Raw genomic sequence first — 142,316 nt, 5'->3', positions numbered from 1 at the left:
CAGAACATCTTTAGGAAATCAGATTTTTCCATTGGGGATTTTATTTTTAAACGGAAATGAGTTTGGAATTTCCAACAATTCCCACTTGGATTTCTCATCTAAACATTCCATTTTCTCCCTTCAGAGATCAATTTGTCATATGCAGTGCAACCATTTGCTGGTTGGTGTGTGTGAGCCCCTCAAACTTTTGGTATACTCAGAAATCTTTATAGATATCCAATTAGCACCCAACTATTTAACAGAAGAATTGCTCTCTCCCTCCCTCCTCCCTCTCTCTCTCTCTCTCTCTCTCATATGACTCTACGAACCCAATTTAATTTATTGTCATTTCAATCACATTGAAATTCAAGCCAGTCTAGTTTCGTTTTTGACCTCATCAGCTTTGGAGTATGTGACTCCTACCTAAATACCACCTTTGGGCAGTGGTGGGATTCAGCCAGTTCACACCCCTTCGGGAGAACCGGTTGTTAACTTTCTGAGCAGTTTGGTGAACTGATTGTTGGAAGAAATCATTAGGGCAGAGAACCGTTGTTAAATTATGTGAATCCCACCACTGCCTTTTGGGCCATCAGAAGGCTGCAACCCCTGATTTAATTCTATGGAAAGTAGATTGAAAGTCTTTGCAGACTCTGTGTGGTGTTTCTATGCTTTTGATTTGTTGATTGCAGTCTATTTTGCTCTAAGCAGATTTATATACGCCACTTTGGAGTCAGTTGTGATTGGAGCAGCCTCTGTGTCTATTAAATCACCACAGGCACAAACCAGTGATGAAATTCAATTTCTTTTTTACTGCCAGTTCTGTGGCTTGGTGGGTGGGCATGGCTTAGTGGGCGTGGCAGGGAAAGGATACTGAAAAATCTCCATTTCTACCCCACTCTGGGGCCAGTGCAGAGGTGGGTTCGCACCAGTTCAGTAGAACCGGTTCGTCAAATCTACCAAACCGGTTAGAAGAGGTTCCACTAGTGGACCCGGAAAGCAGGCCACACCTACAGAAGAGGTTCCAAAATTTTTGAAACCCACCACTCACACACACACACACACACACACACACACACACAACACACTCACACAGAGACGAGAAAGAGAGAGAAAGAAGAGAAGAGAAGAGAAAGAGAAAGAAAGAAAGAAAGAAAGAAAGAAAGAAAGAAAGAAAGAAAGAGGAAAAAAGTGAGAGAGAGATGAAAGAAAAAAAAAAAAGGGACAGAGAGACAAAGGAAGGAAGAGAGAGAGAGAGAGAGAAAACATGGCCAGCAAGCCACTCCCACCAGGTCACATGGTGGCAAGCCACTCCACAAAGGAGGCCACACCCACAGAGTAGGTTCGAAAAAATTTTGAAACCCACCACTGGGCCCATGGTATTTGCTGCTTTCTGAACTACTCGAAATTTCACTCCGGTTCTCCAGAACTGTTAGAACCTGCTGAATTTCACCCCTGGCGCAAACCCCTCCTTAACATTGCCACAGGTTGGTAGTCTGGTGCTCCTGACAAACCCAGGCATTCCCTGCTCAAATTGCCCAGTTTCTCATTGGTAAACAACCTCATTTGAGTTAGCTGGAGTTTCTCCATCAGCTCCTCTTGGCAGTGGGGACTTTGAATGTTGACAGCAAAAGTGTCATGCATTTCCAGGAATGCGTGTACTTGCCCCAAGTTTTCCTCCCTCGATTGTCTGGCCTTATGACAGTTCCTGGCTCTGAAGCGGAGCCTTTTCTGTCTCCTTCCAGTTCAGCAGAGCTGGGGAGGGGTGTGGCCTGAGCCTTGCAAGCAGGTTTGACCCCGGAGCCAAGGGCTGCCCTCATGATAGGAAAGGGAGAGAGGGCTTCTGGCAGCCATCACGGAACTTGTTTGCTCAGTGGGCGAGGGCAGCAGGGGAAATGATGCAGCTGCTGTCTGAGGCCAGCAGCACAAGGATAAAGAAGGCCGGAGGACTCTGTGTATTTATTGCTTTGTAACCCCCCCAAAGGCTTCAGAAAAGCATTTCATGTCACAGCATTGTAAAGCGGCTTAGGAGCATCTCACCTGGATCCCATTCCCGCCTCCCATTAGAATTGGATTGGCTAGTTGTTACTTTCACTTCACCAGGTTTGTTGGTGCCCTCTCCTCCTCCCTTCCTCATCCCTTCCTTTTTCCTTCCTTCCTCCCTCCTTTCCCCCTTTCCATTCCTTTCCTTCATCCTTCTTCCTCTCCCTCCCTCTCACTCTTTCTTATTCATTCCTCGTCCCTCCCCTTTATTTCTCCTTCTTTCACCTTTCCTCCCTCCATACCTTTTATCTCCCTCTTTCCTTACAGCCTTTATTCCTACTTCCCTACCCTTCCCTCCCTCCCGTCCCTTTATTTCTTCCTTCTTTCCCCCACTCCTCCCTCCCTTCCACTCCTTCTTTCCTTCACCCTTTCCTCCCTCCCCTTCCTTCCTCTCCCTCCCCCTCTTCTTCTCTTCTTTTTCTTCCCTCTCTTCCTTTATTTCTTCCTTTCTTCCCCTCCTCCCTCCCTCCCACTCCTTCGTTCCTTCATCCCTCTCCTCCCTCCCCTTCCTTCCTCCCTCCCCTCTCCTTTATTTCTTCCTTCTTTCCCCCTCTCCTCCCTCCCTCCCACTCCTTCGTTCCTTCATCCCTATCCTCCCTCCCTCCCTTCCCTTCCTTCCTTCCCTCTATCCCCTCTTTTCCTTCATTCCTCCTTCCCTCTCTCCTTCCTTCCTTCCTTCCATCCATCTATCCATCCATGTGGCTCTGTGTGGAAGCAGAGAGGGAACCAGAGACATATGCCAGTTATCAGTTGCCTTCAGAGTCAGACATCAGTGAGACAGACGAACAGCTGGAGCCTGTTCCCAGTGTACGCATGCACAGAGTTGCCAGACAAAGGGAACAACAAAGGGAACAGAGGTCAACTTAGGAGTGAGGCCACAGGTGGATGATGAATGGCCCCTCCCAGAGGAAATAAAAGAGGAGCAAAAGGGGAGTGGAGTTTTCAAGAGACAATTAGTTCACTTAATTGGCTCATGATTCTCTGAGACTCCTTGCCAAGTTTTGCAGATATCGACATGTCAGCCAGGTAAGGTCTGTGACTGTAAACCCTCCCTTGAAAGATTTTGCTGGGTGTGAATGAGCAGAATTCACAGTCAATTAATAAAAGGGGTTTTTTTTCAGGACAAGGAGTTTGCTTCATGCTCCTGGGAAGCCCAGGTCAGAACATACCTGTACTCATTTGAACTTCCTGAATCTCCTGATTTCTCTGGCACGTGACATTAGACTTTGCTTTTCAGTAACAGGCTCCAAAATTTCTCTTTGGTAGAAGAAGAATGGCTTCTCTCTTCAGTACATAATTGAACTCTCTGGGAAACCCACAGCTTTTGGGAAACATTCTTTTCCCTATTACTATTACCATGGATGACTGTAAGATTACCAGATATGACGAGATTAGACTGGGAAAAAAGTATTGGGAAACAGTAGATTAAATCCTCTGCTGAAGACCAAACCCTACATCCTGTGCAGTTGCTGCTCCTTAAAGCACAAATTACAACTTCATTTGTTTAGAATTCAGCCCTAACATTCCACTTCCGGAGACACAGAGAGTTTACAACTTGAGAATAGCGATGAAACCGCCCAGGTCAGGAAAGGCAAGCAAAGATCAGAGTGTTCTTACCTAGGCTTCCCCAAAAAGTATGAAGCAGATTCTTGGTCCCGACAAAACCCCTTTTATTACACAAACGTGAATTCCTCTCATTCACATTCAGCAAAGGCTTGGTAAACAGTCTTTCAAAGGTGAAGTTATGACCATAGACCTTATGTAGCTTGGAAAGTTGCCATGTAAATATTTTCCAAATGATGTGCTGTGCAAGGAAACACTAGGCACAGAGTCTCTGAGATTCGCGGACAGATCTTCACGCTCCTGAAATGAATCTAACAACTGAACGAACAAATTGTTTCCTACAAAAGCCCACTCTCCTTTCACTCCCCTTTCATTTCCTATGGGAGGGGCCAATCACCTTCCACCTGTGGCTTTACTCTCAAGTCGACCTGATTTCTGAGTGGTTTTCTTCTGGCAGCTCTGCCCATGCGCACACTGGGAACAGGCTCCAGCTGTTCCTCTGCCTCTCTGCTGTCTAGCTCTGTTGGTACCTGATCACTGCCAGACAGCCTCGACCCTGTCTCTGCCTCTGATGCAGAGCCCTCGTCCAAGCCTTCCCCAGCCTCCAGGACTGGCCCATGCTCCTCCCCAACCTCCTCCCTGTCCGAATCTACAGCCAGCTCTGCTGGCCGCTGATGAGCCACAACACAGAGTAAGAAACGGGGTGGATAAAAATTGATGATTAAAAAAAAACTTTAAAAATCAGATTTTTTTTATTGAAATCGGATTTTTTTATCAAATGTATTTGAATAAAATGCTTTTGGAGTAAAAATCTATCTAAGGATAGTTTTCTATTTTAGATACATTATGGTAATCATTTAGTTCAGCATGAAATGGAGCTTAGTTGTGTATTGTTCTGCAATATTGGGACTGTCGGTGAGTCAACAGCAGGTCAGAGGATGAACCGCTGCGGGACAGAGATGACAGTTGCTGTTTAAAAATTATGATTTAAATTGGGTTGGTTTAAATCAACCCTATTTACTAGTGATTTAAATCGTGATTTAAATTGACTTGATTTAAATCAAATCCACCCTGCCAGGAAAGCACGTCAACAAATGGACTGCCATTTGTCAGAAATGGTGTAGGGTATCCTGCTTGAGGGGTGGTGGTGGAGTAGATGACCTATAAGGTCCCTTCCAACTCTGTTAATCTGTTAAACTTCTGTGTTTTGTTTCACATCAAATCTATTTTACAATTCTTTCCCCACTGCCTCGTCCATCTACTCGGTTAAATAAACCTTCCCTTTGCCTTGTTAGTTGTGAGGCCCATTCCAAACAGGCTGGGGGAGGTTGAGGTGTACATATTTGCTTAAGGGGATTTTGAGGGATGAGGACAGAGTTGGCATGTGGAAGAAATTCCAGAGGTTTTCCTATAATTTACGGTCCTGGGAGTTGGGGCGTGGGAGTGCAGAGTAAGGTGGGGATGCGGGGATTGCATACTGCTGACTCAGTTGTGGTTTGTGGCTGTTGAATTGGAGCAGAGACAGTGTTGTCATCATATATTCTAGAGTAGTCATTTTCTTTCAGTTTTGGAGTTGTTTTTGTGTGCTGGTGTTCTTCCGTTTGTGATTTTGCTTTGTAAATATTTGCTCCTAGCCTTGCAGACAATGAAAATATTTTATATCGGTGTTAAGAAATATGATGAGCATCAATTCTAGTTCTATCTTTTACAGATGCTTTTAACTGAAAATAAAAGGAATCTGGGCTGCTGCAGAATAAGCATCAGCCTGGAACATTTATATACTATGGTACCAAAGCTCTTATTGTCATGATCTTTATCCAAGTGAAATAATACATCATAGTTTTTGAACCAAGGTAGCACAAATGGTCTAACTTACAGAATGTGTCCAAAATCTAGGATCCATGATTCCCAAGGGAATAAAATTGAGAAAGTTTTAGCTGCTTTAGTGCTACTGACTGCTGATGTGGTCATATGGACCTTCATGTTCAACAATATGTGACAGTTTCCAAGCCAGTCTCACAATCCTTGCACCTTCCTTCCTCAGTAGCAGCCACTTGCCTGCCTGCTGGAAAGGGAAGAGAAGATTTCTGATGCTGCCTGACAGATTCCCATGAGGAAGCTCAATGGGGAAGCCAGCGGGAAGTCAGAAGTCATTTCTGCTCCCATTGATCTCTTGCCCACCCTTGGTCATTCTGTTTCCCTGTTTAGATAAGAAAATATCTCAGAAACAATAACCCAATAGGGCGTTTGTTATCTAGTTATTTCTATATATTACATACTGGTAGTTATATATGCCAACAAAAGTGTATATAGTCTAGGCTATGGTTTTTCCAGTTGCAATGTATGACAGTGAACGTTGGTCCATAAGAAAGACTGAGTGCCAAAGAACTGAGGCCTTTGAACTCTGGTGCTGGAGAAGACTCCTGTGAGTCCCTTGAACTGCAAGGCGATCAAACCAGTCAGTCCTAGAGGAGATCAACCCTGACTGCTCTTTAGAAGGCCAGATCCTGAAGAGGAAACTCAAATACTTTGGCCACCTAAGGAGAAGGAAGGACTCACTGGAGAAAAGCCTATTGCTGGGAAAGACTGAGGGCAAAGAAGAAGGGGACGATAGCAATAGCAATAGCAATTAGACTTATATACCGCTTCATAGGGCTTTCAGCCCTCTCTAAGCGGTTTACAGAGTCAGCATATTGCCCCCAACAACAATCCGGGTCCTCATTTTACCACCTCGGAAGGATGGAAGGCTGAGTCAACCCTGAGCCGGTGAGATTTGAACAGCCGAACTGCAGAACTGCAGTCAGCTGAAGTAGCCTGCAGTGCTGCATTTAACCACTGCGCCACCTTGGCTCCTAGAGAATGCACCTCGGATAGAGAATGAGGTGGCTGGATGGAGTCACTGAAGCAGTCGGCGTGAGCTTAAATGGACTCCAGGGATGGTAGAGGACAGGAAGGCCTGGAGTAACGTTGTCCATGGGGTCACAATGAGTTGGATACGACTTCGCAACTAACAACAAGTTATATATTATTTTTTCCTGCATTTCTTTATTGTAATTCACGATGGTTTTTTTTTTTAAATTGTATGGATTGTTCACTGCCCAGAGTTGCATATTTAGGGGGTGACTATATCAATTTCCTAAAAATAATAATAATAATTTGCTTACATTTTAATTCAATTTGAGTGTAACTAAACCTAAATTTAGTTTTCCAGCCATATCCTTTTGGAACTGAATTTCTGGCATGGAAAGGTCTTGGGCAGCTTTCAACTGGAGAAAAATAAATGGAACATTCCTGGTTTATGAGATGTGTATGCAGCTCTAAGCCTGCACTATATCTCTGGATTGGTGTTGTGACACTAAGAGAAGCAGGCTTGTACTGAACTGTTGATTCAGTTCTACAGAGGAATTATTGAGTCTGTCTTCTGCACCTCCATAATTGTCTGGTTTGGTTCTGCAACCCAACAAGACAGACACAGACTTCAGAGGATAATTAGAACTGCAGAAAAAAAATGGCTACCAACCTGCCTTCCACTGAAGAACTGTACACTGCACGAGTCAAAAAGAGGGCTGTGAAAGTATCTACAGACCCCTCACATCCTGGACATAAATTGTTTCAACTCCTACCCTCAAAACGATGCTATAGGACACTGCACACCAGAACAATTAGACACAAGGCAGTTTTTTCCCAAATGCCATCACTCTGCTAAGCAAATAATTCCCTCAACACTGTCCAACTATTTACTAAGTCTGCATTACTATTAATCTTCTCATCGTTATTATCACCCATTTCCTCCCACCTATGACTGTAGGACTGTAAATTTATTGCTTGTATCCTTATGATTTATGTTGATTGTTTCCTAGTATGATTTGATTGCTTATTTGTACCCTATGACTATCATTGTATTGTACCTTATGATTCGTGATGAATGTATCTTTTCTTTTAGGTACACTGAGAGCATCTGCACCAAAGACAAATTCCTTGTGTGTCCAATCACACTTGGCCAATAAAGAATTCTATTCTATTCCATTCTATTCTAAAAGCTTGATTGGGTGATCTCAGAAAAATTAACTGGACAGCCTTGGGGAAACGTGAGAAGAACGTTGCTGGATCAGGCCAAAAGGCCCATTCTCCAGGATCTTGCTTCTCATTGGAGCTTCCAGGCAGACTTGAAACAAAGGAGTTCCCCTTTAGTTACTTTTCCCAGCAACTAGCAAATTACCATTTCTGCATGCAAAAGTCCCCTGGAACAATAAATCACTCTTTCCAACAAGGACCGTCTGCCAACAGAAAGGAAGCCAAAGCCAAGGCCTGGGAAATGAGAGGGCTGAATCAACAGGCTTGGGGGCAGTTCAAGATTTGGCAGAGTTGTGTACTAAATCCCTAATAAGGGCCTTCTTGGTAGAACACAGACACTTTGCAGTGGGCTGATGTCAAATTTCAGTCTTGTTTCTTTTTTCTTGCCAGTTGCGTTGTGACCTTTATGGAGTCCAAACCCTGTTACTTTCAGGGACAGTGAAATCTTAGTCAGCCTCCCACTGCCTGACTTAGAATGGCTCTGGCTGGGAATGTCTGCATAAAATCTAGTCTGCAACAAGATGCGTAGGATGAGGTTTAGCCATTATAAAGCTGGGCTGAATATAAAGAGTGGAAGAAGGAACAAATACCCCGTTTCCCTGAAAATAAGACCTCTCTGAAAATAAGCCCTCCCTGAAAATATTGCAACACAGCAGCAGCCATGAGATGACCATGCTCGCCACCGCATGCACCTCAAAATAATAAGACCTCTACGAAAATAAGGCCAAGTGCTTATTTTGAGGATCAGAAGAAAATAAGACACTGTCTTCTTTTCAGGGAAACATGGTAGTATTTCCAAAGGCACTTTCCTCTCTTCCTTTCCTAGTGTTACCACTTACACTATGTTGCCGAAATGAAGTTCTTGATGGAAAGACGTTCAACAGGGCCCAATTGGATGACGTTTGCTGGGAGTATAGAGGTTGATTGATCGTTGCTGAAGGATCAAATGGCTAGTGTGTCTCTGGATCGAAAAATTATGCTCATTTCTTTCTCGTTTTCCCATTCCAGGTCCATTCTGTGGCAGTGCGTATCCTCCTCGCTCAGTCTTGGTGATGAATTCCAGCTCCATAACTATCTTATTCAACAGTACCAAACATCACTCTGGTCGTGGCTTCCTTCTTTCTTATGCCAGCGGCAACCGATCAGGTAGGAAAAACATCTCCATCACATTTGCTTCAGCTGTCGATGCTGAAGACTGCTAAAAACCAAAACAACACTGGTAATGTTACTGTCAGCATTCCAAATACAATGCAGAATTAAATCAGAGTCGAAGGCAAAACTATGCTTAAAGTTCCAATTTAATAAGACAGGCATGTTGGCATCGTGCTGTGGGATTCCAACTCTGGAAGTTACATCAGAATCCCACTCAGTTAATAGTTCATGATCTTGTCCCCATACCCGCAGGCCATCACATGGTCCAATCATCTTCTTCCACGCTGGCGTCTACGCCCAACTGCTTCCGGTCAGGTGTGAAAGTGCGGAGACAAAGGATGACCTTGGCTTTTAGTAAAGAATGAAAAACAATACATTCCACAATCCTACTCCTTCTATTCCCCCTCCCATCGACTATACTTAAAGAAACAGCATAATGAAATACGAGAAAGTGTGGCAGGCCAAAATTCTAAAAGGAATATAAATGCAGGCCTGACAGTTATCTAGCTGGATAATGAAATGTCTGCAAGAAAACTACCAAGATCGGAGAGCCCCAAGGACCCCACAGTTCAACCCTGAACTACAAGTATTCTCCTATATGGGTACAAAAACAAATTGTTGCAACTAAAGTGGCAAAAAAAGAGTGCATATTATCAGCTGCAAATAACAAAAATGTCTACCAGCCATTGGTTTATCCAACATCAAATACCATGTTTCCCCCAAAATAAGACAGGGTCTTATTTTCTTTTGACCCCTGAAATAAGCACTTGGGCTTATTTTCAGGGAGGTGCAGGAGGCAGCGAGCTTGGTCACCTCATGGCTGCTGCTGTGTTGCAATATTTTCAGGGATGGTTTATTTTCAAGGGAGGTCTTATTTTCGGGAAAACAGAGTAGTTTTTGAGTTACAACCACAATTTTTCCTAAAATTTTTGTTTTCTTTTTATGGGAGTGAAAGGACATGATATATTTTCTAGTACTTCATTTTTAAATGCAGAGGCAAAATAAATGTATTAAGGTTTACTTACACCAAACTAAAAATGAATGGACATATGAAAGAGGTAATTTCAGGATTTAGAAATCCATGAAAATAATACTTTAAATCAGACAGCTCCATGTGACTCCAGAAAACATTCTGGGACTTGCAAATTTTTCCTCAGAATTTTTCTTTCTAGATTACTGACTGGTATATTTGATGTAGTGATTTGATTCACTTGGATGTAGTGAAAGACAGAGTACAATGTCCAAAGTACATCACCCACTTACTTTTTAAACAATATTTATGGTGTCTTCTATTTTCAATATTAATATTTTCCCTGCCTGCTTCTTCTAAACAGGCAAAAATGTAGAAATACTCCATTCGTAAGAATGCAGCAACTATCTTTGTAGCCAGAAGGAAAAATGTTGTGCAATGTTTACAGAAAATTCAACAAACGCCTGATGATTACATAAACAGAGTCACAAAGTCATTCTCTGCATGTAAGAAACTCCTGCAGGAAGCCTGTACCCTCAGTTGAACAAGCCTCAATCCTTTTGCTACAAGATGACTTTACCCATTTCAGCACCTCAGAAAACCTGGGTGGAGACTTGATCCCATTGCAGATTAGTCATGATCCATCTTGACAGGTGCAAAAAAAAGTCAGGAACCAGGATAGAGTTCACAAGGCTACAAGTTTATTTCATGCTACCTAGACACAAGAGTTGAACTACTAATGATCAAGGCAAATGGAACCAGATAAAAATCAACTGAGGATGCGGTGGTCAGTGGCTAAGACGCGAGCTTGTCGATCAGAAAGGTCGGCCAGGTTTGGCAGTTCGAATCCTAGTACTGTGTAATGGAGTGAGCTCCAATACTTGCCCCAGTTTCTGCCAACCTAGCAGTTCAAAGCACGTACAAATGCAAGTAGAAAAAATAGGAACCACCTTTGATGGGAACAGCGTTCCATGCGCCATCAGCATTTAGTCATGCCAGCCACATGACCACAGAGATGTCTTTGGATAGTGCTGGCTCTTTGGCTTTGAAACAGAGATGAGCACTGCCCCCTAGAGTCAGGAACATATGTGCAAGGGGAACTGTTTACCTTTACCTTTAGCCAAAACAGAAAGTTTTCTGTGGGAACCAAGGATGTTTCAACAGGTGACTGGAAGGAGGAGGAGGAGTAGAGTAAGGAACCTTTACCTTTGCCTTAAGAATCAACCGACTTCAAGGGGGCTGGATTTAGGTCTCTTATTGGGGTATAGAGACTCTAAACCAGAGGTGTCAAACTCAATTTCACTGAGGGCCGCATCAGGATTGTGTTTGATCTCAGGGGAGGGGAGGCAGTGGGCATGGCCAGCTTGATGTCACTTGTGTCGGGGGTGCCTATGGCCAAGTGCTCTGCCAGAAAAAACGGGCTCCCAAACCCTATTTTTGGCTGGAACAGTCTTCTGCAACCCTCTGCCAGTGAAAATGGAGCTCAGGAGGGCTTGTGAGCACTGTTCCCTCTAAGGTGCGCGCCCTGGCGCGGCCGCGCACATCGCAAAAAAAGCCCACGCAGCAGATTCTATCTGCCGCGCAGAGTTTTCTGTAAAGCAAACGTGGGGAAGTCCTTTGCAGGCGGCTAGAACTGGCCGCCTGCAAAGGACTCCCCAGACTTGTTTTGAAGAGCACGGCTCTTCAAGTCCATGTTCGGGGGATCCCTTGGAGAGGGGATTCCTTCCTGCGACTGCGAGACCCCGCCCAGAAAATGCGGAGAGCGGCAGTGGAGAGTGAGTGGGTGGGTGGGGAACTGGTTGACGCTCTCGTTTCACCTGTTCTCCCCCCCCTTCCCTCCCAATCGTCAATGCATGAGTTGGCCTGTCTCCGTTCATTTGGGCTTCTGCTCGTCCGTCTTTCTTACCAGCCTCTGCTAATAATTGCTGCCTGGACTCGCTTTGCCAGCGAAGCAGGATCGGGCCTCAGCCGGCTGCTCCCGCCTGATTGGCTGGTTGGATGTGGCCCCGGACCTAATTTCCTTCCTGTCTTGTAAGGAACGGGGGAGGGGAGAGGGGGAAACGCGTTGGTGACGGCTTCATCCAAAAGCCTCAGCTCAGCTGAACTCCGGACTGGTTTTTTTTTTTTTTGGGGAAAAAATATATGCTGGCTTGTTTCTTCGAAGCCTCTCCGTCGAACCGGGCCCTGATGGGCTCTTGGTTGTGAGACAGGGTGTTATTGTGAGCTCAGGGAAGAGGGAATCAAATTACGCCCGGGCCCGGGGTTGGGATCCGTATCTTGTCGGTGGGCGAAACGGCAGATGCATCTCCACGCAGCTGCCCCACCTCCCCGGGAGCGGCAGGAATGATAGGCAGCGCCAGAGTGGTCACCCTGGCCGGAATCTTCGGGCCCATCTGGGAGGCATCCGGGTGGAAATCTGGATTTGAACCTCTCCTCCTGTTTTCCCCCTCCCTCTTACATGCCCCCTTGGTGCAGCGGGCTACTGCCGGCGAAAGGAGTGGGGCGGGGCGGACATTGCACAACTGGGTAAATTATAAACCACAGATTTTAATCCTATTTAATTTTAATGGTATCAAATTTAGGCTATAAAGTGGCCTTACTACTTTTTTTTCCCTGGGCCTGCTAAATTCTGGTCCCTGGTGATACAATGAGTTAAATGCATTCTGGCCTGGATTTCCTATTGTGCAATTTGTGTCATGGACTAATCATTTTAAATTCCATAAAATGCCAGTACACATCCTTTCTGCCAAGAGATCAGAAAAATGCTCGAATCTTCTGATATTTAATGATTTATAATGTTGTTTAGATATATAATTTGGATTACATTTGAAAGCTATGCATTGATTAAATACTACAGAATACAAGCAGTTCTTTCTTTTTTGGTTTTAGAAAGGATAATTCCCTTTTAGCCAGGCTTTTTGAATTAGATTATGGTGATGTTTAACACCAGTTTTTAAGTAGATTTCAAATTTTTTAAAAAAAATCTTTTAGCTGCTTTTGAATACCTTGGAGATGAAAAGATGGGTACAAACTTAAATAACAAAAAAATAATACATTCATTTTGAAAAATAAATGCAAGACTTGATAATTTCATATCCTTTATTTAAAATAGTTTTGGCCTGGCATATGGTTTTATCGATTCAGTTGGAAATGATGTGGATGTTGATCTGATTCTGAGGTATATATATTTTAAGTAACATAACATATAGCATATAGTCCAAACTTGCTAGACTATTTAATTGATCTTACTACTTTAAAGGGGGAGAGTTTCATGATAAATTATTTTATTACATTTATGTTGCATTTATATATTATATTTATTACATTTATATTTCACATTATATATTTGTATTGTTATTTTAGTGTTTATTGTCAATTTTTGATAGATATTATATTGATATATCAATACTGATTTTACTCATACTAAATAACAATTACTGCTATTATTTATCAGCATTACATATTTACAGTTTTTAATATTGAGTTAGTCGTATTTAGAATAATAGGATTATCTTTTAATAGGTAATTGGCAAAATCTAATTCAAATGTGATGGGTTGCATTCCAAAGGAATGTGAGAGGACAGGTTGCCTGCAAAATGCCAGGACCCAGGACCCTGTTGGTGCCATGTCTCTCTCTAGCCAGGTCTAACAATGTAAAGCTGAGCAGAAGTCTTTTTTTTTTTTTTTCAGGGTGAGCGGAAAAGTATAGTGTTTGAGTGGCACTTTCATGCCTGGCCTTCATCAGGCTGAAACCTCGCTCGCAATCGGCGCTTGACGCTTGGAATGTTGCGCAATGTCCAGCAGACGTGACAGCAGTTCAAACTGTTGCTCTCTTAGGTGCTCAGGCATGAAACTGTGCTGCTCAAACACTGTACTTTCCGCTCACACTGAAAAAAATTAGAGGGAACATTGGCTGTGAGTTCCATTTGTTGCTGGGAGAGGCACTGCGAGCCAGTCCGCTGTTTCCAGGGCACCCACATCTAAGCGCCCCATGGGCCGAATCCGGCCTCGAGTTTGATGCCCCTGCTCTAAAATGACAATGCATTTGATCCCACCCTCAAGCTCAGCCTGGTCATCTCCAACGTCAACAGGCTACATAGAAATTTTCCCTTAAATGACAAAAAACAAATTGAAAATCCACCTCCCTTATTTCTCCAACATAACTATCGATACCATCGGCTTTGTTCCATCCCTGAATTTTTATGACAGTTTGCTCCTAAATTTATTATCAGTTAATATAAATACATATGTTGAAATGGAAGTGTTACAACATCCCATGATAACACCCACCTTTTAACTGCTATGTTCTCCCATTCTCTCTTTCAGATTTGATTTCATGCTTGCAAAAGGCATCCATTATAACACAGAACAAATCAGGTAAGAATTTCTGATAAAAACTGTCCTGGTTGCTTCTAAATAAAGGAAGATCTCTTCTGCCTAGAACAAAATCAAATGTGTTTACATGCAATTGCAATAGGGGATGGGAGTTGAAACCTGGTTAATTTTCTACCAACCCTAGTTTAATTTTCTAATTGTTTCACAAATGGTAGCTTTGGAAGCAATTTTCAACAGATCAGGGATCTGCAGACCTTATTTCTGTAAAGAAAAGGACATTTTAAATATTGTTTCCATCATCTATATATGGACTTTTATTCTTAAATTATCTGCCTTTGTTTAAAAATCCTTATGGTGTCCTGCCAACTTTGGATGCTCTCAAAAACGCAAGCAGATGCAGTTTGTGCTGAATTTTGCTGTATTTCCTGAGGCCAGTATTTCTCAGCCTTGGTGATTTTAAGATATGTGGACTTCAGTTCCCAGAATCCCCTGGCATTTTCTCAACCCTGACAACTTCCTCAGCAGGTTGGCTGGGGAATTCTGGGAGTACCAGTAATATCTTAAAGCTGTCAAAGTTGAGAAACTTTGCCTTAGGTCAGGGGTGTCAAACTCGATTTCATTGAGGGCCACATCAGGGTTGTGTTTGACTTAAGGGGCCCCAGAGTGGGTGTGGCCAGAGTGGGCATGGCCAGCTCGATGTCACTCATGTTGGGTATCTGTGGCAGCCTGAGTGCTCTGTCACCGAAAACATAGCTCAGGAGGGCCGCCCACAGACCTCGCAAGCTTTGTTTCCGGCTGTGATGGCATCCTGCAACCCACTGCAAGCAAAAAGGAGTTTAGCAGGGACACCCACAGCCCTCGCAAGCTCCATTTTCTGCTGCCACGGCCTCCTGCAACCTCTGCCAATGAAAACAGAGCTCCATTTTGCTGGCAGAGGAACCGAAGACTGGTCATTTGCTGTTTCCAGGCCAGGCTATACGGGCAGATCTAAGTACCCATGGGCTGGATCCAGCCCCCAAGCCTTGAGTTTGACATCCCTGCCTTAGATCTTGCTGCTACTCTAAAGTAAGGTTGTCTTTGTGCAATTGGCTCGTGAGTATTTTTATGCAATTTGCCGAGTTGTTATAATGTGATAACAAGGAATTTAGGAACCCCCAAAACATAAAATACCTTCTGAACTATTTCAATACCTTCTGAACTATTTGATTGGCTAACAGTCTTGCCTCTCTCACATAGATCATATTCTTTTCTATTATTTTATGTAGAGTTTATTGTCCTGCAGGCTGCAAGGGAGTGGCAGGTGACATCTGGGGAAATATGAACAAGGATACAGAGATGTGAGTTGCTCATTGTGGATCGTGCCTTCAAATGTATTCTTGTTCAGAAATGTGTGGCTTCAGAAGGTTATTTTCCTGAGGACATGGAGCTTCCAAAGGCTGTCTAATTGCAAGATCATCCTTGTTTCCATGTTAAAAGAAACTTTTCTTGAGGCCACCAAGCTCAACTTTCTTTGTGAGCAGCCTCATGGTGCGCTGACCATGGTCCTGACTTCTTGGCCTTGATCTTTGTTAATCATGACCAACATACCCCTAAATGCTTCAGTTTAATGATATGGATTTCAAATTGGGACCTGGGGAAGGAGAGGAAAATGAGTCCCATCCACAAGTGTAGTTGTTTATGGATGGTGTGATTAATGACTTCAAGTTAAGGAACTAAAAGATACATTGAATTTGTTGTGGTTGTGAAGTTCGTGTCCGATCCATCATGACCCCTTGGACAACCCTTCCTCCAGGCCTCCCTCTACCATCCCCCAGAGTCCATTTAAGCTCACACCAACTGCTTCGGTAACTCCATCCAGCCACCTCATTCTCTGTCATCCCCTTCTTTTTTTGCCTCAATCTTTCCCAGCTGAGGCTCTTCTCCAGAGAGTCCTTCCTTCTCATTAGGTGGCCAAAGTATTTGAGTTTCCTGTTCAGGATCTGGCCTTCTAAAGAGCAGTCAGGGTTGATCTCCTCTAGGACTGACTGGTTGGATTGCCTTACAGTCCAAGGGACTCGCAGGAGTCTTCTCCAGCACCAGAGTTCAAAGGCCTCCATTCTTTGGCGCTTAACCTTTCTTATGGTCCAACTTTCACTACCATACATTGCAACTGGGAAAACTATAACCTTGACTATACACACTTTTGTTGGCTGGATGATGTCTCAGCTTTTTAACATGCTGTCTAGATTTGCCATAGTTTTCCTCTCCAGGAGCAAACATCTTCTAATTACTTGGCTGTAGTCCCCATCTGTGGTGATCTTGGAACCCAGGAAAATAAAATCTGTCACTACCTCCATTCTTCCCCATCTATTTGTTAGGAAAACATTTAATAGATATGGCCAATAAACCACTGCAGAAAATCTAATCAAGAATAGGATTGTTTCAGTGAGGCCTATATTTGCAAAATCCTAATCCAAAAAGATTTGCATATCTTACAAATTTTCATTTCAAGTAACTTTCTCTTACCACAATTATCAACTACTGTTATTTTAAAATTTATTTCAATTGCCTGGATTATATTTACTTGACATTACACTCCTTTTAAGATGCTTTATTCTAGTTCAAGATGTTTGAATATGGTTAATGCTATTTTTGGTTAATGCTATTTTTATACATTGGAAGCCACTGTGTGGGATCAGAGTCCTAAAGGCAGCCTAATTATATTTCTAATTAAGAATAAATATTTTTATGGCCCACCTTTTAAGGAAAGAGGCAAGGAGGGGGAAAAACCAACCAAAGTCTGCAAAATTATAGCAAAAAAACAGCATTTAAACAGCAGCAAATATATAATAATGCCACACAAAACCTATTTAATGGTTGGTATTATTATTTTTATGTTTCTATTTCTCTCGGGTGGCAGCTTGGAATCTGGCCAATCCATTCCGTAGGCCGAATCGGTTGCTCTGATCAACCCTTCAGCTCTTTCACCAATGTGAATGAACTCAGCCTAAGAAAGTGTAATGAAGAGCAGAATTGTTCCCCATGGCACTTTTTCCACTTGATTTCTGTTGCCTGGAGATTTGTCACAATTGTCCCCTTTTATTTATTGCCCTCCAGACATCTGTTCTTTGCAAAGCAGCTGTCCATGCTGGTGTGATCTTGGACGAACTGGGAGGACCAATCGTAATATCGCAAGAGAAGGGGGTCACTCTGTACAAATCCAGTGTTGCCAATGGACTGCATTCGAAAAGGTGAGCATCCAACGGAATTGTAAAATATCCTACAACAACCACGAAACAATTGGTTCCTTTAGATCAGGGATGTCAAACTCGATTTCATTGAGGGCCACCTCAGGGTTGTGTTTGATCCTGGGGGTGTATGGCCAGGGGGCGTGGCCATCTAGCTCCATTTTCACTGGCAAAGGGCCTGCAGGAGGCTGCCACAGCCTAAAACAGCTCGGAGGGGCTGGACCTGGTTTCCCCAAGCTCATTTCACTGGCAGAGGCTCCATTTTTGCTGGCTGGTCCTTCACTGTTTCCAGGTCAGCCCCGCGGCCCAGATCTAAGCATCCTGTGGGCTGGATCCGGCCCACAGGCCTTGAGTTTGACATGCCTGCTTTAGACGACCAGTTGATAATTTGCAGTTTGGTCTCAGATAAAGTAAAACAATCCTTATTTTGCTACCTTCTGTTGTTTTTCACAGAAATGAAAATCCTATAGTATCCTCAGTACTATTGCTAAATTCTGGAAAAACCAACATTGCCAATATTAATGCACAATATATTTATCATTTTTTGTAAAGTAAGAAAGATATAAGATATTAATTGGAAAATTGTAGAATGACACGATCCTCTGAGATTGTTCATTACAGTGCTTGCCTTACAAAATGTATTGCAGTATTTTTAACAAGTTAAAATAAATGAACAAAATAAAATCCTAGTGGACAGCAGGATCAATTCTCATGCTGTGCCAACATCTGCCTTGCCTCTACTCTAATGTCCCAAAGGTGCTTTTTTTCAGGAGGCAACTGGACTGTCTTGTTTTTCCTTTTGAAGACATTTCGTTTCTCATCCAAGAGCTTCTTCAGCTCTGGCAGGATAGTGAGGAATGGAAGGGTTTATATTCCTTGCAGACAGATGGTCATTTTGCATCCTTTTAGAGGGTCCTTGAAGCAATGATGCAAAATGACCAGCTGTCTGCAGGAATATAACTCCTTCCATTCCTCACTATCCTGTCAGAGCTGAAGAAGCTTCTTGGATGAGAAGCGAAACATCTTCAAAGAAAAAACCAAAAAAAAAGCCAGTTTCCTCCTGAAAAAGCATCTTTGGGACAACCGTGACCTGGATGACTGAGAATCTCTACAGACTCTTCTCTGATGGTTTCTACTTGTGTGTGTATGTGGGGGGTTTGCCAAGTCTTAAAGTTGCCAAGGTTAGACACCACTAATATAGAGTCTCGTGCTCAGCAGAGGACCTAAACTGGAAGACCTCCACGGTCCCTTCCAACTCTGATATTCTGTATTCATTTATGTGTGTTTCATTTTGAACAGGGGATCCTTATCAGAAAAACGCCTTATCTTTCACAAAGGTAAGTCCTTCAAACTTCATCCATTTCTTTGCATGCCTTCCTTGGGGAGGAAAACATCTGTTTCCTCCTATTTCCAACGATCAAAATTGCAAAATAATCATTTACACTAAACTGATGCTATTAAAGCAGCAAAGTGCTGTTGAGATCAGCAATTTGGGTTTCCTCTGGGAAAAAAAAAGCAACCAGGGAGAATTTCTATAATAGGAGTGCTCTTTTAAAACGGCCCTCTTGATGGATGGCAATGGAGCAGAAGCTATTGAATTTTGGATAAAAAATATATATCAGCTACTGTATATTTAAAGGATGTTAACTCCAATCTATTAGGGTTCCCTTCCCCAATCTAGATTTCAACCAAACTTGGTACACATATGACTTACTCTCTGGAAACAAATACTGTGGGTTTAAGACACCCCTAACACCCCTTAAGGGGGGGTGCCCATCCATGTGTGTGTGTGTTCCAGCATAACTCCAGAATACTTAGGCCACTGAAATGAAAAGGATTGAATTATATCTATAGTGTCAAGTCACACTACCTTTGACAGTGCTAGTGTGCGTTTCGGATTCAAGTTCTGTTAGATACAGCCTGTTGTGCCTTAAAATGGCTTATACTGTACAGGTTATCAGCTAGTACTAAATAAGTATTTCTCATGAAAAGCAGACAATATTTCTAAATAAGTACTAAGTAAGTATTTCTCATGAAAAACAGACAATATTTCAAATAGAAATCTGACTGGCAAGGTAACTGTGAGGCTGAATGAAGAACCTCACTTCTCTGCTTCCTTGTTTCCTCAGACTGTGCCAGGGCTTTGGAAGTTGCCAGCTTCAATGCTTCCTCCTGCTGGCATGAACAGAATATTCTGGGGGACCATCATGCTTGGGCTGCTGAGCAAGCAGCATTGACTACTGATGGTTCTTCTTGGGCAGCAGATCACAGCTCTGCAAATGAGTGGCTAGAAATAGATTTGGGTGGAAAGAGGAACATCACAGGTCAGTAAGTATCACCAGCCTTTTCCTTTGTCTAAAACACGCATGTCCAACCTTGGCAGGTTTACGATTTGTGGACTTCGACATGGCTGGCTTGGGAATTCTTGGAGTTGAAGTCCACAACTCTTAACGTGGCCAAGATTGGACGCTCTTGATTTAAATCAAATCATATTCTGGATCTGGGATACAGATCTGACTGCCTCCTCCATTTTTTGTCCATTTTTGGCCTCCACCCTTTCATTCTCTCGGCCTTGCTTTTTCCAGCCCTCCTCCCTTTCCGCCTACTCCATCCTGTTCCATATGAAAGATGGGTGGACTGAACGAGCCTCCTATCGCCTGGCAAATCCACCCTTTGTTTCGAGATGCCTGAGGCCGCATGAGGCTTTGCACGGCTGCCCTATAATGGAGCTTGTTTGGCAAAGAAAATGGAGGCATTGTAAGACCGAGGGACTGGAGGCTGAGTGGAATGCAAGATGGGAGAAGGAAGGTTAACAAATCTCTCTCTCAATTGGTGTTGCATGGAGCAAGGAGGCAGCATCGGACATTCCAGTTGACCGACCTGAAAATGTTCTGCTGAACATCTCTTCTATTTTTTCCCCATCTGACCACAGTCCTTCAGTTAAATAGGAAAGAAACTGCTTTGGATTTTTTTCCCCCCGTAAACGAGAAAAAATGTTAGAGAAATTCTTGTGGCTGAGCGGTTGGCTTTGGTACTAATTGCTATTACAACAAGGTGATGGAAGTACTCAGTCTTTCACTGCAGTTTTATCTCTCCCGATGTCTGCAAACTCCCTGGCTTCTTTATTGCTACTAAATGTAAAGGAAAGACATAAGGAGGAGCAGCCAGGGAGTCTGTTGTAATATGTTCACTTCCTCCTGTCTAGTCATAGCTGGACAGTTAAATATTGTTCCATCATAAACATTGTGTCTATAGTTTAGCTCAGGGGTCGGCAACCTTAAACTCTCAAAGAGCCACAAAGGTCCTAACCGGAAGCCCCCAGTTCCATTCTGGAGCCAACTGGAAGTCCGGTTTCCCCACCATAGAGTCCCCTCCTAGTGCAGCGTCCTTTTATCGACTGGAAGTCTGGTTTCCCCACCATAGAGTCTCCTCCTAGTGCAGCGTCCTTTTATCGACTGGAAGTCTGGTTTCCCCACCACAGAGTCTCCTCCTAGCGCGGCATCCTTTCTCCTCTTCCTGACCTAACTGAAAGCCCTATCAATTGTGGAGTTGACCGGCGACAGGGAGCCACAGCAGAGGGATGAAAGAGCCACATGTGGCTCCAGAACCGCGAGCTGCTGACCCTTGGCTTAGGTACAAATTTTAACCACCTCTATTCTAGGAATTGTCACCAAGGGGTCTTCCCCTAAATACAACTACTACGTCAAATCCTACCAGGTTCAGTTCAGCAGAGATGGCAAGAACTGGAAGATCTACAAATCCAGCAGCACCAAAGAGGAAAAGGTGAGGTGGATTAAAATGAGCGACTGCGTTTACTAAGGCTGAAAAATATTGATTACCACTATTAGCTATTGAAATCGGTTGCCTTCATTTGTGAGATTATTGAGTCTGTCATTTTTACTTCTATAACTGTCTGGTTTAGTACAGCAACCAAACAGGGAAGGAACCAACTTCAACAGATAGTTAGGACTGCAGAAAAAGCTATTGCAACCAGTCTGCCTTTCAGGTTGTTGTTAGTTGCGAAGTCATGTCCGACCCATCGTGACCCCCCATGGACAACACTCCTCCAGGCCTTCCTGTCAGTGGTGGGATTCTAATCCCTAGCGCCGCATAACTGAGTGAGCTCCCGTTACTTGTTCCAGCTTCTGCCAACCGAGCAGTTCAAAAGCACGTAAAAAATGCAAGTAGAAAAATAGGAACCACCTTTGGTGGGAAGGTAACAGGATTCCGTGCGCCTTTGGCATTTAGTCATGCCGGCCACATGACCAAGGAGACATTGACGGACAGTGTTGGCACTTCGGCTTTGAAACGGAGATGAGCACTGCCCCCTAGAGTCAGGAACGACTAGCACATATGTGCGAGGGGAACCCTTACCTTTAGTTTAACACACCTGGAGAACAAAGGCAAGGGTGGCTGTTGTGGCTCGGCAGGAGCCTTTGGAGCTGCTATCAGACTCTGACAGCGAGGGGCCCTATGAGTCAGCCCTGGAGGATGCGGAGGAGCCTGGACAGGGTTCTGACTCCGAGCAGGGCGCAGAGAGACTAGTTGGTCCCCAGGTAATGACTGAGCCTTTGATGAGTGGGGAGGAAACAAGAGAGGCTGACACAGAAACCTCCTGTGAGTTGTTTCGGGATGCATGCACGAGAAGGGCTGACCGACCTAAGGAACAATTGAGAACTCACAGGAGATGATAATGAGCAGCGGTGGCTCGTTAGGATCTCCTCCTGCTGATAAAAGAGACTGCTGGTGGCACACCCTGGTTGCAGAAGTCAACGTTCCCCGTTTGCGTGCAAACATCGAGAAAAGCCCACTTGGATAAGTGACTTGATTTATATAATCCTGTTTTGTAGCAGTTCATGAGTTAGGACTTTTGCCAGAGCAATTATCTGTGTTTATTTTGGGCTCGCAGCCAGCAAGAGCCGGGACTGATAAAAAACATTCCTTTGAACATTCTGTTTGGCTTTCGTTTCTGAATGGACAAGGTGGGGGTCAGAACAGGTGGCTATGTTAAGACTACGACTCATTTGAACAGTTACGGTGTTGCTTTTTCTGCTATTCCTTTCCTCCCCTGAAACGTTCCCAGATCTTCGAAGGCAACAGTGACAACTACCAGGAAGTCTCCAACGCCTTTATCCCACCCATCCTGGCCCGTTACCTTCGTGTGGTACCCCAGAGCTGGAACCAGAGAGCCGCTCTGAAGGTAGAGGTGCTGGGATGCCAAGCCCTTCGCCAGAAATACATGGAGACAGAAGGTAGAGAGTTCAAATAATATCTGGAGGGTTGTAACTTCCCCGTCCTTGTTCTGAAATGGAGGCGATTGGTAGCATTAGCAGGAGATACCTGTAATGTGGTGCAGTAAAAGAGGTGCCTGAAATTATTCTCTTTGCAGGCCAGGATAACCCAAAAGTGTTCCTTGGTGTGACCAGCACCCCAATCGCTTTCACAACGATCCCAGGAATAGTGATCAATCCAGATAAAACAGGTAAGGCTTCTTGTTGTTCATAATGCCAAGGAACATTTAGCCAAACATTCAGGTAGCAAAGGGTAGGAAAGAATTAATTGTTTGCAAAAAAAACCCAAACAAACTAGAGATAATAAACAACTCAGAGAAAACTCAAAAACAAACAAACTCGGAAAGCTCAAACTGCCCAAAGAGCTGCTGATTCTGTTCTATTATGGAGTCTATCATCTGCACCTCTATAACAGTCTGGTTTGGTTCTGCAACTCAACAAGAGGATAATTAGAACTGCAGAAAAAAACAATTACTACCGACCTGCCTTGCATTGAGGACCTGTATAATGCATGAGTCAAAAAGAGGGCTGTGAAAATATCTACAGACCCCTCACATCCTGGACATAAATTGTTTCAACTCCTGCCCTCAAAACGATGCTATAGGGCACTGCACACCAAGACAACTAGATACAAGAACAGTTTTTTCCCAAATGCCATCACTCTGCTAAACAAATAATTCCCTCGACACTGTCAAACTATTCACTAAGTCTGCATTTCTATTACTATTACCCTTCTCATCAAGAGTTGAGAGCATATGCACCAAAGACAAATTCCCTGTGTGTCCAATCACACTTGGCCAATAAAGAATTAATTCTTTCTTTCTTTCTTTCTTTCTTTCTTTCTTTCTTTCTTTCTTTCTTTCTTTCTTCTTTCTTTCTATCTATCTATCTATCTATCTATCTATCTATCTATCTATCTATCTATCTATCTATCTATCTATCTATCTATCTATCTATCTATCTATCTACTACCTACCTACCTACCTACCTACCTACCTACCTACCTACCTACCTACCACCCAGGGAACCACAAAAGCTGTGATCCTGTCCACCCATCAGATTAAGAATGGATTTATATTTTGCACTGAAATGGTTGACTTGGTCAGGGACTTAAATAAATAAAAAGTAAACTAAGAAACATATTAGCAGCATTTATAAGGTACCACAGACCAAAATAACTAACTATAGTTTATGAAGTTTATGACTTTGCTTATCAGTCAAAATGTGAATCATTCAATAAACTAGTGTTAAGTAAACTATGATTTACACTAGACTAGAGCATGGATTCCAATTTTTTGCCTCGTCTGGGATTGATTGACAAGGAATCGTCTTGGGCCACATATAAAATGTATAATTTTATGTTACAAAATCACATAATAAGGTTAACTGTTTGCGATCTTGTGAAGCTGCATTACTAGCTGTCTAGGGTCACGGATTGACTATGTCTGATTTAGGGTGTAAACAGGGTCCAGATCATAGCAATTGAAACAAATCATTTCTCTAGGTGTAATGTGCCGTGAAATATCCTGTGATTTACTCAATGAATGGTGGGTTCCCATGATTCTGTCACATCATCCTTTGCCGTCATATGATGGCTAGTAACAACAGCACTTAGACTTATATACCACTTCATAGTCTAGTGAGCTCTGAACTGCAAGCTCCATGATTTGTTCAACCCTGTAGAAGATAACCAGGCCGAGCCTGAAAGGGGGGGTGTCAAGCATGTCATCAGTTTGGAATCCCTACACACCCACAAAAGACCTCATTCCAGCCCATCTTGAATTCCATTGACTCTTTACCTACTGCCAATTTGAAGTTCAGTTTCTGGTTAAGAGATACCATGGAATAAACCGGTACTCATTTGAACCACCTTGATTCCTGATTTCTTGAGCCTGGCTAACACTAGAACAGTGAAGGTGAACCTTTTTCGCCTCTGGGTGCCACAAACACGTGCATGCACCCTATCGCATGCACTCGAGTGGCCACCCACATAACTTCATGCCCACTCACCTCCGTGGACCGCGCATTTTTGCACAAGGCTTCCCTGCCACTCCCTACTCTGGCTGCTTCCCCTTGGCTAACACCCAGTGAGGAGAGAAGTTGCTCTGCCACAAATGAGCAGAGACTGGGGTGGGGGGATGCTCAAGTGTGCTCCTGCGTCAAAAAACCTTCCCTTATCATTTTCCTGTGTAAAGATTGGTCCCTTTTTACTCCGGCAGGTGTGAGTCCGATTGCTAAATCCACCCCCACCCCACCCCATCTAAGAGGATCCTGGGCACTACAGTCAATAGACAAATGACGAAGGGAGCTGCCTGCACGGGGGGGGAAAGACTAGCGGAAAGACTAGCGTCTTTCCCTTTAGCTGGCTGCTCTGTTTCCTCCCTCCTGCACAGGGAGAGGAGAGAAGCGGCAGCTTGGATTCCAGTGATCAGGCAGGATTCCCTTTAATACCACGGGGAAGGGGGGGAAACAGAGCAGCCAGCGAAAGGGAAAAAGAAGCCTCTTTTCTTCTTTCCTTGCTGCTTGTCTTTCCCCATGCAGGCAGTTCTCTCCTCATTTCCGGTTTGCGTTGGGCTGTTTTTTGCCCTTTGGAAGCTTCAGGGAATCCTCTGGAGAGTGAAAAACTGCTAGGGTTAGGCTAGAAGCATCCTCTGGTGATTTAAGCCCTCTTTCTGCAGGTCCTCCATTACTGGCCATGCTCCTAGCTGGAGGTTCACTCTTGATTGCTGGAACTGTCTTCCTGATGGTCTTTCTCTGTTATAAGAAGAGGTGAGTCTCCTGCTCCTTCCTGGCCTCCCGTTATCCCTGGGACTTCTCTGAACTCATCCCCAACAGAGATCCGACTGCTGCAGTTATGGATCTGTACATCATGTGAAGCTCAAAACCAACAAGTCCCATTCAGTTATTTTTTTATTATTATTTTTTTAATTATTTTTACAAATAATTCCAACCAGCATGGCTGGCTGGGGAATTCTGGGAGTTGAAGTTCACATGTCTTAAAGTTGCCAAAGTTGAGAAACACTGGCGGAGAGGCCCTCTAATCCAGTGTTTCCCAACCTTGGCAACTTGAAGATGTCTGGACTTGAAGTCCAGACATCTTCAAGTTGCCAAGGTTGGGAAACACTGCTCTAATCCACTGTGCCCTTTTCAATCCAACTGTTTACTCATCCCTTCTTCTCTTTGGCAGGAAGGCACCAACCCAGAACGATGGAAGCTTTATAAAAGGTAAAGTACCATACGATGCAGAGCAATAAAATACAACAGTAAGAGGTTTGTCCTGTTTGGGGTTACCAATAAAGGAGAATATCTGTAGCTCAGGGTTGAAATGAGGGGTCCTTGGTGCTCTCTAAGCTTGTTTGTTGTCTTGTAGCTGTTTCACTACCCGAACTAGGTAACATCATCAGTGCTAAAAGAGGTGCTGTTTGCTATCAGTTTATTTTCTGGTGGCTTGCCTGTCAGTTTTGGTGTGGTTTAAGACACGGGTGTCAAACTGGATTTCTTTGAGGGCCGGTTCAGCATTGCAGTTCTCCTCCATGGGCCAGCCGGGATGGGGGTGATGGGAGACAGCCTAGATGTCCTCCTGCAGCACCTCGCCCCATGCCCTGTTTTGGCTGGCAAAGTGCTACAGGAGGCCGTCCAGGCCAAAAATGGGATGTGGAGGGATCACCTTCCCCCACCCCATACCCCATTTTGGCTACCAGAGGTACCGCAGGCCGGGCCTTTGCTATTTCCAGGCCAACCCTGCGGGCCAGATCTAAGCATCCTGTGGACCAGATCTGGCCCACGGATCTTGAGTTTGACACCCCTGCTCTAAGAGATACTTTGGTTGAGCTGTTTATTGATGGCTCTTTGGCAGTTTCAGTTCTGACCGGGGCTCCCCAAGAGCATGAAGCAAACTCCTTGTCCTGACAAAAAACCCTTTTATTAATTGACTGTGAATTCTGCTCATTCACATCCAGCAAAGTCTTTCAAGGGAGGATTTACAGTCACAGACCTTATCTGCCTTGGAGAGATGCCAGGCCGATATCTGCAAAACCTGCAAAACCTGGCAAGGAGTCTCAGAGAGTCACGAACCAATTAAGCGAACTAATTGTCTCCTGCAAACTCCACTCCCCTTTCACTCCTCTTTTATTTCCTCTGGGAGGGGCCATTCATCGTCCACCTGTGGTCTTGTTGCCAAGTCGATCCCTGTTCTTTAGCTCTTCCCGTTGTCTGGCATGTGCACACTGGGAACAGGCTCCAGCTGTTTGTCTGCCTCACTGATGTCTGACTCCGAAGGCAGCTGATATCTGTCAGATGGCCCTGGTTCCCTCTCTGCCTCCAACACAGAGCTCTCATCCGAGCCTTCCCCAGACTCCAGGACTGGCCCATGTTCCTCCCCAACCTCCTCACTGTCTGAATCTGCTACCAGTTCCGCTGGTGGGCCACAACACTTTCTTGATTGAGGTATTGTTTATTTGATTGTTGGTCTGAAGTTAACCTCGATTGGGGTTAATGAGCAGATCCTACCAACAAAAACCAAAGGGAAACCTTTTTACACATCAGTTGGGTCTTTTGCCTTTTGCATGATGGTCGAAATTGCTGTTTGCGTTTCAGCACAAGACGTCATAGCTTTTTTTATGAATGTGTCAGGATTTATGGGAGGCCTCTACTTTGCTGCTGCTTCAGCTGCCATGAAATGGGGAGGGAGGGCATGGTATTTGGGAGGAGTTTACTAATTGTGCTGGAGGAAGATTCTGGAGTTCTGCTGCCTGTCGGACTACGCATGCGGAGGAGGTTCCCGCCAAGGCTAAGGGCACCGACATTCCATCTTAGTGATGCCTTTTGCAGTTATCTCACACCTGACACTTAGGAGAATTATGATTGGACTGTAACTGGGATGCCAAGGGGTGGGGAATGGGTTATTCTATATATCAATCGCTTTCCCGCCTAAATAATCAGTCTTCGCTTTGCTACGCCTTTAATCATTTATAATTAGTAAAAGTACACTTGATTTCTACCTATGGAGTCTCGTGGTCTTCTTTCCTAATTACCCAATGAAGAGGTGCTGACAGTTGCTGATCATTGTGTGTTTTAAGCTGCTTTATTGATTCACAGAGATGAGGGCTTTGTTTTTGTCTTGCATCCACATGCAACTTTGGGACGGACAGCATGTGAAAATGCAGGACATCATGTCCTCAATAAAAGGAGGGCAGCTTCCTCCCAAGCCGGTGCCAACTTTCCCATTTATTTTTCTTTCTTTTTTGCAGCCTCCTGGTTTTATTCTGCTCTTTTTTTTTCTTTTTGCAAGGGCTGTATTTGAGAGGAGCGGCTTGCGTGCTGCAAGTGGATAAACACTCAGAATATCTTTCTCTAAATTGCTCTTTAATTTGCTCTATGGGGACTGATATACAAAGCACTAAAAGGTGGAGTTGCAAATTAGGGGGACAAGGAGCGAGTTCGTAAAGTTTGCTTTGCTGTGTCACTTCCATCCAGTTTGGATGCAATTAGCTGTAATTCGAAGGTTTTCAACCTTTTTCTGGCTGCAGAGTTAAATTGTTTCTAAACCCAGGTTTGTCAATCTTTTTGATTTGCCCGGGGCTGCATTGAGTGAAGAGGAACTTTGGAGTTATCTAAATAAATAAATAAATCGTATTATCTAAATTAATAAATAAACTGCCTTGGGCTGCCTGTAAAATATATAATATAGTTGATGTACAAAAATAACAGACTGACTCTATTTTGGAATATTTTTTGTTATCTATAAATCTATAGATTTATATTACTGGCTTTCTCGGGGTTGCTTGCAGCCTGTGGCTGATGGAATCAGACGTGCATGTTTTAATCTGTTAGCTTTAAAAAAAAATCTCCCCCAAACTCCAGACAAAGAGGCAAAATTTTAGGGATAGAAAATTGGACGTGTTCCGGTAAACTCTGCTCTAATTGCATTTCCTTGTTTTGAAGTCAGATTCTGACTCACCCTTTTTTCCCCCTTCTTACGCTGAAATTAATTCTCATCTGCACACTGCAATTCATAGCATATATTCATAGTGCCAGCTATGAGTTCTTGTAGGTTACAGGTACTCTTGATGTAGGACTGTCCGTTTAGTGACCAATCACAATTATGAATGAATGGACTTATAACCAAAAATTGCACATCCTCCTGTGGTCATATGTTCAAAATTTGAATGCTTGGCAGCTTGCCTATACTTACGACTGCAGGGGGAGCTGCAACTCCCACCACCCAGGTATCTGGGCTGCGGTGGCACAGTGGTTAGAGTGCAGTACTGCAGGCTACTTCTGCTGACTGCCGGCTGCCTGCAATTTGGCAGTTTGAATCCCACCGGGCTCAGGGTTGACTCAGCCTTCCATCCTTCTGAGGTGGGTAAAATGAGGACCCAGATTGTTGGGGGCAAGAGGCGGACTCTGTAAATCGCTTAGAGAGGGCTGTAAAGCTCTATGAAGCAGTATATAAGTCTAAGTGCTATTGCTCTCTCTCCCTATCCCATATATGCCTCTGGGGCCCATCGCCCAGTCTTGCTCAAAGCTTTAGCAACATGCTGCAAACAGTGGCAGGGGAAGCTCGGTCCTAAAAGACTTAAGTCAGATTTAAGGCAAGCTTACTTTTTCTTCCCTTCTTTGATATTTCTGAAAATACTGAGGCTTTATAAGGCTGCCATCACCTTCCTCTCTCTGTGTAACATACACAACACTGCTTTGGATAAACGAAGGTCTGTATATGGAAGATGAATTTATAAATACCAGATGAGATGAATGGTGGTTGAAGACCAGTGCAAGTCTTACAGAAAAAAATGTCTCTGTCCATCCAACCAGTCTGCTTTTTCTCCAAATGTAATTTTAATTTGGTTTTTTAAAAAACCACTTCAATGGCAATATGCCCATCGGCTTCTAGCTTCTGCTTATTCGTCTAGTTGACCCTGCAATTCCATTTTAGGTTACCTGATAGCAGAAGCCAGCCAGGTGTGTTCCAGGGGGAACCTGCAACTGTCTGCCTCTGAAATTGCCTCCTTTCCTGGGCCAGCAACGCCGGTAGATCTTATAGGCGCTCAGTCACCAGGTAAGTTGCTTTGTCCTAAGGCCACCTAAGAGATCATGTATCCTCTTCTCCTGCCCTTAATATTGGAAGGCGTAGGATTGTAGCGAAATCCCATACATGTTCAGGAGGATCTATACAGGGGTGGGCTGCTACAGGTTCACCCAGGTTCAGGAGAACCCATAGCTAACATTATCCCAGCCGGCTCACTTACCAACTGCCTTCCTTAAAAACAGAAAAAATTGGGCTTTATAGTGGTCGTGAGCCAAGGAATACCAGTAGTGCAGAATGAGTGCTGCAATTTTTTTTCTACCATGCTTGGGGTGGGGAGTTAGTGGGGCTTGTTGACTTCTGCCTTTGCCTGCAGTGGAAGATGTTGCTTTATGGCTGATATTGAAATAACACTCAACTTTCGATCCAGTCTGTTTTGATCTAAGGAATGTGTATGCTTCTTTGCTTTAAAGCACAAGGGTCTCCAAACTTGGCAACTTTAAGCCTGGCGGACTTCAACTCCCAGAACTCCCCAGCCAGCTGATTAGGGAAATCTGGGAGTTGAAATCCGCCAGGCTTAAAGTTGCCAAGTTTGGAGACACCCTCACACATTAGCACATCCAGCAAACAGCCCGTGTGCATCTGATTAAAGCGGAAGTCGAGCCAGAACTGTCACTCAGAGAACATTCAGGGGGTTCCAGAGTCATGTCTCCATCATTCTACAGCAACGGTCACCAACTGGTGGTCCATGGACCACTGGTGGTCTGCAATAAAATGTTGGTGGTCTGCAGAAAAATTATTTGCATTTTTAATATTGCATTAAATCAGGGGTCCTCAAACTATGGCCCCTGGGACGGATACAGGCAATGAAGACTTGTGTTGCTACAGAGAGTCTCCCCATTCGGGGTCTTTTTGTGTAGGTTGGAAGGGGGCAGAAATTCCGACATGGGATCAGCTTCAGGCTCCTGGTGTGGGGCTTTCGGCAAAGGCTGGAGGGAAGAGCCGCTGGTGGCGAAGAACTAGAGGGCCTTACTCAGTGAGACTCCATCATGGCCTGGACCTGGCTGACTATCTCAGCCCGCTGAGCCTCCAGGCGCCGGTCCCTGGCCTTGCACTCCCGCAGATCTTCCCTATGCTTGGAAAGCTTTTGCTCGTAGTCCTCAGTGAGGTGCTTCTGTTGAGCCTCCTTCTCGGTCAGATCCAATTTGAACTGAGCTATTTTGCCAACTCTTTCTCATGATGGCTGCTTAGCTCCAACAACTGCTTCCTGTTGGGGCCCTAAGGAGCCCAGGTGGGCAGGGGAGGAGGGGCTGGGAGGGAAGTAGCGAGTAGCAGCTGGCGAGGCGCCCCTCAACATGAGTGACATCAGGTTGGTCACACCCACCCAGTCACATGACCACCTAGCCACACCCACCCAGCCAATCATTAGGCAGATCATATTAGTGGTCCAAAGGATTTAAAATTATGAATTTAGTGGTCCCTGAGGTCCAAAAGGTTAGTGACCCCTGACCTACAGGGATGTCTCCTCCTTCCCTCACCCTCTCCTCCTCCTCCTCCTCCTTTGCAGAATATGCTGAGCCAGACCTGGTCCAAATCAGCCCTGGCTGCCAGGCGGCCCCATCCACCTTCAAGCCAGCCATGGATGAAGGTTACACGCTCCCTCTGGTGGTGAATCCTTACGATGTTCCTGGCAAGCAGCATGAGTACACAGAGCCTTTGCCCCTGGAACCGGAGTACGCGACCCCATTTGTGGAGCAGCCGACAGAAGTGGGAAGAGGCCCCTGCAGGACGAACCTCGGTGTCCAAATGCTCCCTTTCTCCGAAAGTCTGGGGGGCTGCCTAGCTCCACCGGGGCCCCCAAAAATCTTCTCTGCAGTATGACTTCCCAAGTCAGTGTGCAGCAGAGGACGCCGGAGAGCCAAGCAAGTGACATGAGCCAGCAGGAAAGGTCTGTCCGAACTGACCTTGGCTGCCTGCCTCCTCCGCCTCCTCCTCCTCCTCTTCCAAGCGAATGGACTCCGAAGCACGGAGATAAAGCCCGTAGAGCCTCATTCCAGGGCCGCCATTTCCAACAGAGAAATCCTCCCTATGAACACGTCTACCACAAGCCCTTGTGAGTCCGGCAGGAAGGAAACCTTCCCACCAGGCTGCTGTGAGAAAGGAGGTCCCCTCTTGGAGGATCCAAAGCTGTATAAGCATGATCTATCACGTTAGCCCGGGGAAGCAGCCCGGGTTCGAATCCCAGAAGGGTACAGCTAGCTGACAAGAGCTAAATGCCTTGAAATAGATCTATACTAAGGTAAAGGTTCCCCTTGCATGTATGTGCTAGTCCACAGATGGGCGGTGCTCATCTCCACTTCAAAGCCGAAGAGCCAGCGCTGTCCAAAGACATCTCCGGGGTCATGTGGCCGACATGACTAAATACTGAAGGTGCACGGAACGCTGTTACCTTCCCACCAAAGGTGGTCCCTATTTTTTCTACTTGCATTTTATGTGCTTTTGAACTGCTAGGTTTGTTCAGGCCAGGCTGGCTTGCTGGAAAAGCCAACTTTTGGTTGGCAGAAGCTGAGACAAATAACAGGAGCTCACTCCGTTATGTGGCGCTAGGGATTCGAACCGCCAAGCTGCCAACCTTTCTGATTGACAAGCTCAGCATCTTAGCCACTGAGCCACCACGTCCCTGAGATCTATACTAGTCTCCCTTTATTTCTTTGTTGGTAAATATAAAAACTAACGCAAAAAACCTGAAAGCAGAAGCAGTATGGCCCATCCCATATTTGGGTAGACCAGGTTGCTCTGATTAAAAAAAAACACATCATCTATCACAATTCCTCCATGTTGTAGACAAAGCTCTGGCTAACCAATTGATGCCCAGTCCTTTTTTAAAACAAGGATGCTCCAGTACAGGGGCCTTCTTTCTATGGGGCAGCACGGTGGCTCAGAGGTTAAGACGCTGGGCTCGTTGGCTGGAAAGTCGGCGGCCCAGGTTCGAGACCCAAGCGTCATGCGACAGAGTGAGTTCCCATTCTCGCTCCAACTCCTGCCAACCTAGAAGTTTGAAAGCATGCAAGTGTAAGTTGATAAATAGGTACCACTTCGGCGGGAAAGTAACAGTGCTCTGTGACATCACGCTGGCCACATGACTTGAGAAACATCTTTGGACAGCGCTGGCTGAATGGCCAGTGAAATAGAGATGAACATCGCCCCCCACTCTCTAAGAGCCAAGGTGGCGCAGTGGTTAAATGCAGCACTGCAGGCTACTGCTAGATCAGCAGGTCAGCGGTTCAAATCTCACCGGCTCAGGGTTGACTCAGCCTTCCATCCTTCCGAGGTGGGTAAAATGAGGACCCAGATTGTTGGGGGCAATATGCTGACTCTCTGTAAACCGCTTAGAGAGACCTGAAAGGCCTATGAAGCGGTATATAAGTCTACTGCTATTGCTATTGCTATTGCTATTGCTACAGTTGGCAATGACCAATAAAGCAAAACCTGCAGGAACTCTGATATCTTTACCTTCTTCCTATGAAATCTGCATTCAGCATCTTGATGTGCTCCTAGAAATTTTGCAAAGAACAAAATGTCACCGTCTTCCCTTCCACATGCAAACACCTGCCAGTGAAGGGATTAAATCTTACTTTATGAGGCTGATGATAAAAATTGTATTTTCCAGTTAAACTGGTTTGGAGAACACAAGACAACCAGACAAAGGCACACACATTTCCTCCCCATATTTCTTGCTGCTACCTCCAAGGATTTTCCACCTGAGGACACTGCCTTACTCTACCTAACAACAGGGTCAGCTGATGCATCTACAAATGACAATCCTTCATTGATCCAAATGATACTTTCCCTGCCCAAGCTGGGGAACTTTCTAACTAAGGCTCAGGTTGTTAAATTCACCAGAATGACGAGTATCTAACAATCCTTGCTTGCCTGCCCTGAAGTCCAAAAACAACAGTGGGGAATGCGGGGTGTAGAATTGCATTTATGATTTCCTTTGGCTGCATTGCAGATATAATTATTGTTAAGAACACATGTACAACATTTTTATGAGATTCCCAGATGAAGGAAAAGAGCAAAACTTCATTCAGCGGAGCTCATTAAACTCACTATTTTTATCCCCTTGAAAAATATTTTGTAAACCAAATTTTAAAAATCTACTGCTCCCCCCCACCCCCACCCTCCCTTGCCATCTATTGCGACAAATCTGCTTGGAGTTTTTAATTTTCGCTCCTGTTCAGAATGAAAAATCAAAATGATTTCCTGACTGCAGTAGATGTTTACGTGTGTTTGATACCCAAATGTAAACGCCTCCAGGGGGTTAATAATCCATGAGAGATTTCCAAGGAAGAGGAGCTTGCAAGCTAATGAGTTCACAACAAGGTTTTGTTGAAAGAAATATAATTCTGGGTTCAGTTCCAAGTGGGGGGAAAAGACACCGGATTCATGGAAGCTGCTTGGAAAGGTGGTTTATTGATGAACAGGATCACAATGTCTTGAAGATCTTGGGCGAAGGGGAAAAAGGATGCTGAGAGTACCTGGGTTTTATGCCCTCTCTGGGCTTTTGAATTTGAGCTTGTATTCTGATTGTAGAATATAACTTTGAAGGTTGTCTTTTGAGTCCCAAGCTTGGTTGAGCCTTGCTGGGCGATGTAATCTTCCCAGCTGTCATGTGGTGATTCTGTTACTAGATGAGTAGATGACTAATCCTACCTTCCTTGGATCTTGGGTGAGGGCATTTGCCTATGAATAGACCTAGCTATCTCTTTATCTCTTAAGTGTGGACATCCGCTGTTGTGGGCTATTGAGAGCGGGGGCTATTAAGAGTGAGTCTGCTTCCTGCCTAAAATAAACATGTTTCTCTCCTTTTCTCGTCCAGGGAAATATAATATCCTGCCTTTTTAATATTTCCTAGAATATTTCATTTTTCTAGGAGAGAGGTGGGTGCTAACTTCCTACAGTTTATTAAAGGTAAAATACTTACAGGAGTAAACACACCATGGTCCCTGAGCCAGACAATAGGTATGTATTTGGGCCAAGGGGTGGTTTGTAAATCTTTTATAACCATGTGCAAAACAAGATATAAGAGAAAACCAGCTTAGCAGTGAAATGCCCTTCCTATAAACACCTCAGTTTATTTGCAAAGAAATGCATTTTACTATGTTTTAGACCAGGGGTGTCAAACTCAAGGACAGATCCAAGGGCTGGATCTGGCTCGTGGGGGTGCTTAGATCTGCCCCAGGAGGCTGCCCTGGAAACAGTGAAAAACCAGCCCACAGTGCCTCTGCCAGCGAAAACAGAGCTCGGGAGGGCCGTGTGCGGGCAGAGCCCTCGGGCCTCCATAGGCGTCCCTGACATGAGTGATGTCGAGCTGGCCATGCCCACCCTGGCCACGCCCCCTCCCACGCCCCAAGATCAAACACAGCCGTGCTGTGGCCCTCAAGGTTGACACCCCTGTTTTAGACTAAAGTTCAAGAAGTGGTTAAACGTCACATTAGGGTGTTTCAGTGTCTACAAACTTACATGCATTTTACAGTAGTGAAACATGTTTAGGGAGGGAGATTTTCTGGCCTCCTATATTATATACTAGCTGAATACCCGTGCTCCGCTACGAAACTATGTGATCGGGCTTGATAAATTGACATTTACAGCTTGAAAATCAATGAGTAGTTACGATTGGCCTCTCCTATCCCCTTCTCTTCCTCAGCCTTGCCCCACAGAATCCTCCCCTATCCTATCCTATCCTACCAGTGGTGGGATTCAGCCAGTTCGCACCTATTCGGGAGAACCAGTTGTTAACTTTCTAAGCAGTTCAGAGAACCGGTTGTTGGAAGAAATCTCACTTTGGTATTTTTCCCATTTTACAGGGGTAATTCTGTAAGGAAGGCAGGAAGGAAACATTCTATTGTTGTTTCTAGCCTAATCTTTATTGCCCTGCTTACAGAAACTGCTTCTCCAGTTAACCGTTATTACATTGTAACAGCTAAGCCCATTGACATGAATGTTATTGAGTTGGCCATGCCTACCTAGTCACATGACCCCCCCAAAGGCCCACCTAGCCAGCTGATCATTAGGGCAGAGAACCAGTTGTTAAATTATTTGAATCCCACCACTGTATCCTATGTATCCTATCCTATCCTATCCTATCTCCTTCTCTTCCTCAGGCTCTTCTCCCAACTCCCAGCCAGCAGGCCGGATTACACCACACACTGGCCACGTCCAGTGGAACAGAGTTATTTTCAGGCTGGGAGGGGGAGTAGAACATCTAACTCCTTAGCATCAGAGTGTGTTAATAATAATATAAGAAATACTAATGATCTGATGGTCATTTCCAAAACTCCTTTCTAAGCTAGAAGCCAAGGGGGACATGTGTGACACATTTTAAGTTTGTAGGGTTTACAATTCTGGAGATTTTTGTGATGAGGCATGAGTGGTTTTCGCTTTTATATATAGAGATTCTCAAGGCAGGGTCAGGTCCCATTCAAATCTTGGGAGATATTTTGATTTATAGAACGCATGCCTATAAATCAGTGTATTCCAAGCACACCTTGAGTCCATTAGATGTTACATAATGCATGTATAGTTTATGATTTTTTTCTTGCACATTTCACCCTGGGAAGCACATGAAAACTTGTTCAGTCTGTTCTAAGACTTGACAATAACTGACTCACTGTTGCACCTATCCTCATTACTTTCTGAAGTGCTTATTTGCTATATTTATTCTTGTGCCTCTTTAATAAATAGAGTCTTTCTATGCCCTTGGATTTATTCAGCCTAATTAAAGCATTATCTTATGACAGTTGAAATAATCCTCTGGAGATTAAAGACATGATGGAATGAGAGTTATAAAAGTGAAAGCTGAATACTAAACTTCCTGACAACTTCCTCTGGTCATTGTGATTCTAGTTAGATCAATTCTTATAGCAATACAAAATAAAGCTATTGATTTAATAAGAGTGTATCACAACACAGGTTTCTCCCCCTTACATTGGGAAAGTTAATTGTTATAGTATTAAAATACCACTGTAAGAAACATTTAACAATCACAACATTTCTTTGTACTGTAATAATCTCAATTTAATAATCAAAATAATGCACAATCTGCTCCATGATATAACTGGTTGTTTTGTTAGTTGCAAAGTTATGTCCAACCCTCGCGCCCCTATGGACAATGTTCCTCCAGGCCTTCCTGTCCTCCACCATCCTCTGGAGTCCATTTAAACTCAGACTGACTGCTTCGGTGGCTCAATCCAGCCATCTCGTTCTCTGCCATCCCTTTTCTTCTTTTGCCCTCAATCTTTTCTAGAACTAGCTTCTTCTCCAGTGACTCCTTCCTTCTCATTTAGGAGGCCAAAGTATTTGAGTGTCATCTTCAGGATCTGGCCTTCTAAAGAGCAGTCAGGGTTGATCTCCTCTAGGACTGACCGGTTTGATCGCCTTGCAGTGCCAAAGGACTCACAGGAGCCCTTCTCCAGCACCCGAGTTCAAAGGCCTCCATTCTTGGTAATAACTGGTAGACATATTTAATTTAGCAGAAAGAATGCTGCTCTTATCCTGAATAGTGTCTAAACTGCAAAAAATACTATGAAGACTTTTAATTTAAAAAAAAAATTGTTATCTGAAATGTCAAACAAAATTCTCCCAATTTTTTTGTAAGTTTTAAACATTCGTTAGAAAACCCACATTATACATGCATCGTGTACCTTAATCGTCATCATCTAGATAAATCCAAATATGAGGAAAATAGTTGCTGGAGTTATTTGTATGCAGCAGTGGTGGAATAATTGGGGGGAAAATATGGGAAAACTGGAAAACAATTAACAGATGAAAACAATGTGTCCACAACTCTCCTGTGTGTGCTGATGTAACAGTCCTGAATGAACTAAAATTTGGGACTCTTTCTCATAGGCTTTTCATTAAAGGCTATTTTAGCAGTGACTCACAGATCACTCATTCCTGTTTATAATCATTCACTTTACTTCTAAAGTTTGGTAACACTTCTTGTTTGCACGAATTTACAGTTGGATACCATGACCCTAACAAATTGAACTGCAGATTGGTTTCTGTGCCAGAATAATGCCCCTTTACAATTCTAGTCCCTACAATGGCATGTATTATGCTGGTACAGCAGATGTTTGAAACAATCAGCACATACACACACTTGCTAACAATGATTTAAAAAAAAAAAAAAACCAGAACGGTTCCAAAGGGTAACTGTCCTGGTAATTCTGTTGTGACATCATATTTTTGCATCTTTTCTTTTTTTTGAAGATATCATGTTGCAATTTTCTAAAACCATGTTACCATAGACAAAGATTAGTTTATGGAAGATATTTTATAAACCAAAATAATTAAATATCTGCTGCTCCTCTTTGCTATTTCAAACCCTTTACTCCCTTTTTACAATCCTGTAGTACTCATCTAGGTTGGAGTCAGGGCATTTACTGGCTGGGTGCCCTTCCTGACACCTAAATGGAAGTTCGCAGCAGATTTTTTTTTCTTTGCCCCCTAAACATCTGCCGCTACCGAGGATTGAACTCTCAACCTTCCAAGTAGGAGGCCAGCGTTTTCACCAGTAGGCCACAATGCTGCTTGTTATGAAAGGATAAAACATATAAGTTTTCACAAGATAGATCTATAATATAAGCACATGGCATGATAGCTACATGAATGTTGGGAAAAGGTCGGTTAATATCAAATATATAATTAAATCCATTTATTTATAAAATAGTCTGTCATCTGCACCTCTGTAACTGTCTGGCTTGGTTCTGCACTCTAGCAACACAGAGACAGACTTTCAATTGAGAGCTGTGAAAAATATTTACAGACCCTCTCACATCCTGGACATCATTTGTTTCAACTCCAACCCTCAAAACGACGCTATAGAGCACTGCACAATCAAGACAACTAGACACAAGGACAGTTTTTTTCCAATGTCATCACTCTGCTAAACGAATAATTCCCTCACCACTGTCAAACTATTCCACTAAGGCTGCATTATTATTACTATTAGTCTTCTCATTGTTCTTATCACCCATCTCCTCCCATTTATGACTGCAGGACTGTAACTTTCTTGCTTGTATCCTTACAATTTATATTGATAGTGATGGTTTCCTGATTGTTTATTTGTACCCTATGACTATCATTAAGTGTTGTATCTCATGATTCTTGATGAATGTATCTTTTCTTTTATGTACCCTGAGAGCCTATGCACCAAAGACAAATTCCTTGTGTGTCCAATCACACTTGGCCAGTGAAGAATTCTATTCTATTCTATTCTATATATTTTAACATAATCTATTTGCATCTATCTTGTACAGGAAGTTCTTTGGCTGCCCCGCCAGTCTCTGAAGTACTTGGGAGATCTGGTCTCCATTTTGTAGAAATGATTCCTGTATGGCTATCATATAAGTATGCCTATTATTAGAACGGTGCCAGGATTTGGAATTGAAGACAGGAAGATCTTTGGAGACACAGAAGCACAAACAGCTGCATGATTTCAGGGTTAAGCTGCAGCCAGTTTAAAAGCTGCAGACAGATCCTTCTGAATATTTCTGCTTTGACATTCAGAAATGTGGGTTAGCTTTTCAACCCAAGCATTGCATAGCCTTACTATTATAAGCATTTAATTTATAAGCATCCTATGGGACGTACATAATTTATAGTTTTCAGCTCCTGTTTAATTCCTGGGAATCCTGATAATAAAGTCAACACTTCTGGTTACTGCAATTCACCAACACCCCAGAAACAGGTGGCATAAATCATTGTTTTTAAGAAAAACTTCAAATGCATGGGTTTAGTGATGTTCATATGTTGAATTACTACATATTGCAGTAATTAACAAAGCATGTCATGTAATACTTTAAACAGATTATCTTATTCCTCTCCAGTTCCTTAAAATAAGATTTGCCTTATTCCCTGCCTTCCAGTGTTATGCTGATAAATAATTTATAGCAGGGGTCACCAACCTTTTGGACCCCTGGGACCACTAAATTCATATTTTAAAATCCCATTGACCACTAATATGTTCTGCCTAAGGACCGGCTAGGTGGGCATGGCTAGGTGGTCCTGTGACTGGGTTGGCGTGGCCAACTCAATTTCACTCAGGTTGAGGGGCGCCTTGCCAGCCTCTACTCGCCACTCCTCGCCTGCCCGCCCAGGCTCCTTAGGGCCCCAACAGATAGCAGTTGTGGGAGCAAAGCAGCCACGATGAGAAGAGTTTGGCAAAACAGCTCAGTTCAGATTGGATCTGACTGAGGAGGAGGAGGAGGAGGCTCAGCAGAAGCACCTCCACTGAGGACTACGAGCATAGGCTTTCCAAGCAGAGGGAAGACCTGCGTGAGTGCAAGGCCAGGTACTGGTGCCTGGAAACTCAGTAGGCTGAGATGGCCAGCCAATTCCAGACCATGATTCAGTCCCACTGGAACGAGGCCCTCCGGCTCTTTGCCACTAGCAGCGCTTCTCTCCAGCCTTTGCCCAAAGCCCCACACCAGGAGGCTGAAGCAGACCCCAAGTCGGAATTTTTTCCCCTCTCCAACCCACACAAAAATACCAGGAAGGCAGAGACTCTCTGCAGCAGCACAAGCGTTCATTGCACGTATCCGGCCCAAGGGCCATAGTTTGAGGACCCCTGATTTAGTGCAATATAAAAAAATGCAAATAATTTTTCTGCAGACCACCAAAATTTTCCTGTGGACCACCAGTGGTCCACAGACCACCAGTTGGTGACCACTGATTTATAGGACATCTAATTATCAGTCCAGAAATAAGCTGTAATGGTCATGTTAGCTTTTCTCCTACTTTTGTATTCATCAAATAAATAAAATAAAGGGCTGTTAGAATTTGCTGGCCTTACCAATATCAGTGTACTCTATGCCAGTTGAAGCCAAATATGAACGTGCAGACTAGAGAAGAATGTACAATATTATTTTGAAAAGGTATTGACAATGTGACACACCAGTGTTTTGATATTTTACTTTGATTAATCTTAGCCCGCAGCATCTTATTGCAACTTTTTGATTTAAAACAGAACTAACAAGACTTGCAAAAGAAACCTTTAGCAAAAAAGAATCAAGACACTCATGTTTTCAATAGCTTTATTTAGGATATGAAGTTGCCCCAAATGTTTTAAAGTGGCATAATTTAAATTGTAAACCATACATGTAAAATATTTAATACTGCAATAAAATTGTTACGTTTTGACTAAACAAGTTGTTGGAGAGTCAAACAGTGGTAGACAAAACAAATGGCTTCTAGAGTTTATTGGTCCTTAGAAAATTTAGAAGCATTTAGAACAGGGATGGTGAAATGTTTTGGTGCCAAGTGCCCAAAGCGCTCGCACCTCTCCCAACATGCAATGCAAGTGTCCCCCCCCCCCCGTCCATGCATGCACATCTTATGCACATGCGGGGGGGGGCACCCATTTTTGGCTTCCAGGTTGGTGCAAGAGGCCTTACAGGCCCAAAATCATTTTTGGCTTCCAGGGGTGCAGGGGAGGGGCGCACATGAACGCACCCCCCCATGCAATGAGAGTGCCCCCCACGCATGCGTCCCCACTGCCCACGCATGCGCAGCAGAGACCCGGAGACCAGCTGGCCGGCGGGAAGCGTGCGTGAATGTGCAGTGGAGCTGGGCTGGGGAGATGGCTGGCGTGCCCACAGAAAAGGCTCTCCATGCCACCTCTGGCTCATGTGACATAGGTTTGCCACCATGGATTTAGAAGTATTCAAAATAATGCTACTGTTATAGCCTGATGGAACGTTTCATTTTGCTCACGTTAATAATCAACGTAAGCTCAAATGTAAAAACTGAAAAGATTGCATGTTCCACTATCTGATCTGTTGGAAGGCAATTATTTATTTCAAAAGAATTACTGCATAATGAACAATGTAAGAATCTATATAAATCAAAATACATTGACATAACAATTCTCTGTTTCTTCCTTCCTTCCTCCGAGGGGAGGGGGGAGAGACTGGCAGGGTTGTCAGGGGCCATGCTGATGGCGGCCGTGGTTTTCCAATAATGGGAGGGTGGTCCCAGTGAAAAGGAAGCCTCGCAGACTGCAAGGGCAGGCTGGCAAGTGGGGCATGGAGGTGCTGGTGCGTGATCTACAATTTGCTGTAGCCATCCGGGCCGGGACATGGTCCGCCTTAGATCTGGCCCACACCGCCAACCTGGAGCCAGCGAGAGACTGCCTCGCCACCTTGGCCGGCATGCACACAGGAAGCGGCAAGCACGTGTCCTAGATGAAAGGGAAGCGCTCAGAACGCAGTCAGCCTGCAAGACGGTCCCCAGGGAATGCCAGGCCCCGTGTGTGCTCTCTATATGCGCCCAGAGGGCCACCAATTGCTGGCTTCAGGTGGCCCCGCGGATCTAAGGCCAACTGCGTTCTGGCCCAGATGGCTGCCACCAGGTTGTAGATGCGCCGGGTTAGTCCTTCACTGTTTCCAGGGTGGCTTCATGGGCGAGATCTAACCTTGCGGACAGGGGTGAAATTCAGCAGGTTCTGACAGGTTCTGGAAAACCGGTAGCGGAAAATTTGAGTAGTTCGGAGAATCAACAAATACCACTTCTTGCTGGCCCCAAAGTGGGGTGGGAATGGAGATTTTGCAGTATCCTTCTCCTGCCATGCCCACCAAGCCACACCCACAGAACCAGCAGTAAAACAATTTGAATTTCACTACCGATTGCAGGCCACATTTAGCCCACGGACCTCGAGTTCGACACCCCTGCTCTAGTATATTGTTATTACACAAAGGAAAATGATATTAATACTGACTTCTAACACTGTTCAGGCGTTATTTAAACTGGAGGAGTTGGCTGATGTCATTCCAATGACTCTGGCTGCCTAAAGCATTCACTCATTTTATGTAAATGGTTTTGGAAGAAAGCTTCATTGGGAAAATAAAGACTTTACAGCTCTTACTGAGATGCAAACCAGTGTGATTACTCTTCTACAAGCCTTCATACTCTTTGCACAAATGACTGAGGAGAAGAAGGCATTGTCATTAGAATGATGCCAGTCAAAAGAGAACATAGTCTCCAAAATCATAGTCTTTAAGGTGGAAATATAAATATATAGATCAAAGCATTAGAAAACTTCTTTAACACTCTTCTGAAGAATCAAAATATATTGGGATTGAATATAGTTAATCATCAACATATCAGTTTTAATGAGTGATCCTTGTAACAAGTAGAATATTTTAGAGACAAACCTGACTATTCCTACTAAATGATTTGCTTGTTTTTGCTATACAAGGTTTCCAAAAAATGCTTATTTTGAGAGGGAAATTGTCAGCATTTCTTGCTGCAATCAATTTTCTTCAAGGTTACGTCTTTTTCGAGCCCGACTTGACTTCTGATTTCATGGATACATTTATGTCGTTTTCTTGACAGCAACAGAGAAGTGGTTCACCTTTGTCTTCGCGATCTTTTCTTGACTTCCTAGTTTAGTCTACAGTCTTGCTATTCCGTGGAGGTTCCCCATTGAAATAGAAATCAAGCAGGAGTGAAATTCAGCAGGTTCTGGAGAACCGGTAGTGGAAATTTTGAGTAGTTCGGAGAACCGGCAAATACCACCTCTGGCTGGCCCCCGAGTGGGGAGGAAATGGGGATTTTGCAGTATCCTTCCCCTACCTCGCCCACCAAATCACGTCTACAGAACCGGTAATTAAAAAAATTGAATTTCATCACTGAAATCAAGACAGATTCTCCTTAATTTCTGAACCTAGATAAAATGTCCTGTTTTGCCATCTGCATAGACAATTCATTTTGATAATTGAGCCATTGATTAGCACCACTTTCAATAGTAGAAAAAAGTATGCCACAACAATAATGCCATACCTAGGGTTAATATAGTAGTTACGCTGAAGACTATTTTGTTTCCCCAAGTGCAGGGATCCTCACCAAACAAGCCAAATTTAGAGAATAAGAATTGGCATAATACAAAAATCTCTGAAACATCAAGCTGCAATAAAGTGCTAAAAAGTGTTAGGGTTCATTTGCTTCCACAAAGGGAATCCTTCTCTTTCATTTGATGTTGACCCGAGGCACTGAAATGCTATTCACAATGTCCTCGTACTGAGGAGGGGGATCCAAATGACATGCAGATTCATTTCTGGGTGTGCTACTTTCGCCAGCAACTTCCTCGTAGGATGGTGGCGGTTCACAGTGTGACATCTCGATTGGTAAGAAGCCCATAGGCCTCTCTGTGTAGCTCAGGTACACTGGGGAGCGCCCACTGCCTTCAAACATTTCTTCTTGGGGAGAATGAAGAATGCTGAATGACGGAAGGATAGGATTTCTCCCATCAGGAATGGCTCTGTCGTCTGTATCTTCCCTGCTTCTGCTCTGCATGTACATGGACTGCCGGTGTGCGGTTTTTTGGAACAGGCATCTCCATGTGACAAATATAATAAGGACCACCACCAAAAGGCCAATGACTAGAGGAAACGTTAGGTAAAATGGGTACCAGTTCTGTCCTGTGTTGCTCCCTCCATAGAGTCCATTGGTGTAGTCTTTCCAAAATTCTGCCTAAAAAAAGTGAACAATGGGTTATTATGATCCATTTTTACCTACTGGTACTACAATGATGGTTGTTTGTCATTAAGCTTTGATTTTTGTATTTAGTTTATTGCAGTATGTTTGAATGACAAGTGGACTAGAAGGATTTGAAACAAAGAAAACAGGGCAGGACTAAGAAAAAATGAGTTCCTTTTTACAAATTACTGCATTTTTCAAGGTGTAAGATGTACTTTCCCCCCTCCTAAAAGAGGGTGAAAATTTGGGTGCGTCTTATACACCGAATGTAGCCAAAAACGCAAAGCACGGAGGAGGCAATGGTCTGTGGCAATCCCTGCAGCTGGAATAGATGATTGGGGGTATTCCAGGAGGCCGATCCACCCGCCAATCAGCTGCTCATGCTGAATCAGGCTGCAATAATGTGCTAAAGCTGACCTGCCTGTTCTCTATTTGCTACAAGGACGTGTCAGAGTTTGCAGCAGCAATCACATTGAGAGAGTGCACACAAGTAACTGATTCAGCAGGATTCAATAACTTCTCTTTCTATATAACACAACACATTAAGGAAATATACAATACCAAATGCAGGTTTTCCAAAGTGGTAGTTCGGCAGAGGAAAGAAGTTTCACTTTCAGTTTTAGTTTCAGGTATCAGCACATCATGCAGCTTTAGTACGAACAAGCCATGCCCAGGTTCCTTGTTGTGTCCTTCCTTGGTTGCTCACACAGCAATTACAGTTTGTTTCCAAACATCCCCTCAACTCTCTCACATAATGACAGGACGCTAGCCAGATGAATACCATGGAAGCTGGTAGGCAAAGGCAGAATATGTTTTTTCTTACTTTCCTCCCCAAAAACTAAGGTGCGTCTTATACTCCGGTGCGTTTGCAGCCCAAAAAATACGGTAATCTCTAAAAGGAGGAATTGAAATTTGGTATCTCAAATTTGGGACAAGTTGAACAAGTTCATCTTGTCCATGTTATAATAAAAATAGCTGAATAAAAATAGTCACATGATGAGATCTTGTAGGTCTGCTGAAAGATCATTCTGGAATGATTCAGCAAAAAGGAACTGACTCAGAGTAAGGATCATCTAGGTCCAAAATCTAAAATTTCATATTTATAGTTATTTTCTAGCCTCATTCTTTTAAGATAAGAACACAAAATATGCCATAGCTCTAATGTAGAATCATGTATTATACGAAAAAATGTTAGATAAATATGTGAAGAATGTTTTGTATTTTTTTAGTAGGTAACTTACTGTCTTTTCATCGTTTTCAAATGCTTCTCTTGCCTCTTCTTTATCACAGCGTTCTTCATAACATTCACGCTCAATGTTTCCTTTTTTAAGTTCTTCCAAAAGTCCATTCGCCCGTGGGTATCTTTTTAAGACAGAATTGGCCTTAGCCTCTACGAGGAATACTGCAGAAAACAAGGATTTACTAGTACTTACAAGTTGAGAAATTTATGTTCAGGATAATAATATTCTGCACCATGAAGATGTACATTTGGCAGCAATATTAGTTCTGGCCAGCTCGACATCACTCATGTCAGGGGCAACTGTGCTGGCCAAATGCTAAGGCAGGACTTGGCAGACCCTCCCTCTCATTATGTTAAAATATGATTGCATCATTAAAACAATGATGCAATTCTCATCAGGTTGCATTGTCAGAATGGGGAAACTGATACATACACACACACACACACACACACACCCCACAGAAGTGACTACACCCCCCCCCCCACATTTTGTAAATATTTAAGGATATCTTTTCATGGGACAACACTGAAGAAATGACACTTGGCTACAATGTAAAGTAGTGAGTATTCAGCTTGCATAACAGTGTAAATGTGCTGTCCCCTCAATTAATGCAACACACAGCCCTTAATGTCTAAACTGCTAGCAAGATATACTTAAATGTTTACAAAATGTGAGGGGGTGTACTCACTTCTGTGATATATTGTATGTGTGTACACACACACACACACACACACACACACACACACACACACACACAAGTTGGGCAATGGACATGCAAAAAAAATATTTCACCCACAGAGTTAAAAAGGGACTTATACAGCGTTACACATTTTTCAAAGTGAATGGTAAGTTTTATTATGGCGCACAGATAGATAATATGCACTTACCACTATTCATGTTTAACACTTTTCTCTAGAAAGTGCTGAAAGGAAAAGAGAAACAACTTTTGTTAATGGAATAAAACAGTTTTAAATCAAGAAATATTAAGTGGTACAAATCGGATTACAGGTTTATCTCTTCTGATAATGCAGATCTTATCGTTCTATTTTTGAACATTTCATTTAATATGACTATCTACATAACATCATATTTTCATTTTAGAAATAAAAACAATCTATGCTATGCTTTTGTCAAGTCTGTTTCACTTCTGAAATGATTAATGATTTCCATTAAGCCCTTTAAGTAGTTCCTGGATAACAATTTTCTGGATAATCTTGTTTCAATTGCAGTTTTTTATTTCAAATGGATACCAACACCTTAGTTTAATAGATGAAGGATTGCTACTTATATAAGTTACTAAATAAATATATAAGAAGAACTCACTCTTTGAAGTTTCTGGCAAAAGACAAAAAGAAAATTTCCTCTTGATATTAAAAGAGGATACTGACATTTCTCAACAACTCAGAATCATAGCTGAAGAAGAGTAGCTTAAGAAAGAGGAAATATAAACCACACTTACCATTTCCTAACATAAACTGGGAATTCAGAAATTCAATATTTTGCTGGACCAGTTCAGCCAGATAGTAATAGTACAATGAAAATAAATGTAAAGAAACTATCTTAATTGAAACCTTATTGTATAGAGTTCACACCTGTCAGATTTCCCCACTCCAGGGGAAGATTTACTGCAAAATCCCCATTTCCTCCCGATCAGCTGGGACACAGGAGGCAGAGAATAGAACCGGCATTTACCGGTTCTCAGAAACTACCGTATATACTCGAGTATAAGCCGAGTTTTTCAGCCCACTTTTTGGGCTGAAAAAAGCCGCCTCGGCTTATACTCGAGTCTACAACTGGATCCGGCAGTGCTGTTGCCTGTTGGAGGAGGAGGAGGCGAACCAGCCTGCCACCGCCGGCCACCGCCACCCCGCCGCTCTTCCCGCCCCCTTCCAAGCCCCACAGTCCAGCGGACGCAGCAGAAGCAGCCCCGGGGCTCCGCTGCCGCTCCCTGCATTTTGTGGACGGGGTCTCGCAGGAAGGAATCCCCTCTCCAAGGGATCCCTGTCCAGAAAATGCGGGGAGCGGCAGCGGAGCCCTGGGGCTGCTTCTGCTCCGTCCGCTCCTCTCTGCTCTCCTGTCGCCAGCTGGTGGGGCTGACCCTGATCCATAAACACTGCCGAATTCAGCCTCGGATCTTTGTCGGGACCTCTTTCTGGTCCACCTCTGAAGTCCATATTCTCCATAGTCTCTCAAACTGCTCCCCCCCACCTCCAGTTTCTTCCTAGTTTGATCCCACGCGCCGCTGACCTAGGAACCGCATACCTGCCAGCAGTTTTTTCAGGCTGCTCCCAGATGGGAAGGGAGGGGGATTGTATTAGCCAAAGGGGGGAAAGCGAGCGAGCGAGCGAAGCAGTGGGAGGGGGAAAGGGTCCCTGTGAAGCCCTGCGGCCAAGGAGCGCTGCCTGCTTTTAAAGAAAACCTGGAAGGGGAAGAGGGCGGGTTTTTTCCCCTCAGTTGTGAGGGCAATGCTGCTCGCGACTTTCCCCTAAATGTTGGAGAAAACTTTTCACCGCTGTCCTCCTCGGCTCATTTGGGAAGGACGATTGTAACAGGTTGAGATTTCCTTTCAAAACAAAACAAAACCAACCCCTCCCCCGGTCCCAATGTTTCAAACAACCCCCTTTCCTGCTGGGAAGAGCCCAGCCAACCCCCCCGTCCCTTCCCATTCGAAAGGGAAGCTCGTATCACCTTCTAGAGAAAGTGGCAAATGCCCTCCGTGACTTCCTTGGTTTTTCTCCGGGCTCTGCTCTTCGGCATTGCCCTTGGGGAAAACTGCCGCGGTTTGTTTCCTTGAATATATTAACAGGCGCGTGGAAAGCAACTAAGCCAAGGAGCGTACGTAGTCCAGCCAAGCGAGTCTAGTTTCCTGGGGTCCCTTGCTCGCTCGCTTTCCCCCCTTTGGCTAATTTGGGCTTCTCTTTCAAAGAAAGAAAAAAAGAAAGAAAGAAAGAGGAGGAGCCAGGGTGTAGAAGGGGTTTACAATCCCATCTGGGAGCAGCCTGAAAAACTGCTGCCGCGCCACGCCTGCGCCCCAAACAGAGCTGGGTCCAATCAGCCTTTTTTCCCCTTTTTATGCCCTGTCTCAGACGTGCAGGCGCGCATGCTGTGAACTTGCCCACTTAGACGTCGAGGTTGCCGCGTGCACTCTTGTATTTTCCCCTTCCTCTTACGTGTCCCCCTTGGTGCAGCGGGCTAACGCTGGTGAAAGGAGTGGGGTGGACACAACTGGTAAATTATAAACCACAGATTTTAATCCTATTTAATTTTTAATGGTATCAAATTTAGCTATAAAGAAGAGAGAAAGAAAGAGGGAGTGTGTGCACAGGAGTGTGGATTTTCTAAAAATCCCATTGAATCCAGAGGAGGGAAGAGAGAAAGAAAGAAGGAGTGTATGAGGGTGGGAGATTTCCTAAACCCCATTGAATCCAGAGGAGGGAAGAAAGAAAGAAAGAAGAAGTGTGTGCACAGGAGTGTGGATTTTCTAAAAATCCCATTGAATCCAGAGGAGGGAAGAGAGAAAGAAAGAAGGAGTGTATGAGGGTGGGAGATTTCCTAAACCCCATTGAATCCAGAGGAGGGAAGAAAGAAAGAAAGAAGAAGTGTGTGCACAGGAGTGTGGATTTTCTAAAAATCCCATTGAATCCAGAGGAGGGAAGAGAGAAAGAAAGAAGGAGTGTATGAGGGTGGGAGAACGACAGCTCTGATGGTGATGACTGCGAACTCAGTGATGATGACAATGTCTATGCTGATAACCTCACACTAGCTAATGCTGAAGCTGTTTGGACATACAGATGATGAGGAGGAATCCAGTTTTGAAGGATTTTAACTCTTATGTTTTAGCTTGGTTGCTGAATGAGCTAAGGTTTTTGTACATTTAAAGTTATTGTTGATACCATATTGTTTTTATTGACCCTCTTTTCCACTTACAGAGCTAGTTATTTATTTATAAATTAAAAATATTTATTTATTCAAAAACATTATTGGTATCTATTTTTATTTTTGAAATTTACCGGTAGCTGCTGCATTTCCCACCCTAGGCTTATACTCGAGTCAATAACTTTTCCAGCTTTTTGGGGTAAAATTAGGTGCCTCGGCTTATATTCGGGTCGGCTTATACTCGAGTATATACGGTACTCAAAATTTCCACTACAGGTTCTCCAGAACTGGTCAGAACCTGCTAAATACCACCTCTGGCACACACTTGAAAGTAAATCAGGAAGACTCTAATTGTGGAGTCTGTCTGGCAAGAACAAAGAATGCTTGTCCACAGGAAATATGCATCTGTAAAGCTTGTAACAATTGTGGGTAGTTAGAAAGCTGATAAAAGTAACAAGTTTTAGGCAAGTTGCAGACCTCAGCTAAAAGTTAGAAATAGAGAAGGCCTGCAGCAAATGAAATGTGTATTAGATAACTCCTGGGGCATTCATTAGCCAAGGCTTAGGAATAGGGACAGCTAAGGACCAATAGAACAAATTGTAGAATTATTACTAAAATGTTTAAATTGTTGGACCCTGTCATTTTATAACTGGCATGGCACATTCTCTCTGAGAATGAATAGTTCAAAGTCATCCAATAAGATTCAGTGTACATAAATTGTATATAGTGAGTATATGTGAAGAGAATAAAATATAATACTGAGAGTACAAGTTTAACTTTGATTTAACAATAGCCATTTTCTCATAATATGGAACTGATTGGATTTCCAAATTATTTCTAGGAATTTATTGTGTGTAAAACCACAATTGTTTTGCAACTGAAATGTAACACCTATTTTTAAAACTTTTTAAAAAGATTTCTTTTTTTAAAAGAAATTTATCTATATTGAGATTTAGAGCCTGATCTCTATTGAGCAGGCTTAAATGCTCAAAATACAGAAAACATCCTAAAACCACATTACAAGATATATACCTCCCTCAAGTGTAATTATCTGTTGAATTTGATGTATAGAGATATTTTCTCTTACACATCGCCCATCTATTTTAGTCCTGTTTCACAGTACAAAACACAAATGCTTAAGCAACTTTAACATGTTTCTTGAATTTTAAAGAGAAACAAGTAAAGACACGCATGTCCTTTGATTCAAAGTACATAATGTACATGGATACTGACATAAATAAATCATAGCTTGTAAGAACTGCTGTCATTGATTACAAAAAAAAGAGGGCTGTGAAAATATTTACTGACCCCCTCACATTCTAGACATAAATTGTTTCTATCTTCAAACGATGCTATAGGGCACTGCACACCACAACAACTAGACGCAAGGACAGTTTTTTCCCCAAATGCCATCACTCTGCTAAACAACTAATCCACACAACACTGTCAAATTATCTACTAAGACTGTATTATTATTATTATTCTCTTCCTTCCTAGTACCTATCTCTTTCCACTTATGACTATAACCATGTTGCTTGTATCTTTAAAATGTATATTGTTTTGTTTCCCAGTATAATATGATTGGTTATTAGTAACCTACGACTATCACTAAGTGTTGTATTTTATGATTCTTGATGAATGCATTCTATTTTATTTTTCTTTATGTACACTGAGAGCATGTGCACCAAAGACAAATTCCTTGTTGTCCAATTACACTTGGCCAATGAAGAATTCTACTCTATTCTATTCTATTCTATTCTATTCTATTTCTATTCAATTCCATTTCTATTCCATTCCATTCAATACCAACACATTAACACATCTGAAAATTCTGAGACTGGTTTGAAGCATTTGATGTAGCCAGCAAAGATCTATTATTACGGTAGTTTACAAAAAATGCAGCCTATTGTTAACAAACGCCACGAAGACCAACAACAATGAATAAAAAAATACCAATAATATAATAAAAAGTAATACATAAAATATTTTATAATTTAATAATAATTTAATATTATTTAATAACAATAAAATAATAAAAAAGAACAATAACACCACCTCCATGTATGAACTGGAACAAACAGTATGATAAATAAAAAACTAAAGTGAAACAGCTTTTCCCAGCAGAATATTTTTCTGTTGGACTGCTATTCCCCTCACTACCAACCAACACGGAAGCTGCGTGAAGAAACAAGAAGACACAATGGAGAGAATTTCCTGCTTAACTTGGCAGGGTTGGAAGGCAACGAAGTGAGCGATTAACAAGAGCAGAGAAATCAAGGGAAATTGTTTTTTTAAATGTCACTTCATCAGGATGAATGAAGTTCGCAGCTCAAGAGAACGGATAAAGCCTAGGCATTCCCCTACATTTCGCCGCGCCTGCTTGAAAATTAATCTTTGTATTAAGAATAATTTACAACTAGATCTATTGGCATGCACTTCCTGTCCCGAACGCTTTTCCAGATCCTCAAACTGCAGCTTCTCACCACGGTTTGGCTTCCTAACATTGATTGAACTTATTGCCAAAAGAGGGCTGGATTTTCACAACCAGGTTAACCACTACTGTCCCTTGGCTCAGCGCGGCTAATCCAAGCCTTCCGAAAACTTTCTTACAGCCACTCCAAATCCGCCATGTAAGAACAATTGGTTTCCCCACAGATTGAAAGACGCTCGTTCCCTCTTCCATGCAGTCCCCCGCCGACTTAGGCGCCTGTTAAACCCAAACTCACCTTCTTTTTTTGCCTTTACAGATGGCTTCGGCACTTCAACTAGTCCTTTACAGCTCGAACCCTTTGGGAAAGCTGGCTCTGCGCACGCGTCATTCCAAAAATTAACTCCACCCTGTAATTCCTAATGCTGGGGGAAGAAAGGAAAGCCAAGCTGTAAAAGTGTGGTGGATATGGGAGGAAAAGCTGTTAGAGAAGAGGCCATAGCCCCACCCAGTCTTATTCTGATAGGTTCAGGACAGTAACCCCTTCTTCTCCGTTCTCTCCATAGACTGTATGGCAGTTTGTGCTTTCAATTCAGTTAAGGGCAGGAGGCAGCGGGAATGGTGGTTTCAGAGTTTAGGCAAAGATCTGAGTTCCTTTCCTTTGAAGATAAGTTTTCCAAAAACTCCACTAAAAAGGAAGCTCAAACTGTCCAAGGAGCTGCTGATTCTGTTCTACAGAGGAATTATTGAGTTTGTCTTCTGCACCTCCATAACTGTCTGGTTTGGCTCTGCAACCAAACAAGACAGATACAGACTTCAACGGATAATTAGAACTGCAGAAAAAACAATCACTACCAATCTGCCTTCCCTTGAGGACCTGTATATTGCATGAGTCAAAAAGAGGGCTGTGAAAATATCCACAGACCCCTCACATCCTGGACATAAATTGTTTCAACTCCTACCCTCAAAGCGATGCTTTAGGGTACTGCACACCAGAACAAATAGACACAAGGACAGGTTTTTTCCCAAACGCCATCACCCTGCTAAACGAATCATTCTCTCAACACTGCCAAACTATTCACCAAGTCTGCATTACTATTACTATTGGTCTTCTCATCGTTCCTATCACCCATCTCCTCCCACTTATGACTGCAACTTTGTTATTTGTATCCTCACAATTTATACTCATTGTTTCCTAGTATGATTTGATTGCTTATTTGTATCCTATGACTATCATTGTATTGTACCTTATAATTTGTGGTGAATGTATCTTTTTTTTAATGTACACTGAGAGCAGATGCACCAAAGAAAAATTCCTTGTGTGTCCAATCACACTTGGCCAATAAAGAATTCTATTCTATTCTATTCTATTCTATTTATTCTATTCTAAATGCAAGCAAATACTTTCTCAGTTTTGTTCCTGGAAAGTTTGCAGGACTGATGATAGGAATTGGTATATAAATGATATGAGATAGGGGGATCCCTCAAGGATTCTAGCACTATATATCATGCACCCTGCTTTACAAGTAACAGTTATATATGGTTCAACTAGTTCCTTACAGCCCTAGCCAGCATTAGTCAACAACAAAGGAAAACACCCAGGTGGTTTTTTTTTTTCAAAGAAGTAATTGAGTGATTATTCCATTCCATTTACAACCTCTTCTTACACTGTGAGGTTTACTGCGGTGATGCTGTATTTCAGAAGAAAGCCTTCCTTGAGCTCAGGAACTGGCAAATACATCCTAACCCAGATTCAAGCGCTTTCTACAAAGGCAGGGCTTGTCCCATAAAATAAAACTAAAAAACACTTTTGAATCAAGCTCACCTCCTGATGACAGCATCCGATGGCCAACATAGAGAAGTCATTTGCTCCCTCAGGAATCCCCCCCCCCAAATTCCTCAGACTAGTCTACAGCCCAAGAACACCCTTGTGGTCTCTAATACAAGTACTAACCAAGTCCAATCTAGCTTAATGTTCACACAGATGCAGTCATAATATGACTTGTTGACTTTGTCAGAAGCCAACTGGGACGATTGGAAATGGTGACCATGGGACCCTAGGACACTGCATATGTCCTAATGATGTGACAGGTGCCAGGCACCTAAATTTTTAATCATATGATTGTGGGGATGCTGCTACAATGGTAATCGTGAGGGCTAGTTGTTACTTTTAACACTGTTAATCGGGAGAACAACTAACCAGTGGGAACAGCTTATCGTCAGAAGTTTTGGTAGCTTCATCACTGGATATTTTAAAGAGGACACTGGACAGTCACGTCTCTGAAACGGTACAGGGTCTCCTGCTTGAGCAGGGGGTTGGACTAGAAGATCTCGAAGGTACTTCCCAGTTCTATTCTGAATAACTTTCGGCAGTCATAAGGGTGAGAAGCAGTGCTACAGTCACTTTTCAAGATCTTCCAAGCAGGAGGACCAATTAGAAGTCACTTTTTTCAGTGCTACTCCTGGGTGAGATTAGCAATAGCAATAGCAGTTAGACTTATATACCGCTTCATAGGGCTTTCAGCCCTCTCTAAGCGGTTTACAGAGTCAGCATATTGCCCCCAACAACAATCTGAGATTCCGCCAGTGCCTCTAACTCGGTCCTAGGAGTGACAAGGAAGCTCCGCAAAGAATCGCTACTGTTCAGCTCAGCCCGCCGCTTTGCAACCTTACGCACGTCACCGGACAACAACGTCCTCATGCTCGGAGGCCAGCCTTACCTTTTCCCTTCAACCTTTGGCGCTTTTTTCCCACGGTTCCTCTTTCAGCGGACAAAGCGAACGTAAGAATCCGCAAAATAGGACTAGTCCGAAACTATTATTATTCCACAGCCTTAAGACGGGGAGCCGGAACAAGCGGTTACCAGCTACCCCATTCGCAAAAATTATGCTTCCGAAATCTCTTGATAGCGATTCCGCACGGGAAGGAGAAAGCCGTAGCCACCCCTCTCCGTGTGCTAAACACAGCAGAAGCCCTTTTTTAAGCGCGCGCTCCGCGAGCGCCGCTGCCATTGATCCATCACGCCTCTTCAGGTCACAGCGATGGAAGCCACCCAACTACAGCCATCCCAGTCAACTCCGAGGAGGTTTGACTTCATAACCGCCCTCACGACGGTTCCAAATCCGATTCCATTTTAAAATAGAGCAAACATGTCTCCTTTTTTTCTAGCCGATATGCAAATTAACGCGCAGAATTCTGGGTAGAAAGCCCGGGAGTTTAGTTTTCCGTGCTCAAGACAGACCTTGTCAAAGGCAAATTTAACGCAGGAAGCAGAGGGGATTAATTAGCTTTGGTAATTAAGGGGATTAATTAGCTTTGCTAATTAACTTCAGTTGATAGGTGCACCAGCCCGGACTGAAACAATAAAGTACCTTTGCTGGACTAAACCAATTCCACCGAAGTACAAGGCAATTCCTTTCCAAGTAAAGCTGGTTCGTTTATTATTTGTTTCCTGGTTTTTCCTTCCAATTGAAAGTCGGCCTTAACTTTAATGCACAGAGACCTTCCGAATTAAACCTCAAATCAGCCCAAATGCAGAGCCTGGCTCCCAGTGGTGGATTAAGGCTCACTGATGCTCTAAACACTGACAAATCTTAGTCAGCCCCCCCCCCCTCCTTTGTACATACTGTAGAAATCTTCATTGGTTTTTTCTTTCTTTCTCAACTTTGTGGGGCCCCCTTTGGGCCTGCTGCCCTAAGTACGTGCTTAATCTGCTTAAAGGTTAATACACCATTGCTGGCTACATCCGCATAATATGCTGACTCATAGCTGAATGAGCTCCGCTTTTTAAGATTCCAATGGCTGGCTGCACCATAAACCGATCATGGTGTGCCTGGGCTGCACAACCCAAAGGGGCTCACCTTAGTTTGCGATTCAATGGGTCGTGCAAACAAAGTTCTAGCTCATTTGGCATTGGAACCCCAATCTCCCTTCTCCAAATCGAGGATTATATTTGAGGGATACAAGTATTTATTTCCCTTTCCAAGATATTAGTGCAAAACCCATTGGTTTTCCCTCATCCTTCTCTCTGCTCTGTTCACACAAAATGCTTAGCCTGCGAACTGAATGTCTGTAGAGATTCTCAGCCATCCAAGGACATAGTTGTCCCAAAGGTGTTTTTTTTTTCAGGAGGCAACTGGACTTTCTTGGCTTTTCTTTTGAAGATGTTTTGCTTCTCACCCAAGAAGCTTCTTCCACTCTGATGGGATAGTGAGGAATGGAAGGATTTATACTTCTTGCAGACAGCTGGTCATTTGCATCCTTTTAGAGGAGTCACTGAAGCACTTGCAGGTTTATCTGTGTCCTCAGGGTCACCTGAGTGGTGCAAATGGTTCCTGTAGTCTGCAATTTCCCTCCCTCTGGAAATCCATTCCTACTCCCACACTATTCAAAAGGTCTTCATACTAAATTGTATAGCTAAAAGTCTGCAGAGATTCTCAGTCATCCCATGTTGACCCTCTAAAAGGATGCAAATGTCCCGTTGTCTGCAGGGAATATAAATCCTTCCATTTCCCACTATCACGTCAGAGCTGAAGAAGCTTCTTGGATGAGAAGCGAAACGTCTTCAAAAGAAAAGGAAAAAAACCCAAGAAAGTCCAGTTGCCTCCTGAAAAAGCCCCTTTGGGACTGCGAACTGAATGGAATCCATTTCCGAGTCGGCCCAATGCGCTGAAGAGTAACCAAAGAAACCAAAAACTAACCAAAAGAAGTCAGTTCACCCAAAATAACTAACCTTAGGCTGCACAAAGGAACCCCTTAAATCTACGGTTCGCCTGGACAGGCACGTGCTGCGAGCTCTAACCTAACAGAGAAAGAGCTTTATTATTCCTCGCCTTACGGACTACAACTCCCAATCAGCGTCGTCCGGAGTTGGCGCTTGCGCAGTCACAGCCAGACCCGCCCAACGGACGAAAGACAGAAAGGGACGTCCCGATTGGTGGGTGTGAGCAGGCCGGTTGGCGCGCGGGCTGAGAAAAAGGGAGTTTCCCGTACTTCCGTGGCTTCGCGGTCGTGACCCCGGAAGTGTTATGTCGGCGGAGAACCCGCTGACGGCGAAGGCGGCTGGTGGCGGCGGCGGCTGTTCCGAGGGAGCGGGAACGATATGAGAAGCTAGGCGGCTGAAGCGCCGGTAAGTAAGGGGGAGAGGGAGGGAACGGGCCGTGATAGAGACCGAGGGATGGCCGGGATGAAACTCCGCTTAAACTAAGACAAGGCGACGGAGGGAAGGAGTCCAGAGATGCCTATTTGCTCTTTAGTGTTCGGCGTGGGCGCCATATCTTAAGTATAACCCAAGGACTCTCCCCTACACAACAACTCTTCGGGGTAGGCTGGCCTGAGGTGGGTGGGTGTGGGCTGTAACTTATCCACATACATACAGCTATTGAGTCTGTCATCTGCACCTCTGTATCTGTCTGGTTTGGCTCTGCAACCCAACAAGACAGAGACAGAGACAGACTTCAGAGGATAGTTAGGACTGCAGAAAAAACAACTGCTTCCAATCTGCCTTCCATTGAGGATCTGTATACTGCACGAGTCAAAAAGAGGGCTGTGAAAATATCTACACACCTCTCACATCCTGGACATAAATTGTTTCAACTCCCACCCTCAAAACGACGCTTCAGAGCACTGCACACTAAGACAACTAGACATAAGGATAGTTTTCCCCTCAAATGCCATCACTCTGCTAAACAAATAATTCCCTCGCCACTGTCAAACCATTCACTAAGGCTGCATTTTTTATTACTATTAGTCTTCTCATCGTTCCTATCTCTCATCTCCTCCCACTTATGACTGCAGGACTGTAACTTGTTGCTGTATCCTTTCGACATTGATTGTTTCCTGATTGCTTATTTGTATCCTATGACTCATGATGAACGTATCTTTTCTTTTATGTACACTGAGAGCATATGGACCAAAAACAAATTCCTTTTGTGTCCAATCACACTTGGCCAATAAAGAATTCTACTCTATTATCTATTGTTACTTTGGCTAGTGAGATAGGTGGAGTATAAATTGAATGAATTAAAATGCCAGGTACCGCCAGCCCAATACTGCCTCCATAGCATTCTGGCTCTCTTATAGAGACTTCCTCTTGACAGCAAGAGCCCCCACTTTCCTAGATGTTATTTTGGTTTTCAAACACCTCTATGTCACCTTTTGTCCTTTTTTAATGTATTTTGAAAAAAAATAATACATTATTGTCTGTGAGTGCGTTATTGGTATGGGTATTTTGTGGTAGTTGATAATTATAAGTATAATCATTATTGTCATTGTACTTAAATACAACAAAAGTGTGGAAACCTTTTGGGAAAAGTGTATTTTTGAGGTTTGATGGCTAATAACACCACTTTTTTTTTGAGTTTCAAGATAATCATATTCTACTGCTGGAATGGCCTGGGAATAGCCCACACCTTAACCCAATTGAAAATCTGTGGAGCCCACTAAAGAAACTTGTTAGTCAGAAACAACCTAGCAATAAAACCCAGTTAAGAAGCAATCATTCAATCTTGGTTTCACATAACAGGTGTAGAACTAAAACACTTGGTTCACTCCATGGGAAGACATCGTAACGCTGTAATTCATGCTAAAGTTTACCCAACTAAGTAGTAACTGACTGGTAACTAACTGGTAATAATTTTTGCATATCTCATTTCACTTTTCTTCTTTATAACTGCTATTCTGATAGCAAATCTTTCATAAATCCTTCATTGCATTACATTCTTGATTAAATTATCTTTCCATTGATATATAATTTTATGGTACTACTCCCCCCAAAAAAGTGTTATTAGTTAGTTTTAGAAAATACACTTTTTCCAAAAGGTTTCCACAATTTTGGCCACTACTGTAATTAAACAATACATGAAACCCATGAATAGTAACCACTTAGAACCAAATCAAAGCTGTTTAGTCATTTTGGGCTCTTAATCATTTGATGAACATCGGAGCTCCTTTTGGTAACTACTGCTTTGATTTCTGTAAGCTCATGCTTGCCCTGTCAGTGATAATACCTTGTCACCTTGACTTGGGTTGACAAAATGTCTGGAACAATAACCTGCAAAATTATAAGACCAGTTTTAAAGGAGACACAAGGGGAGAACATCCTGTGTTGTGGTGCTTTGTTGCATGTCAAAGTCTCTTATTCTTTTTCAGGCTGGAGGCAGGAACACAATGTTCTAAAAAAATTGTATAAGTATTCACAACCAGGGAAGAACTGTTATGGAGGTTAATTCTGACTATTTACTTGCAGGAACATTTTTTTTTCTTTTGAAAATGGCCTCTCCGTTCAATGGCCCCACAGCAGTTTCTGATGTAATTAAAGATCTAGATACTCAGATAGCTGTAAGTAAATTGGCTTGAAGTGACCTTAGCATGGCATGCTAGCATCATGATGAAAAGCTGCAGGTTTGTGATTTGTTCATTTTAATCATGTGCAGAGATTGAAATCTGATGGCAAACAAGCTTTGCAAGAATATATTGCTTTCCAGTTTATTAACAGAATATAATACGATCTGTGTGCTATTTCTTAATTCAGGCCTTGAATATGTGACTGAAATCTCTCTTCTGAGTCCTTGTACAGATTAGAACTTAGGGTTGCTTTATTATTCTATCAATCTCTCTGCGTTCTAGCATTTCATTCTTGTTGGAGCCATGGAATGTTTTATAAATAGCCTCTATCCAGAAGAATCAACTTGGTTTTTAGGGCAACAGTTAATCCAGGAATGATAGATTGGATTGGACCTACTTACTGTGCAACAGACCTAAATTGTGAAGCTTTCAAATAGGTGAGATTGAAGAAAAATCTAAAGTTTATTCTGGCTTTGAGCTCCATACTTTTTCTCTCTTTCATAGCCAGCTCCTTTTAATGGCAGTTGTATTCTACCTTGACAAGAAATATTTGATTATATTGAAAGCAGTTCTGGATGAGAATCTCACCCCCAAAAGAATATCATTGTCTTTTTGTCAGTGTGTTGAGCAAAATAAGTGTTGAGCAAAATAAATGCATGATGATAAGAATGGAAAATTAACATTGTAATCTTCTAAATATTTTGTGTATTATTCTATCTGAACCTTGTTCAGTAATAAACATGATATTGAACTTGCTATTTTTGATTGTACATGTACAGCATGGTTTGGTCTTGACGTGGTGTTACAAGTTGCAGTGTTAAACTAATTATAGTCTGAGCTGAATTAATGTACTACATTCAATAACTCACAGCTCAGGAAAAAACCCTAGGGCTATTTACAATACTGGCTATATTTTCATTGATACGTTGCTTTCATTAGTAAAAGGTTCCTGAACTCAGTTAACATGCCCAAGGTACTGACATTTCAATTCTGCCACCTGGTTTCTAACTTTGAGGTCTGTTTCTTCTTCTAGCTGATTGGTTTGGGACCACATAATCCAAAAAAGAAGCACGATCTGGATAAGCTCTATGACCTCAAGGCTAAAGCTCAGCAGATTATGAACCAGTTTGGTCCATCTACCTTGATCAATTTATCAAACTTTTCTTCAATCAAACCAGAAGCAGGCAATACTCCTCCTCATACTTCCATGGCAAACAATACCTCTGTGGCAAAGATGCCTGGGACCCCCAGCAGTGGAGGGCGCCTCAGTCCTGAAAGTAATCAGGTAATTGGCCATGATGTGAGATGCAGTCAGCACATCTGGAGGGCTGGGGGAGGGGAGGTTGCTTTAGAGCAGGGGTGAGGAATTATGGCTCGTTTATGACTTGTGGACTTCCAAAGTTCAAAAGTTCTAAAATGGCCATAGTTCCCCACCTCTGCTTTAGAGGTTCCCCTTAGGGGCACCGTCTTATATGTTGCTGACTGGAAGTGCTCCTGAAGCAAGATCTTTTGATCTTAACTGCACAGAAGTGACTATGGCAAAATCAACCGGATAAAATGTGCTGATATTTTCTATAGATATTAACAAAGAAGAAACTGCAGGATCTGGTTAGAGAAGTGGATCCAAATGAGCAGCTGGATGAAGATGTGGAGGAGGTAGGCACACCTTAGCTAAAATGAGCATCCCAAACATCTCCTTGGTTAAAATATGCCATTTTATTCCTTCTAATTTTTCTCTTTGGGGGCATGAAGAATGCCAATTCAGTACCTTGAATTGTCCCGGAGAATAACCTTCCAAAGCAAAGTGTTGGTGACCTCCGCCATTCTTACTGATGCTGAATTCCATTTTCACAGATGTTGCTGCAGATTGCTGACGACTTCATTGAAAGCGTGGTGACCGCTGCCTGCCAGCTGGCAAGGCATCGCAAGTCTAACACTTTGGAAGTAAAGGATGTCCAGCTGCATCTTGGTCAGTGCAAAGATGTAACATGTGTCTATTTATGATAGTTGCCAGTTTAACTTATCAGTTGTTTTGGATTATTTTGTCCATAACCTGGTTTTGTCTATACCTGCAGCGTTTCCTCCTGGGTTACATTGCAGAGACAAACTGCAAACTTTCCGCTCCAGTTATGTTGATTCTATTGCCATCAAGTTATTTTTGACACTTAGTGACTATATAGAAAGATTTTCTCCATAATCTATCCCTAAACCAAACATAATTTCTAATGTTGGATTTCCCCCCTTACCAAAGGGAACCCCCTTGTGGAGTAACTGTGAAGCTATTACCATGGCAACTCCACTGCGCTGTACAGCAGAAGCCATTTTAAGGCACAACAGGCTGTAGCTTAACAGAACACACACCCTCGAGGGGTGCTAGGTGTGTCTTACCCCCACAGTATTTTTTCCAGAGAGTAAATCATCTCCAGGTTTGGTTGAAATTGCTTGAGGCATTCCAGAGTTATGCTGGAACGCACCCACCCACATACGCATACCAGTTGTGGGTTGCCAATATTTTTACTACCGGTCCGGGGGCGCGCACAGCTTCTGCGCATGCGTAGAAATGTCTGGGCAGGAGAGCGGAGCCTCCCACCACTACTACCGGTTTGCCCAATCCGGGCCGAACCGAGAGCAACCCACTACTGACACACACCCATTTATATACATACATACATACAGGTCTTGGCGTATTTGGATCTTTTCCAGTGTAAGATTGACAGTATCTTGGCAATGTTTCGACGAGATCACACTTGTCATCTTCAGGCTAGTGCCTTTGGCTTTTTGCTTATCCAAGCAAAGCGTGATCAAAGCTGCCATTTTTCTATAAAAATAGATGAAGGTGTGTGGAATGTTGACTTTGTTGCTTTAAATGGATTGGTTGGCGTGAAAATCTACGAAAACAATACATACACACACACAGACAGACACAGACACACACACACACACACATATATAAATATAAATATATAAAGTGTTGCCAAGACACTTCCAATTTTACATGGGAGAAAACCCGAATAACCAAAGACCTAAATATATAAATATAAATATATATAAATAAATATATATTTATATATTTATATATTTATTTATTTTATAAATATATTTATTTATTTATCAGCACAAATACAACACAAATGTAATAAAGGCAACAGTAAAAGTATTGGGTTTCTGTCTGGATGGTGTCTCTTGTGACGAGCCGATAGACAGAGAATGGAGGCAGTGGATTTCCTCCCATATTTGGGCATTTTTCCTGTCTTTGTGTGCAAGCTTATCTTTTGCCACTCACCTGCCAGCCCCGAATGCAAGGCCCATATGGGAAAGATTTAAGATCTTTGGGAATCTTTTATGAGGTGCCTCTCAGGTTTGCCAGAAGAGATATAAAAAAAGGGCGGTGGGGGGGAAGGGGGAAGAGTCAAGATTACTGCAAAAGCATGTATTTCTCAATGATATAGTGCAGGGGTCCCCAACCTCTGGGCCACAGCCCACTAGTGGGCCATGAGCTGTTTGTAATTGGACTACAGAAACAGCGAGCATGCATGCACGCACATCCACTTCAATGAGCAGCAGGTGAGCGGATGCACACGCACACCATTTGCATGAGGGGCATTCATGTGCACACACACACACAACACTTGCACAGAACCACCACCACCACCCCTCTCTGGAAAGGTTGGGGAACTGTGATATAGTGAAGTATTAATGCATTGCTTTCTAAATGACTGAATCTGCTTCTCTTGCCTGTTTTTTTATCCCTGGTTCAAATCGTCTTCTGCTTATGATTTCATTTCGCCTCCACGAACCCACCCTGATGTTGTTGCTGCCCCCAGAACGCCAGTGGAACATGTGGATCCCAGGTTTTGGCTCTGAAGAAATCAGGCCATATAAAAAAGCCTGCACTACAGAAGCTCACAAACAGGTAAGGATTGCTTCTCCCCTCCCACCTAAGTGAAATGATGTGATGTGGAGCAGATACTTTCTGCTCCATGAAAACCAATGATAAATGGCAAGAAAAGGGAATATCTCAAATGAAAAATAGAGCTTGCTGACCAGTTGAGATTTCATGCCCCATTTATATTGTTCCAATTCCACCTTAGCTTTTGTAAAAATCATGATGCACGATGCCCCCATGCCTTTCCTTAATTGCTTATATGATTTAAGTATAAAAAAACCAGTATCTTCTGAGCAGCACTCTTTTTCCCACTTAAATCATTGCAGTTCTATTTATTAAAAGAGAAAAATTTGGGGGAGTGTGGTTCTAAACCAGAGCTGCCTATCCTTAAATTACTATTTGGCCTCTGGTTCAAATTCCTAGCGCCACATAACGGAGTGAGCTCCCGTTACTTGTCCCAGCTTCTGCCAATCTCGCAGTTCGAAAGCACACAAAAATGCAAGTAGAAAAATAGGAACCACCTTTGGTGGGAAGGTAACAGTGTTCCATGCACCTTTGGTGTTTAGTCATGCCGGCCACATGACCATGGAGACGTCTTTGAAAGCACTGGCTCTTTGGCTTTGAAACGGAGATGAGCACTGCCCCCTAGAGTCAGGAATGACTAGTATATATGTGCGAGGGGAACCTTTACATTTACCTTTTAGTTTAACTTATCAAGACTAATGGAAGTTGTCCACACATATCTTCCCCTCATCCCCCAAGGTCATCCACAACTTCCATTACATCAAGAGACCCATCTTCACGCTGTCTTTCTCCCCACCCTCCTTTTCAGAGAATGGCATTGATCCGCAAAACAACCAAGAAATAACTCTGGGAAAAGACAGAGAAATTAAAAGGAAGAAGAAGAAAAAAGACTCTTCTATGAGAAAAAAGAAAAGTCTGCCTCTGAAGCTGTGGAGTACCCTTGAGTTCATCTATGGAATATTTTTTTTATTTTTATTTTTTTGCAGTGCTTCACAGGGAAGCGTATACTTTCACAGTGCAGCAATAAAGGGTTATTAGAGAAGATCTGCCAACCATCAATAGGTCTCTTCACCCCTATTCCCCCAAAGGAACTTATCTCGGAGCATAAGACTTTTATTTTCCTCCTCCTAAGTGATACTATGGTATCCACGATTGTCCAAGGGATTAAAATATTTTGCTATTTTTGAGAACAGTATTAGAAGTGGCCATAGATGATTTTTTTTCCATTCCCGCCCCCCCTTACTTGTAATATTGCTATTTACGGTATTTGGACTTCTTTCAGAAAAATGAATGATGGGTCTCAAAAGCAGACCGCAGTATTGACAGGCGCTTCAGTTGAAAGCAGATTCCTTTTTTTTTTTTTAATTTAACCCTCAGGATGGCGTTGGGGAAAAGTTGAATTCTTTTTGTACCACGAGCCCTGTAAAAATGCAGTAGAAACAAGACTTGAACTACAAAATCAAATTAAAAAAAAAAAAACAGTCTGCAGGCATGGTTAAGCCGCCTTATTTGTTCCCAAGATAATATAGTCTTTCTGACAAACGGCTGGGGAGTTGGGATCGCTCACCCTTCTTCGCCTCCAGAGGTTTTTGGTACAATCTGTGGTTGGTTCTTTTCTCTTTTTTTCCCCCTTCTCCTGTAAGAGTGAGTGAAATACACCTTTTGACCAGATGCTGGCACACTCTTCCCAGGAAGGTTCTGAATTCTTAAAAGCACACTTTGACATCCAGCATTTTACTGGCGTAGAAGTATTTGCTGCTTCAGATATTTGTGCATTGTGAAAACAACTTCACTGCTTCTGGGAGGGGAAGGTTGTTTCTGAAGCAGACACTTGCAGAAAGTGTGTAACACGCCCCCCCCCCCCCCATCCCAACTTCACACGTGATAAGCTACATTAGAGCAGCCGAGGGGGTGCTTGGCCAATACTCTCTGAATTGAGGAAACAGCCATTGATTTGGGCTCCCCATCCTCATTGTCTCTTGTTCTCTCTAATATAAGTTCTGACTGCATCAGCTTTGCCTTGAGCCCATCCAGCAGGGACTTTTAACAGAAGGACTTGTGTAAAGTTTCCACTAGTTGAAAATGTAACAAATAAATGAATACCCTATGTATCTGCTTTTCTAAGGTGTCTCGTGAATTATGCCAAGGTGACAACCACAATTACTGAGTGCTTTGAATAAGAAAATGACACTAACAAGCTGGGAAGGCCACAATGCTTCTCCTACTAAGGAAATCCAGCTATGGATAGTGTGAAACATTATTCTTATATTCCTATCTTCCCTTTTCTCAGAGTAATGCTTGGCGTAGAAGGGATATTAGCTCTCATTTAATCCACAGAAGCTACAGAATTGAGAAATAATGAGCAGACTAGAAATAATTTGGAACTTCACAAAGGGGATTGGAGATGTATCTTCTCAAGATCCACTCCACCTCTTTAACCCAGTGTTTCTCAACCTTGGCAACTTAAAAGATGTATTTAATTCAATTCCCAGAATTTCCCAGCCATCACAATAGGGAAGTTGCCAGGGTTGAGAACCACTGCTTTAACCAACATCGACACATAGACTTATGTTCTATCTCTCTTGTTGTTAAAGCTGCCCATCTTCCTGGGTCCTTTCATCGTTTTGCCTCTGGGATTAGCCACTGACCTGCACCCAGTTTTTGGCCCTGATCAGGAGCTATTATCGGTGGAGACATTTCCATGTGATACAGGAGATATTTTCATGCAGGGCTGCTGATGTACACTTGCTTGTTTATGGGATTTAATGGAAGCTGTAGAATGCCACATTCATAGTCCAGCTTCTAGTGCATTCTTTGGATTTTTTGTTTTAATTGAGAAAAGATGATTTAAGAAAGGAAGATGGAATAACCACTGAATGGATTTAAATTAGTACATTTAATCTGTTTTCCTTCAGCCAGGTGTATTAAGATGGAACTCCCACCACTTCTAATGGGCAGCCATGTCACTGATACATATGTGCGTGGGCTGCACCCATACCCTGAAATGGACTGTTTATTTTAAATGCACCTGCAAAACCAACGTAAGGTGAAATTATGGGTACTTAAAAGTTACTGTTGTGACAACAAATACCATACTTCAGAATCAGTTTCTCCTAATCCTGATACCAACAACTTGTAATTCCATTTGTCTTTTAAAAGCCGCACTGTCCAATGTAATCTGCATAGATCTGGAACGTAGGAATTGGAAATAACATCAGTTTCACTGTCTTTAGTGTCTATATTCTTTGTTACTGAAAGCTAAATTCATTACCAATAAGAAGCATGGAAAAAACTCCCTCCTCTTTATGCCTGGTCGAATATTTTATAGTTGTCATTTGGTATTCCAGGAAACAACAACAGGTTCTCCCCTCCCCCCCAAATCAAATTCTTAGCCCTTAAAAGTTGAAATCTATTTACATCATTATTGCATCCCTGTGGGATTAAACATGTTTTAACTTGTTAAGTCTGCAAAATACCTAAACTGGAGTAAATGAGTTGCTTACCAGTCAGATTAGAAAGCGATATACTGTATGGTACTGAGTTCGTTAGATAATGCTTATGTCTTGTCATATTTCAAGCTGACACTTCACTGGAGAATCAGACACAGCAAATTTTGAAGCAGTATAAGAATATGTTAAACAAGTATATCAAGGACAATATATTGTATTGGCTAACCTTTTTGTCTCACGCACACCCATAATGCAATGCATGTGTGACCTCCCCATGCGCCCTGATCTGTGCATGCGCACAAAACCCCTTGTGCTCCCCCACCCACACGCATGCAGCACGACCCCCCAGGTTCTCTCCACATATGCATGTGTGACTCCTGCATGCATCCCACCTCCTGCGCATAGACTGAAAAACCAGCTGGCTGGCGGGAGACCTGTGTGCATGCGCAGTGGAGCTCAGCTGGGACAAGGGCTCGTTTGCCCGCAGAGGAGGGCTCTGTGTGCCACCTGTAGTACGTGTGCCATACGTTCCCCATCATGGACTTAAACCATAATAGCTTAGTCAACAAATTATGGCTTCACAGCTCACAGTGTAGCACAATGTGTAGATTCTTTTGCAAAATTGTCAACACAAAAACGGTTGTCCCGATGGCAACGTGGCTCTCATCTTCAGCTAGCAAGAGCATTTATTTCTCTTTTCCTGAGCAGGTACCTCTGATTGAACTGGCGCTGGCAGTTTGGTTTTCACTCCATCCCACTGTGAACCAGGTTTCATCACCCCACTTTTCAAGGCCTCGTAGATGCCCAGAGTTAACATTTGGAAAACTGCTTCCACATTGCGGCTGCTTTTCGCTGAAGTCTCGATATATTTTGCTTCGAAGGAAAGAGCCAGTTTCTCAGCCTCCTTTTGTCCCACTTTCCGTTCAGCCTCCAGGTCGCTCTTGTTCCCCACCAGCACGAAAACTGGGCGGTGAGGTTTGACTGTGTCCACCACTTCCTGGTGCCAGCTCCTGATGTTCTCAAATGATGCCCGGTTGGTTAGGTCAAACATCAGGACTCCCCCAGCTGCGTTACGATAGTAGGAACGTGTCACTGACCTACATCACAAAAAGATTTTGAGCATGGAAACGTTGCAAGAAGCCAGAAAAATAGAAATAAATAGGAGTGTAGAGTAGAACAGAATAGAACAGAACAACAGAACAGAATACATGGAATGGAATGGAATAGAATAGAATCAGAAAGGAACAGAACAGAACAGAATACAATAGAATTAGAACAGAATTCTTTATTGGCCAAGTGTGGTAAGACAACACAAGGAATTGGAACAGGTTTCCAAGCTATATTTGAGTTCAGCAAGAAACCAAGGACAAATCTATCTTTTTCACCCGAATGGAGTCAGGCACTTCCATTTCTATCTTTCCTAAGGAAAGTAATTGCTTCCCAGGCAATGGAGATTGCTTTATTTGGCAAAAACATTAATTTTCTAATTTTATTTCCAGTTTAATGCTTGTTGTTTTCTAAACATTAGTTTTGTATTTACAATATGCACCTTACTGTTTACAGTTACAATACCTGGAGAAACTTTCTGGGGACGTTAATTGGGGCATCTATTTTTATGAAATTCCAATAACTTTTAATTTATACATTTGCATAAATACATTAGAATGAGAACAAGTCTTGTTTTCATACCCTATTTTCTATCACCTGGATCAGGGATTCCAGATTCTTTTTAAACAAAACTCACAACTTCCAGAACCCCCAAAAGATTAGAAACCCCCTGAACGAAAGCATTCAGTCAAATTAGCCAACTTAAACTAAGCTTTATGAGCCACGGGGGTACAGTGGTTATGAGTGCAGCACTGCAGGCTGCTTCAGCTGACTGCAGTTTTGCAGTTCGGCTGTTCAAATCTCACCAGCTCAAGGTTGACTCAGGCTTCCATCCTTCCGAGGTGGGTAAAATGAGGACCCAGATTGTTGGGGGCAAGAGGCTGACTCTGTAAACCGCTTAGAGAGGGCTGTAAAAGGACTGTGAAACGGTATATAAGTCTAAGTGCTATTGTACAGTATTGATGCTTTTTATTATGGAAGTTAATTTTTTATGGTTGTTTTTATTGTATGCCTCCTAGGGTCACATTTCTGAGATGGGTAAACGTGAGGAATAAGCAAACAAAGGAACAGATGGGATGCATGAGGAAAAGAAATAAAGAGCAATGCTATGATAAGGATCTTATTAACTGCAACAATCTGGTGATTAGATATTCCCAGGCCAGGAAAAGAAAGAATAAAGCTATTTAGTCTCAGAGGAGCTAAGAGAGTCCGGCTTTTTCTTCTTCTTTCCCTTATGAGTAATTCTCTTTTTACAACCATTTATTTAGTGACCATTCGATGTTACAACAGCACTGCAAAAAGTGACTTAATAGCAATAGCAGTTAGACTTATATACCGCTTCATAGGGCTCTCAGCCCTCTCTAAGCGGTTTACAGAGTCAGCATATCGCCCCCACAGTCTGGGTCCTCATTTCACCCACCCCGGAAGGATGGAAGGCTGAGTCAACCTTGAGCTGGTGAGATTTGAACCGCTGAACTGCAGATAGCAGTCAGCTGAAGTGGCCTGCAGTACTGCAATAGCAATAGCAGTTAGACTTATATACCGCTTCATAGGACTTTCAGCCCTCTCTAAGTGGTTTACAGAGTCAGCATATCGCCCCCACAGTCTGGGTCCTCATTTCACCCACCCCGGAAGGATGGAAGGCTGAGTCAACCTTGAGCCGGTGAGATTAGAACTTCTGAACTGCAGATAACAGTCAGCTGAAGTGGCCTGCAGTACTGCACCCTAACCACTGTGCCACCTCGGCTCTATAAGGCTGGTCTCTGCACTTACAACTGTTACATGATCAAAATTCCTGTACTTGGCAGTCGGCAAAGACTCCAGCACACACTGCTGGAATCACCTTACGGAAAACAAAAAGTAAAAATTGCATTGCAACTCACCACAAAAAAAAAAAAAATGAGTCGGAGTTGCAGTAATCCAAGAATCTCAGCACCCATGTGAGACCTGGAAATGGTATCCCTCCCTATAGATGACTCGTGGGGCCACAGAAAACACCACCACCCTTGTTACTTCGCCCTGGGTGCTTCAGATGGGTCCATCAGAAAGTCTGAAGGATACAGAGAATGGCACTCTTGGAGTCAGACTTCCACCACCACACCCAAAGGAATATAAAATATCAGAGCAATATCACACATTAATGGAGAAGTGGAAATAGAAGAAGAAAAAGGCGGACTTTCTTAGCTCCTCTGAGACTAAATAGCTTTATTCTTTCTTTTCCCTGGCCTGGGAATATCTAATCACCAGATTGTTGCAGTTAATAAGATCCTTATCATAGCACTGAGATTCGAACTGCCAAACTGCAGCTAGCAGTCAGCTGAAGTAGCCTGCAGTGCTGCACTCGTTAACCACTGGGTCACCTCGGCTCTACAGCTAGTCTTCAACTTACAACTTACAACTACTTGTTTAGCGACCATATGAAGTGACAACGGCACCAGAAAACCTTATGGCTGTTTTTCACAGGAGCATTGCAGCATCCCATAGTCACATGATCACAATTCAGACACTTGGCAACTGGGATGTATTCATGACAGTGTGCCGACTCCTAGGGTCGTGTGGTCCCCTTTTGCGACCTTCCGACAAGCAAAGTCAATGGGGAAGCCAGATTCATTTAACAACCATCTTACTCACTTAACAACTGCAGGGGTTCAATTAACAACTGCAGCAAGAAAGGCCGTAAAATGGGGCAAAACTCAAGTTGCTTAGCAACATATGTTTTGGGTTCAATTGTTGTTGTAAGTCAAGGACTGCCTGTACCTTACACTGACTGTCTTCATATTCCATGACAGGGTGTCAAACTCGATTTCAATGAGGGACACATCAGAGTTGTGTTTGACCTCGGAGGGCTGGGGGGGGGGGCATGGCCAGCTTGAAGTCACTCGTGTTGGGGGCACCTGTGGTGGCCAAGTGCTAAGGCAGGACTTCTCTGAGATCTTCACCTCATTCTCATTATAATCCTCCTTCCTTCCTTCCTTCCTTCCTTCCTTCCTTCCTTCCTTCCTTCCTTCCTTCCTTCCTTCCTTCCTTCCTGCCTGCCTGCCTGCCTGCCTGCCTGCCTGCCTGCCTTCCTTCTCTTCTTCCTTCCCCTCTTTCTTTATTTTTCCTTTCTTGCTCCCTCCCCATCTTTCCTTCTTTTTCTTTGTCTTTCCTCTTTCCCTTTCTCCTTTCCTGTCCCTTCTTGCATGCTCAAATGCAAATGGGGAAACATTCCTCCTCTTGATTCTCTATGAGAGTCTAACTAAAAACAATGCCAGGAATCTAAACTTTTTACTCCTCCAAACAAATCAGGAAGCAAAGCTTTAAACCTCCCTTCGTTTCCAGGCTCCGTCAACTCATCTCATTAACATCTTCCAAGCCTTGCAAAAGATCCATCACTCCTGATCTTGTTGTATTTGTATTTATTAGCTTGTCAAATGTGTACAAGGTAGCAGGTATAAATATAAACATGGATATAAATGAAAGAAATGAATACAAATAGATGGGGACAGTAGGACAGTGAGTCTCCCCTAACTCACCTGAACCGTTCTTGGCCCGCAGTATCCCAAAACTGCAGCTTGACACGCAGGTTGGGCTCCATCTCCAGAAAGTGGACATAAAAGTCCACCCCCACCGTTTGGTTCATGGACTCCGTAAAGACCCCGTCGGCATAGCGCTTCAGAAGACACGATTTCCCCACCGTGGAATCGCCCAGCATGATGATCCGGAACTGATAGTCCCACGGAGAATCCACAGCCATGGGGAGGCTGGAAGAGAGAGTGAGAGAAGCTCCTGGAAGCTGCTATCTCTCGTGTCCCTGTGTGGGTCAGTGGGCGTGCAATTTGTGCAGGCACTGGTGGAGCGGAGCAAAAAGACTCATGCCAACTCAAAATAAACAGGGACACACTCCGATCCGGTGTTCAACTTGGAATGGCAAGCAGTGGGAAAAGCTGAGTTTTAACCCAGGTAGGAAACTGGTTGAGACTTGTTTTGAGTTTAGCACAGGTAGTTGCTCTCCCTTCGACTCGCCTGAGGCTGTGTGTGGCTCTCTTATTCCATGTTTGGGCAGGCAGGCAGGCTGCTCCTAAGGGAGGGTCAGGATGTGCACGCTCTCCTTTTCCTGCTCCTCCCTGAAAAAGGGGCCGGTGCTTCTCCAAGGCCAAGCCAGGCTACGAGAGAACACATTTCACCTACATTCCAGCCTTCAACCAGGTTTCTCTTCCTTGGGGGAGGAATGAGCATCAAAGTTGCCTTCTAAGGCAGGAGAGGAAACAAAACGCCTCCACAAACTAAGAGGACAATGTTGTGCAAATGCAGCCAAAGTGTGTACACACCCAACCCCATGTAGTTGAACAATAATTTGCACAATAACATGCTAGGCCAGGGGTGTCAAACGCGATTTCATTGAGTGCCGCATCAGGCTTGTGTTTGACCTCGGGGGGTGGGGGTGGCCAGCTTGACGTCATTCGTGTCGGGGGCGCCTGTGGTAGCCCAAGGGATCTGCCAGAGAAAATGGGCTCCCAAGCTCCGTTTTCGGCTGCCACGGCTTCCTGCAACCCTCTGCCAGTGAAAACAGAGCTCGAGGCGGCCGTGGAGGGTTGCAGGAGGCCATCAGAGCCAAAAACTGAGCTCGGGAGCCCAGTTTCACTGGCAGAAGCACCGTGGGCCACTCCATCACTGTATCCAGGGCAGCCCCGTGGGCCAGATCTAAGTACCCCACGGGCTGGTTCTGGCCCCCGGGCCTTGTGTTTGACACCCCTGTGCTGGGCTAACATGCGGTTGCCTAATCAATAGGCAATTCTGTCTATGTGTTGATGCACATGTATCAGAGGTGGTATTCAGCACACACGCATGCTCCAGTTCTAGCACTCTGTGTTGAAAAGGTTAAGCATCACTGAGCTAGGAGGTAGGCATGGTGCCCAGCTAGAAAAGGATACCTAACCAATGTTGGCAAAGAAAGAAAGAAAGAAAGAAAGAAAGAAAGAAAGAAAGAAAGAAAGAAAGAAAGAAAGAAAGAAAGAGGGAGGGAGGAAGGGAGAGAGAGAGAAAAGAAAGGAAGAAAGAAAGAAAGAAAGAAAGAAAGAAAGAGCTGGTTCATAATGCTTTGATAGGCCACTAGGAAATCCATCTTCTATGGGCTAAACTGGGAAGGACAAGCAAACCACTCCAAGAAAATGCACTTCCAAATCACATGGGAGCTGTAGGGAGGTGTCCCCAACAGATCACAGGTGGATTTTCAATTCAGGAAGTGATTTTTATTTTACTGTTAAAGTTAGGGCTATTGTTTACCTATCAAACCCAGAGAAAGCATCACTTTTCCTTCAGCAATAGGTAGAACAATGTTTTAAATCCGTTTCCTTCATTTCAAGCATGATACACCAACACGATTAAAAGTTAGAATAAGAGATAGAAACAAGAGAAAAGGAGAATATTAGTGTATACATTTTTATATAATAAGAGAAAATATGGAATAATGACAGATTTTTAGATAAATATGTATTACTATTAGAAATATATGTTGGTTGAAAGCAATAACTATGACTAATGCTATTTGTTTTATTAGTATTAGAATGTATGACACCCAGGTGCCACACTTTTCACGCACTGATATATTTGTAAAAGAATAAAAAAATAAAAAGCTTTTTAAAAAAAGAATGACATACAAAGAGATCATTTATTGTGCTTTGAGCACTACCCAGCATGGAAAAGTTGGCCAGTGAAGACAATAAACAAAGCCATTCATATTGTTGTTGTTGTTGTTTTAAAAAGGAAGGAAGTAAATATTTTTTCATTAAATATTTTCAGGATTCTTTTTAAATTTAAGTTTAAATTAAGGAGGTGACATGGTAGAAATGAAGACTGTTTCAAAATGTTTGATAAACACAAGATTCTCTCCATGTCATCTTCCAGTTTTATACACCAAGGTCTGTGCTGAATAATGGAAACAACCTGTTTCTTCTTCCTCTTCTTCCTCTTCTTCCTCCTCCTCCTCCTCCTCCTCCTCCTCCTCTTCTTCTTCTTCTTCTTCTTCTTCTTCTTCTTCTTCTTCTTCTTCTTCTTCTTCATTTAATGATCCCATAATCCCTTGCAGGATGGAGTCAAGGCAACTGAATGAAGCTAATGGAAAGAACCTGTTTCTAACCCGCAAAATCTAGAAGAAGGCTCCACAATGGTGCTGGGATTGATGTGGGTCCACATCCTGACTCAGCAGAAATTGCTTAAGCCATCTTAAGCCCTTTTTAGCCACCTGAGCGCCACTGTCAGAACTGCCATCGTACACGTGAGCTTCGCATTCACCAGCTGCCTGTCTGCCATGAACGATGGGGAGGAGGGAGCTGGATGGGAGGAGGGGAAGAACTAACTACTCAGCCTACCTTCCGGAGACAACATCTCAAGGTCAAACCCTGGGAATGGGATGGAATGGAACGGCTCATCAATGTTGAAGAGACCGCTCCCAAAACAATTCATTCAAGGGAGGAAGGGAACTGAACGGGGAACATTAATCGAGGAGTTTTGGTGTGTGAATTTCAGTTCAGGCTTTACTACACTATAAACAGAGGTGGGTTCCTACCAGTTCGCACCTATTCAGTAGAACCGGTTCGTCAAATCCACCGAACCGGTTAGAAGAGGTTCCACCAGTGGACCCAGAAAGCAAGCTACACCTACAGAAGAGGTTCCAACATTTTTTGAAACCCACTACTGACTATAAACCACTTGGCTTTGAATAAAAGTATATCTTTCACTGCAAATGGAGTTGAGGGTCTTTCTTAACTATAAGATTAAGCCGGGGCAGGTCCGACAACTACATCTGGCTGGCTGGCAATCCTTCCATCTTATCCCTTCCATCTCCCATCAGCCAAGCTAGCGGCTGGATGAGTGAGGACATAGAAAACCTGTGCAGGTTGGGACTATGAACTGCAATTAACAGGATAGCGATGTGAAAGTGGGCTGAGCGAGGATCTCTTTTGGGGATCCAATCTGGGTCGGTCACCAGGACCAGAGGCTTAATCTTCAAAGGTTTCAAACTCATGCTGGAGCCCATCCTCCGGGAAGAGAGACATTCCCTGAGGATGGGCTCCAGCAAGAGTCTGAAAGATTGAAAGAGGAACACTCCAGTGACCGATCCAGATTGGATCTTGCAACATTATCCTGGGACACATATATTTGCCTTCATTTATGACATAGCAATAGCAGTTAGACTTATATACTGCTTCATAGAGCTTTCAGCCCTCTCTAAGCGGTTTACAGAGTCAGCATATCGCTCCCACAGTCTGGGTCCTCATTTCACCCACCTCGGAAGGCTGAGTCAACCTTGAGCCGGTGAGATTAGAACTGCTGAACTGCAGATAACAGTCAGCTGAAGTGGCCTGCACCCTAACCACTGCGCCACCTCGGCTCCTCGACATCTTTTTAGTTTTGATGCTAAAAAATATTTTAAGTTGAGAATTTATTAAAAACAAAACAATGCCCATCTCTTTAATATCTAAATACAACAGAAAAAAAATATGTCACTGATTTACAGCAGGAAACGAGATCTGAGATGAGATTAGAACGAGGTCCGGAGGATGTAATAAAGTAGTTGGAGATCACAGGTTGTGAATGGTCTCACCTGGGTAAGGATTAACCCAATGGATTAAGTCTGTGTTTTGTCTAAGGAAGAACTCTATTTTAAGGAATCAGTGCCCTGTAACATCCAGTTCTAACTGAATTAACACTGGCATGCTTCTTTGGAGGGCTTCTTCCTTTGCAGACTGCTTGCTCTCCTCTTATGAACGATTTTCACGCCATCCCAGCCTTCCTGCAGCTCAAACTCTTTGTTTCTCAAAGCCTCATAGATAGCATTGGTGATGGTCTCGAAAGCCAGGTCTATGTTGGTGTCAGTCTTGGCAGATGTTTCTATAAAAGATGTGCCTAGAGAAGTAGCCAAGCCCTCTGCTTCCTCCAGGGTGACCCTGTTCATGGACTCGAGATCACACTTGTGGCCGACTAGGAGGAAAATCACTTTGTCCATCACGTTGGTCACTTCGTTGTACCAGTCAAAGATGCTCTCAAAGGACCTTCGGTTGGTCATATCAAAGATCAGCAGCACACCAACCGCATTGCGGTAGAAAGATCTGGTGATGCACCTAAGAGTGGAAAAAATGCCAAATTGAAACATTAGCTTTTTTTCCAAGATATCAGCGTTATTTAGAACAAGGTTCTCCAACCATGGCAACTTTAAGACTTCGGAATTCTGGAAGTCCACAAGTCTTCAAGTTGCCACGTTTGGAGACTTCTGAACTAGAGGACAGAATTATTCCAGCAGACATTAATCTTCATTAATACAAATTTTATATATATAACAAGATATTCATGATAAACTATTAATGTCTTTTTCTAGGTTTTTAATGTACAACTGTCAGGCCTGCAGTCATATTCCTTTGAGGATCTTTGGCCTGCCACACACTCTCTCTTTCTTTACTATGCTGTTTCATTAGTGGGGAATTGGGAGGGGGCATAGTAAGGAGTAGAATTGTAGAATGTGTTGTTGTCAAAATAAAACATTCCTTTCTAGAAGCCCAAGGTCATTGTCTCCACACCTCTGCACCTGACCGGAACTAGATGGGTGGAAATGCCAGCATGGCAGTGGAAGATTGGACCATGTGATGGACTTGGGGGTGTGGGAGCAAGATCATGAATTTTCAGCTGGGTGAGAAACCCTGGAAGCTTTCAGATTCGGGTTTCCACAGATTGTACCAACATGTCTCTCTTATTAAATTGGAGCGTTGATGAAAGCTCTTCCTTGGACCCTGATTTAATTCTGGATGATATTTGGAATGCTGACAACAACTTTGCTTGGCAAGTAAATATCCTAAAGCCGCGATGGCAAACCTATGGCATGCCAGTGGCCTCTCTGATGGCATGTGAGCCGTCGCCCCAGTTCAGCTCCGCTGCGCGTGTGTATGTGCTGGCCGGCCAGCCTTTGGGTCTGTGCCATGCCTTCACATGGCATATGCGGGGGAGCCATGCATGCACACATGAAGAGTGCGCACAGGGTCACCTGCGCATGCAGGGGGATCATGCATTCATGCGCAGGGGGTGCATATGGGCAGTTTGTGCACTTTGGGTACTCGGTGCAGAAAAGGCTAGCTATCACTGTCCTAAAGTAACTCTTGTTGTTGAGTTTATAACTGTAGCCTGTCAAACTCATGCTTTTCTAATAGCTATGTAAACTAAGACTATTCTAAGACTTTTTATTATGTCTGTGATGCTATGGTTTTTAAGTTGTCTGGGTCTATGACCTATGATAAACACCCTACTACTACTGCAAGATATGAGAGCTATTTGTCCAAGCACTTGTCTGGAGACTAACTCTTACCATCCATCACATGCCCACTGACCTTGGTCTGGAGTGGTGTTTGCAAAGCAATTTATTTTTTAGATGTAAACAGAGGTGAAATCTATTGAGATGATCTACAGGAGAGTCCTGACTTATGACTGTAATTGAGCATGCAAATTCAGCTGTAAGCCATGATAGTCATAAAGCAGGTCCCCATGGGACCTTGTCTGATTTTACCAACTTTTTGGCGAAGGCTATGAAGCAAGCCATTGCTTGCTATGGAGCATTTTTGCTGGAAATCAGAAGCAAGCACCAGTTCTATGTAAGAATTATGGATTACAGAACTGATAGTGTTTTATAATGCTTAGAACTGCCTGATTCAGATATGTCCAATAAGCAGTACACAGAGAGGCCATTTGTAACAATACTGTCAGCGTTCCAAGTATCATGCAGAATTAAATCAGAGTCCAAGGCAAAACGATACTTTTTGTTCCAATTTAATAAGACAGACATCTTAGGCACATCTGTGTTAATCCCAATACTGGAAATGACATCAGAATCCCACCCAGTTAAAAGTTCATGATCTTGTCCCCCCACCCACAGTCCATCACATGGTCCAATCTTCTTCTTCCACGCTGGCGTCCATGCCCAGCTTCTTCCGGTCAGGTGTGAAAGTGTGGAGACAAAGGATGACCTTGACTTCTAGCAAAGAATGAAAAACAACACATTCCAAAATCGTACTCCTTCTAATCCCCCCTCCCATTGACTATACTTAAAGAAACAGCATAATTAAATAAGAGAAAGTGTGGCAGGCCAAAATTCTGAAAGGAATATAAATGCAGGCCTGACAAATACAATACAATACAATACAATACAATACAATACAATACAATAGCAGATTTGGAAGGGACCTTGGAGGTCTTCTAGTCCAACCCCCTGCCTAGACAGGAAACCATTTCAGACAAATGTCTCTCCAACATCTTCTTAAAGGACTTCCAGTATTGGGGCATTCACAACTTCTGGAGACAAGCTGTTCCACTGATTAATTGTTCTAACTGTCAGGAAATTTCTCTCAGTTCTAAGTTGCTTCTCTCCTTGATTAGTTTCCACCCATTGCTTCTTGTTCTGCCCTCAGGTGCTTTGGAGAGTAATTTGACTCCCTCTTCTTTGTGGCAATCCCTGAGATATCGGAAGACTGCTATCATGTCTCCCCTAGTCCTTCTTTTCATTAAACTAGACACACCCAGTTCCTGCAACTGTGATTCTAACTAACCCAGATTATATGACCAAAATTTCTGTCTGTGTGTTATAAAAAGAAAAGGAACAGAAACTGGACTGTATCTTGGTGTGGGGAGGCCACTGAACCTGAGACATTGGGCAAGCAAAGTGATTTGCTTCTGAACAATGTCCCTAGCCTGGATCCTGTACAGGTAGTCCTCAACTTATGACCACAACAGTGGGACCAAAATTTCCAAAGCTAAGCAAGACAGTTGTGAAGTGAGTTTTGCCCCATTTTACGACTTTTCTTGCCACCATTGTTAAGTGGATCACTGCAGTTGTTAAATTAGTAACACTTAACAGTTGTTAAGTGAATCCGGCTACCCCATTGATTTTGCTTGTTGAAAGGTCACAAAACGGGGATCACAATGACCCCCGGGACACTGCAACCGTCATAAATCCGAGTCAGTTGTCAAGAGTCTGAATTTTGATTAGGGTACGTATGGGATATGGGGATGCTGCAATATCCCTAAATCAGTGTTTCTCAACCTTGGCAACTTGAAGATGTCTGGACTTCAACTCCCAGAATGCTGGCTGGGGAATTCTGGGAGTTGAAGTCCGGACATCTTCAAGTTACCAAGGTTGAGAAACACTGCCCTAAATGTTAAAAATAGTCACTTTTTTCAGTGCTTTTTAACTTCGAGCAGTTACTAAAACAAATGACTGTAAATTGAGGATTACCGGTACCTGTAATCAGGAATATTCCTGCCCCTTCTCTAAAAATATACCAGAAGCAATGAGAAGCGTATGAAAACAAAACAAGTGTCTGCTTTTATCTCCCAAGGGGGAGTCCCACCAGTGTTTCACAACACAAACAGGAACTAAGATCTCCTAATGACCAACAACTAACTCATTATCAGATCAGTTTAAGCAGGTCATAGTCCATTATTCTGAGAATCTGATCACACAGGTTAAGTCTGGGAAGATTTACACGAAAATAAATTGGATGTCTTTAAGGTGCTCCAACATTATGTTAGTGAAGAAGGAGAAGGCAAAAGTTGGCTTGAAACTCCACATTAAGAAAACTAAGATCTTGGCATCCAGCCCTCTCAATTCCTGGCCAATAGATGGGGAAGAAATGGAGGCCGTGACAGATTTTATTTTCCTGGGCTCAAAGATCACCGCAGATGCGGACTATAGCTAAGGAATTAAAAGACACTCCTGGGGAGGAAAGCGATGGCAAATAAGACAGCAGAGTAAAAAGCAGAAACATCACCTTGCCAACAAATGGGCCTATAGTCAAGGCTACGGTTTTCCCAGTTGCAATGGATGGCTGTGAAAGTTGGACCAAAAGGAAGGCTGAGCGCCAAAGAATGGAGGCCTTTCAACTATGGTGCTGGAGAAGACTCCTGCAAGTCCCTTGGACTGCAAGGCCATCCAACCGGTCAGTCCTACAGGAGATCAACCCTGACTGCTCTTTAGAAGGCCAGATCCTGAAGAGGAAACTCAAATGCTTTGGCCACCTAATGAGAAGGAAGGACTCATTGGAGAAGAGCCTCATGCTGGGAAAGACTGAGGGCAAAAGAAGAAGGGGACGACAGAGAATGAGGTGACTAGATGGGGGTCACTGAAGCAGTTGCCGTGAGCTTAAATGGACTCCAGAGGATGGTGGAGGACAGGAAGGGCTGGAGGAACATTGTCCATGGGGTTGCGATGGGTCAGACACGACTTCGCAACTAACAGCAACAACAAACATTGTGTTCTTCTACCAGTATCTTCTGAGTAGCCTTGAAAACTCAGCTTCAATTATACCCTACCCCCTCCCAGACTGCCTTTCTTTCAGCTGCTTGCCCCACATCTCTTCAGATAATAGTTATCAGATGTGATCTGGAGGAGGATGGGGATAGCTCTCAAGGCCAAGTCATTCCAAGGGCATTAATTTACAACCAAAGTAGATGTTTGAGGCAATCTTCCTGGGACCCTCCTTAAGAAAAGCAGACCTTCCAAGCCCAAGGAAGGTGGCTGGATTATCACATTTCGAAGAAAAGGGAAGTTATCTAGATCTCCACCTAAATGCTAGGGGCATCTCTTAGAGAGTGACAATTCCTAAGCTCTGTGGTCAATATTTTTCACTGTTTACAGAAGGAAAATCTATAAATCAGATGTTTGCAGCTTATTTGCTGCGCAAGTATTTTGTGCCTTCTGAGGTTGATAGCTGAGAAACTCTGGTTTCTGAAGGAAAATGCATAAGGTTGTTCATAATTTGTCATCAGTTTCCCAGGCCTTCTCTCTTACAGCTCTACTGATGTTGCTTGTCAGGTGAAGTTGTGGTCCTCAGCAGGACATCCAACTTGTTTTTTTTTATTTATTATTTGGTAGGTTTATATATCGCTGGAGAAGACTCCTGCGAGTCCTTTGGACTACAAGGCGAATGAACAAGTCAGTCCTGGAGGAGATCAACCCTGACTGCTCTTTAGAAGGCCAGATCCTGAAGAGGAAACTCAAATACTTTGGCCACCTAATGAGAAGGAAGGACTCACTGGGGAAGAGCCTAATGTTGGGAACGATTGAGGGTAAAAGAAGAAGGGGACGACAGAGAATGAGGAGGCTGAATGGAGTCACTGAAGCAGTCAGCATGAGCTCAAATGGACTCCGGGGGATGGGAGAGGACAGGAAGGTCTGGAGGAACGTTGTCCATGGGGCTGCGATGGCTCAGACACGACTTCACAACTAACAACAAGGTTTATATCCATTTTCCTCCAGGAGCTCATAACAATCCTTTCCCATTTTCCCAACCATTTTCCATTAGGTCAGAGTTGAGAGACTAACTAGACTAAGTTCCCTGAAGACCTTCCATGGGTGGAGGAGGGGCTAGAACCTATGTTTCCTTGCTCATAATGCAACATCTTCATAACAACATCATACTGGTTCCCACTTCTGGAGCAACATAAAAATTCAACAGCATGGTGGTAATGGCTGACCATTTTAGGGCTGTGGAGGTGCCAAGATACACCATCAGTTTCCCACCATTTATTCTGCTCCAGTTCTGCATGGGGTTCCCCTTACAGCTGGCCCAGTGTTTTGACCTTTAAATATCCCTGCTCTGAAACATTTTTGTCCTGCCCGAGGCTAAAACCTCTCAATCTCGAATCATTTTAGCACCCTTCTGGATTCTCCTTACCTGAACCTCTCCTGGCCGGCAGTGTCCCAGAGCTGAAGCTTCACCCTGATTCCTGGAGGCAGCTCCATCATCTTGCTGTAGAACTCCACGCCTACGGTGGGACACGGGGTTGGGATGAAGCATCTCTCTGTGTATCGCCGCAGCAGAGAGGTTTTGCCCACAGTGGAATCACCCAGCAGGAGGATCCGAAACTGGTAGTGCCAGTTGCCACTGGGTGGGTGGGCTGGCAGCATCAGTCCCAATTTCGCCTTAGTAGATACTTCCATTGTGAAAAGGTTGAAAACGGGAGCAGGAGAGCAGCCTTGGCATGGAACCTTTAGAAGAAGCTGATTGTCCCTCCTCTGTTGATCCTAACCGAAAGTTCTGCTACTGGCAGAAGAACTCTACAGGATGAAGATAGAGCCGTTTCCACCCTGGAGGCTCCCTCCCCACTACTATCTCCTCTGGAGCAAGGAAAAGCCAACCCACCTCTTAGGAGGAAGATGATTCCTCTCGCCCCTCCTCCCCTCAGCTCCACCCATCACATTCCCTTCTAGCTTGGCTTCTCCAAACAAGAAAAGCAAAAAAAAAAAAAAAGGTGATCTGATTGCTGGTTTTGAGGGATCAGTTAGGCAGAAGCATGGATTGCCTCAGACATTATGTGCTTTTAGATTCCTCCCCTCCCCTTTTTTGATGTCCCGTTTTAATCAGAGTCACCTCTGTGAGCTGGGTGGAGACAATCATTGAATATATAAATACATGAATCTATTATTTTGGATACCTGCTGTGCACAAAGAACTGTGCCTAGTAGGGTTCTCCTGAATATCATCTCCAAGCTCACTGAATTGCTGCAATTGTAGAACAACGCAGAATACTTTGAATCTATGTTGAAGCAATCCTGGAATCTACATTGCAGAATCTGGAATCCTTCAAAATCCCTCCGTTGATTCTCCAAGATCAACCTGGCTTTTCAAAGACCAGATTTAAAACCACAGTGGATTCCGCTTCTGTAGAAATGAAGTTCACCAAAGAGAGGGTGCAGATGCCACATCTAGTTCCGGTAGCAATTGAGCTTGTTAGCTGATTCAGAGGACTATGGCCCAAACTTATACCGATGTGGATTTATTTTTTTTAGGAGCACTCAAATTCTAAAAGAAAACAGGGGAGGAGGTAAAGGAAATCTACCAGTTTTCTTCCCCACCCCCTTCTTTGCAAATTGGCTGTATCACATCCCCACCCATAGCACTAGGGAACAATACTGTAAGCAGACCTCTTGCCCAGTTCCCCTTTCCTTTGCATGCCAGTCTCTTGAAAGTCAATCTTGTTTTGTTATCTATACATTCTTCCAGGCATTAACTGATAAAACTATTTAGATTTGTAGTAGTTTCTGCTGAAGAGCTTAAAGGAAGACCTTTCTGGAAGTTTCTTACAAAACAGCAAACCCCCATCCCCAAAAGCAGAGATAATCCCGGAAGCCATGGGAGGTCTTTGCTCTTCCCTATTCTCCTTAGCTGCCTCCAGCTCCTCTTATCTAATCTTTTCCCCCAGCCCTGAAGTCATGTGCCAGCAGCTCCAAAATATTTTGCATAAGGGCTAATTCTCCTTGCCATCTATTTTGCACACATAGGACAAAAGTCCTTGAGCAAGCCCCACCCCCTTATTGCTTTTTCTTTCCAACTTCATTTTATTTAGGTAGACTTTCCCTCCAACAAAATATGGATAAAACAATTCAATTGGAAAATTAGTTTGCACAGAACATCCAACACCTCCTTTGCATTCCATTATAGCAGCCATTATAGATAGCCACCTCTTCCGATGTCTGGAGAAGTTGCAACTTCATCAGCAAAGTGAGTGTATTTTTAACTTTTTATCCCGTTCTTTGCTTTTTGACTACTTCTAAGATTTTCCCATGGTTTCATGGCAGGGACTGCATTACTAATTTTGACTAATCGTGATGAGAAAGGCTGAGCGCCAAAGAATGGAGGCCTTTGAACTATGGTGCTGGAGAAGATTCCTGCAAGTCTCTTGGACTGCAATCAGTCCTAGAGGAGATCAACACTGACTGCTCTTTAGAAGGCCAGATCCTGAAGATGACACTCAAAGACTTTGGCCACCTAATGAGAAGGAAGGACTCCCTGGAGAAGAGCCTCATGCTGGGAACGATTGAGGGCAAAAGAAGAAGGGGATGGCAGAGAATGAGGTGGCTGGATGGAGTCACGGAAGCAGTAGGCGTGAGTTTAAATGGACTCCAGAGGATGGTAGAGGACAGGAAGGCCTGGAGGAACGTTGTCCATGGGGTTGCGATGGGTCAGACACAACTTCACAACCAACAAATCATGATTATTCAGAGACCCAGGAAGACTCTGGAAGACCAAAGTCCCCCTCTATTCCTCATCTCACAAGGCTACCACGAAGCCAATCCTTAACCAAGTGGAAGGTTGATCTTGGATCTCCCCAGGCCACACCCCAAGTCTGTAAACCACATCAAATTTCCCATCTTAAGATCTTCAAACTATGTTAAAACTATAATTCTCATACTTGTCAATACTTCTAGAAAACCGAACAGAGATTTTAGCTAGGTTTTAGCTATGCTTTCCTTCACTTTAATGCATGGAGAATATATTTTAATCAATTTTGAATACCCCCCCCCCCACACACATTTTTTTTACTGTTTTTGTTTCCTTTGTAACCCAGGCGTGCTGAACTTCTGACATAATTGTGAAAGGCACAACAGTCCTAAAAATGGAACTGATGACCAAACAATTATATCTTATCGGCTCTCCTGTTCCCTGTTGCTTGTTCTAAATCCAGGTGACTTAAGGATCAACCCTGCATGAAGCGCCTCGGTAATCCTGTTTCTGCATGCATACATGTTTTTGATGCTTCAGAATCACAAGGCATGGAGAAAAATGCTGGCGCTCGCCTGAGTTTGACCCTTGCATCCATCCTGCCACTGTGGTTGATGTCAGCGGTGGTTTATAGCTTGAACACCTTCTATGCATGTCTAGCCAACTGCAGCTTATAGGTAATCCTTGATTTATAACAATTGAGCTCAAAATTTCTGTTGCTAAGCAAGACATTTAAGTGAATTCTGCCCCATTTTATGACCTTTCTCGCCAGTTGGGTGAACAGCTGCAGTTGTTAAAAATTATTAACATAGCTAAGTGAATCTGGCTTTTTGACCAACTTTTCTGTCAGGTCACAAAAGATGATCATGACTCCAGGACATTGCAGCATCATGAGTCAGTTTCCCAAGTGTCTGAATTACAACCGCCGTAAGTATGAAAAACGATTATAGGTCACTTTTTTCAGTGTGCTAACTTCAGTCACTAAATGAAGTGTTTTAAGTCAAGGACTACCTGTATTTACATAATTATTAGCATCTGCCCAAGACCAGCCATTTAGGTGTCCAGCCTATATAGTTTGCTCAGATTTTTAATCTTTTAACATTATGCTGCTTATTCTCCCCTCTAAATTGACTCTGGGAGGCTTAGAGGTAAAGGTTCCCTTTGCACATGTGCTACCTGTTCCCAACTCTAGGGGGCAGTGTGCATCTCCTTTTCAAAGCCGAAGAACCAGCGCTGTCCGCAGACGTCTCTGTGGTCATGTGGCTGGTTACCTTCCCACCAAAGGCGGTCCCTATTTTTCTACTTGCATTTTGTACTCGCTTTCGAACTGCTAGGTTGACATAAGCTGGGACAAGTAACGGGAGCTCACTCTGTCACACGGCGCTAAGGATTTGCACCGCTGACTTTTCTGATTGACAAACGCAAGTATCTTAGTCACTGAATCCCTAACCATAACTGGGCGGCTTATAAGGGATAAAACTCTGTAAGCATCTTATTTTTTCAAAAAGAATGATGCCTTTAATTCAAATTGAGGCAAGGGAGAAATGTTCAAAGCAAGCACATCCAGGCTTTAGACCAGTGATGGCTAACCTTTTGCAGACCTGAGTGCCCAAAGCATGTGTGTGCAGGTGTGAATGTGCATCTGAGACCCCCAAATGCATGGGCCCCAGGCATTCACCCCACCCCCTGCACGTGCGCATATGCCCCCGCACATGTCCCAACCACCCCCACATGGGCAGCAGAGACCCAACAATCAGTTGGCTGCACATGCAATGTGCGGCGATGAACTGGGGTGACAGCTTGCGTGCCCAGAGAGGGTGCTGCGTGCCACCTGTGGCAAACGTGCCATAGGTTCGCCATCACAGCTTTAGACTGTCTTCTGAACCCATTTCAACGAATACCTGAAATGCATTACGTAAAATTAGCAATCTTAAGAATAAGGCAAAGCTGGTTGCCAGTTTGGCTGCTGGATTAACACATTGCTTGTGTATCAATCAGCGATTAAGATTGCTGTGATACATTTATGTCAAGGTGTGTGTGTGGGTGTGTGTAAAAATAACAGAAGCATACACAACATTGGAAAAAAATACACAATCCTTTTAATTCCATACAACTGCAAAGACATAACTATTGTTGTTAATTGCAAAGTCGTGTCCGACTCATTGCAACCCCATGGACAAGGTTCCTCCAGGCCTTCCTGTCCTCTACCATCCTCTGGAGTCCATTCAAGCTCACGCCTGCTGCTTCCTCCAGCCACCTCATTCTCTGTCGTCCCCTTCTTCTTTTGCCCTCAATCATTCCCAGCATCAGGGTCTTCTCCAGTGAGTCCTTTCTTCTCATTAGGTGGCCAAAGTATTTGAGTTTCCTCTTCAGGATCTGGCCTTCTAAAGAGCAGTCAGGGTTGATCTCCTCTAGGCCTCACCAGTTGGATCGCCTTGCAGTCCAAGAGACTCGCAGGAGTCTAACTATTATCAGACAGCTTTTAAAGAAATTTCAGAAATTTTTGCTAAGGCTCCTCCCCCCCCCCCCCCGTCTTCACAGCAAGCCATTTTTTTTCAACATGCCTGTAGCAAATTCCAAGGAAATATCTGAAGACCTACAAAAAAAAAATATTTTTTAAATTACGCCAAGTAGTTTGTCTCCCTCAAAACCACTTCTATACTATCCCATCCTGTATGCCCCAAGTATTTTCCTCTCTGCACTTTTGGAATACTAGGTTTTAGAAAGCAAAGAGATCCAAAACTTTTTGATTTCTGGAAACAAACAATGCCACCAACACTCCAGCCTCATCTCAGCCCCATATCCGCAGGATTCATCCAGCTGTCACCATTAGAAAAATGTGTCATCATAGACAAGGCAGAGGTGGCATGGATCTCAAATGCTGCATGCTCAGTTATTTAAAAGGTGGCTACTGGATATTGCATTATGTCATGCGGATCTATGAGCAGTAGGAAGCACTCATATTTACATTGCTGTCGTTTGCTGAGCCGTCCACTCCACCCGATGACCTTCTCCGGGATGAAAGATGGAAGGTCACTGCATTGTCCTGTTCTTCTGTAGAAAGAAATGTGAGCGCTGCTGGTCAAATAGTTTTACAACTAGTTTCCATAAAACGGTAGTGAATTAAAATACAGTGCATGCTATGAATAGGAGGATGTTAAAATGAGACATGCAAGGCAGTCAGTCTAAAACGTTAGCATATTTATGCGAGATTGGTCCAAAAGTCAACAAGAGTTGAAATAGTAAAAAGGGCAAGAGATGATGGGACAGATATGGAATGCTTTTTGATATGGGATTTGTTGTATTAAGGATTAGGAAATAGAGGTAGAAATTGGGAAAATATCATTATGTATACTGTTACCCAATATATTATTATCAGTGGTGGGACTCAGTTCGGAGAACCAGTTGTTGGAAGAAATCTCCTTTTGTGTTTTTTCCACTTTACAGGGCTAATCCTGTAAGGAAGGCAGGAAGGAAACATTATGGTATTGTTTCTAGCTTAATCTTTATTGCCCTGTTTACATAAATTGCCTCTCCAATTAACCCTTATTACATTGTAACCGCTAAGATAATGATCCACGTGAGTGACATTGAGTTGGCCATGCCCACATGGTCACATGACCACTGAGCCCTGCCCACCCAGCGAGTCATTAGGGCAGAGAATCGGTTGTTAAATTGTTTGAATCCCACCACTGATTATTATGTACACATAAATATTAGATTATTACTACATGAACATAAATATTATCATTATGTATAAATAGATCCAGACAATACACTGTTCACTAAGCACTCATGTATGTTAAAGAGGTTTGAGGTTTTATTCAACTTGTATGCCGCCCTATTCCTGAGGGACTCAGGGCAGCTAACAAAACCGGAAGGAAGGGGAACAATACAAAAGGAAAGAAAACAAAGACACACAACAATACAGAACCAATTTAAAAGGTCTCAGCAAGCACACCAGTTCGAGTGGGGATGGAACTCAGCAGCCCCAGGCCTGCTGGAACAGCCAGATATAAATAAAATATTTAAATATGGATGGTCTCTTGTGACGAGCCGATAGACAGAGATAGGAAGCAGTAGGCTTCCTCTCATATTTGGGCATACCAGGGGTTGTGACACTAAATACAAAATATTTAAATATATATATATATAGTATATTCAGTAAACACGTCTTTATCCTTTGACCACTTAGAACCTAAGAATGAAAAAGCTACAGTACAAGTGTTAGCACTTCTGCTCTAAGTTGATTCTAATTATTTTCCACAGGGAAACATGTAACCAAGTCAGCATCACTTTTTTAGTCCTCCCCAACCTGAAGAGTGGGGATTGCTAAATCTAAGAAGGCCCACTGTAAGGTCCTGCCTCGCCAGCCTTTTCAAGAAACCAGAACTCTTCAAACAAACAACATTGAAGATGTGAGAACTTTGGGCCGAGAAGGCAATAACAGACCATTCCCAGGCACCAAGATCTTGTTCCTCCAGTGTTGAGATAAAACAGATGGCCCCAGGCACATTCTCCCCCACTCCCAACTTCCCCCAAGGTCCCAATAAGAGATCAATGGGTTAAGAGATCAATGGGACATGACACCCACCCAGCTTGGCCAAAGCAAGCACACATTTATGTTTGAAGAACAATTACGGAATGTATGTATGAGCATCTGTTTCAAGTCAGCCCAGTTCAATGCTGGATTTATCCCAGCAAAGATGTTAGGACCAGTTTGTTTTTTACTTTGCCTCCTTTTTGACCATGAGATCAGTAATTGGATCTGATGGGAAAGGGATCGGGAGGGTCCGGAATGCTGCTAATTTCTTTCATTCTATCTCTTTTCTCTGTATCATACAGAAGCACCACCTATCTCCATGGAAAGTATAAACAGGGAACTGCAACTGTACCTTGCAGGCTTCAGCTGCTGGCCTCAAAATTCACAGAGGATGATAATGGGCATCTTCTTCTCCAATCATCCAGCACTGCCAGACCGTACCTGAAACATATAAAAATACCCAACATATGAATGGAAAACCATTTGAGGTCACCCAAGCAAAAGCAGGACGCATTGCATTTAGGATTTTAAAAATCCTAAGTGTAAATGAGCATTAGAACTCACATTTATAGACAGTTACTATTCAATGAAAGTACTACTCAGTGAAAAAGAAAATATCTGAATGAAAACTATTCAAGGTGGCTTGTGAACGTTGAGCAAGTTCCACATGGAAACCACTTCTGAACTTCATGCATGATGTGAATGAAACTCTGAGATTTACGGATTAGACTGATAAGATCTTTATAGAAATGGCTTGTTCGTATTATTATGAAAAAGCAAAAAGTTGTGATTTGATGTTAATGCCTTATTTTACTGCAAGAGTTGGAAGTCAATGCTTCTTTTTTCATTTTCCCCATTTCTCTTTTCCTCCCCCCTGCTTTTCTATTTACTTTTGTATTTTATAATACTTTATATAATTCAATAAAAATGTTGACTGAGCAAGATAGTTATAAAGACCTTTGAAAGGGCCACCTGAGAACCATCATGGATCTGCTGTTCTGTTGCAATTATTGAGTCTTGTCATTGCACTTCCATAACTGTCTAGTTTGGCTCTGCAACCCAACAACACAGACTTCAACAGATAATTAGATCTGCAGAAAAAACAATTGCTACCAATCTGCCTTCTATTGAGGGCTGTGAAAGTATCTACAGACCCCTCACATCCTGGACATAAATTGTTTCAACTTCTGCCCTCAAAACACTACTATAGGGCACTGCACACCAGAACAACTAGACACAAGGAGTTTTCCACGAATGCCATCATTCTATTTAACAACTAATTCCCACAACACTGTCAAATAATTTACTAAGACTGTATTACTATTATTCTTCTCTTCCTTCCTAGTTTGTCTCTTCCCACTTATGACTATAACCATGTTCCTTGTATCTTTACAATTTATATTGTTTTGTTTATTACAATTTGATAGCTTAGTTGTATCTTTTTATTCTTGATGAATGTAACTTGTCTTTTTAAGTACACCGAGAGCTTATGCACCAAAGACAAATTCCTTGTGTGTCCTATCACACTTGACCAATAAAGAATTCTATTCTATTCTATTCTATAAGAACATGTAAAATAATGAGGTATTCAGCCCTATAGATAGGTTAATGCTTGAGCATGTAGAAAGGTTGAGTGACATCCTCAGCTACCAATGGCTGGGAAGTCAAAGTCCTTCCCATCTCATTCTTGCATGTTGTTGGAGATCTTATGGCCACTGTCTAAGCCACAACTCTTGGTTTAACATGCCAATCCATTTTCTTGACTTAAGGAACTCTGGGATCCTCAAACTTGGTGACTTTCTAAAGCAGTGTTTTTCAACCTTTTTTGTGCAAAGGCACACTTTTTTCATGAAAAAAATCACGAGGCACACCACCATTAGAAAATGTTAAAAAAATTTAACTCTGTGCCTATATTGACTATATATAAAGTAATTTTCCCAAGGCACACCTTACACTATGTCACGGCACACTAGTGTGCCGTGGCACAGTGGTTGAAAAACACTGTTCTAAAGCTATAAATGAATTTATGCAAATCACACCCCTCTTATGAATACTGTAAAGCAAATGATTTCACTGGGGTGGCGCTAGCTATTCTGGTGCAGTAGCTAAGGTGCTAGGCAGAAAACCAGGAGACAGCGAATTGTAGTTGTTCTTTAGGCATGAAAGCCAAATAGATGATTTTGGGGGCCAACCTGCCTCCCAAGGTTGATTTTGTGGGGGGAAGATTTATGTCTGGAATTGCAGAAAATAAAGATGGGTTGAACTGCACAGAATAAACATGGGCTATGAACCTAATGCATTTTTATTAAACTCTGCCTATCCTGTAAAAAAAAAAGACCATTACCACTCCACCACTTCCGTTTGAAATCTCCTGAATTAACTAAGAAGAGGCATATAGACCAGTGTTTCTCACTGTAGGCTATTTTCAGATGGGTGGACTTCAATTCCCAGAATTCATACTGGCTGGGGGGAGGGGGGGGAAGAGATTCTGGGAAATGAAGTCCATACATCTAAAAATGGCAAAGTTGAGAAACACTAGACTTATATCAACTATAAACCTTTGCCGAGATTAATTTGCAAGTGTCCTTACGTCAAGTTGAGACAGACATCTATAAACCACCATGTCCAGCTCCAAAGCAGCCATCCACCTCATCTTCTTTCCTGCTGAAGGCTGATGGGAAGAAAAAGAGAATTAGACTGGAAGCCAAGCTATTACAGGGCTCCAAAATTAGACACAGGTTTCCTTGGTGGCTGTCCAGTTCTTAAAAACTTTCAGTGATGGAGCACTCACAACTTCTGAAGACAAGCAGTTCTATGGATTAATTGCTCTGTAAGGAAATGTTCTAGGCAGGTTCTCTCCTTGATTAGTCTCCATTGTTTCTTGTCTTGCCCTCTGATGCTTTGGGAAATAAGTTGATCCCCTCTTCTTTGTGGCGGTCCCCCAAATACGGGAATATAGCTACGTTGTCACCCCAGCAATTTTCACTGACATACAGATAAATTCTGAACTGATTTGTCTATGCTGCTCTGCATTCAAGCTACAAAATGCCATCACTACGAAAAATATGTATTTTCCCCAAAATGTTGCTGAAGAGTTATGGGAGAACAAACCAAACAGCGACCGTCGAAGAAAAATATTATTTTTGGCACCTTTTTGACTACATCAGTCACAGATAAGACAGACGCAGCTTCGATAGGGCCATGGGAAAAAAACCTGTCAGCCTTGCCAGGTAAACCAGACAGGAAAGACAAGGTGAGTTAAATTTACATTACTGTAAAGCTACCTTAACAGAATAATCTGAAAATACAAAATTCCCACCACTTTTAACAACCTGATCTCTTAGGATTTGGTCTTTCCTAAATTTCTTTCTCCGATGGTTAAGCTAGGGGGGGTTCCTGCCTCTTGTCTGATTGTTTCCTAAAAAACATCTCTTGCCCCTTTTCTCCAGTCACCCACACATGGTTCCACCACAAAACCGTGTGTGACTAAAGCCCGTGTGACTAAAGCGTGGTGACAAAACCGCACCATCAAAACCGCGCGACAACAGCGCGCCGACAGAAGCACGCTGTAACATAACCCTAAAAATAACCCTAAACCTAACGCTAAACCTACCCCTAACCTTAAGTTAAATTGCGGTGTTGTCGGCGCGCTTTTGATATCACGGTTTTAGCGCCGCGCTTTTGACGTTCGCGGTTATGTCGTGCCACGTCCACACATTCTATTACAGTATTATTGAAGATTTTTTGCACCCAACTGTTATATATTCCAGCATCATACTGCAACTGCAGAAGCTTCGAAGAGCTTTTGATCCACATCAATTCACTGCAAAACTAACAGCAACTATAACTACATCAATACTATAAGCTGCCCAGAGTCCAACTGAGTGGGCAGCTAAATTAAATTCAAATAACTAATAACTAATAATAATAATAATAATCAGATGTCCTCCAGTTTAAAAAGAATGCAGGGTTTATTCTAAAAAAGCACTGCTAGTTAGGTATTCCCGTTACTGCTCATTGTCGATTTGTTTTATGCATGAATTAAAAGAGTAAACATATATTGGATGGGGAATTGTGGAAGTGGAAACCATTTTAAAGTTGCTAGGTTTGAAAAAAACATGATTTAGATTAGACTTGAAAAAAGTGGGAATTGCAATCCAACACATTTTACAGTGTGGAAAACTGGACTTGATCTCAAGGCCCAGCTGAGACATTCAGAACCTAGCACAGTGTTTATTAACCCATGGCAATGTTAAGATAATGTGGAATTCAATTCCCAGAATTCCCCAGCCAGCATGGACTCCGTTTATGGAGATACGTACGTAGCAATGCTCAAAGCTAAGTAAAGCAATTCCCCGGAATCTGCAAAAAGATTTTTTTTAATTGCACTACTTAAACTACATCCATAACAACTTTAAGGAAGATTTTCTAGAGAGCTCTGTAAGCCTGATAGAAAAACCCATTTGAGGACTTTTTCTATTAAAAGGGTCTTCTGCTTGGGCGGGGGGTTGGACTAGATGGCCTCCAAAGGTCCCTTCCAACTGTTAATGGCAGGATTCTGCCAATCTAAATGGACTCCCGCAGATATCGCGATGAAAGGGGGGGGGCGTCTGGACGACATGCGAGGAGACCTCGCCCCTAGTAAAGCCTCCCACCGCTAAAGCAACATTGACTCGGGAAAGAGGCCCCATTCCCAACCCAATTAGGGAATCTCGCGTGGGAGAGAAATTGCAAGAAAGCGCCCAGACTCGGAACCAAGCTCCAGTGTTTTCTTCCCGGGGATGGAGGGCTCTCTTGCTATGCAACCAAGCGGTTAAGGAGGCATCGCTTCGAATTAAATAGGAGGATGGCGACGGATGGAGAAGCTTCGCCCCGCTGCGAAAATAGAAGCCCCACTAACCTGCTTCTCGGCCTCCGAGCACGGAAAGAACGTGGGATTCTCGGACGTCGCCTTTTATACCCACTGTGAACGTCTATTTCGATTGGCTCCTTTCAAACAAGGAGTCCTGAAAGGGCTCTTGGGAAATGTAGTTTTGCTCCAAATCCATGCCAGAGCAGCAGGGCGCACACTTTTTAAAAAGGTTCTTATGAAAAGATTTTATTATATCAAACGAAATGAACAAGGGAGAAACGGATTGGCTTATTTTGAACAATAGATTATTAACATTGAGATTAATTCAGTTTGTCCCCAACTGGAAGGTACAAACAAAAGAACTCTTAAATATTTGACCAAATTGCTTGTTGCCTTTTTTTTTTTTTTGCAAGTGGAAAAATTAAACTTTCAGCACACATTTCAGCCACCTCTTTCTGAAAATCAGGTAGATTTCCTACACTGCCAATTCAATGGATTCCTGACATCCTATACATGCTGGGGACCTATTCAAAATATGTATTCCGACACGTGTTTGGAGTATATCTAACTAGAGGAAATATTAAACTTCATATGTTGCCTAAAGTTGCCATTTTGTGTTCATGAAAACCAGAATTTGTAACCAAAGTGCAAACAATAAACAGTGTTTTTTTTTAAAAAACCAACTTTTCCATGTTCCATCTACCCATCCCATTGTCTTTGTATCTAGATGTGAATCAAATCTCAAGTGTTCTGCCTGTGGATCCACATGTTTGAGAGCTACAACCTATCCATAATCCAGTAAAAGGTTATGTACTCTGATTTTCAGATACAACATTACCTGATGGAAAAATATATATCATACAATTCAATATATGTTTACTTGGTTATTCCATTTCACAGGTATACAATTTTTTTACAGGTTATTCTTACCCGGTAAGACTTAAGTGACTTGCATACATTTCTCTTCATTTCTAAATTGGAAATAAGCCCTGCAATAAATGCACGCATTTTCCTTTCCCTGCAGAAATTTTAACTAGGTGGACATCCACTGGAGACGTTAAGGCCTGTTTGGCTTTTAGCAATTTTCCTTTAATCATCACTACAATAAACGCAGTGTAGCTGTGGGAACCGTCCTATTAACAGTACAACTTGTACAGCAACAAGCAAGAAATCTCAGACTACCTAGAGATACTCAAAATGCCAATTTATAAAACTGGCCCAGCTTTGCTCAAAGCTTCAAAATCCCCACCCTTCTCTGCACCTTATAACAGAGATAATATAAAGCAGGGGTCTCCAACCTTGGCAACTTTAAGACTTGTGGAGCTGAAGTCTACAAGACTTAAAGTTGCCAAGGTTGGAGACCCCTGATATAAAGGACAGTATCTATGTATTCAAAACTGAGGGAAGCAACTTCTATTCTTTGAATGCAAGATCATTTATTTATTCATTATAGTTGCCCATCTCAATCCAATCCACCTGTAATCAGACACTAGGAACCTGTCAATAATTACTGTATTTAACTCATTATCTTCACATTCAGACTGCCTTCAAACTGCACAGCTCATGAGTGAAATGCCAGACCTCATTTGAGGGGGAATTATATTTCTCTTTTCTTTTCTTCGACTGTTACTAGCAGAGTTTTGAAGTTCAAGGAAACGCTGATGCATCCTTTCAGTGACTCCCAGTGATATTATTCCAGCTATGGAGTACACAATTAAAATTTTCTCTGATCCCCCTAGACTCTTCATATTAAAACAGAATATCTGGTTGTTTTAACAGAAGTTGCCTCTACATGCTTCAAAATGTAGAATTTGTATCCTTTTCAGAAATTGCTAAAAGTTGGCCCAGGTTATTCCGCCTGCTCCCTCAAAAAAATTTTTTTTTTCCTTTATGGTGCGGTTTTGCTTCAAAATAATTTCTGCGGAGTTTTATTTCAGCAAAGAAAAAGAAAGGGCTTATGGACCTATTACATGGACCTGCTTCAGACTCCTGATCCCGTTTACCCTATGGAGAACACCAGATACCCCACCTGCATGAAATATATATATATATATATTTTTTATTGTACTTGGAATTAAGATTTCCCATCTTTTATTTAGTTCATAAATTAGAACTTCTTGGCTGGGATAAACAAGTCTTGCCTTCAGATCAACAGGGGGTGTGGGTGGGGGGGAAGGGAGAAGAAATAAAACTAAGTCCCCGAGTTCTAATTTCATCTCAAATAAATGTGACCACAATTCTCCTCTGCTACTGTCTGCTGCTCCACGAGTGCAGGAAGAACCCAAAGCTGTCCTCTGCATCCTTGACTTGAGAATCTGGTGGAGAGAGAGGGACGAGTCCGTTTGCAGCTGCAACTTCCATGCGCTTTGGCAGGGATCCAAGGCCCGCTGGCACACGGCTCGGAGGGAGCATTATCAGCAACATGGGCAATTATGCAGCTTGGAGCTCCGAAGACACGCTGTCCAAAGGCTGCCAATGGCATTCTATCAAGGCATCGTAGAGTTCTTCACTCTGCTCCATAAACTGCTTGTTGGCTTCACTCACATCCGTCTGGGGCATCGGATCTGCCAACGGAAGGAAGCCTACATGAGTGAATTTTGGAAGACATTTGTGTGAGTGCTGAAACGCAGAATTCTTTGTGGTTTGGACCATTGTATCTTGATTTAATAAGCTCCAATATCAACCAGAATTTTACCTACACAGGCAACCTCTTTGAACAATCGACAATTAAACCAGAACCCCAAACACTGGTTCAATGTTTTCTCCAAAGTGGATGAAATTAAAAAATGGAGGTTTAAGAAAGATTTCACTGAACAAAGAGACTGTTCATGTAAATAAAATGCCTGATCATACAGCAACTGTATGATAGTTGTCAAAACTGGGCAGTTCTCCATGCATTCATCTCAAACACTTTCTTAGAAAATGATGGAGAGCTTTTTAATCCATTTGAGAGAACAAAAATCTATAAAACTTTGTTTCTCAAACCTTTTGGAACATAGTCTTAGAAGAGTTACATACATATAGCAATAGCACAGACTTATATACCGCTTCACAGTGCTTTACAGCCCTCTTTAAATGGTTTACAGAATCAGCGTATTTTCCTCAACAACCTGCGTCCTCGTTTTGCCGACCTCAGAAAGATGGAAGGATAAGTCAACCTTGAGCGGTTCAGGATCAAACTCCTGAGAGCAGGCAGAGTTAACAAGCAACATTGCATCCTAATCACTCCGTCACCATGCAGGGATGACATAGCATATAAAAAACACGCTTTTGACCAAATTATATGTAAAGAAACTGTGGTTTTCTTCCCACTACCAGCTCTATATTTGTAAATGCAAATATTTGCTTGGATTAGCAAATATATTTAATTGTAATACATCTAGAGTATTCAATGTTTCAATCTTTCCTAATGCTTTCTGCTAGCCCAGAACTGATTTGGTTTGAACTGGCAAATTAGAAAAAGAAACGTAATTTCTACTTCTAAGAAGGAAATATAATAGCCAACCTTACCTTCTAATGCATCTTCACCCACTTCTTCATATGTCTGCAATAGTGAGAATTACAAATTATAAAGGAATCAAAAATTGTTTATTTAGAAGCATTTAACACAAAGATTTACAAGACTTACATAACATAAGGACTGGAGTTTTGATAACGCCTATAAATCTTTACTCTCACCTGCATGGTGTTCTGTGTGTAGCAATATTGTGGGTAGCTGTAGCTGTAACTGCCGGTGTTTTGATCATATCCCCAATGGGCATAGTAGTTCTGATATTGTTGGTAGTACTGGCTATAGTTATAGTTGTACATCTGATTGTACTCCACCATCTTCAACCGATTACTTGGAAAAGAAACAAGAGTTAGGAAGGAAGAGAAAGTCAATGACAAGAACTCTAAAATTTCTGAACAAAATTTAATCTATGACAAAAATCCTAAAATTATACTCATTTAGTTCCAAGGCTGTCAGTTATATATATACTACTAAAAGTCTGTTTGTGTCACCTTCAACTGGGTAAAATGGTGCATTGTAAGGCAAACGATTTATTGAATCAAGGTACCTCAAATGGGCTAGCATAAGGTTTATATCCAAAATCTGGGATTCATGACTCCAAAGGAAAGAAAATTTTAAGGATCTTCAGACCAATTGTGTTGGTAAAGTTGTGCTCCTTACCAGCTTCTCACAAGCAAAGTCAGTGGGGAAGCTGGTAGGAAGTCAGAACTGGCTCCCATTGCTTTTTTTGTCCACCCGTGGTCGTTCTGTTTATATGTTTAGGGAGGGAAATATTACTGAAACAATGATTCAATGCGTCACAGGTGATATAGTGAATCATAACTGTATTCTGCTGAGTAGTGTTTGTGGCAGCTTTATTCACTGTGTTTCATTGTATTAGGAATAGGGAAGCTGTGACACTCCACACGGACTGAATTATAGTTCGCAGCATCTTCCGCATTAGACCAGGTTGGCTGGCATTGCTTGGGAGTTTGGTAACACCTGGAGGCCCACAAGTTACCTGAATTTCTACTTTCAGTCAAGCTTATAGGGTGCCTCTCCAAGGAATCCACCCTTAAATTAATGTACTTAATCTGAATCATTTTAGGAAGTAATCATGGCTTCCAACATAAGGGCACAATATCCCAGTGTATGACCCAAACAAGAGGAACTGCTGGATTAAGCACATCTTCCGTCTATACTTACGCTTTTGGTATGGCAACGCTCAAGCGTATTGGCTTAGAACCAAGGCCGACAGCTCCCTGGCACTCTACCAGTGCTCTTTTTTGCTCCAGTTCATCTGAGAATTTCACAAAACCATAGCCTCTGTAAAAACACAGAAGAAGCAATAGGAAGGTAAGAGAGAAGGCCAGCTTGCACGATGTCTATGGAGATTCTCAATCACGCAGATCATGGGTAGTATGCACTTTCTAAGAAGCTCTAGCAGAACTTTCTGAAGCGCTGTTGATTTGTTTGCCACCTCATTTAACTGAACCATTCTCCCCCCAAAAATGTGGTGCTTAATTTAGTATGTTTCTTCATTAAGAGTATAAAGGGGAATATACACTCCCATGAGACCAGGGAAGGTCCCCAGAGATTTTCAAAACATGTTTTCAACTTATTCTTGCTATAACAGAGAGGGGAAATTACTAAATGTCTGTTTAAGGAATCATATTTATTATATTAAAATGTAATGACATTTACAATGTTGTTTTGTCTTGACTTTTCCTAGTACTTCTCAGAATGTGGTTTTTTTTTTAATTTAGTCTTGAACTATAACAACAGTAGTTTTTCATCACTACAAATTTTCAGGATTACTGTCTTCTAGAAGGCTTAACTTTATTTTATAAAGGCTGACGAGATTCCCTCTATGAGAAATGGGCATGCAAGAGTTAGTCTAAACCAGAGGTGGGGAGCATGGCTGGCTCAGGAATTCTGGGAGTTGAAGTCCACAAGTCATAAAAGCCTTCTTCCATTGCAAAACAGGCGCAAATAAAGCAAAGCACATTTTTGAAAAACTTACTTGGAAACACCCGTCTGATCCACGACCACTTTTCCACCCCGACATGATGGGTATACTTTTACAAAAAATTCATATATCATCCCGTCATCTACATCAGGGGAAAGATCCCCAACGAACAGGGAATATTCTGGGCTGTGGGGAAAAAATAGAGAAAGAATAGGAATTGTCCAAAGGCAGCTGTCAACAAAACTCAAAATTAACATCTGTGAATTATTTTTAGATCAGCCAGGAATGTTCAAATAGGGTGTGTGTGTGCGCAATGGGCTGTATTGAATTAAAAACCAGTGGTGGCATTTTTGCAGAATGATTACAGAGGTTCGATATATCCCAGCCCTAAAATGGCAGCTGTGAGGTATATAACCAGTCAAAAAACTGAGAAAGCTTTAATATTCAATCATATTTAATAACCACACCATCTAGGTTTGTTATAGCCACCTCTCTTCAAAACCTGCTTGGAGACATTCTTGGAAATAAAGGTGATGCTGGAGGCTAGTTTGTTTTGCTTTTCTGGAGGTTAGGTCCTACCATCCTTTTTTTAAAGAGAATTTTATCTGGTAAGTCCAGAGTTGCTGAGTTTAGTTAAGTAGGAGATAAATGCATATGGTGCCCTCTATAGTTAAGAACGGGGAACTATAGGGACAAAAAATGGATTAAAACCTATTTTAAGTCACGTGCCATAATTTTACACTTTAAATACACAGTGGGAGGTTTTGTTTCCTTCTTTTTAAAACCAATAACAGTTGTAACCTATAATTGTGTTTAGTCTAAGCAAAACTTTTAAGTCCGTGTTTCTCAACCTCAACAAGTTTAACATGGGTGGACTTTAATTTCCAGAATTACCCAGCAAGTGTTTTCGCTTGCTGGAGAATTCTGGGAGTTGGAAGTCCATACATCTTAAAGTTGCTGACGTCAAGAAACACTGCTTTAAGCAACTGCTTAATTTCATTTTTCATTCTCCTGTCTCCTATAATTCCAAATACCTACCTATTCAGAAATATAAGTAAGGGAAAAGGGCTACATTTATTTAGACGCTTGGGTCAAAAATATGCTGAAAAGTTATTTTTTTAAGGCAAATACCTCCCCCAAACAAATGAATACCTTTTAGTTTTTAATGTAAGTGTAAGCTGGAACTGTCTGCATGAGGTACCAAGGAGTGCTGTACCATCTGCTCTCCTGTGATAAGCAGAACTCTAACCATCTTTCATTGATATGCCATAAATTCCTATCTGCTTATGTTTTATTATAGAAAGTTTCACTATGTCCTCTATCTTAGTTAACCTCTGAACATTAAATGATAATGGTTTTAATAACAAGATGTGGAAGCTCTCTTCATGTTCCTAAGCATTTCCCTGAACAACAGTCATTAATAATACCAGAAGAAACTATGAACAGGGCTCCAAATGCTTTTAGTTAATAGAAACAGCCTCAAAGTTTATTGCTGTTTCCAGCATCCCAACCCCACCCAAATATAGGCCATCACTTCTCAACCTTAGCAACTTTAATATATATGGACTTCAACTCCCAGCATTCTCCAGTCAGCATTTTGCCCAGTTTGGAAAATCCATTCAATTTCCTAGAGAAACGAAATGGCTTTGGCATAGCATTCCTTTTCGATGGAGTAAAACATGCATGAACTAAAGGCCCAGTTCTTTGGAATCCAGGCTGTTGGTGCTACTGAAGCTTTAATAGTTTGCAGACTTTGAAAGGTGCCACAATCCTGTTTGCTGCTTTACCCAAGAAAGTGATTGCTGAGGCTATAAGTTAATGAGTAAAATGCATCCGCAGTAACCACTGCATTGGATAATAGCAGAGTTAGCGACATGAACTGGAAAAACGTGTTGTACCACCGCCAGGGAATTTTCATCCACTAGCACAGTGTTTCTCAACCTTGTCAACTTGAAGGGGTCTGGACTTCAACTCCCAGAATTCCCCAGCCAGCATTCGCTGGCTGGGGAATTCTGGGAGTTGAAGTCCAGACCCCTTCAAGTTGACAAGGTTGAAAAACACTGCACTAGCACAATGCCGCTGCTTGGGAGACTTGTATGAGGATTAACCTTCAGGATTTCCTTAGGAAAAAATAAGCTGAACATTACACTGGTGCCCACATAAAAGATAAGAACGTGGAAATGTTTTTCTTAAGAGTTTAGTTTACCTGTTATCAGGTTGCTTCCCATATGTGGCATAGTTTAATTTAAAGCGCTTTGTCTGAAATACAAAGTAAAGATGCAAAAACACATTTTAAACACGACAGTTCAAGGGAAATAACAATTGCAAGGTTTTAAAAAGTAACTGAATTTTGCTACAGGGTGATTTGGTTTAGCTCTTTCTCTTCTACTCAAGTGAGTAGAACAGAAAGCTCACATAGATGGAATGCTGAAATATCTTTGTAGAGACTAAAACACGCTAGCTGGGATAAGCACTTTTCCTTACTATTCTGATCATTTAGTGCAGTGGTCTCCAACCTTGGCAACTTTAAGACCTGTGGACTTCAACTCCCAGAGTTCCTCAGCCAGCTTTGCTGGCTGAGGAACTCTGGGAGTTGAAGTCCACAAGTCTTAAAGTTGCCAAGGTTGGAGACCACTGATTTAGTGGACCCAACCTCATAGTATCATTTAGTTCAGCACACTAGAAACCAGGAGACTGCAAGTTCTAGTCTCGTTTTAGGCATAAAAACCTGCTAGGTGACTTTGAGCCAATCACAAGGGGACTCAGTTCTAGTCCCACCTTAGGTATGAATGCTGGCTAAGTGATTCTGGGCTACTTATCAGGAGACTCATAATCCTGCTTATACACATAAAAGGCAGGTGTCAGTCTTCCAGAAGGACCCAATTAAAAACTCTGAGACAGGCATTTTCTCAAAGTTCACATTTATTAGTGTAGGTGTACAGGCACATCTGGGAAAACCCAAATGTGAGAGTTCCGGGTTTTCCCTCAGTAAGTCAAGTAAGTCCTTCGGGATTGGGCGGCATATAAATGTGGTCAATAATAGCAATAGCAGTTAGACTTATATACCGCTTCATAGGGCTTTCAACCCTCTCTAAGGGGTTTACAGAGTCAGCCTATTGCCCCCAACAACAATCCGGGTCCTCATTTTACCCACCTCGGAAGGATGGAAGGCTGAGTCAACCCTGAGCCGGTGAGATTTGAACAGCCGAACTGCAGAACTGCAGTCAGCTAAAGTAGCCTGCAGTGCTGCATTTAACCACTGCGCCACCTCGGCTCTTCAATAAATAAATAAAAAGTTCAAACTCAGCCCCTGCACCCATCATACCATCCCATGGTCCAATCCCAATCCATCCCAACTCGAGACATCACTTCAACCACTCCTCCTCCAGGTGCAGGAATACCCTGACCTTGACTGAAAAGAAGAATGCTATTTTGTCTAATTACATTCCCTCTACTAAATCTCCCCCTCCTAATTTCTCAAGCACAAGAACGTGGCAACGTGGAAGCTTCCATTGTTAATATGGCTTCCAAAGCTGACAGCAGGCCAAAATATTTATTTATATCTTGCCTTTATTATTTTTATACATAAATTAAATAATTCAAAGCAGGGAACATACCAAACACCCCGACCTCCCTGTATTTTCCCTGCAGATTGGACTGAGAAACATATGATTTAGAAATCCCAATGACTTAAGTGGGGCTTCTTCACAAGCAGGTGCGCTTAGGATTTCAGACTGGCTTTTCAGACGAGCTTCTTTACTTACAGGGGTGGCACCAGGAAGGGGCTTCCCGTTGATTTTATGTAAACATTTTTCTGCTGTGGCCAGATCAGCAAATTCTACAAAGCAATAGCCTGCTGGAATCCTGGAAGGAGAGAAATAGGTCATTCATTGCCTGTGTTTGTGCCTGTCAGTGAAAAATGTTGTGGAGAATAATGCTACCAATGTTTACTAGCCACAATAGCTATATATTACCTCCGGTGTCAAGGCAGTACGCCTCTCAAATCCCAGTTGCTGGAAAACACTAGCAGGAGGGCGCTATTGCTCTCATGTCCTGCTTATGAGTTTCCCAGAGGTATCCCCTTGGCATTGTGGGAACAGAATGCTGGGCTAGATAGGCCTTTGGTCTGATCCAGCATAATTCTTCTTATGTTCTGCTTTACTGCAAAGTGAGAGATCAGGACTTGGCAATCATATCTCAAACAACGTGTCAAATTATGTTCTGCAACAGAGGCCATAGAGATGGCGACCAGGATGGCAGCTTTTCCAGTAGTGGCAACCTGTTTACAGAGTGATGTTCTCAAGACAAATTAAGGCGGCATTCATAAAGATACCAGATTGAAATTACATGCACTTGAAAAGGAATCATTGACGAGCATCTGTCTCTTGATTGATTTAACAATTTTGGGAGAAAAGTTTTGGGGACGCTCCCCTTCATAGAAAGGACTAGGAGAGGGAGCTACAATCGATCAGTGAAAGAAGACCGATCTAATGGACTGACTCTGGATAAGCATCGCATCTTGTCCCTGTGGCAAACGAGATAGGGTTCATTAACAGGGGCTCACTTTATAAGATGCCCCAAAGTCACAACATGGCTTGTTTAATCTTAGTCTAATGTGGAGTAGGAATCATAATATACCATAGCTTATGCGTCACATAGCAGTTACAATATAGTGTCTTATTCAATAAAGCATGGTTAAACTGTGGTCTACTAGCACAAGGTAAGAATTAAGACAGTATCCAAGTCGCACAATCTATAGATGGGTTGAAAATAACCTCTCCTTCTCACCAAAATATATGTACATCAATAGCCAATACATGAAAAACAAGCAATCTATTCTGAATATACACATCGACAGCCAATAAAATTAAAAAAAACAATAAGCAAATAACCCCATCAGTCTATTCTGAATATACACATTAACAGCCAATAAATAAAAAACAAATCAATACCCTGTCAATCTATTCCGAATTATCTTCACACTCAGGACTAGTTGTCCCATAGTAGCAAAAGCTCTTGAAATGAAGTTCTCATCCATATAGGGCTCCAGCTAGAGAGAGAAAGAGAGAGGAGAAAAATAAGACAAGAATACCACAATACAGCAACAATAAGAATAATATAATTCCGTGCTATTTAAGAGATGCTGCTGGACTTTCCTCGCCTGCAGGAAGCTACCTAAAGCCATTCAGGAATACACCTGGTATTAAAACAAGCTTCCTGAGATGAAGCTGCTAACTCTTGGAAGAAAGGATATAAATAAGTACAACATGGCCTTGGCAGAAGACTCTGGCCTTACAACCCCCCACCCCAAAAGCCCCCCAAAAGCACTTAAAGACCAGCCAGCAAAGGACAAAGCAACCCTGCCAGTGGGAGCCATCAAAATCCCACCCTCTCTCCCCGTCTGGAAGCAGAATCAGGACTTTGGAGAGGGGGTCGTCCGAATGTTTTTTTGGGGAGAGGGCTTCTAATTCCTTCTCAAGACCCCCCCCCCATCCAGCCAGGGGAAACTTCTGGCACTTCTGCACTCGGGAGGGCAGCGACCCCCCCTTTAAGCCCCCCTCCTCAGCTTCATACTCCCCCTCCCCCAAAGAGGGTCTTCCTCGCATAGGCAGCCCCCGCGACGGCCTGCGCGGGCCCCTCTGGCGGCAGACCCTCGGCTCCCGCCCCGAGGAGAGGACTGGAGAGCGGCCACTCAGAGTCCTCTGCACGGAGGGTCTTAGCCAGCCGCGCCCCCCGACCCACCCGCCACCGCCACTCACGTCTCCCATCCACAGGCTGGCGGCCATGCTGCTCTCGCCGCCCCAGGGCGCCCGGGCCGAGGGGCGGGCGACGGGGAAGCCTGCCCCGCTCGACCCCGCCGCCGCCGCTTCACCGCACTTCCGCGGCCCCCCGCCTCGCTTTCTCCCTCGGCGCGAGCTTTCTCCCCCCCTCCCCCTCCCGCGCGTCTCGGCAAGAGGCGGAAGGAGGCCGGAGCGGTGGCTGCGGCGGCGCTACCTACAGCGGCCCCTGCCTGCACGGAGGAGTCGCTGCAACGCCCCGTCCTCCGGAGGCTCAGCTCAGCTCAGCTCTGGCACTGTTCTGCCTTCTATACATTCAGATACGCAGTTATTAATTTTATTTTATTTATTATTTTATTTAGTATTTTATTTATTTATTTTATTTATTTTATTTATTTTATTTATTTTATTTATTTTATTTATTTTATTATTTATTTTATTATTTATTTTATTTATTTTATTTATTTATTTATTTTATTTATTTATTTATTTTATTTATTTTATTTATTATTATTTTATTTTTTATTTTATTTATTTTATTTTTTATTTTATTTATTTATATATGTATTTATAAAAATAATTATTCTTAATTATTTTTATTTATTTATACTTATTTATTTATACTTATTTATTTATACTTATTTTTATTTATTTATTTATTTATATTTATTTATTTATTTCATCAAGCATGTATTAGACAACATGTATATGTAGAAACATGATTTTGGAAACATGAAATGGATACAAATAAAAAGAAATATTAGGATAGGGAGGGTAGGCGTGCTAGTGCACTTATGCACCAACATAACTTAATGTATAACTTATAATTATAATTATATAATTAATTATACCTTATGGACCTTGTAGGTCATCTAGTCCAACCCCCACCACACCTAAGCAGGAGAGCCTGCCTACACCATTTCTGACAGAGGCAGTCCAGTCTCTTCTTGAAAGCTTTCAGGGATGAGGCTCCCACAACTTCTGAAGCAGGAGTGGGTTCCTGCCAGCATTACTACCGGTTCGGTGCCCGAAAAACCCCTGCATAAATGCAGTGTTATGTGGACATGCCAAGTTCCACCACTAATAAGAATTCTCTGGAATTCAGAAAAATTTCTCCTGTTTGGCTAACTTCCAGACTGTCACTCAGCTGAAGTCCCAGCCCTCTCACGGAAGTCTATTTAAAAGATGAGTTTGAATTCATTACTGTTCAGAAGGCAACAAAGAGGGATGCCCAGAGCAGGGAGTTCAGGATGTTTGACAACTCCGGAGCAATCATTCTTACCATCTTTTTATTGGCCCGTGTTCCTGGATGGGTACGTACTGTATATTTCTATGAAGATATAGCAGAGGAAATGGGAGAGTGTAGACTTCTCAAAAGTTTTTATATATATATATAATGCAGGTGTTGTGGCCCGCCAGCAGCCAGCAGAGCTGGAAGCAAATTCAGACAGTGAGGAGGAACATGGGCCAGTCCTGGAGTCTGGGGAAGGCTCTGATGAGGGCTCTGTGTCGGAGGCAGAGAGGGGGCGAGAGCTGTATGCCAGTTATCAGCTGCCTTCAAGTCAGATATCAGTGAGGCAGAGGAACAGTTGGAGCCTGTTCCCAGTGTGCACATGCACAGAGTTGCCAGATGAAGGGAACAGGTAAAGAACAGGGGTTGACTTGGGAGTAAGGCCATAGGTGGACGATGAATGGCCAATCCCAGAGGAAATAAAAGAGGAGTGAAAGGGTTTGCAGGAGATAATTAGTTTGATTAATTGGTTCCTGACTCTCCGAGACTTCTTGCCAAGTTTGCAGATATCGGCCTGGCACCTCTCTATGCCAGATAAGGTCTATGACTGTAAATCTTCCCTTGAAAGACTTTGCTGGATGCGAATGAGCAGAAGTCACAGGAAATTAATAAAAGGGTTTTTGTTGGGACAAGGAGTTTGCTTCATGTTCTTGGGAAGCCTCGGTCAGAATAGCAGGGTGTCTTACTATGAAGAAGAGAACAAGTCTTCAAGTGCTTAGAGCAGAGGTGTCCAACATTCTGGACTTCAACTCCCAGAATTCCGCAGCCAGCATGTTAGAACTAATTGTTCGGCTTTGATGTAAGCAGAAAACTATGTGTGTTTATTTCAGTCGTGTCTTTGGAATCTCAGAAATGCCAGTGCTTCTTCTTCTAAACATGTGCTGCCCTCCATAATCCCTTCCTCAACTAATCCCCTCCAATGTGATGTTCCATGTGGCTACCTGGGAGTCCCACCACTTCTACTTCTTATTTTCTTATTTAAGCCAGAGGAGCTGAAAGTGGTTTCCTCCTGCAGATGATTTTGATGGCAGCAATAGAACGTCATGTGCCATATAGCAAGGATGGCTAAAATGACACCACCATCCCGCGCTCCCTACTCCTACACATGTGCGCATGACCCCCCCTGAACTCCTCCACATGCCGCGCGCATGTGTGCACAAACCCTACCCCCCGTGCCCTGCTTTGGGCCTAGCAGGCCTCCTTGAAGCCTCCTGAGGCCAAAAACGGGATGTGGGAACCATGTCACACACCCCTGTGACGCCTCCTGCGTATCCACAGCAGAGATCCGAAAATCAGCTGGCTGGTGGGAGGCGTGCACTCATGCACAGTGGAGCTGAGCTGGGGCGATGGCTTACGTGCCTGGAGAGGATTCCACGTGCCACCTGTGGCGTGCGGGCCATAAGTTCACCATCATGGCCATATAGGAATTCCTACCGCTAAGTCCGACTGGCATTTTAATGAAAAAGAAAAGAAAAGATTTAAGCTCGCAATTGTTCATGCACTACTAAGCGTCTGTCTCTTTTCCAGGTGGCATCTCAGGCATGTTCCTACCCTTGCCAGTGTCCCTCACAAGCTCCCCCCTGCCCTCTTGGCAATAGCCTTTTGCAAGATGGCTGTGGTTGCTGCAGGGTATGTTCCCGACAGCTTGGGGAACAATGCTCGCTGCAGGGACCTTGTGATCACCACAAAGGGCTCTACTGTGACTTTTCCCAAGCCCAGAAAGACAGCGGCACCTGTTTAGGTGAGCAGTTTGATCCTATTCTTCTCCTTTTACCAGAGCATAATTTGCATGTCATGGATAGCGATTGTTCCACTCAATATTTGTGCTGGTCCCCCAACTACTCCCATTTCTGGGAATCAGTTTGGAATTAGCAATGAAGAAAGTGTTGTAACATAAGTGTAGGCATGCATAGCTATGCTGGAACACGTATACAACAGCAGTAATCATTTACCATAAGGTCAGAAGTCACAAACTGTTAACTCTCAGCACTAAGTAGGGCAGAGGTCACAACCTGTTAACTCTCAGCACTAAGTAGGGGTCAAAAGTTTGCAAGCTACTCTGCAGTATTAACTAGGGGTCAGAAGTTTGCATGCTAGTAAAAGATTTATTTGCTGACTATGGGCATTCTCTAGGTTCAGAGGTCTACATGGTAGTAAATGAGTTACCATATACCATAGACTTGTACAACCATGATTGGTCCACAAAGACCATGTGACTCCACCCTTTCCTTGTGTATGCTCAATAAAAGAGGCTTCCGGACTCTGTTCCGGGTCGTCTCATCCCGGAGAAAGACCTGTGTCCGAGTCTTCCTTCATCATTGGCCTCATGGGCGACCCGCGGAGAAATCGCAAGAAAGATAATGTTTGAAAATGTGGGTTTCCCCCCAATAGTATGGTTGGTCTAGGAGGGAGGATAAATGATTAAACTGTCTAAAACAAAGACTTAGTGGGAAGAGTTTTGTTTTATCTTGCTGTTTTTATTTGTTAGACTAGACTCAATCTCAATCAATTTATTACAGTCGTAGACCAGAATAAATAAAAATGCTCAGTAAGTATACAATTAAAAATTCTAGTATAAAATAATAAATAACAACTAAAATCTATAATAAAACCCAGTTTGTCAATTATACATGGTCTAACTATACTAAATTACAGTCCATAAACTGGCCTGTTGTAGGTCACTGCTAAAAGAGAAGTGACTAAGCAGTGCAAAGGGTTTGCCACAATTGTTATATACCGTATTTTTCAGAATATAAGATGCATCGGAATATAAGATGCAGCAAGATTTTGAAAAGGTACATTTTTTAAAAAAAGTTTTTGCGGACCTCCCAAAAACGGCCCATTTTTTGTGAAAACGGACCTGGTTTTTGTTTTTTTTTAAATGGCATGAATAGCCTTTAGGAGGCTTGTAGAGTGCTCCTGGGGGGTCGGGGTGGGGCAAAACCGAGCAAAAAATGACCTGTTTTCCGCTCATTTCTGCCCTCCCCAGCCCCCAGGAGCACTCTGAAAGCCTCCTAAAGGCTATGCACAGCCATTTTTGCAAAGGGGGTGGGGTTTCAGGAGGCTAAAAATGCTGTATTCAGTGTATAAGATGCACCCAGATTTTCAGCCTCTTTTTTGACGGAAAAAAGTGCATGTTATACTCCGAAAAATACAGTAACATCACTATGGTGGAGACGAATCCCGAGTGCTGCTGCGCAGAATCTGGCCACCTGTGCTGTAGTTATGGACTGTTCATCCTTAAACAGCCACTGAAGAAAGGTTGTATGAGAACGGCCAGAATACCTAGCAGTTATTGGCAGAACATGTTTTTTCCTAATCTCTTTGTAAAAGGAACATCTGAGGAGCATGTGACTCACAGTCTCCACCTCTCCTGAGTCACAGGGACAGAGTCTTTCCATCAATGGTATGGGCTGAGCTAGGCTAGGCTAGGCTAGACTGAACTAGCAGGTAAAAAGACAGACAGACAGACAGACAGACCATGCCAAAGGAGGAGGGAGTGAAGGAATTGGCTATGTCTAGCTTTGAAAAATGGGAATACAGTAGAAAGCAAGAGCCAAGGTGGCGCAGTGGTTAAATGCAGCACTGCAGGCTACTGCTAGATCAGCAGGTCAGCGGTTCAAATCTCACCGGCTCAGGGTTGACTCAGCCTTCCATCCTTCCGAGGTGGGTAAAATGAGGACCCAGATTGTTGGGGGCGATATGCTGACTCTCTGTAAACCGCTTAGAGAGGCCTGAAAGGCCTATGAAGCGGTATATAAGTCTACTGCTATTGCTATATGATAGCATTGTTCAAATCCTTGAAAGAATATTGCACAGAAGAACCTTCTTATCTGTCATCCCAAGACATAAGACTGAATAATTTTCTCAACTTACAGGAAGGCAGGCCTTTTTGAACATCAGAAAAAGCTTCTTAACACCAGTTTAGTGGAACCAATGGTAGAGGGAATTGGTGCGTTCCCTTCAGTGATGTTTTTCAGATTGAGATTGGATGCCTTCATTTGGATTTTTGCAGAAAACTGGATTTGATGGTTTAAGTCAGTGGTCCCCAACCCCCGGTCCGCGGACCGGTGCCGGGCCGTGGAGTACCTGGCACCGGGCCGCGCAGCGGCCGGGGGCCATGATCGCTGCAGCGGCCGGGGGCCATGATCGCTGCAGCGGCCGGGGGCCATGATCGCTGCAGCGGCCGGGGGCCATGATCGCTGCAGCGGCCGGGGGACATGATCACTGCAGCGCAAAGGCTCCTGGGCCGTGCGCAAAAGCTCCTGGGCCGTGCGCAAAGGCTCCAGGGAAGAGAGCCCCGCGCTGGTACGGACGTGATATATAAACAATCAATGTGTCGTCGCGAACAATGCCCCCCCCCTGCGTGCGCTCAGCGGGCCACGGTAAAATTATCAAAGGCTGACTGGTCCGCGGCGATAAAAAGGTTGGGGACCACTGGTTTAAGTGACCCTCCTCTATACTCTGAGGCTACAAAAAGCTTGTTCTTTATAAGAAGATTATAGAAGATAGATTTATAAGAAGACAGATTCCATCTGCACTTTAAGGGTAAAAGCATTGTCCAATTTACTAAGATGGATAATAGGCTAAAATAATCTCTCGTGTGGTCTCTTGATATGAATGATCTACAACAATGTTGTTTCCCAGCCTGGAAAATCTTAAAATTCCAGAATTCTTAGTAGTGTCTATGCTGCCTGGGGGATTCTGGCAGTTGAAGTCCAATATCTATAATCAGTGGAACAACTTGCCCCCAGAAGTTGTGAATGCTCCAACACTGGAGGTTTTTAAGAAGATGTTGGATAACCATTTGTCTAAAGTGATGTAAGTTTTCCTACCTAAGCAGGGGGTTGGACTAGAAGAGCTCCAAGGTCCCTTCCAACTCTGTTATTCTATTCTACCTCAAAATTATCTCAGTTGGGAAATACTGTTCAACCCATTTCTCAATTCATTGGTTCTACGAAGCCATATTTCTATGTTCCAAGATTTCATGGACACACTTACTAATCTCTTTTCAAGGACTTTAGTGTGTATTCATACTGTTCAAGAGGGAAAAAATTCAAATGAATCAAATCAAACCAAAGCAAGCATTCATTCATTTCCAATCAATGGGAACTTCAATGAATGGAAATGCATCTATTTTTGTTTTTATTACTCTGTAGTGGGAGCATTATTTTGCATGGAAGAAAGAGAACTTTAGTTCGTTCAAAGGTCATGAAGATTAGCCAAAAAGAGAGACGTTAATAAAATTGTAAGTTTTATTTTGTTTAGATAAGTGGCAGTCTGTGTGTCCATTCTTTAGCACAGTATACTAAAAATGGCTACCCTTTGACATCTTCATGGAATTTGGCAAGCCGGGGACTAATACACCGGAAATGTCATGCCATTTGATTGGAAAATACCAAAGGTTACAGACATCAGAAGACTCATTGGATGGTAATTAAAATGAAAGCAGAAAGAAGGGAGGGAGGATAAATGATTAAACTGTCTAAAACAAAGACCAATGTCCGGGTATTAATGATGGATTTTCTGACATTTGACTGCTTTTGTAGAAAATATGGCTATATTTATAATAAAATATGCACAGCTTTCCATTCCATTTAAGATAAAGGTTCCCCTTGCACACATGTGCTAGTCGTTCCCGACTCTAGGGGGCGGTCCTCATCTCGGTTTCAAAGCCAAAGACCCAGCGCTGTCCAAAAACGTCTCCATAGTCATGTGGCTGGCATGACTAAATGCCGAAGGCACACAGAACGCTGTTCCCTTCCCACCAAAGAATGGTTCCTATTTTTCTACTTGCATTTTTACATGCTTTCGAGCTGCTTACATGCTTTCTACTTGCATTTTTACATGCTTTCTGCTAGGTTGGCAGAAGCTGGGACAAGTAACGGGAGCTCGTTCCGTTACGTGGCACTAGGGATTCGAACTGCCAAACTTTCTGATCAACAATGTCTGAGTCACTGAGCCACCGTGTCCCTATTCCATTCTGTTTAATGCCACCCAATTTAAGTGTGATGGTTGCTTAGGTGGACTGTACATATTCTGTGTTAAACCCCTGCTCACACACACCTTTGTGTTCCTCCTCTAGCTTACGAAGGGTCCTCCTGTGTCGTGATGGGAAAAACCTATCTAAATGGAGAGAGCTTCCAACCCAGTTGTCAGCTGAAATGTATCTGCATGGATGGGTCCATTGGCTGCATTCCCCTTTGCCCTGATGGGGCACATCTCCCTCCCCTTGATTGTCCCTTTCACCAGTGGGTAAAAGCGCAGAGCAAGTGTTGCGAAGGAGAGTGGGTCTGTCAAAAGACCCCTTACAAGAAAGGTATGGTGGTGAGACGAGAGAACTATGAACGGGGACAGAGAGGAGATGCTGTAATTGCTGAATAAAGGTAGATCTTATGGCTCTGTAGAACTCATCTTGGATGAAGTCAAGAGAAGCCCAATAGTATTGAGGAAGGAGAGAATGAGATTGTTTTATGCACTTAGGATTGGTAAAAGGAAGAGGGTCATAAGAAATTACTGAGTGGCTTCTATGCATGCAGAACTATAGTATTCAATATACTGGGCAATGTTCCCCTCCCCCCCCAAGTTTTTTACTTTTTTGCAAACTTATCAATGTGTGAACAGTGTGGCACCTGGGTGTCACACAGTCTAATACAAATAAAACTAATAGAATTAATCATAGTTATTACTTTCAACCAACTTATATATTTCTAATAGTAATATGTATTTATATTAAGTTGCAGTCTGTCATTATTCAACTCCATGTTTTCTCTTATTATTGCTCTTATTTTATTATATAAAAGTGTATACATTAATATTCCCCTTTTCTCTTATTTCTATCACTTATTTTAACTTTTAATCTTTACTAAAAAAAACATTTTCTTTCTTTCCTGGCTAACTTCTACTCATGTCACCTACTGAAAAAAGAAAGAAAGAAAGGAGAGAGAGAGGAAAAACAAAGCAATTAAGAACAACAGCAAAAAGGAAAAATCATCTATCTGTCATCTCTTGCCTGCTTCAATACTTTAATTGCCATGCTTTTATTTTTGACTTGCCTCCCATAGTCTCTCTAGGATTTTTTATCTCTTTTTGCATCTACTTCTTGGCTGTTCAATCTAAATATTCTTCCCACCTCTCCTCTCCTCCACTGCCTAATTTCCAGAATTTCTGTCCAGGCTCCTATCTCCATTTCAAAGGACTGGGCCATGTTGAAGGAAAACTGTGCTGAACAACGCTAAAACAAAATCTTGAAACAGAGCCAGGAGCTTACCTGCCTACTCCCTTCCAAAAAACCAAAAAAGGGGGCAATTGAAATGAGCTCTTCAAGAACAAGAACTTTCTAATAAAAATTCATTAGGGAAAAAAAAAGAACAAGAATTGTCTAAAGATTTCAAAAGAAGCAGTCTATTGGACGACAGAAAAAAAGGATTGTCAGTTAGAAAATGTTTATAAACTATTGGCTGAAATCCCCGCATCATATTAAAGATCACAGTATAATGTGATTTGCTTGGATGTGGTTGAATGGATTGTGTGAACTCTGTTGAGCTGCAATGATACGTCCAGAGTCTGTCAGAAATTTACATCCTGATCACCCAGATATGCTACTCTTATTTATTAAGAGAATAGCTTTCTCATCAATCCACAGAGATCTTAGCAAAGACTGAAAAAGAAGTTTTCTTAATTAGCTGAGATACTGAATTGAACCCGATAATGGAAACCTCTCAGTTGCTACTAAGATTTCTGTAATTGTATTCTCTTCTCTTCCAATAATTTGTGGGAAGAAAGAGACTCTTGCTTTTGGCTGAAATGGGCTGCCAAGAGCTTTAAGAACCATGGTTTGTGGCTTAGTATTTACTCCTTAAAACATGGGTGACAGATGAAAGCTCAGCACGTGTGAACTAGACCTAGTTTCTCTTTCGAAGAAGAGCAAAACAGACAGAAGTAATCCAGGTAGACCAAAGTTTACTGCTGTCCAGTGATTTAAACATTGTAACATCTCTGCCTTTTGGTGCCACCTCTGAGAAAACTTTACCTTACTTGCACTTAATCTAATGAATTGATGGAATGAGATGAGAACCTGTGAGACTAATAACGGACATTAAACATTTTAGAATAGAACAACATAGTCTCCAGCAATCTCTTTCAGAAAGAGATGGTTCAGTATTTATCTCTTGCTGGGCAATCCTTTAAAATTCCTCTGTAAGTGACCCGTGTAACTACCTTCTAATGTTGTCCCTCTTGGCCCTAAGATGGGTATCTTTTTGAATACACACCATTCCAATATGCTGCATTATTTCAGGATGAGATAAAGCGAGTGTGGATTCAGTTCAATGGAAATCAAATCTTTAAATCAGTCTTCTTCAGCTTGGTGCCTTTCAGATGTTTTTTGGGCTGCCGCAGCTTGGCCAAGTGAAAAATTTAATGAGGTCAAGGCAAGCTATGTGAAAAAGAAATCACACTTCTTAAAAAAATTTAAAAAAAATATTTGGTTGCACAGAAATGGATAGACTGACATTAAAGATAAAAGAGAAGGAAGATACAGAACATTTCCAAATATGGGATTTGTTTTATAAATGGTTGGATAATAGCAGTAGAAATTAGGAGCTTGGAAAACTTTATTATGTAAGCAACTGACTCAGACAATACACTGTTCAATATATGTTAATGGAAAATGTATAAATAAACTACACACAAACACACACACATATATATACAGTGTGTGTGTGTGTGTTTATGTATATGTGTATGTGTATGTATGTATGTATTTAGTATCACTAAATTTATCAGCACAAATACAACACACACACACACACACACACACACACACATTGGGACAACCCCTGGTATGTCCCAATTATGGGAGGAAGCTAATTGTTTCCATTCTCTATCTATCAGCTCGTCACAAGAGACCATCACAACAGAAACCCAATATTTTTTACTGTTGCCTTTGTTACATTTGTGTTGTATTTACAGCACAGGTTCAAATCCCAGTAAAGGCATGGCTAGCTGATGAGAGCTAAATAGCTTGAAATACATCTATACTAGTCTCCCTTTATTTATCAGCACAAATACAATATATGTGTGTGTGTGTGTGTGTGTGTTTGTGTGTGTGTGTGTGTGTGTGTGTATGTATGTATGTATGTATGTATGTATGTATGTATGCTGGTCTTGCTGTATTTGGGTCTTTTCCCGTGTAATATTGAGATTGTCGGCAACGTTTTGGCGAAGTTTCACTCATCATCTTTGGGCCAAAAACACCAGCCTGAAGATGGCAAGTGACACCTCGCTGAAACGTTGCCGAAAAGACCCGAATACAACAAGACCAGCATACCTACATGAAAATCTACAAAAATAGATAGATAGATAGATAGATAGATAGATAGATAGATAGATAGATAGATAGATAGATAATTACACCTCTTTTAATCTTGTGAATTTGCTCATGGAAGTTCTTTTGCCCATCTCAGTTTACAGGAACAGATTTGCTCACAAGCCTGAGTTAAAGCTTAAGTCGACACTGAATGACCTTCAGGTGAACTGCTTGGTGCAGACCACTGAATGGAGTGTCTGTTCTAAGACTTGTGAGCAATGACAACCCTCAGTGCCAATTGGAGAAAGAGAGCAGGCTGTGCTTGGTTCGATTCTGCAACGTCCCTTTGGACCGCAGCATCAAGGTACTGTGGCAGTTGAGTGAAGTGGGTGTCACATATCAACTTCTTCAAGAGGCTGGGAGCAGAGTTGGCAGGGACTGGAAATGATGGAGACAAGTTGGATAGTCTATGTCAAGAATCTCCTGAGTTTTTAGTAGGCTGAATTGAACTAATTTTCATTGAGGTAGCAAATATATCTGATTGTGCATTACAGGGAGGAGGATACATCTGGGAGCTGAATGGCTTCCTTAGACCTGTGGGAGATGGCAGAGAATGGGGGTGTTGGTTTGATGAGGGAAGGGGCTAGCAGTGGTATCTTGGTAGTGATTGACAGAGGGACATATGACAAAAGACAAGGTGGTGGTGTCTAGTGCCAATTTTGCCTTTCAACCTCTAGACTGAACCCCATTTCCTGGTCATCAGATCCTCAGTGGGCCTAACTTAGGTTGGTGCCTCTTAAAGCCTAGTTAGCCTGTAATGAGATAGTCATCATTCTGGACTTTACCATATCTCCATGTTTGTTCCCTAGCATAAGAAGATCTATTTCTCCATGTTTGCTCCCTAGCATAAGAAGATCTATTTGATTGGTATTCCCAAAAATCTGATGGACCCTATTGATTTTCAGAGGAAGTTCTCTGTAGGACCTGGTGCATGGGTTGGCCAAAATCTTAGTCATCTCTTGGAATGAGAGGGTAGCAACAGCCTTGGATTGTTTTGTACCCGTTGTATTTATTTTAATTACATCACTTGGAAGAGGTTATCAAGGCACCTCAGTCCAACCTCTTCAGCCTTCCAGATTAAAACATCCTTGACAAATTCTGTCCATCGTCTCCAGCAAAGGGGAAGCTGGAGCACATATTTTAGTATGTTTTAATTTTTTTGGGGGGGGGATATCCATTCTGAAAGATCCTTCAGAGGGTGATGGGCTTGGGGCTTGTTTTTTTTTTTTTTTGCATAATAAACATTTTGTAAGTAGCACAAAAAAACTGTAGAGCTGAGAGAAAATGTGCTTCTGAATTGTATTTTTCATATTTATGCCCTGCTTTTCCTCTTAAAAATTCAAGATAACATTCTCACAGTGTAGATGTTATTTTCATAATAAAACCATAAAATGTGTTTGGTTGAGAATAACTCAAATGGGTGAGCTGGTTAAGTAGCCCTAAGGACAGGTAACTGTAATATGTAGTCAAGGCATTTCAGGTTTCTGGTACTGAAAAATAAAGCATTTTCAGAACCCCGGAGAGCTCCATGCAAGAACACTGTTTTTAAAATTAACTATCATTGTGAAAATTGTTGTTTTGGCATCAGTCTAACCAACACCTTAAAACAGTGCTTCTCAATCAAGGCACTTAAAAATGTGTGAACTTCACTGCTGAGTGTATATCACCATCCCCCAGACATTTTATGAACTTTTTGCAACCCTGATGTGTTACATAGCCAGAAAGATTTCACAAAGTTGTTAAAAGTCTGTAGAGATTCTCAGTAATCCAGGTCATGGTTGTCCCAAAGATGCTTTTTCAGGAGGCAACTGAACTTTTTTCTTTGAATATGTTTCACTTCATCCAAGAAGCTTCTTCAGCTCTGAAAATTCTGAAGAAGCTTCTTGGATGAGAAGCGAGACATCTTCAAAGAAAAACGTCCAGATGCCTCCTGAAAAAGCATTTTTGGGACACAAAGTTGTTAATTATCTGAAGCTGAAATAAGTGGTGATGGTCACAATGGAAATGATTATCCCACTTCTATCCAAAGTTTGAACATAGACGGGGTAGACCTGGCAAAATCCACAGATGGAAAAACACAAGGCCAGATTCTCACACACATTGTTTTTAAGTTAAGTTTACTTTATTGTATCCTGTACAACGAAATTAAATGCCACCTTCAGTGTACATCATACATAAGAAAACTATAAAAAATAAAACAAAAACACACATCCTTCATGTTCTACACAATTGAATTGAAAACCCCTGATACTGCATTAATATTGCACTATACAATAGAATGCAGTTCAATTGCCCTGGGATAGAAGCTGTTTTTCCGCCTATTTGTCCTTGTTTTTATTATCCTGTACCATCTGCCAGATGGTAATAGTTCAAAAAAATGAGATGCGATGGATCTTTAAGAATGTTTTAAACTTTCTTAAGGCAGCAGGAGCTATAAAACTCTTCTAAAGTGGGGAGAGGACAACCAATGATCCTCTGATGTTATTATATTAACCCTCTGGAGTGCTGTCCTATCTGCCACTGTGCAATTGGCAAACCATACACAGGTGCAGTAAATTAAGATACTCTCTATAGTGCATCAGTAGAAGGTCATCAGCAATTTTTCATTCAGTTGTTTCCTGAGAAGTCTCAAGTAGTATAATCTCTGCTGGGCCCACTTGATTGCTGTAAAGCACTGTCCCTTAAACTGAAAGATCCAGCTTTCATCTCTGATCATCTCTGGTACCAAAACCCAAATCCTCACAGTTGTGTGTCAGGGTTCCAAATAGCATCCAAAAGTAAATCAGAGTCCAAGGCAAAATATTGCTCAATGTTCCAATGTATTAAGAGAGCCATTTTGGCACACCTGGGAAAACCCGAATCTGAAAGCTTCCCGGTTTTCCCCACCTAGTTGAAAGTTCAAGATCTTGCCCCCACACCAGTGGTGGGTTTCAAAAATTGTTCGAACCTACTCTGTGGGTGTGGCCTCCTTTGTGGGAGTGGCTTGCCGCCCATGTGACCGGATATGAAGATGCCGACGACACTTGTCACAACCACCTTAAATTACCTCACACACAGCACTGGCATGCATAAGAATATGATGTAAACTTGTTTTTTAAAAGACATCTTTGGTTTGCGTTAAAACAACTTCAACACACGCAATGTTCTGATTGCACCACAAACGCAGTAGTCATCCTTACCTTTCACAGAGGCACTGAGTTTTATAAATATGAGCATGATAGTGTAGAATAATCATATCCAAGGACCAGTGGTGGGTTTCCAAAATTTTTGGAACCTCTTCTGTAGCTGTGGCCTGCTTTCTGGGTCCACTGGTGGAACCTCTTCTAACCGGTTCGGTAGATTTGACGAACTGGTTCTACCGAATAGGTGCCAACTGGTAGGAACCCACCTCTGCCCCACACCCACAAGTCCATCACATGGTCCAATCTTCCACTGCCATGTTGGCAGTTCCACACATCCAGTTCTGGTCAGGTGCAGAGACAAAGGATGACCTTGACTTTCTAGAAAGGAATTTTGATATGGCTATATAGCATCTAACTCCGTACAATCCCCCCCCCCCATTTTCCCACAATAGAAAATGCATAGTAGAGTAATAGAAAGGGTGGCAGGCCAAAGATCCAAAAGAAAAGATGGCTGCAGGCCTGACATTGGTTCTGCCTGGGAGGGCAGCTCCATCCTTCTCTCCTTCTGATGCAAAGTCATATGTCATAGTTTTGATGGTATGACAACCATCAGGTTGAAAAAGGCTGGGATAACTCAGAACCCATCCAAGGAATTGTGCGTCTCTAATCCTTCTTTCTTTCCAGAGAGGGAAGAGGTGCTGGCGAAACCCTAAATCTCGTGAGGCGATCAACTTTGAGTTCACCGGCTGTACCAGCATCCACTCCTATCGGCCAAAATTCTGTGGCAGCTGTACGGACAATCGCTGTTGTATGCCACGTATCACCAGCACGGTGGAAGTGGAATTTCGGTGCCCAGAAGGAGAGTCATTTGTCCGGAAAATGATGTTCATCCAATCTTGCTCTTGCCACTATGACTGCCCTGCAGGTCATGATGTCTTTCTGGCCAGTTCCCACTGGTCAATGGTAGGGGACCACTTCAAACTAAAGAATCAGTAGTGCTGCTCCCACTTTAGATCCAGCAGGCTGAAAGCGTCTAAAGATGCATTTGCTGATCATCTTTTAGACGAAATGGAAATGATCTCAAATGATCCAAGAGATCTCATGTCCAGAGACCAATAACACAGGTGGGTTGCTGCCGATTCGGCCCAGATTGGGTGAACCGATAGCAGCGGGGGGGGGGAGGCTGAGCCCACCTGCCAGGACACTTCTGCGCATGCGCAGAAGCATCGCCCACATGTGTGAGCGCTTACGGGAGCGCGCCCGAACCGATAGTAAAAAAATGAGCAACCCACCTCTGCAGTAACATACATCTGGCATGTTGCGTTTTATGATATGGCTGATATATTTGGTTCTCTACCGACCACACACAATCTTGCAAAGGGAGGGAGGGTTTAGCTGGTAATCGCTTGTTCTGGCTCCCTGTTTTATGGCTGATGAATAATTATTTTGGACTAGTCCATTTTTAGAGGTGCTTCCATTCCCCACCATCCAGTCAGAGCTGAAGAAGCTTCTTGGATGAGAAGTGAAACATCTTCGAAGAAAAAAGCAGAAAGTCTAGTTGCCTCTTGAAAAAGCACCTTTTTTGGGACTACTAATGTTAATGTTCTCGAATTACTTATGTCATTTATAATCTGAACCCAATTTTCCTAGTGATTCATTCATATTCTCTCCCCCCTCTCTCTCCTCTCTCTCTCCTCTGTCTCTCTTTCTCTCCTCTTCCTCTCTCTCTCTCTCATCTCTCTCTCTCTCTTCTCTCTCTCTTTCTCTCTCTCTCTCCTCTGTCTCTCTTTCTCTCTCTTTCCTCTTTCTCTCTCTCTCTCTCTCATCTCTCTTTCTCTCTCTCTCCCTCTCCCTCCCTCTCTCTCTCTCTCTCTCTCTCTCTCTCTCGTCCTTCTCAATCTGCTGATGGAGGAAGAGAGAATTATTTTTCCATTTGTTTGGATTTGCTTAAACTGCAATGCGTGTACTATCATCCCCAGCACTATCCGCTAGGGGATGCTGTTCGGTAATGCTTAGAAATCCAACCGTATAAGAAACAAACCCTCAGCTTGTTCATTTTTAAACATCTCCCAACAATCCAATATAAAACCCAAATGCTTGACCAAGTTCTAAATGACCAGAATTGTTCCTGCAGAATAAGTGGTGCTGTCACTGATTTCCTGGCTTGTCATATCTGCTTGCAGGCCAGTGGAAAGGCAGATAACCGACCAAAATCTAAAGCCCCAAATGTGAGCTTCAAATGGCCACAGAACAGATGTGCAAAGCAGCTGCCTGGTTGTTGTGGCCTGAACGTAAGCAGGCTTTAGGGAGGCTTAACAGCTTAGGGACTCTACTCCATCAGCGTATCCTGCTAGAGTGCCAAGCCTTCAGCACTCTAAGCAGCAGTGGATGTAGAAAACAGTATTCTGATAGGCTAATGTTGGATGATGATATGGAAGACCTGGAAAAAGATATGGTCTTGGTAGGTCCTTCATTAGAGGCCTCGGCCCCACCTCATCTCACTTCTTCAATGTCTTGATGCCGTTGCTATTGTCTGTTTTTTCTTGACTTCCTCTGAGCTGAATTGGTACAGTGGCAACCAGTCAGGTTGGCTCCATTAACACAGTCACTGATAATATCGGTAGCATTTTACTTCCACACAAGATAAGTAGAAGTCTCTATGATGCCCACAACCGAGACACAACAGGCCTTGTTCCCTTCTGCTCATGATTATTAGCAATGGGTATCCAGAGATATGGTTTTCCCAGTTGCAATGGACGGCTGTGAAAGTTGGACCATAAGGAAGGCTGAGTGCCAAAGAATTGAGGCCTTTGAACTGGTGCTGGAGAAGACTCCTGCGAGTCCCTTGGACTGCAAGGCAATCAAACTGGTCAGTCTTAGAGGAGATCAACCCTGACTGCTCTTTAGAAGGCCAGATCCTGAAGAGGAAACTCAAATACCTTGGCCTCCTAATGAGGAGGAAGGACTCACAGGAGAAGAGCCTAATGCTGGGAACGATGGAGGGCAAAAGTAGAAGGGGACGGCAGAGAATGAGGTGGCTGGATCGAGTCACTGAAGCCGCCGGCGTGAACTTAAATGGACTCCAGAGGATGGTAGAGGACAGGAAGGCCTGGAGGAACATTGTCCATGGGGTCACAATAGATCGGACATGACTTTGCAACTAACAACAACAACAACACTATCCAGAGATGTGCTGCTTTTGACTTTGGAGGAACAGACCTAACAGCTGTTCATGACCTAACTCAGCTTGGCAATCAAGAACAACTGTATGACTTTCCATATTTTCTTTTCCTTTCCGATCTCCCCACCCCACTTCTGGATCCTGTCTTTTGAATCAACCAGTAAATACTCTAAATTCAGAAAGAACAGCAACACAGGGAGAAAAAGGGATGAAACCAATCCAAAACATGTTTTCTGTTGCAACAGAGCAACCCCATAAGAAACATTAGATGCTTTGTTATTTCTGCCCCTTTTATAACCTTGGCCACCAGGTGACAGTGTGCACTTTGCTAAGCAGAGCAAATAACAGTCAAGAACATAAGGTTTCAACTCCGTTGAGCTGAATTTATCATATTTATGACAAGATATTCATAATGACGCATCATCAGAGACCACCCTGCATAAAGGAAGGGCAGCAAATTCAACCATACATCCACTGGTTAAAAAATGAGGGGTCCTTGGTGCTCTCTGTGTCTGGTTGTTTTCTTGCAGACATTTCATTATCCAAACTAGGTAACATAATCAGTGCAGTGGGCACATTACCTCCTAGTTTGGGTAATGAAACCTCTGCAAGAAAACCACCAAGTTCAGAGAGCACCAAGGACCCCTCAAGTCAACCCTGGGCTCCAAATATTCTCCTTTATTGCTTAATTTACAATGCCATGTATGAGACACCTGAGCAAAATGGTAGATAACAATTCCAGTATGACCCAAGTTGCAATTTTTTTTAAAAAAAAACTGTTCCATCAGAGGTGGTATTCAGTCAGTTCGGAGTGGTTTGGGCGAACCACTAATGGAAATTTTGAGTAGTTTGGAAAACCGGCAAATACCACCTCTAGTTGGCCCTACCCGCCATATGCACTAAAGACAAATTCCTTGTGTGTCCAATCATACTTAGCCAATAAAGAATTCTATTCTATTCTATTCTATTCTTCTTTATGTACACTGAGAGCATATGCACCAAAGACAAATTCCTTGTATGTCCAATCATACTTGGCCAATAAAGAATTCTATTCTATTCTATCCTATTCTATTCTTTGTTTTTTTTTATTTTTTATTAGTAAAAGAAAAATACAACAGCCAATAGATTGCAAAAGACAATACAACATCCGCCACTGTTTTGCTTTACATTTGACTACGTTTTGAGACATTTCCATAATAACAAAATCGTTATAGACATAAAAAGTTAGGCATCTTCATCCCTCCCTCCCTCTTTCCTTTCCTCGTTTCTTCTCTGCCACTCCCCTTCCTTCCCTCCCTCCTTCTCTCCTTCCCTCCTTCCTTCTATCCTATTCTATTCTATTCTATTCTTCTCCTTTGGCCTCCAATTTTTCCCAACATCAGATTTTGCCCCCCCAACGACTTCTAATTTGGCGGCCAAAGTATTTGAGCTTCAGTTTCCGTCTCCATCCTTCCAAAGAACAAGGTTAATTTCCTTTAGAATTGACTGGTTTATTTACAGCTCTACATCGCTAAATGTCTTTGGAGATTCTCAGTCATCCAAATCATGGTTGTCTCAAAGGTGCTTTTCCCCCCCCCCCCAAGAGGCAATTGGACTTTCAGGTTTTTCTTTGAAGACTGAAGCTGAAGAAGCTTTTTGGATGAGAAGCAAAACGTCTTCAAAGAAAAACCAGAAAGTCCTCTTGAAAAAAAAAATTACAGCTCTACACTTTTGACTTAGGCCATACAAAGAATCCCTCTTGTTGGGAAACTTGGGTTTCGTGGCTGCATGGAGGGTGGGGGGGGAGTTTGCAGCTGTGGCTCATCATTCATGTGCTTTGACATCTACCCCATTCCATTCCCTGCAATTAATTACCAGAGAGAGGACTTGAAGGCTTGAGTCGCCCAGCAGGGAAAGTGAGCTTTGCACATGACTTGTTCCTGCAAGCGGGAGTCAACACACTGCCTTCCTGATAGCTCTCCCCCCCCCTGCCCCGCCAGCCCTGGGCCTCCCTCCAGGCAGGCCTATCATTTTCTTCCAGGTTACCCTTTTCTGCGTGTGTGTGCTCGGCAGATGGGGCCCATCCTGGGTGTGCCAGCTGCTTCTCAAAGGATAAGAGAATCCTTTCTTGGTATTTAGTCCTGAATTTTGCGCAGAACCCTAGCTGAGCCAAGGGACTTATCAGCCTAGCCCAGCTAACTCTTGGTGGGGGACAACAAGGATCCAGTACTTAGGCAGCCCTTGTGACTTTTTTGCAGCTAAAAGAAGGCAAGGAAGAAGTGGGAAGTTTCCCCCCCCCTACCTTTCCCCAGAGATTTTCAAAGGGTGGAGCTGTTTGCCAGGACAGAAGTTCTGACTCTGCTGAGTTAAAAGAAATTTTAGAATCTTTTTTTTTCCCTGGCCAAATTCTAGTTTTGCAGAGCGTTCAAAACACAATTCAGTCAGGAGCTGAATTGAGGAACTGCATATAGCTCTAAGGGAGTGTTTTACAAACTTCAATGTTTTATTTATTTTATTTATAATACTTTTCATCTCCATCAAACAGTGGGTGAACTGGCTACAATTGTTTGAGAATTCATAGACTACATATTTGCTGTTATGTTCATTACAATAACATTTATAATACAATTATATATCAAGATAATTACAATAATACATAATATCATCATAAACGTCTCTCCAGGATCACATTTTCTCTTCTTATAGCTCTTCCTTCCCAGAGGTTTTACAAACTTTTAAGGGGCATGGACTTCAACTCCCAAAATTGCTCAGCTAGCATGCTACCTGGGAAACTCTAAGAACTGAAGTCCATGTCTTAAAGTTGCCAAGATCAAAGAACACTACTCTGAAGCGACGAAAATCCTGCATTAAGCAAAGGACTATTTTGTCCATAGTACTATGCTATACCAAAGTCTGTATTAAACTAATTAAAGTATTATTTTTAATGTGATTGAGATGGGTTAATTGGCTCCATTGATTGAAGTTTTGTCTTGGCTACACCCCATTTTGGAACAGGCTTCCTGAGATTATTACTCAGAAAACAAGGAAGACATTCTAAACATTTTATCTCTCTGTCCTTTTCCAGATCAAATATTTGTGATCAGAACTGGTTATTAATAATCCAGTACAGTAGGGATTTTTCAGAGGCTAGGAAAGTTTGTTTCACCTTTAGGTTTTTTAAAAACTGTTTTTCTATACTCGTCTTTTAAAAAGTGGAATATGAATGCAAAAAGCAATTTTAAAATAAAAAAAAAGAATAAGAACAACCTATGGAAAACAAATGGGACAGAAAGGCCAGCACCAAAAGCTGAAATTTTAAGAAAGGTATCTTAATAAAGGTACAAAATATATCAACCTTTAGGACCTGGGATACTGCAAAAGGGTTTTTTATTTTTCCCCCTAAAGTCAGGCGTTTTAAAGCTGATGCTTTGCATTATTGTAATAGTTTAATTTTTGTCTTAATTGGGGTTTATAAAAAAACAGGCAAATTGTAGCCTAGCCAATTATACAGTTAGTATAATTCTCAACACTGCTGAGTAGAAGCTAAATGACTACATTGATTTTGTAATAAAGAAAATGACAACTAAATTGGCCTTTCAGCTAATAGTTTTAAATTAAGCACTATTCCTCTAATGCAACAGTGGATTGGGTATCTAAGACTATAGTCACCAAACAAAGCATGAAGTCAGTAAACAGCTGCACAATGATCTTATCCAATGCCATACCAAAGTCTATCTTTTTTTCTTCTGAAGGTTTATATAAATTGGAATAAAATTTAACATAATTTCAATGGCATCAGAGACAGTGTTATACACTAAAACAGGAGTCTCTAACCTTGGCAAGTTTAAGATCTGTGGACTTCAACTCCCAGAATTCCCCAATCAGCTTGCTGGAGAATTCTGGGAGTTGAAGTCCACAAGTCTTAAAGTTGCCAAGATCGGACACTACTGAACTAAAAACGGGGGGGGGGGGGGAATTGACCCAAGAAGCCTGCTTTCTAAGGCATGTTTGAAAGCGGGGGGGGGGGGAGATCTTGTTAGATTTTCTCCAGGAAAATATGCCACTGTTGCAATGCTACTTCTGTTTAAATTATGGTCTGCAGTGCTATGCAACCACCGAAGACTGAGCTGAGTGCCTGGAGACTTCGTTAAGTGTGGCAGAGGTGTCATGCCAACACAACTGAGAGATCAGAACAAAAACAGCCTGCAAAGGGAGCTGTGATTAATTAGAACAAAAGCAATTTTTTGGAAGCAAATACCGTACATTTTCCAAAACCACAGGTGAGGTTGGGCTTCAATATGGTTTAGGACCTGGCTACCTGAGAGACCGCCTCCTGCCATTTACCTCCCAATGACCAATAAGATCGCACAGATTGGGCCTCCTCCAGGTGCCGTCGACCGGACAATGTCGGTTGGTGGCTCCCTGGGGGAGGGTCTTCTCTGTAGCTGCTCCGGCCCTATGGAACGATCTACCTGTAGAGATCCGGACCCTTACCATTCTTCTGGCCTTCCATAAAGCCACTAAGACCTGGCTGTTTCGGCAGGCCTGGGGCTGTTGATCAGCATCCAGCCCCACTCTAATAGAATGGATGGTGTGAAATTTTAATAATTGTATCTTTATTTCAATTTTTTATATGTTTTTTTGTCTTACCTGTGAGCCACCCAGAATCCCAAGGGAGTGGGCGGCATACAAATGTTAATAAACTCAAACTCAAACTCAATAGGCACTGTTTTGCAGGCCGACCAAATCCTTCCCTCTTCCATAAAAGTATTATCAGTAGTCCCCTACTTATACCCATTCATTTAGTGGCTGTTCAAAGTTTCTGGGGGAAAAAAAGAAAGACTTATGACTCTGTTTTCACACTTACGACTGCTGCAGCATCTCCATGATCATGTGGTCTAAATTTGGGCACATGGCCACTGATGCGTATTTATAGCAATAGCAATGGCACTTAGACTTATATACTGCTTCACAGTGCTTTTACAGCCCTCTTTAAGTGGTTTACAGAGTGAGCCTATTTCCCCCAATAATCTGGGTCCTCATTTTATTGACCTTGGAAGGATGGAAGGCTGAGTCAACCTTGAGCCTGGTGAGATTTGAACTGGCAAGTTGCAGGCATCTAGCAGTCAGCAGAAATAGCCTGCAGTACTGCACTTTAACCACTGCGCCACCACAGCTCATATTTATAATAGTTGCACTGTCCTGACTTCATGTGAATGCCATGGGCAACCTTCAACCTTCCCAGCCGGCTTCCAACAAGCAATGGGGGAAAGCCAGATTCACTTAATGATGGATGATTTCTTTAACAGCTGCAGTGTTTTGCTTAACTGTGCAAGAAAGGTTGTAAAATGGGGCAAAAAACCTCATTTAACAACTGTCTTGCTTAGCAATGGAAATTCTGGGCACAGCTAAGTTTGTAGCCCTGTATAAAGATTGTAATGGAGCTTTGTGAGTCTTACTTCCAGACACCAACTGGAACAAATTAAATGGGGCTACTTAAGTTTGCTGTGAATATATTTAGTATGTTAACATTGGCTGTTCGAGAGCCAGTGTGGTGCATTGATGAAAGCACTGGATTAGGAGTAGGTTCTAATCCTCCCTTAGGCATGGATGCCAGCTGGATGACCTTGGGCCAGTCTCTCCCTCTCAGCCCTCGTCTGGGTCACACTCTATAGAAAGCGGGCAGACAGCAAACCCTCCCCCTCCCTTGGCACATGATGCCCGATGAGCTTCAGAATTGGGGGAAAAACAATTGGACCCTGTAACTAAATGGGACAGGCAACTAAGGCAAACAAATTTGAAAAGTTGATTACTTATTACCAAGTTTTCTTTATGTGTGCAAAACCTGGAAAGGCAGTTCAGCTGATAAACTGAAGTGAAAAATCAATCGTATTGTTGCCTTTAAAACAGCGGTCATCAACCTTTTTGGCTTGGTGGCCTGAGGGGGAGGAGGGGATGATTCCGTGTGAGTGGCAGGCGCGCATATATGTTTGCGCCCGTCTATTTCTGCGAGCAGCAGGAATACGTGCGAGTGGAGCTTTGTGCACGAACACAAGCACTGGATGCTTGCACGAGTGGAAGTTTGCACACAAGTGCAAGTGTTCACCGCACTCTGATGCAATATAGCAGTGGTGGTAGAGGGGTAGGGAATTTTGCCTTAAGCCCTGATGTTGCTGGTGTTTATCTCCACTCAGGATCTCACATATTTTCATTACACATTTTCTTATATCTACCTGCTGAGTCCTTATGGATTCTAGGCTGGGGACATACATTCAGATCACAGTAAAAACTAAAATTATATTTGAAAACGTATTCAAATTACCCAAAAACCTATACAGAGATAGACATGCAGGTGTTTTTTGGTCCTACACTTCAAACCCCAAGGGCTTCTCAGGAAAGCTAAGCTTTTGCTAGCTGTAGTAATCCATGTGAAGACCCTCAGGGCTATTTTCTCATCATCGGAGTCAGTGGGGTAGAGACTATTTGGGAAAGGCAGTTTCTATCCAAATCCTGATTACATACCGTATTTTCGGAGTATAAGACGCACCTTTATATCCCCTAAAAGAGGGTGGAAATGTTCGGGTGTCTTACATACCGAATACAGCCATTTTTGGCCTCCCAAAGCCCTGCCCCCACATCCAATTTTTGCAAAAAATGGATTAAAAATGGGGCATTTTTCACAAAAACAGGGGGAAGGCAAAAATGCCCATTTTTGCAAAAAAAAACCCGACCCATTTTCCACCCATTTTTTACAAAAACGGGGGCATTTTTGCCTTCCCCCAGCACTGCTGAAGCCAGGGAATTATCAAAGCTTTTTCGTAAAAAAAGGTTCGGTATGGTTTAATTCAGTGTTTTTCAATCTTGGCAACTTGAAATCCGCCCATCTTCAAGTTGCCAAGGTTAAGAAACACGTTAATTGCCCTGCTGGGGAAGGTCTCTGATGAAAGCCTTATGCTTCTCAAACTGGGGGATCATAATTTTATTGGGTAAGGCAGTAAGGCAGTTATGAGGGACGCAGTGGCTCAGTGGCTAAGATGCTGAGCTTGTCGATCAGAAAGGTTGGAAGTTCGGCAGTTCGAATCCCTAGCACCATGTAACGGAGTGAGCTCCCGTTACTTGTCCCAGCTTCGGCCAACCTAGCAGTTTGAAAGCACGTAAAAATGCAAGTAGAAAAATAGGGACTGCCTTTGGTGGGAAGGTAACAGCATTCCATGCGCCTTCAATGTTGAGTCATGCCAGCCACATCACCAAGGAGACAGTGCTGGCTCTTCGGCTTTGAAACTGAGATGAGCACTGCCCCCTAGAGTCGGGAATGACTAGCACAGATGTGTGAGGGGAACCTTTACCTTTTTTAGGCAGTTATCTGCTGCATAAACATCCAAGGGAACACCTATGGCTAGGCTGTATGGGAAAAACTGAGCGTGGAATCTATTTTGTGTAGTGTAATGAAAAGGAACTTGATAAAAAGAATAAATAATATAGATAAGCCAGGATTAAGGAGGTAAAGCAACCGGATTCATCATCTTAGCAGATGAAGGCTCAATTCCCACACACCAGGCTGTCAATCCATGACAGCAGATGGCAGAAAATCTGGAATAAAAAAAAAAGAAAGAAAAACCAGGGCAATACTGCAAGGAAGAGGGATTAACCAACCGACACCCCCCCCCCCCCCGACCCCAAACCCTGCAAAACTTGACTTCTGATTTTGCACCTTCCTTCGCAGCCAGAAGTTAACTCGGTTTCTCCTTAAGGAAAAAAAAAACCGAAAACAAACCGAGGCTTGCCCGCTTCGCCTCTGACGTCACAGCTTCACCTGCGGCAACCCGCCAGCCGCTCCGGGAAGGCTGCGCCCTTAGGGACATGAAGGGCAGGACCGCTGCCCAATGACCGCTACGAGCGGTCGGGGCGGGGCGTGGCCCAGGCCGTTGGAGTGACGTCAGAGGTGGTAGGTTGGCATTCAGGGCAGGTGGAAAAAGGACTCTCCGGAGCGGCTGGGAAGCCGAAAGGGAGGGAAGCGCGGAACTGCTGGGTTTTCCCCGCCCTCCTTTAAAAGGGCGAAGAAGTTCAAACTTTCTCACGGCCGTCGGGCTCGCTCCGGCCTGGTGGGCAAAGAACCCGCGCGAGGCAGGTAAGGGTAGATTTGCGAAGGACGAAGTGGGATGCCCACCCGGGGAGCGGGGGGAGTTTTGCCAGCTGGAAAGGAAGAAGGATGCGGAGAATGGCATGGAGATCAGAAGGGAAGGGGCGAAGAGGATTTCCCTCCTTTCCGAGTCGTTGCAGGTGGGGGGAAAGGAGAGGGGGGGGCTATAGAAAAGGGAATCCTTCTTCCTTTCCTCCCCCAAATCTGGCATTTCGTAGATTATTGCGGGGAGGGCGCCCGCAGGACTGCCCATAAAAAGACAAGGGAGGGGAAGTGGGGAGGGGGAGAGAGAGATTAGAACGGGTGGGATTTCCCCGATCCGGAAGGTCAAACTGGCTCCCTTTTTAGGGTTATGCACCGAGCGGGCGGGGGATGCATTGCAAATACGGGGGGAACTTGTTAACTCGCGTAACCTGCTTTATTTTCTTTCCCTGCTGATGCTGGAGTGACTTGGCATTTTGAGCGGCGGGGGTGCGGTGGCGTTCCCGGTGCCATTAATCAGCAGAAAAGTGCTTTATGGGGAAACAAAACAAAACAGAAAAAGGATTCCGAGTTGCTAATGGACGGGTGGGCGGACAGGCGCCTGCGTTTCCCCCTGGCTCTTTGGGGGTGGTGGTGTGTTGACCCTGGAGAGGACCCGGGTAGAACCACAGTGGCAGAAAATCGTGAGTCGGGGTGGGGGGAGCCCTTTTCCAGTTGGCAATTTTTACGAAAAGGCACCAGCTTTCCTTGAACTGCAGCTGGCTCCATCCAACGCCTAGAGCACTCCTTGCGGTGGATGAAAAGAGCTGCAGCCTATGAACGCTTGCGCCTCTTCCTAAAATTTGTCAATGGGAAAAGATGCCACAAAGAGGCTCCTGATTGTTCATGCCTTACTCATCGCAGAAATGTTTCTTGTCCCCTTTCCCTTTTGAGGAGAAAAAGCAAAAGCTGGGAGGGCACAGCTGTTTAGCTTGCAAAATCAGCAGATTGAGGTGCCCCATCTCCCAGCCCTTACTGTTGCTACTGCCAGGGGTCATTATTTTGGTTGTGAAAGGTTTATCCCCTGCTACTTTGAGTTTTATACATTCAGCAAATTCCAGCCAAGGAAACCACGATTGCCCTGAGGAATCTCTCCTGGGGAACATCTGGTCTCTTGCATCCTATGCCAGAGCTGATTTCATTTTGTTGTCAGGCCTGGAATTCAGCAATCTACAAGAGGCAAAACAAACTTTTCTTACAATAGACCAGCCAGCCTAACTTTCAGTGCAGGTTAAAGGTAGAGTAGCTATAATACCACAACTGGGGACAATAACAAAAGCCATCTTGCAAAGACATGCATTTATTTTATTTTATTTTATTTAGTTTGTCACTCATGTACAAGATAACAGGAATAAGAATAAACATGAATAAGAACAAAGGAAATTGGTATATGGTCGCTTAACTTGCACATAGGTGACTGGCCTGTGTGACTTACAATATTAAAAATCATAACAAATATAAATCCATGAAAACTCACTTTATAGCAGCAGCCGTGCAATATTTATTTATTAAATCTGATGGGGAGTAGCCTGGGCCAGAAACTAAGAAAGGATCTTGTTTTCTTCAAAGAACCAGAAAATGCTAAGGATGGTCATCTCCCATCACAAGCATTTTGAATCCTGCTTGAGTCTGATATGGCAATCTCCCTTAAAGAAAAAAAAAAGACTTGTGTTACTTTAAAAATTCATGCTGGTGGCTGCTTCATTGCTTCCCTGTAATGTATCCTTAGCTGGCAAGTACTGTATACCCCTAGATGGGAGAGAGTGCTCTCAATTACTAACCGTACCAATCACGGAGCTGGGCTCTTGGATTTGACAAACTGGGACAGAGCAACCCTGAAACTTAGGAATTCCTAAACAGGTCTCATAATTAATTCACAGCAGCTACTAAGAAGCGTTCAGCCCTGACAAAAATGGGTGGTTTGCTTACTTGAGATTGGCTTGGAAGTTTCTAAAAGTTGGATATTCCAACTGCTTGTTGTGTCATTACTGGCTGTCATTTGCATAAGGAGCTTTGCAAACCTGGAAGAGGATATTTTAATTGGAGCTTTTCCTTCTCAAGCTCTGCTCTATAGATATTTCTCTTCCCTGTGCATTCTGTTTCTTGTTCACCTCCATTTTCTCTCTCTCTCAAAGGATGAGAAAATCCCTCCCAAGATTAATATAAAGTTAGGTGTTTGCCACCAGCATATTTCACTAGATTATTTCCCCTTGTGTTTCCCTTATAATTTGAGAACTCCCTCTTGTTAGTATCTGTATTATTCCTACACTGTCTGGGATAAATTGTGAAGATGCTAACACTATAGCATACTTTGTATAGCCTGGAGTTTTTCATATCTATCAGCTATTTACTTCATCTTTGTGGCAAATTTTAGTAAGGGGAGGGTTATATATGCCCAGAATGCAGAATTTCTGTTTTCCTTTTACATTTCTGTTGCACAACAAACATAATCCTAACTGGAGCTGGCTTAATCAGAAATACCAGGCATGGCAGGCAACAGAGGAAAAATAGGAAGGATTGTCTGAATGATGCAGCATGAATTTTAAAAGTGACATTGGAACTCTACAAGTAAGCAAATGATCTTGGACTGGCTTCTTATTTAATTTTTCAGAAACTTTTTGTAGAGTCAGGTTCTGTCATGTGATGTTGCACTTCATCAGTTGTTATGTTTGAAACCCTGCTGCGTAACCACACCCAACCCTGTGGAAAATGTGTGGGTTATGTCATGGGGATTTCTCAATGACTTCATTAACATGCATGGGCAAAGCTGTGGAAAGAGAGAGGGCGAGGAAAAGAGAGAGGGAGGGTGGAGGGAGAGAGACAGAAACAAAGACAGAGAGAGACAGAGAGAGATGTCAATGGGGAAACCAGATTCACTTAACCGTGATACAAACTTAACAATTGCAGTGATTCTCTTAACAACTGTGGCAAGGAAGGTCATAAAGTGGAACAAAACTCACTTAACAAATGTCTCACTTAGCAACATAAATTTTAGGCTCAATTGTGACTGTAAGTCAAAGACTTCTATGTTGTACACACTGTGCCTTTGAGTTGGTTTGGCTGGGGTTTAATGTTGAAGAATTACAATACTGGCTAGGATCTTGCATAAACCCCGTCTTTTCTTCTGTTGTACCACTTTAATTGAGCCTAGCAAAGTGAACGTAATCCAGCATTCTAGCAATTCCATACTGTATATCCAATGAGAGTCTCCGTTATTCAGAACCAGCATCGTGTTTGGTAAGTGATGGGTTAGGATGAAGTCTAGCCCAATCAGATGGCCCCAGATTGGACGAGGTAGGCATAGGCATCCACTAAGAAGCAAGACGGATGCCAAAAGAGGTACAGATAGATGCTTACGATTGGTTGCTTAGCCATTTGAAATGTCATTTGAAATTATGACAGACCAAACAAAGGTACTTACGGTAGAACCTGGGTTTTATATTCTGATGGTGCACTGTAGGCAAATGATTGTAGTTTGAGTGCATGGCAACCAGCCTCTATTTATGCCCATTTGCAGCAGGAGTGTCAAACTCATGGCTCACGGGTCAGATGCGTCACATGTTGGCCACCCCCACCCCCTTGTTTAGCGAAAGGGGGAAAGTCGTGATACATCACATGATGACAATGGGATTCTGTGAGTCAAGGGCTAGTGCACTGTGAAAATGAGGTGGGAGTGCAGGATGGGAGGAATCTCAACTTTTTTGCAAAAGTTAGTCATGCTGATTAGAGAAGGAGATAATAGCAGATCTAGATGGTTCCAGATAATGGAATGATGCAGTGCAATTTTGCTGGCAACAGATGGGAATCAGATGTTGCATTCTTGATTTTGCATTCTTGATTATCAGGTTTTTAGAAATGGAACAGTTTAGACTGGAAAAAGAAGCACATTGAAAATGGAAAGATAAAAACCATGCAAAATTCTGAAAGAGCAATCCTGGGCTTTCAGCTGGTCATTTATAATTCCTCTGGCACTTCTGGCACTCTGTCTCATAGCAATAGCACTTGGACTTATATACCACTTTATAGTGCTTTACAGCTAAGTGGTTTACAGAGTCAGCATATTGCCCCAACAATTTGGGTCCTAATTTTACCCACCTCGGAAAGATGGAAGGCTGAGTCAACCTTGAGCCTGCTGAGATTTGAACTGCAAAAATTGCCGGCAGGCAGCAGAAGTAGCCTGCAGTACTGCACTCTAACCACTGAACCACCGTGGTGTTCTCATGGTCTTAATAGTGTTTTAACTTTCAGCACTTCCGAAAATACTTCAGCTCAGTGTGTCTTTATGATAGAACAATGCTTTTCAAACTTGGCTAGGGAATTCTGGGAGTTGAAGTCCACCCATCATAAAGTTTCTAAGTTTGAAAAACCCTGCTGTAGAATTTGTTCCCCAACAAAGGTGCTAGAAAAGGATCAAAGAAAGCTAAGGATGCCAGCAGAGAATAGCAGGTCACCTCACTTGGTCTTGAGTCCTTCACTCAGGTGTTTCCCTTGCAAGCCTGGCATCAGGTTCTTTGAGACTGCAGGCTTTTGATTTTAAACTGTAAGTTAAAATCCATGTAATCCTATCCTTGTTTGTTCAGAAGTAAATCCTGTGGAGTTCAATGAGACTTATTCCCAGGTCAGTGTTTGCAGTAGGGTGGGCAAACCCCTGAGACTCTTCATACTTTAATTCTCTACCACTTTGATGGCACAAATACACACAAGCTGCCCTTTAAGCCTATCACAAGAGCTTATCCTATTTCAATTAAATATTTGAGTAGTCCTGGCTGCTTTTTTGGAGAGGAGGAAGGAAAATAGTTTGAGAGCTGCACAAGGGAAGGCTGGGGTTTTCGGCCTGTGGTTCCCTTGGGAGAGCATTTAAAAAGCATTTGTGGAGATCAGGATTTTTTTTTCCTATCCTTCACACATCAGTTTTCTTTAGGTTGAAAGTTGATGAAGAAATCATTATTAACGGTATAACTACTTCAAAGTGACTGTTTTAGCAAACTGGGAATTTAAAAGCACTGTTGAGTGGGGATGTTGCTGAATTCATGCATCAAAAAATTTCAAGTGATCCCAAAAGATCCCAGCAAACACATTTTAAACACATTACAGTTGTTACTAAAGTATTTTTTAATCTGGATCATGCATAGCCTGCCTCTCACCTTCAGCCTGTCTGTCCTTCTCTTTTCTCCCATCTCACCCCAATTTAAAGCCCACATCAGTCCAGCCCCCTCTGTCCATCCAATGGTGAGCCACACAAAAGCTTATGTTCTCAATGAAGCTGGTTACACCAGTTAGAAAAGGCTGTACCAGATTCCTGATTATGTTTACCATTCTTTTTAAAAAAAAATAATTTTTATTAAGCTTTTTACAAAAACCACATTTATATCCATTCTTCCCAATCCTAAAACATTGGTATATCCCATTTTGTTTATCGTCACGCATACTTTCCATTCGTTTTACCTTTGCTATTTCCTCTTTACATTTATAATTCCTATAACCTAATATTATATACATACATACATACATACATACATACATACATACATACATACATGTAGGTCTCTAGTTGTTCGGGTTTTCTCCCACGTAGAATTGGAGATGTCTTGGCGACGTTTCGACGAAGTCTCATTCGTCATCTTCAGGCTGCTTCAGACTACTTCAGGTTTGGTGTTTCCTACTCTACTCCTGGAAACACCAAACCTGAAGTAGTCTGAAGCCGCCTGAAGATGACGAATGAGACTTCGTCGAAACGTCGCCAAGACATCTCCAATTCTACGCGGGAGAAAACCCGAACAACTAGAGACCTACATACTAACACCCGCGAAAACCTCAGAAAACATATATATATATGTGTGTTTTTTTATTTGTGCTGATAAATAAATAAACAAATAAAAAAACACAAATATAACAAAGGCAACAGTAAAAATATTGGGTTTCTGTCGTGATGGACTCTTGTGACGAGCCGAAGGACAGATGATGGAAGCAGTTAGCTTCCTCCCATAATTGGGGCTTACCAGGGGTTGTAAAAAAATCTGATATATATATATATATATATATATATACACACACACATACTTCTTTTACCACTCTTATTTAGTAAGCACTTGGATAAATATGTTTCCAGGGGAAATATTAGAATTTTTTGCAGCAGAAATGCAAATGTCAAAAAAGAAAAGATGTTTTGGGGAAAAATGTTAAGCAAATTTGGACAGAAAAATGCTATCTATTTTTTTTTTTCATAGAAACTTTGAGAAAACTCTGGTCTGGCTCTGACAGTGCTGATTCATCGGCAGTTTTGACATTGCCAGACGTGCTGCAAGTTGTTTGGAAAATGCAGCCTGGTCAATAAACAGACCACAAGGGGGGAAAAGAAGCCGGGGAATTTTTTTAACACATTGCTGATTGCTAAAAGTGAAAGAAGAGAAAGAAACAAATAACTTAGTCATTATCATGTGTCTGCTGATGTGTGCAATTAGATTTCTGTTTAATATTCTTCAAAATGGGAACTACAAGGAAAAGTTGAAGTACTCCTTTTTGGGGGGCTAACCAGACAATTACCTAGGCAGACTCAGCATTTTGTAGTCACGAAGCATGCTCAGTTCTCATGAGCTTGCTTTTATGAAAGGGAAGTTAACGCCCCTTTTTAATTTCCTTCTTTTTATTTCTGCAAACTCTGACATTCCTCTGATGGTGCTGATTCTCAGCAGTTTAGCTCACGTGGCTGCAAAAGCATAAACTTTTGGTGATCCGGGATACTATATTAAACACGGATAGCTCAAGATTTGAATGAATGGTAGGGTGCTTTGTGAATGGCAGATGCACCCGTAATCTTCAATGAGTTTACAATGTAGAGCAGGAGTGTCAAACTCAAGGCCCACGGGCCGCATCTAGGCCACAGGGTGCTTAGATCTGGCCCATGTGGGTAGCCTGGAAACAGCAAAGGACTCTCCCGCGGTGCCTCTGACTGGTGATCATCACTCCAGGATGCAATCATCAATACATGCAAGTTGCCAAGCAGCTGCTTGTTGATCTTATGACTTTGTAAAAAGCCGTGGCAATTCATAAATGTGAGGACGGGCCATAAGTCAATATTTTTTTAGTGCCTTTGTAACTTTGGTGGCTAAAGAAAAGGTGGTAAGCCAAGGATTACCTGTATTTATACATTGTACAGGTAATCTTCGACTTACAACCATTCATTTAGTAACCATTCATCTGGCCACGGGGATGCTGTGATGGTCATAAATGTGAGGACCAATCATAAGCTGATTTTTTTTCCCCCAGTGCCATTGTAACTTTGAATAGTTGCCAAATGAATGACTGTAAAATCAACGATTATGCGAAAATATTTAAATTTAGCAGCTGGAACAATAGAGTGGTACAATGAGCCGGAATGCCATTATTATACATGGTTGATTAATAGCAATAGCAATAGCAGTTAGGCTTATATACCGCTTCATAGGGCTTTCAGCCCTCTCTAAGCGGTTTACAGAGTCAGCATATCGCCCCCAACAACAATCCGGGTCCTCATTTTACCCACCTCGGAAGGATGGAAGGCTGAGACAACCCTGAGCCGGTGAGATTTGAACAGCTGAACTACAGAACTGCAGTCAGCTGAAGTAGCCTGCAGTGCTGCATTTAACCACTGCACCACCTCGGCTCATTGGAGAGGGCCAGCTCTTGCATGAGGCAATCTATACTCTAATTGGTTATTATGGGTGGGGAGGGGGCGCTTCCCCTTTCCCCCCCACCTTTTTCTTCTGTGGGTCCTGTATGCTCTGTGATTTAGCTCCAGATGCTCCTGTTTGCCTGACTATCTTATATGCTGCAAATGCAGATGTAAAACATATTTATTCCTATAAAGCTACAAGTTCCTATCAGCATCTTTGATGACATCGGGACACCTGCTGTGCAATTCCCTGACAGATTACCTGTACTTCTCCACCAGAGGATGGTGCTTATCCGCTAACAGACTTCCTCTTTTGCCTTTACCTATTGATTTTTTTTCTTTGATGTAAATAGCCGCCTATCTTATTATGCAGCATACGTTAACTCTGAGCAGCTCTTAAACAATCATAAAACAATAAAGGCTTTAAAATAAACATAAAAGCTAACGCCCAGCTGCCATCCAACCTGGCTCATCCCCAGGCATCCAGAAATAAACAATATTAAAGAGGTTCACCCTATCCTAAGGCTTGTGGGGAAAGCCATTCATAGGCCAGAAGAATGGGGACCTGCTGGATCTGGGATCAGAGTCAGATCTTAACCCTTAACCACAGACCTGAGGTCATAGTGACCACAACAGTTTTCCAAAATGTTCAAAATGCCCCTATTTTTTAAAAATGAACCGTTCTGGTTGCGAATAGAATTTATAAAATTTGTAAAAATGTAATTATACAAATAAATTTAACAACATACCCCACCTATTATTGTCATAGATTAAGAAAATTGTATGAGCGGTCATTATGATAGCGTAGACGAAACAGTATGTTTGGGGTTAAGGGCTAAAGGCTTTCCAGAACCTCATATTTAACTATATTACAATTTAGGGGCTTATGGGCATTTTAATTTGCACCTTTGAAGTACATGTAGGGTGTCTACCCTTGGCCACTTTATGACTTGGGGACTTCAACTCCCAGAATTCTCCAGGAAACTGTTTAAAACTGTTTTAAAACGAGCAGAAAAACTATCGAACTATTGTTCCTCTAAAGCTGAATATTTCCCCGTCCCTGTTTTATGTGCATTAAGTTCTCTGTTATTGAGTACAATACATAATAACCATTGACCATTTTTATTTTCCTTGTTTTGACAAAATAAAATCAGTTGCTATCCAGCCCCACTTGAATTGAATGGATGATGTATTAATTTTTAATAATTGTATTTTTAAAGTTTTTAAATGTTTTTATTTTTTGCTGTGAGCCGCCCAGAGTCCCAAGGGAGTGGGCGGCATACAAATCTTATTAAAGTAAAGTAAAGAAAAGTAAAGTAGAGGTTTGGCAGCTTTTCTGAGGTTGCTTTTTTACTGTAGCTTTTTTTGTGGTAAAAGCTGAGAGCAATAGAAGCAATAGCAATAGCAGTAGACTTATATACCGCTTCATAGGCCTTTCAGGCCTCTCTAAGCGGTTTACAGAGAGTCAGCATATTGCCCCCAACAATCTGGGTCCTCATTTTACCCACCTCGGAAGGATGGAAGGCTGAGTCAACCCTGAGCCGGTGAGATTTGAACCGCTGACCTGCTGATCTAGCAGTAGCCTGCAGTGCTGCATTTAACCACTGCGCCACCTTGGTGAATCACTGGGCCAAGCAAGTGGAACAAGTTAATTAGTTACAGGAAAGACTGCAAATCGGTATGCATAAAAGTCCTCATGGAATCAGTGGGATGTTCTTGATGGCCGCGCACAATTGAATTGTTGCAATAAAAAGAAGTAGAACACGGGAGCTTGGGACGGGCCTCAGATTAAATCACGAATTGAGCATTGTGGGATCAAATAAGGAAAATGTGATTTTCTTGCTTCAATGCAATTGCTGTTTGTTTGTTTGTTTATTGGATTTATTGGATTGCTGTCTTCCTCCTGGACTCCATATGGAGAGGTCGGAAGGGATGCTCTCAGCAATCTTCTTTTTCTCTAAACTCAAAATATTAACCCTAAGGAAGAGGGCAAAGAAGAACAGAAATGTGGTTACTCCATCACTGGAGGTTTAAAAAAAGAGACTGGGCAAGCATATGTCTGAAATGGTATAGGGCCGTGATGGTAAACCTATGGCATGCGTGCCCAAAGCACGGCATCTCCCGTTCCTCTTCTGAGTTTCGGGCATGCATGCGTGTGTGACGATCATCTAGGCCTTCGTGTGTGCGGCAGTGCCGGAAACTGGAAGAGCTGGTCTTCCACTTTCCGGCATGAGCTTGTGCGCTGGCCAGCTGATTGGAAGACTAGCCGGCAGTGCGCATGCGCTTGCTGGAAACCAGAAGTTCAGACAAGCGTACGCACACACGCGGGCTTCCTTTTTGGCACTCGGTGCCGAAGAGGTTCACCGTCACTGTATAGGGTCTCCTGCTTGAGCAGGGGAGTTGGACTAGAAGACCTCCAAGGTCCCTTCCAACTCTGTTATTCTGCTCTGTTAAAATCTCTTCTGAATGAAAGCAAATATACATGTCCCAGGATAAGGTTGAAGGATCCAATCTGGGTCAGTCACCAGGACCAGAAACTTAGTCTTCCAAGCTTTTGGACTCATGTTTGAGCCCATTCTCAGGGAATTTCTCTTTCATTGCAATGAAATTCTCGTCCCTATTGTGGTAATAAGCCGAAGATCACCTGTATACCTGAAATTGCTCGTGAGAGAAACCCAAACTGCCATGCTACAATTACCAGCCTAGTATTATTTTGTTTAGGGCAGTGTTTTTCAACCTTGACAGCTTTAAGATGCATGGACTTCAACTCCCAGAATTCCCCAGCCTGCATGCAACTTTACCTCCCAGCATCTTAAAGTTGCTGAGGTTGAAAAACATTGATTTAGGGCAATGCTTGATTCTCATCAGGGTACTTGAACACCTTAGGCTGGATTTGCTTGATAGAACAGCTGCTGAGATCATCCTGTTGGGACGGAATAATCAAATGCCTTCCAGGAAATACATTTTCCAATTGCAATGCGAATTCACAACTTCCCTGTTTGCTTTTCGCTGCCTTGAATCACACCCCGTCCTTAAACTACTTTTTCCCCTCCATTGCGGGCTGATAAATTCCAGGCCGGCCTTTGCCAGCTGGCAGCAGGTTGAAAACTGGCTACAGTTTCCTTGTTTGCAATGGAATTGGGGGTGTTTTCACACAATGTGGAACCTGAAAGACTGGCTCCCCAGCGAGAGGAGGATTGTTTGCCAGTTGTACAGTTTTTCAGAGTTGAGCAAACTTCCTGGATTGACTTCCAAGTCTGCTTTTTAGAACAGCCGAGGAGAAAGGGGCAAACAGCAGATTTGTTTGTATGGCTGGGTGGCACCAAGCCTAATCCATTTCTCAAGGAGACATTGTTGGTTTCTTGCCATAAATTCTCAGCAATTTCATGCCCCTTGGCAAGGCCCTGTCCAGACTCAGAACTCTCCTAGCTTAATGTGTGTGTTGATGAGTTTCAAGCTCTTTGATCTTCAGAGAATCTCAACTTGTCTGAGCAATAGATGAGTCGTGTGTGGGGGATAATTTCAGTTTTTCAAAACATTGAACTCTTCAAGCTAATTGAGGAAGGAAGAATGGAAATGTCTTCAGGGTATACAAAAAAAATTAAAAGGCAAAATGGCACCTACGGGCAATGCAGCTGAAACCTGGCTTGCATCCAGGCAATGCTTTGATTATAGCATTGTGGGCATTACAGATAATTCTTGACTAACAACAGTTCAAATAGTGACCATGCAAAGTTACGACGCCACTGAAAAAAAGGCGACTTATGACTGTTTTCCACATTTGTGACCATTGCAGCATCTCCTTAGTCATGCGATCAAAATTCAGACACTTGGCAACTGACTCATATTTATAACGGCTGCAGTGTCCCAGCATCACATGATCCCCTTTTGCAACGTTCTGACAAAGTCAATGGGCAAGCCAGATTCACTGAACAACCATGTTGCTAACAGCTGCGGTGATTCACTTAACAACTGCAGAAACAAAGGTCATAAAATGGGTCAGCATTCATTAACACAGGTTTCACTTAGCAGCAGAAACTTTGGGCTCAGCAATGGTCGTAAATTGAAGACTACCTGATCAGTGCAAGTAACTAATTTTGTTATGGTAAATCTGTTAGTGGGCTTCTAGCTGCTAGCAGTTTTATTCCTTGTTCTCCCTTAACAGAAATCCCCACCACGCTTCTTATTACATAACTAAAACCATTGTCCATGAATCAAATGCAAGTAAATCCTCTCCTTTGAAGCAATTTCCCATTCAGATTGGCTAAGTAGACCTGAAACAATCATAATTACTACTGGCTGTCTCCGACTTGGGATTAGAGCAAGAGATTTCAAACAGAAATACTATCTCTTTGCGTACATTGATGCGCTTTCAGCAACCATTCGAGATCTCCATTTTGCACACAGCGGGATTTTTTTCTGGGGTTAGAAAACGTGTCTTGATAGCATAGAAGGAAGCAAAACCCAACCGAATGATAGTGACATTTAATTAACTTGCCTTGACATTTACATACAATTTAAATGAAATGTAGTTAGTGTGATTGCCCCCAAATCATCTAATTAATAATCTTCTTGTGTAACAACCAATATTTGGTAACAAACTTTTACAGGGGCGCCTGGGGCTTTTAAGGAGCACAAGCAGAATCGGATCCTTACACTGCACACCTCTCTTTGGGATAGCCTCTCTCTCTGTTGATTCTGCAAAACAGCGTTGTATAAATAGTGCTGCCTTTCATTTTTCATTATTTAAAGTACCCAACCCATCAAACACAGATACAAAATTTTAAACCCGGAAAACCCAAATTGGAAAAAATTAAAAATGAAAATAGGGTTATCAACGAACGTCTGCAAGCTATAGCTATGTTTAGGAAATGGGCAGCCTTTGTAAATACAGGTAGTCCTCGACATATAACCATAATAGAGCCTGCCATTATGGTTGCATGTTGTAATCGTCATGAAGCAGGTCAGCCTAGTTGAATGCAGCAGTTGTAAAATGGGTGCTGCACTCATTTAAATGAACTAATGATTCACTAAGGACGGGTTTTTGTCAAAAACTGCTGGTTTTGGGCAAAACCATCACCAAATGGGCGCATGTAACTGTGGGGCACTGCCATCGGCCATAAATGCAGCTCTGTTGCCAGGTTCCCAGTCACCTGATTACAAAGAGGACCAAACCATCCAAACTTTGAACTCAGGTCATTCTCTTTTCCAGCTCGGTCATAAGTCGAGGATTACCTATAAGTAGATTCCCAAGTTAGGCAGAAGGAAGGCGGTAGCATCTTGACCAAAACTCTATGGAGATTCTTAGTCACCCAGTTCATGGTTGTCCCAAAGGTGCTTTTTCAAGAGGAAACTGGACCT

General features: G+C 42.8%; 7 protein-coding genes, 1 long non-coding RNA gene and 4 other non-coding genes across 16 annotated transcripts; 3 read left to right on the top strand and 9 right to left on the bottom strand.

Moving 5' to 3' along the window:
- The first annotated feature begins 17,215 nt into the window (after positions 1-17,215).
- LOC116515230 lies at positions 17,216-32,006 on the top strand. Its single transcript, XM_032227143.1, has 10 exons — positions 17,216-17,343; positions 18,640-18,677; positions 19,470-19,664; positions 21,002-21,123; positions 22,424-22,592; positions 22,730-22,822; positions 25,310-25,400; positions 25,819-25,856; positions 29,566-29,688; positions 31,223-32,006. Exons 5-10 carry the CDS (start codon positions 22,580-22,582, stop codon positions 31,534-31,536), a joined length of 672 nt encoding a protein of 223 aa, XP_032083034.1. The 5' UTR covers positions 17,216-17,343; positions 18,640-18,677; positions 19,470-19,664; positions 21,002-21,123; positions 22,424-22,579; the 3' UTR covers positions 31,537-32,006.
- Positions 32,007-42,267: 10,261 nt separating this feature from the next.
- LOC116516071 (transmembrane gamma-carboxyglutamic acid protein 1-like) lies at positions 42,268-56,601 on the bottom strand. 2 transcript variants are annotated; one of them, XM_032228446.1, is made up of 5 exons: positions 56,471-56,601; positions 52,037-52,163; positions 46,322-46,356; positions 45,435-45,595; positions 42,268-44,187 (listed from the first exon to the last, which is right to left on the bottom strand). In XM_032228446.1, exons 3-5 carry the CDS (start codon positions 46,329-46,331, stop codon positions 43,684-43,686), a joined length of 675 nt encoding a protein of 224 aa, XP_032084337.1. In that variant the 5' UTR covers positions 46,332-46,356; positions 52,037-52,163; positions 56,471-56,601; the 3' UTR covers positions 42,268-43,683. The 2 variants fall into 2 exon arrangements, with proteins under 2 accessions (XP_032084337.1, XP_032084336.1); XM_032228445.1 differs by lacking the exon at positions 56,471-56,601 and adding an exon at positions 54,459-54,888.
- Positions 54,578-54,718, bottom strand: LOC116516278. The gene has a single exon (XR_004256337.1). It is a non-coding gene; the product is annotated as a U11 spliceosomal RNA (small nuclear RNA).
- Positions 56,602-56,736: 135 nt separating the features above from the next.
- Positions 56,737-64,476, top strand: TAF12 (TATA-box binding protein associated factor 12). 2 transcript variants are annotated; one of them, XM_032228506.1, is made up of 7 exons: positions 56,737-56,866; positions 58,985-59,076; positions 60,116-60,367; positions 60,661-60,738; positions 60,937-61,051; positions 62,907-62,995; positions 63,801-64,476. In XM_032228506.1, exons 2-7 carry the CDS (start codon positions 59,008-59,010, stop codon positions 63,834-63,836), a joined length of 639 nt encoding a protein of 212 aa, XP_032084397.1. In that variant the 5' UTR covers positions 56,737-56,866; positions 58,985-59,007; the 3' UTR covers positions 63,837-64,476. The 2 variants fall into 2 exon arrangements, with proteins under 2 accessions (XP_032084397.1, XP_032084396.1); XM_032228505.1 differs by lacking the exon at positions 58,985-59,076 and having other exon boundaries at positions 56,744-56,866.
- Positions 64,477-67,114: 2,638 nt separating this feature from the next.
- Positions 67,115-71,284, bottom strand: LOC116515836 (ras-related protein Rab-39B-like). The gene is made up of 2 exons (XM_032228093.1): positions 71,064-71,284; positions 67,115-67,538 (listed from the first exon to the last, which is right to left on the bottom strand). Exons 1-2 carry the CDS (start codon positions 71,282-71,284, stop codon positions 67,115-67,117), a joined length of 645 nt encoding a protein of 214 aa, XP_032083984.1.
- Positions 71,285-74,987: 3,703 nt separating this feature from the next.
- Positions 74,988-82,972, bottom strand: RAB42 (RAB42, member RAS oncogene family). Its single transcript, XM_032228092.1, has 2 exons — positions 81,243-82,972; positions 74,988-75,650 (listed from the first exon to the last, which is right to left on the bottom strand). Exons 1-2 carry the CDS (start codon positions 81,506-81,508, stop codon positions 75,233-75,235), a joined length of 684 nt encoding a protein of 227 aa, XP_032083983.1. The 5' UTR covers positions 81,509-82,972; the 3' UTR covers positions 74,988-75,232.
- Positions 82,973-86,001: 3,029 nt separating this feature from the next.
- On the bottom strand, positions 86,002-93,060 carry LOC116515679. 2 transcript variants are annotated; one of them, XR_004256273.1, is made up of 5 exons: positions 93,013-93,060; positions 90,703-90,783; positions 88,465-88,553; positions 86,538-86,623; positions 86,002-86,165 (listed from the first exon to the last, which is right to left on the bottom strand). It is a non-coding gene; the product is annotated as an uncharacterized LOC116515679 (long non-coding RNA). The 2 variants fall into 2 exon arrangements; XR_004256274.1 differs by lacking the exon at positions 93,013-93,060 and adding an exon at positions 90,904-91,414.
- LOC116516282 lies at positions 86,353-86,426 on the bottom strand. Its single transcript, XR_004256340.1, has one exon. It is a non-coding gene; the product is annotated as a small nucleolar RNA SNORD99 (small nucleolar RNA).
- LOC116516276 lies at positions 89,729-89,861 on the bottom strand. Its single transcript, XR_004256335.1, has one exon. It is a non-coding gene; the product is annotated as a small nucleolar RNA SNORA44 (small nucleolar RNA).
- Positions 91,176-91,317, bottom strand: LOC116516272. Its single transcript, XR_004256331.1, has one exon. It is a non-coding gene; the product is annotated as a small nucleolar RNA SNORA16B/SNORA16A family (small nucleolar RNA).
- Positions 93,061-93,823: 763 nt separating the features above from the next.
- Positions 93,824-104,372, bottom strand: TRNAU1AP (tRNA selenocysteine 1 associated protein 1). 2 transcript variants are annotated; one of them, XM_032227838.1, is made up of 9 exons: positions 104,183-104,372; positions 103,376-103,473; positions 102,188-102,287; positions 100,630-100,682; positions 98,478-98,609; positions 97,661-97,780; positions 96,643-96,805; positions 96,475-96,508; positions 93,824-95,546 (listed from the first exon to the last, which is right to left on the bottom strand). In XM_032227838.1, the coding sequence occupies exons 1-9, from the start codon at positions 104,207-104,209 to the stop codon at positions 95,395-95,397; spliced, it is 879 nt and encodes a 292-aa protein (XP_032083729.1). In that variant the 5' UTR covers positions 104,210-104,372; the 3' UTR covers positions 93,824-95,394. The 2 variants fall into 2 exon arrangements, with proteins under 2 accessions (XP_032083729.1, XP_032083730.1); XM_032227839.1 differs by having other exon boundaries at positions 93,824-95,528; positions 104,183-104,370.
- Positions 104,373-105,450: 1,078 nt separating this feature from the next.
- On the top strand, positions 105,451-118,979 carry LOC116515618 (CCN family member 2-like). The gene is given in 6 exon segments (XM_032227743.1): positions 105,451-105,513; positions 107,019-107,232; positions 111,577-111,810; positions 114,941-115,073; positions 115,075-115,165; positions 118,668-118,979. Coding segments are annotated over 6 exon segments (1,047 nt in total).
- Positions 118,980-142,316: the final 23,337 nt, after the last annotated feature.

Source organism: Thamnophis elegans, chromosome 12 (assembly GCF_009769535.1).
Source record: "Thamnophis elegans isolate rThaEle1 chromosome 12, rThaEle1.pri, whole genome shotgun sequence".
Lineage (NCBI taxonomy): Eukaryota > Metazoa > Chordata > Lepidosauria > Squamata > Colubridae > Thamnophis > Thamnophis elegans.
The sequence above is the reverse complement of the archived record's forward strand: the minus strand, read 5'-3'. Positions and strand labels throughout refer to the sequence as shown.

Excerpts from the sequence above, each read along its gene's own strand:
- LOC116515230 (XM_032227143.1), top strand. Across the intron at positions 25,857-29,565 it reads CGATGGAAGCTTTATAAAAG|GTTACCTGATAGCAGAAGCC; the intron begins GTAAAGTACCAT and ends ATTCCATTTTAG. Across the intron at positions 29,689-31,222 it reads TATAGGCGCTCAGTCACCAG|AATATGCTGAGCCAGACCTG; the intron begins GTAAGTTGCTTT and ends CCTCCTTTGCAG.
- LOC116516071 (XM_032228446.1), bottom strand. Across the intron at positions 44,188-45,434 it reads TTGAAAACGATGAAAAGACA|GCAGAATTTTGGAAAGACTA; the intron begins GTAAGTTACCTA and ends CACTTTTTTTAG.
- TAF12 (XM_032228506.1), top strand. The coding sequence starts at position 59,008 with ATGGCCTCTCCGTTCAATGGCCCCACAGCAGTTTCTGATGTAATTAAA. Across the intron at positions 60,368-60,660 it reads TCAGTCCTGAAAGTAATCAG|ATATTAACAAAGAAGAAACT; the intron begins GTAATTGGCCAT and ends TATTTTCTATAG. Across the intron at positions 60,739-60,936 it reads TGGATGAAGATGTGGAGGAG|ATGTTGCTGCAGATTGCTGA; the intron begins GTAGGCACACCT and ends CCATTTTCACAG.
- LOC116515836 (XM_032228093.1), bottom strand. The coding sequence starts at position 71,284 with ATGGCTGTGGATTCTCCGTGGGACTATCAGTTCCGGATCATCATGCTG. Across the intron at positions 67,539-71,063 it reads GCGGGCCAAGAACGGTTCAG|GTCAGTGACACGTTCCTACT; the intron begins GTGAGTTAGGGG and ends TTTGTGATGTAG.
- RAB42 (XM_032228092.1), bottom strand. The coding sequence starts at position 81,508 with ATGGAAGTATCTACTAAGGCGAAATTGGGACTGATGCTGCCAGCCCAC. Across the intron at positions 75,651-81,242 it reads GCCGGCCAGGAGAGGTTCAG|GTGCATCACCAGATCTTTCT; the intron begins GTAAGGAGAATC and ends TTCCACTCTTAG.
- TRNAU1AP (XM_032227838.1), bottom strand. The coding sequence starts at position 104,209 with ATGGCCGCCAGCCTGTGGATGGGAGAC. Across the intron at positions 102,288-103,375 it reads ATTCGGAATAGATTGACAGG|GATTCCAGCAGGCTATTGCT; the intron begins GTATTGATTTGT and ends CTCTCCTTCCAG. Across the intron at positions 100,683-102,187 it reads CCCTTCCTGGTGCCACCCCT|ACAAAGCGCTTTAAATTAAA; the intron begins GTAAGTAAAGAA and ends TTTGTATTTCAG.